Source organism: Camellia sinensis, chromosome 14, assembly GCF_055761805.1.
Source record: "Camellia sinensis isolate YWXY chromosome 14, ASM5576180v1, whole genome shotgun sequence".
In the NCBI taxonomy this organism is placed as follows: Eukaryota; Viridiplantae; Streptophyta; class Magnoliopsida; order Ericales; family Theaceae; genus Camellia; species Camellia sinensis.
This window is the reverse complement of record NC_138974.1, coordinates 71,624,161-71,768,339: the sequence shown is the minus strand read 5'-3', so window position 1 is coordinate 71,768,339 and position 144,179 is coordinate 71,624,161. Positions and strand designations below refer to the sequence as shown.

Sequence of the window (144,179 nt, the reverse complement as noted above, 5' to 3'; positions counted from 1 at the left end):
TTTTCACAGATGGAGCAATCCTCCACAGATTTTACACAGACTTTCTAAGTCAAGAATACTGAGTGTACTACACTCTTACAAGGTTAAAAAGAATGTGTTTTTGCTTTCATAGAAAGTTATAATAATTATCTCTCAAAGATAGATACAAAAATGAAGCTCTGATTTTTCTGTAAACCTCACACAGGAAAGATGAGCTTAATGCTATAAGGCTTAGTGTATAATTTCTGAGAGAGGATGTAAACAAAAATTGAAGAACACTTCTTAGATAATTTTTCAGAGAATAGATGTGACTGATTATAGATCAAAGTATATTTTTTGATTTTTTTTGTAACTTGTTTACATTAGAGGCTTTGGTATATATAATGAAACTTATAGCCATTTGTAGCTGTTGTATTTATTTGAATTTATAGTCGTTGTACTCCATCATTACTAATTTGAATATTTTCCACTTGAATCTTTTGGCCTGCTGCTGTGCTGGGCTATTTGAACCTTTGTTTTGGGCTGTTTGAACTCCTGATTTAATCAAATATTAAATACATTCTAATAACATTTAGGATAAAGGTTTAGGTGAAAAATAATGGGACAAAATAAATTTTGATTCTATTTTTCTCTTTCAAATAAATCATCAAAATAAATTTTGATTCTATTTTTCTTTTTCAAATAAATTAAAATATAATTAAATAAATTATCAAAATAAATTTTGGATTCTATTTTTCTCTTTCAAATAAATTAAAACATAATTAAATAAATCATCAAAATAAATAAGTCTAACAATTTCAAATTTAACCCATTCCTTGTTCTAGGACACAAAACATAATAATGACCATTGTGTTTACTGACATATTGTTGAAAACGTATCACAAAACACAATTCTAACTATGTAACATCCCTTCCAAAAACTAACAAAATGCGTCATTATTAACAGTTAAACCTATTCTGTGTGGCCAAATTATTCCCTACCTCATGCATCGGATCATTCACAAACAACTTCACAATGTTAGCTCGTAAAACGCTGTAGTTGCCTCCTTGCAATGATCGACCAATATCCACGTAATGCATGTGCTGCCTCATCATAGCGCACACAATCACAGAACAGTCTAGCCCACATTACGTCACATAAAAAAAAGAACATGTCAACAACACAACTTCAACAACCAAAATATAAAACCACCAAACAAATTTGTTCATGTCGCACTCACGATTATAGTCGTTGTTGTGGACAGTCAACCACTGATTCAAGTGCCATTTCAAAATCTTACGTCTCCACCATGTCCTCACGATCCTTTATCGATTGACATTGAATTTCGGTAACAATATTCTTCTGCAACACCAATAACATAAATCACACCAATAATGACATTACAATTTTCATAACAATCTTGCAACTGTAATCAATCTGACCCACACTTACCAACTTCAGTGCTTCGCCATAATGTGCACCACCTGAACTATTCCTAGACCACAATGAATTGAAATGCCTCCAACTACCCATTTCTGTGTCATATACAACAAGTGCCTAGTAGGAAAGATGACATATTGGGAAATGAATGTAACGAGCATCTTTCGCAGTAGCCAAGTCACTCATCACATATTTATAACGTGCAAACAAATTGTCATTTTTCACCATATCCTTCACACCACAAAATTATTATGAAGCATTGCCAACATCCACCTCGAATCGTAACACCTGACATGGAATATTAACATACTTACCAGGCATATATTGCTGGGAAAAGAAAAAAAAAAAAAGTGCTTTCAAGGAACTCTTTCCCTACATTTAACATGTTCTGTTCATTGGAAAACACCTCCGTATATGCATCAATAACCTACCCCACCATCTTTTGAACAGGAAAATCTACCGTTTCCAATGTTAACAACACCCTAAATACAATACATTCATATAAACATTAAATACCATTTTTCAAAACCTTACACTAACACTTACATTGCCCCGTACAACACCTTGTCGGACTATCGCCCTCGCATCAAAGAAATACACAGCGTTACCATCACCATGCCCAACCCACATGACGGCCCTACAAACATGTCACCAACACCACATAAACCATATAGTAACCTGCTAACTCAATGCAAATGATACACCAAAAAAAACAGTTAAAAACCAAAAAAATACAACTCATCCGTCACCGCATCTATCATACGCAGTATTGACAATGTCCTTCTCTCGCTCCGTAAGCATTTTCCATATCGCATGCCGGTTATTAATCCCAAAATCGGAGAATTTACTATCACCCCCCCTTCCAACTGCATCCAGATCAATTACATTATCAGTTACCACATTCTTCAAGCTATAACTGGCAACACTCGACGACAAATTACACCCATCATTGTTCACATTTCGTTACCTCACCCACAAACTTTGATACTCAAATTCTGGCAGGTGTAAATTTTTCCTCAATTTACCTTTTATGTTACGCACGAAAGAGTTCAGCCCATCAAACGCCTTCCCACCTTCTGTCCTCAACGAACTAACAACAACCACATCATGTTCGGCTACCTCCACAACAGTTGCAACTGCGCTACGATCCACCAGGTTAGACAATGCATACGTGACTGATACAGAGGGGCATCTAACACATTTTCCAAATGATCAATTACAATACGTTTATCCCCTACACATACATTCCCCACATTGCCACTCATTCCACCATGTGCACTATCATTTCCCACAGTTGCTCTATTGAACCACTGCGTAACATTAGAAACCGCATGTTCCGCTAACTGCTCTTCGAAGACAGTAACACTCCTCCGTAGCTCTACATTTTCCACTTTCAGTCTTTTGTTCTCTTTCTCTTTCACTCTCAGAACACTCTCAAACCCTCCAACTAGGTGCACCGCTTGCAACTCATTCTTCTTCTTCCAAGTAGCAACTTCTTCCTTCAACTTCAATAGTTGCTCCTCTTTGTCAATGTTTCGCATTGCAAACTCAATAACATCCAACATTACTGGGTCACGCCCAATATTCACCTTACTTTTTCCACCAATGTGTGCTGACATACCAATTGCAGTAGCTATATCATCCCTAACACAAACTAACTTGGGTCACACAACGCTCCTTTGTCCACACATGATCAGAGTTGTATGCAACTCACCCCCATCTTCACTGCTATTGCTACTGTCAGTAGCAACCTCCATATCCGCATTACCGCCCGCCATACACCTCCTAGTACCGCGATCCCTTTGTACTCTACCCTCGTCACTGTCCACATCCACTTCCACGTCCATCCCACACACTCCACCTTCTCCAACCAACATAGCAAGCTCGGGCTCCGCAGCAACCAGTTGTCCCGGTCTCACCTACAACCAACACTCGCATATAACTCTATCGTCTCGAGGTTGTCCACATAACAGTTTTGCAATGTCTTCATAATCTGTCGACGCTGTTCCCAGTGCTACGTCAACCAGTAACTCCCTTACAAGATTTGTAGTAATTTGGCTTACACCGCGACACCTCTGCTGCACAAAATCCAATACAGGCCTCGACCATGCTGTCAAATCCAAAAATGCACTGCCACACTGTAAACCAAACAGCAACCTTATGTCCTCGTCAGTAAAATCAATCCCACACCCACCAATCACAAACTTCCCCTCCTTTACACTGTAACACTATATGATGTTCACCACCAGCTCATCATATGTCCTCAACTCGATATGGTGCAGCTGATTAATAAGTATTGCCTCGAATAGCACCCAGAATGGAGTCTTCCGTAAATGTACAAGGTGCATTTTTGTTAAATTTATCGAGTACACCATTTTCACTAGGCCTGAGATGTTTGACTGAAAATTCATTCTTTGTTTCGAACGTCTGTCAGCCCTACCCACACGGGTCATCGGATTCAGCTGCTTGAATAAATTGCATCCTGGCATGGTAGTCCCAACTTTGCGGGATGTCAATCCACCCTCTACTTCTTTGCGTTTCCGTTCACATGACCTAGTCCACGGACTATCCCTCGTTTCAATTCCTATAACACAAACTGCCACACAGTTACACAGTACACAAGTCCACACTAATTCTACACCCACACTAACACATCATTACACCCAATCAACCAAATTACTGGCGGTCCACCAGCAACACCAACACCTTTTGCAACATGAGTACGTCACCAATTTCACACAATGTCAACAATAGACAAACTGCATAAAGCGCAACTTGTCCACATAAAACAACAATCAAATCTAAAACATTACGCTATGCCAATTTCGATTTAAAGTATTTTTCTCAACTTTTTGGCATCCCCACTCCATAACGTACATTTACAATACGCCACAAACCACAAATCACCATTTTAACACTAGCAGATACATTCCAATAATCCACCCTCCACACTTGTAAAATAACAAAAAACAAAGGCACAACCCCAAATAGGTGGTCCCCCCAACATCAATACAAACCCTTATTAAACCAAATACACCTGACTTTCAACACCCACATATCACATCCATAACATATACACTACTACACATACATTTGTAATAACAATACTCAACTCATAGTAAACCAACAGCAAAACCCTAAGTCAGCAACACATACACATTTCACACACTAGCACACATCGTGAAGACAAGACCGAAACACTTACGTTTCGCAAACATTTTGCAAACCTCTATTAGGCGTTGGTGAGCTCCCACGAGTCCCACCGCAAACATTTACACTTACACAACCAACTCCACCAGCACTAGGGTTTCACACAACCAAAAACCCAACAACAACGAAAGAAACAATCCGCAACCAATCCAACGAAACCTTCCTAAATTTTTTCCCCGAATCTCGTTCGTAGGACGCAATCACATTGAGTTTGAAATCTAAAAACTAGGAAACCACAAGTCAAATTGACCTACGGTTCCATCACTTATGGAACATTTCCTATTCCCAAATTGAACGTCTCATGTTTCCAATTTGGGGATTCTCCCACACCCACTATGTTGTTGTGTGGATCGGGTTGTAACGACCTATTTTTTCAAATGGGTACAATTGCATATGTTGGGTCTACATGGATACAAGCAAATGGGTTACGGTGGGATCCCACTACGTGACTTCACACCTCACACAACATCCAATCACACACCCACGTCAAGCCCACACACATACATCTACTTCGCACACACTGCAAAATACTAAAAGCCTATTAGTATGCTTTTTCCACCAACGTGAAACACACGCACCGTTATTTCCATAATTAAATTAATAACTTTTGACAATGCTTTCACCAATGGCAAATTGGTAAACAACCAGCCAGAAGGACTGTCCGATTAACAGAAAAAAATTTGGGATTATTGGATCACAACACTGAAATATGGGATTTATTGGTCAATTCCCTTTTAAAATTTGACTGCGATTAAAATTTGTTTAAAATCAACTTGTTTATTATGTAAATAAGTCAAACTTCAACATATTTAAAAACTCCTTTTAATTTTTGACTTTTTGCCCGATAAACTTATATACCCTAATAAAAACAAAATTACTCAAATTTAACTCAATTAAAACTCATTTCAAATTGGTTAAGATGATAAACAAAGCCAAGTTCAAACACATTTGTATATCAATAAATTTTCAAACAAACTTAAATAATTTACTATTTAGTTTGACCCAACTTATTTTGAATATTGGTTAACAAGCTTCTTTTTCTTTACTTTTTTTTTTCTTTCTTTCTTTTTTTTTTTTTTACATATTCCCATTAAATAATGTTATATAAACTTACAATTTTTACAAATATTCGCATGTTGAGTTGATCCTATTAAGAATGTGCTATATAAGTGTATTTTTTGATTTTTTTTTTGGTTTAAAAAGTGGAGAGAAAAAAAAAGAAGGTATGTTTGGGATAACTTTTTGATTTTTTACAAAAAGATATGTAATAAAATATTGTGGTAAAATCAAAATGACAATTTTACCCTTTTTACTTTTGGACTTTTTGAGTAGTTGAATTCAATTTCAAAGGACAAAATAATAATTTTGCCCTAGTGGCTTCCCCCACAAGCTACCCTTAAATAGTATAGATTTTTTAATTTTGTTAACAACTTTTTGTGGGAGCCAGAAAATAATATATATCAACTTATTGGGCTAACCCAAACACAGCTTGCCAAGGGCCCAACTATTGTGCTTATTCGGCCCACCCCCGTCTATAAAATGAAGGGACCTCACAACATACAAGTATGATCTCTCTCTGCTCCAGGCAGCACACAAACACACTTTACTATTCTTGATTCTTCATTCATGGTGACTGACTTCACCATCGGAGTACCTCCGACCGGCAACCTTGGTTGGGTGGCGCCGATCATGCTCGTCTTTGCAGGTATACCAAGATCAAGTTCATCTCTTCGTTGAATCTCACCAACAATCCATGTGAGAGGATATTCCATGGTCTCACAATTGGCGCCGTCTGTGGGAACGATTGAATGAGATCAACGAAGAACACAACAAACATGTTCTTATAAGTAAAAATTTAACAACAAATTTGATTTATTTGCCCTCTAAAAATTATTTTAAGATTGGTTCTTGGATTGGATATACATATGTTCATGTTTGCAAAATATAGCTTTTTGTTCACTGTGAATCTTTTATATCTCATTTTTCTCTCTGTGCAAATAGGTTTCACTTTTCTTGAAGACAGCATCTTTTTGGCATATTAAAGCTGAGTGATGAAATTTTCTTGTTGAATCTGTTAAAGCTGTTAGTCGGCACTTTACCAACTTATGCAAGTGCACTTCACACTGTTTATGTTGATTGATGAAATTTCATCTTTTCTTGGAATATACATACATATATATTTATACAAACAATTTCTATGGACTCCAAACTTGGGTCTTTACTTTCTCTCTCTAAAAATTTGGAACTAACTTTTATCACTTACCTTTCCAAGGAGCACTCTAGTGGTACAATCAATTCGGCTATTAAAATAAATTATATATATATAATGATATTAGAAGTTTGCCCAAAAACATTGTTTCCCTTATAACCCTTACCTTTTTGCCGAGACCATGATTGTGAATTATATATATATATATATATATCAGTTTGCAGAGAACACTATCGGGGATTATATATATATATTGCTTAGTCAACACATTATATATATATATATATATATCAATTCGGCAACTTTATCAAGTTGCTTAGTCAACATTATTCAAAAGTTCCCATTTCCTACATCACATCACTCGACCAAGCATAAGTTCTTCGGCCACCTTGTTAAATTCGCGCAGCCGTTCAGCCATTCCCTCGCCAAGTTCCAATCCGATCAAAAGTTATTACATTGGCACTTCTCGGCCACTTAAGCAGTTTGGGAACCCGCCTTACTCGGCGTTGCCGTTGGCCTATCAACTCGTCTGTTCCTCTGCCTCCACAATTCGGTGATGCCACTCCAATTAAATCATTCAGCAATAGTAAATAGCCGACCGACCGCGTTGCCAAAATAAAGTCGAAGACAAAATAGTATAAGGAAATATTTTCGGCACAATCAAAGATGAATTACTGATCCAGCATTCGGCAACCCAAACGTACTAGCCTAGCTCGGCACAGCCAACACACACTATTCGGCAACCACCAACGAACCAACTTACATCCACCAGCCCAATGAAAAAGTCGGCAACTTATTCGGCTTGTTCGGCAACTTACTCGGCATATTATTAGGAGCAAATTAATATCAACTTTGCATTTTTTCTAGCATGGACAACTTGTTTGGCTCTATGCTCTCGGCATAAAACTAGTACCGCGACTTACCGAAATCCACACCTAACAATACTAGAGGATTCGCGTCGACTCAGGGAGTTCAAAGCCACTAACTAGAGGAGCAAAAAAAAGTAACCGATGCTTGCCGATAGTAAAGCAACAGTCCATATTTTCAAAACCTGTAATTTTCAACATTGTCGAAATCAAGTTTTGATTACACCAATGTAAAGTACTCATTGAGACGAGTCCAATACAAAAAATCGTGTCAAAATCAGAGCTAAAATGAAGTCGTATGAGCCAATTGAAATTTGGCCAGAAAATCACGTATATTGCTGAAGAAGACGACCCAGGAGTTGGCAAAACATAAGCAATTATCCAGTGGATCACACAGCACCAGTCTCCATCGATCTGAGTCATCAGAATCATTTTGGCTAGAACTACGCCATCAGGAGTCCGATTACAGTGATCCCATATTCGTTTCCAACTATTTGGAGCATTCTGAACACACATACGGTTTGATTTTGCAAATTCCATACCCAAAATTTGTAGATTTTATATGCAATGCCACATATCGTAGCTCAAACGATATTTTTTGCTGCCAAGCTTGGCATTTGATCAATGCCGCCTTCAACAATTTTGGCGTCTTCCCGCCACTATAACAACCCTCATCATTTGGCAATCTTAGCTCAAGTCTATTCCGAATTCCTTCTGAATAACCACTCATTCGTAAGCAACAGGCCAATGTTATTCGGAAGGAATAGGGAAACTATACTCTGTTCTCGGCTTACTTCTCGGCAATGTTGGCCACCGTCCAATCTGAATTTCTTCCGAATACCTAACGTCATTCGCAAGCAATGGGGCAACGGTGATCCAATGTTACATATTCACAAAAATGGAAGCAATTTTCTAACAAATTCCATGACAATGGTACAATTTAATTGGCTTAAACGCTTATCGCCGAACTCACTTAACAATTTACACTCACTTGGCGCTTTCAATTCGGCCACTTGGTAGTTCAACTGACTGGTGTTACCTTGGCCATTTATTAGCCGATCATCATCTCGGTACCTCTCTTGTGCATGCATACTCGGCCAACTTGGTATAAACATTGCAACGAAATTTACTTTAGTTACAAACTCCAGCTCCTTTTCACACCGCTCCAAACAAGCGCCAATTTTGGGGCAATACATTACACACTTGACAGTCGGCCGTTCGCATTTAGCAATCGGCAGTTCGCATATTTTTGCACACCGTCATTTTACCAAAGCTGGATCTACCCCACCACATAAGGCAATAGGGCAAGTCCAATCTGCATTCCTTCCGACTAACGCCTGTCATTCGGAAGCACTGGGGCAAGTCTACATTGGACTAAAACCGAGCAATGCTAATTGGCCCAAAATTTATTCGGCAATTAAATAGTTGGCCTAATATCTATTTGGTCATTCCTTACAAGTGGAGCAATATTATGGGTGATTAACACGTCTATCTAGTTCAGTACAGGCCATCACCGACACAAGATGCACTATTCAAAATCCTTGTAATATTGGCACTCGGTCACCACTTAACATCAGTAAAAGTCTCCGAATACAATGTAATCTTCGCACTCAGCACGGAGCGCCATCAGCAAAGGCCTAAACCCTTACCCGGGGGTTATAATACCGCAGGTCTATACCCTCACCCGGGGGTAATAATACCGTGGTCCATTTTTTGGCTGATATATCTACCTTATTTAATCTGTCTTATTTGGTTCAGGAAATCATTTCCGTGCTCGGCATGTAGAAATATTTCTAGCTCGACATGAAAGTCCAAATTTGAAAGCAATCTTTGCACTCAACAATATACTACACCCTTACCCGGGGTTATAATACTGCGTCCTACACCCTTACCTGGGGTTATAATACCGTGGCCGATCTTTATAGAGATAGTATTACTCACTAGGTTTTAGCTCACCTCTCTCCTCTATATACATATATTTGTACATACATTCATACATACATGCATTCATCCAGCCATTCATTCATTTATGTTATTCATGTATCAAATGTATTCTTTGTCAAAATGACCTAACATCTATTTGAACAGCGTAACTTGGCAATAAAAACTCTCATTCCTTCTACCGAAGACAACGAAAGTTTTGGGACAATTGTGGGAGCCAGAAAATAATATATATCAACTTATTGAGCTAACCCAAACAAGACTTGCCAAGGGCCCAACTATTGGGCTTATTCGGCCCACCCCCGTCTATAAAAGGAAGGGACCTCATAACATACAGGTATGATCTTTCTCTGCTCTAGGCAGCCCACAAACACACTTTACTATTCTTGATTCTTCATTCATGGTGACTAACTTCACCATCGGAGTACCTCCGGCCGGCAACCCCAGTTGGGTGGCGCCGATCATGCTCGTCTTTGCAGGTATACCAGGATCAAGTTCATCTCTTCGTTGAATCTCACCAACAATCCATGTGAGAAGATATTACATGGTCTCACACTTTTTAACTTTTAACTATTTTAATTTATCCCAAACAAGACCTAAATTTCATTACTGTAGGCCTAGGAAAAGTTTTCTAGTGGGTATATACACATTCATGATTTCCAAGGATTTGAGTACGTTCAGCAAGTGTTGTCACCTATTATCACACTATCATAAACAACAATAATATATGCACAAAATTAAAATACAAAAAATATATTATGTAATTTAAATTTATTTTAAAAGTAACTTATATAATATTTAAAATAAATTTCAATCACATATTATATTTTTATTATTTTAATTATATATATTTATTTTTATTGGGTACATATGTAAGACAAATGGCAGCATCGTGACGGTGGCAGTGAATAGTACCAAACCAGCCCAACCGAGCCCGTTGACACTACCTAGGGACTACCGCCCAAAGTATCTGAAAAGGGTAATGTTAGGGACACCAAATTTTCTACCAAACAAATGACCAAATGTCTTACATGGGTGTGGGGTCCGCAATTTTGTAAGCCCCACACCCATGTGAGACATTTGATCATTTATTTGGTAGAAAATTTGGGACCTCTAGTATTTTCCATCTGAAAATGATGTAATTTTGTTTCTTCCCTTGTGAATGAAGAGAAAAAGTGCATGGGAAAGTCAGAAAATGAGCATTTTGACTTGTCATGTTTGGTAGTCCAAAGCGAAGTGTGAATTTATCCGTAGATTCAGATGCTCACATGATTCACATAGCACCTTCCTCTTTCTTTTCTTTTCTTTACTTTTCTTTTCTTTTTTTACATTTATTTAATTTTATCTCAACAAAAAAGAAACTTTTATCAATAGAAATAAACATACATCTTATTAAGGGAGAAGATGCACAAATCATCATAGCAATACTTAACAATTTCAATTAAGTTGGTATGGAAAAACATGTCCAGATAGCACCCAACCCACAATAGGTGAGTGACCAACCCACAATAGGTGAGTGACCAGTCAAAGAAACAGAACAAATCACAAAAAGAAACACTACAAATTCAAATTTATGAATTTAAAATTTATTTTAAAAAATGAATCAATAATTTAAATTTATTTTATCCATAAATCTCATATTTTATCTATTTAATTTTTAGCATATAAATACATTCAAAATAAATTATAAATTAATAAAAATGAATTCATAACATTTTTGAACCAAATAACACCCAAAACAGCACCACCTAGATTAACGTACCACCTAACACGGTATATATGTTACTGTAACACAAAAGAAGTGTATCCGCGTATGCCTTGGCAGCTAGGCTACTCATGCCTGGTACTATAGTCCTTTTCAGTGTTGTACACATTTTGTCAAAACAATAGGAAGTGCGGTCTGAATTTTTTTTTTTTTTTTTTGTCAATAGTTCTCACTCCTTCTGTGTAAGCTCAAGAGTTTCTCTACTCCATCCATACTAAAATAAGGATGAGGGGTCACTGCTGTGAAAGCAGTGACCGTGGTGTCTCTATTTGAATTGTATTATAGTCTTATTTTTATAATCCAAACCGTCCATTTTGTAGGGTTTGTTGAGTACTTTATGCCTATCAAAAATCATATTAATCGGATATCAACAACTATATGATCGACAACCAAAAAAATAAATAATAAGTTTTATTTTGAGAAATAACATAAATAATATGCAATTCGATCATATAGTTTTTGATATCCGATTAATATGATTTTTGATAGGCATGAAGTACTCAACAAACCTTACAAAATGAACGGTTTGGATCATAAAAATAAAACCATAATACACCTCAAATGGAGACACCACAGTCACTGCTGTGCTTCACGCACAGCAGTGACCCCTTATCCCTCAAATATCAATTGTCATAACTATATTTTTTGTATTATTAACAAATTTAAAAGAAGGACAAACTAAGAAATTTATATTATTTTAATTTTTAATTTTTGAAAATGTATTAATATTTTAGAACAATGAAAAATGAAATAAATAATTAATATTTTGAGACAATGAGAATAATAAAAAATGCTATGACCCAGAACAATAGTTTCAAAATTTTGCAAAAAATGTGTTTGTATGGCACAGATTTAATTGATATAGTGAAGGATTCATATATAGAAAGAATATAAACTATAGATTGTATTTATAGACAATTCTTTTGGACATTGTATTACCGTTCTCTAAGGTCATGTTTGTTTAAACGGACTAAATAAGGAGAATTGTAATCAAATATCTAGGATTATTTTGTTAGAAATTATGTATATCTCATATTTGTTTAGTTGTCGGATTAAATGTCAAAAGATGAATATTTTTTAAATTATTTTTTTATTTTTTTCATGATGCTAATTTTGTATTTTTTATTTTAAAAAAAATTAAAAATTATTTTTGAAGGGCAAAATTTTTTTTTACCAACTAATCCAGGGGAGGGCGTGTCCAAAGACTCACCCCTCCCCTGAAGATAGCATAGAGGGGACTAATTGTATTTCATGATACAATTTATTAACCCAACAATAGACTATTCGATACAGTGGTAGAGTCAATCCCCCTTTAAATTCCTTCAAACAAACACCCCCAATACTAAGCTAATAAGACCATTCCTACTAGGTAAGGTAGTTGGGAGACAAGAATTAACCCACTTGACATTGTTGATCCAAACTTATAGCGTAGCGAAAAATTTTACGAGTACAGCATAGTTATTAGATAGTTGGAAGACAAGAATTGACTTATTTAATGGCTCCGTCTAGTGTAGTTATTAAAACAGTTTATAGATTATATCTTAACAGATTATAGATTATGGTTTTAATTAGAAGTTGTTAATCTGTTTGGTATAACTGTTGGATTATAGGTTTAAGTTGCTGAGTAGTGTTTGCTAAATAAGCTGTGAAATAACTTTTTCAATTAATTTTTATTTTTTGTTTGTCTACATTTCTCATAAAAAATAATAATAATACTCTATAGTCCATTTTAGTCTTTTTCTATTTTTAAAAAAATAAAAAATAAAAAAATTTAAGATTATAACCATAAATTAACATGTTCACAGCAGAAGCTGATAATCAGAAGCAAGGGGTGAGCAGTTTCTCAGAATCAGCTTTTTTGAGTTAAAATAAGCTGTTAGAATCAGAAGCTGTTTGAAATAAATTTAACCAAACCATCCAAAATAACTTTTTCAAAACTAAAAAATATAATTTGACTTTAAAAAACTGAAACAAACACCCCAATATAGATTGTGGTTATCTATTGACTGCAAGTACTACGTGGACAATGTTAAATGGTACTTTTAGACTATTTAATAATCATTATGTGAACAATCTTAATTGGTACTTCCGGCACTATTTAATAAATTTTCCTGTTACTGTTAAAAAAATTATCAAGTTTTAAAATCACATCTCTAATGGTGGTGATAAAACCATTCATTGTGTTTGCTTTAAGTTTTTTGAATTAAGTTTTTTAAAAATTGAATTTTGTAATTTTTATGTTTTTTTTTGTTTTTAGTAAATATTTTTAAAATTTTAAACATTTTTTTAAATTTTTTTAGATGCACCTTACTTAGATATATCTAAAAAGTAAAAAAATTATGAAAAAATATTTTAAAAAATTAATAAATACATAAAAATATAAAAAATGTACGGAATTCTCATATTTTTATTTTTATTTTTTGTATTTTTGATATTTAGTAAATTTTTAAAAGATTTTTTCACAATTTTTTTACTTTTTAGGTACAATTATATTAGGTATGTCTAAAAAAATTTAAAAAAAATGTTTAAAATATTAAAAAAATTCAGTAAAAATAAAAAATACTGAAAATAAGAAAATAGAATTTTTTAAAAAGTGTTTTTGAAAAAATAGAACCAAACAATTATTTTTTACTTATTTCTTGTACTACATTATTTCGCACTAAATAAACTGTTACTCCTCAAATAAAGAGAGAGATGATAATAAGTGGTTGTGATTAAAGGTAAAAAAATCACAATTTAATAATTGTGATTAAATTTTTTTTTAAAAAAAATATAGCAATGGCATCATTGAAACAACATCGCTAAATCATAATGGGTTGACTTTTTAATTTTTTGGTTTTTTTGCTATTTTAGCCTAGACTAAAAAGTTTGATTTGAGAAGGATTTTTTAACTTTTTTGACTTTTTTTGTGAGAGAAGAGTGTAATGATTATGGGTTGGATATGATATTTTGTTTGTTGTGACTAAAATAACTTATTTTATTTTTTGTAGCTAAAATAGCCAAAAAAACTGGAAACCTTCTTCCCGAACGGTATGTAAATTTGTCACTATTAATTGCTAAATATATCAATGACTAGAGTTTTAGCAAGTGAACTAATTTAGGGTTCGTTTGAGAAGTATGTTGACTTTTTGACTTTTTAATTCTTTTAACCTGGGTTAAAAAGTCTTATTTGGGAAGAGTTTTTTAATTTTTTTTGATTTTTGTGAGAGAAGAAATATAATAATTATAAGTTAGATGTGATATTTTATTTTGTTAAACTGACAAGTCTATTTTATTTTTTTATGACTAAAATAATTTTAAATTTAATAGAACCTTTATTTCCAAACGAAGTCTTGGAGGTGCTCCAAACACGCGTAAATATTTATGTTTGTGTTTTATTTTTTCAAGTGTAATGTTTTGGCCCAACAAATTCAGTAGTTTACGAATTTATCGGCTTCAAAACGTGCCCTTTTTGACACGGCAAAAAAAGCAACCATATAAAGATATGAAAAGAACGTATGAACACGTCTGTCAAGGCCTGTGATGCTATCTATGTACATAAACAGCTGGCAGATCGAATGTTTTCAGTAAGAACAAATTTAAAGTTGCTAATGTCAACACTAGCCTTGTTTGAGAATTTAATTATTTTAATAGATTATTTTAATTTTTAATTATTTTAATAAGTTAAAATTCTTGTGTTTAAGAAAATTGTTAGATTTTTTTTTAATTGAATGTGATGTCTGTGAGAGAAAAAATGAAATGATTATAAGTTTTATCTGATATTTTATCTTATTGACTATTTTAACCTATCTTATCTTCTTCTTCTTTTTTCTTTTTTTTTGGTAGATTTTAGCTTAAAAAATCCAATTTTAGCCTTTGTCAAACAAAGCCATATATACAAATAAAATAAATAAAAAATAAAATAAATAACAATTGTGTTGCATGTATCAATTGATATACTAATTAGTGTATCAATATATTAGTGGTAACTCGTGCTATGCATAGAACTTTATAAATTAAAAAAAAATCATTATACTTATCTTAAGTAATTTAATATTTTGCCTTGTGATATACATAAAATTTATATGTTAAACTTTTATGTTTATAACTTTTTAAATTATTAGTTTAAAAACATTAAAAAATATATATATATATAAATCTATTCAGTGAAATTTTGATAATTTGTATTAAAAAAAAAGTTAAACTTGATTAAATGAATTTAAATGAGTTATGACATACATTTTCTTATTATGAAAATATATAAATTAAAAAGTTATAATTAACATAAATATACAATTTTATTATTAAATATGAAATGAAGTGATATTTGACAATAATTGATACGATGTTTCTATTATTAATCCAATAATTTAAATTATATTTCTTTTGATTTCAATTTCATAACTAAAAGTACAATATGAATATAACACGCATGTGAATTTCTAGCTTTTAAAAATGTGAAGGTTTTAGAATATTTCCAACATTTCATCATTTTTTTTCAAATTTTTTTTTATCTAATTTGATTTTAAATTTGAATAAAAAAATTGATTTGATATGAATTACTTTAACTTTTTCATTAAATTTTATCAATTTTTAAAAGAACTTTCCTTCTTATTCCAATTTTTTTTTCTTTTCATCAATTATGATAAAAAAAATAATAATTTCCAACGCTTTATCTTTTTAATTTTTATCAAATTATAATTTCATAAAAATAAAAATTATATTTAGAGATTATCCCTATATAATATAACGGTAACAAATTAACTATAATATATATGAAAAGTTATGCTAAGCTTTTATTTTCAATTAATTAAATTATAATTAACAAACTAACAAATAGTTGTAATGTTAATGGGATAGAAAGAGAATAAAAATAAATAACACAATGATATTTAAAATTTTTAAATTTACCTAGTTATACAAAAATCTAATGTTACAGTAAAATCTTGAATTTCCAATAAATTTTTACACTTTCTACAAAATAAAATGACAATAAAAAATAAAAAATTCGATACCTATTTTTTTAACTTTAATTTTATGGTTTTCATTGAAGAAAAAATAATCCAGACAAAATTTTTGGCACAAAACGAGTATAGATAATTCGATTGCAACTATCATCACTAATAATTCTTATCCACCATGCAAATCTGTAAACAAACACATAAACCTTATTAAAACCGAAACCAAAACCAAACCAACAGCAGAGAAAAATAATCACACAAGAAAAAAAAATAAAATTAAAAAATAAATTAATTTATGGAGTTGTAGGATGGTACCTCCAACAACTTAAACATCGCCCAGCCCAATCCGTCATCTCCTTCGCCAGTGCCCACAAAACCTAGGAATTGGGATGACCAATTAGATTATTCTTTAAATAAGATTTGAAATTTGATTAATCTGTCCCTTTAAGTGATTTAAAATTTTGATAGATATACATAAAAAAAATGATAATTATATTACTAAATCATAATTCAAATTTAGATAGTGTCATATCTTTTAGAGATCCATATTTAAATTATTATCTTCTTTATTTTTGTATGGTTTCTATTTTTTAAAATTTATTTAAGATAGAGTTGTGGGTTTTTATTTTTTAATTTAATTTATTTGTGATTTTTATTTGTTTTTAATTATTATTATTATTTAGGTAAGTTATGATTTGAGTTAAATATGTGAATTTTATTAATTTAAAATATGATGGTGGGAGATATTTTCAAACTAGATTTGTTTAGATAGACTTTAAAGATTTTTAGAATTTAAAATTCGATATTGAGAGGCAAAAAATGATTTTAACATAATAAATAAAAATCAAATTTATTAATTTTATCTGTTTCTATATCTAATTTTTAATTTTTTTTTGTTATGTTATAATATAATATATAAGATATAGATACCCACAACTCTCATGAAAAATATTATCTGATTTTTTTAGGGAGAGAGAAGGAAGGCAAGTTTTAGTATTATCTTTTGGCAATCGGTGAGAGAGATTAAGATAGAGAGATTATAAAATATTTTTGTTATTTTTCCATTTGAAATTCATAAATTAAGGAATAATTATTATTTCTAAAATAATTAAAAAAATAAATCAATCAATAGTTTTTTTTAATCTATTTTATAAATTGAAAAAATAATAATTTTATATGAGAGTTTGGAACTCTTACGAGGTTTCTCTAGAAATCACATTTTTACTTATATAATATATAAATACTATGACAATAATCCTATTTATTATATAGTCAAAATCTATAAAATTATGTCATCTAATCCATTAATATATTAATTAGTATACTAATTTATATTTATAGCATTATTCAAAAATTAATGAAGCCTGTACTGCAACGGTTGGAAACAAATTAACAGCGGGTTATTATTTCTCTGTTCATTTTAAGAATATTACATAAAACATTTAGGAGTCGTTTGGTTTGTATTTCTGAGAAATTTTCTCTACAAATAAGTTTTTAAAAGTAATCAAACCAAACAAATTTTTTCAAAAAAATTTCTCAAAACTTATAAACCAAACAAGTTTTCCAAACAAATCTCTCTCTCACACACATCAAATCAATCACTTTTTTCAAAACTCTCTCTCAAAATAATTTTTCAAAACATCTTTTGAAAAAAATCAAACCAAACAATTTTTCGTACTTTTTATCTCTAAAACACATCTCTCAAACACAAACCAAACATATAATTTATTTAGTTCTTTAGCATTTTTGTTAATTTTAGTTAGTATTTTTCTTATTATGAAATTTAAAAAATCCGAAATGATTGACTTAAAGTTGAGAAGATGTTTCAGTTGGGGGACGGACAGGTCCATGGGTTATGTTATATAATAATGTGGAGGATTTGTATCTGCCTCCAAATCGGACTTTTACACGTTCCAAATTACTAATTCAAAACCTTTTTACAACAACTGTATTCGACTCGACAGTTAACATGCTCTATTACAAATAAATAAATGGGACAGTTATGTGTAATTTTTAATAAGTGAATTTATTATTTAATAGGTTTTATAAAAAAAATTATTATAAAAAAAAGTTATTAATTGTAAGTTTTAGAGATAATTTATAAAAATTCTGATAAAAAAGTTATTAATTGTCAATTTTTAGCGACGTATGTAAAAAATTGTCAAAATTTATTTTTGGTGACAATTTTGCCAAGATTTATTTTCAATAAAATTTGATAGAAATTAAGTCTAATTATTAGAGCCTATTGATAGTTTATCTGAAATAAATCAAAATAATATTTACAAATTTACCATTTTGACCACATGTGAGCTTTTTTGTTAATATATAGTGAGTAGTAGGACCTATGTCGTGGAATTTAGTGGCTACTGGTGAAGAGGCCAATTCTCCAAGCTAAGAAACAACAGCTACTTAAAAAATTTAAATTTGGATGCTATTATTATGTCCATTACTCCTTGGTTTTGGCATTATTAGTACTGTCTCCTTTTAAAACTCTGAATCTACTAATTTATATTTTATAATCTCTTTCCATACATGTGTATATATATAATAATTAACGACTTGGCCAACTTTTTTTTTTTTTTTTTTTTTTTGTGGAACGAGAATGCAAATTGCGAAGTGTTTTGCTGTGGGTTGGGTTAATTTTCCAGGAAAGTTCCTTTTATCGGCCAGTTCATTAATTCGAGGGGTGACGATGAATGGATGAACCCCAGCCTGGTCAAACGTCCAAGCATTTTTAGACATGATGTTGGTCATTGTTTTAATGCATTGCAAATTAAAGTTTGCCGTTTGAGAGCATCGTTCTCGATGAATGGATGAACCTAAGCCTGGTCAAACGTCCAAGCATTTTTAGGGGTCATTTGAGAAGTTAGTTATAATTCATTTTTTTTATTATAATCTATTTCTTTCTTTCATAAAAAATTAATTATAATTATCTTTCTAAAATAACCCAAATTGATTGTAATCATCTTTCTAAAATAACCTTAGAGATGATGTTGGTCATTGGTTTAACACATTGCAAATTAAAGTTTGCTGTCTGAGAGCATCGTTCTACACTTTCATTATTTTCATAAGATTTGCTCCTATTGCTGGCAAAAATAATTTCCAAAATTGTGAAAATCTCTCTTTTTTTTATTTATTTTTGTCAAATTAATTTTTATTTACATTAATTGGTGAAAAGTTCATTCCCATTGTGTGAGTCGATTTCTGACTACACTACCAAACAGATACTCAGCTGGAGATCATTAGCAGAATAAATTAAGCTCAAACAACCTATCACAGAAATAAAAGATTTCGACGGTGGTTCGTCCACCCGAGGATATTCCGACAATCAAGTCAGTTATCTCTCAAAGAGAGCAAAAGTGCTTAGCTCACTATTTAGAATACAAAAAACGTACCTTTCACCCATGAGGGTGCCTCTCTTTTATAGCCAACACTGACTTAATCCCAATAGAAGCCTAGCTCCAAAAGATTATGTCTCAATGTTAATCCTGGACTCCCAATTAGATTGGGATAAACTCTCTAAGAGTATTATCTTTATCCAAACTGAAATCTTCTCCCAATCTAGGACTTGTGTCCCTTATCCACTTATCCCGGATTCCGGTATCTTCGCAGATAACCTCAGCCTAGCCGAGGTTACCTCGGCGTCATGACCAGAACACGTGGCACCTCGGCTGACACTTCAGTGTCACCTCGGCCACGTGTTGTCATTCAAAAATTATATCCCCATAACTGCCCATTACGTTCTATTACCTCGGCATCCTGAGGTGATGGAACCTATATCATTTATTCTTTTTAGCACGTCGGCTAAGCTCGTTTTATCCTTCATTACCGAGGTCATCATTCATTGGCCCCATATGACCAAGACCTGTAATCTGTTTTCACCAATGCCCTAGAACAAATAATCAAGTCGGTTCAAATTATTTTAGCCGAGATAATCCTCATAGCCAAGGTCTTTGTTTCATTAAACCAAGAATTTCAAGAGTTTTAACACGCGTGTGAGCTGTCATGCACAATATTTCAACCGTTTCTGCCATGCATTTTTCCCCTACTGAGCCGTACCTGACACATCGTATCACGCATACATGCGCCGTCTGACAAGCACATTGTCCAAGGCACATTGATGGTATTTTGCCGCCATTCTCCACGTTTGATCAATATTACCTCTCTCTCTCTCTCTCCGTCTTTTCACTTTTTCACCATCATTTTTGTGCAAACTCTCTCTCTCTACTCCCCCAAACCTGCCATTGTTTCAAGCCTTCAAGCTCTGTAACCAGTTCCACTCTTCCCTTCCGGCGAAGCCTTTGCTGATCTTTTCCGGTCGCGGCCATCATCTGACTCCGGTGTTGTAACAACCCATATTCATGTCTTAGTCATGTTCATGTGCATTTACATAACTTTGTCTTGTTAAGTTTACATTCATGAATCTTGTCATGTTTTGCTTAAGTGTTGCTTGCATGCTTTGTTCCTCCCCTGCTATGCCAAGCCTAGGTCATGTCAAGCCTAGGTCATGTTAAGCCTAGGTCATGCCAAGCCTAGGTCATGTCAAGCCTAGGTCATACCAAGCCTAGGTCATGTCAAGCCTAGGTCACACCTTTGAACCTCTTACCCCTAGGACCATCTTGGAACCACTTTAGTTGACCTCCACCATCACCTAGGCATATTGGCCGAGATGTCATCATCTAGGCCGAGGTGTGCATCACCTAGGCCAAGATGTGCATCATCTAGGCCGAGATGTTATCATCTAGGCGCCCTAGATCCTTGATCCTTGCACCTAGTGATCTTGTTCCTGGACTGGAATGACCTAGACCGAGGCGTGGCACATCTAGGCCGAGGTGTGGCACAGCTTGGCCAAGTGTTATCCTTCCTAGCTGAGATCATTGAGACCTTACTTGCCGAAGCCTATGTCCTTAGCCAAGATCATTACCTACCGGAGTGCCCATGTCATCTAACTTGTTGTACACACTTTGTCATACACTTGTCTTGTCTTTCTATCACCTTTTGAGGAAAACCAATCCGGTACTGCCACGTGTCCCTGCAGAGGGTTAAATCAGCCGGCAAAGAAAGAAAAACATATCATTTGCTATATCCTTGTCTTAGAAGAGAGAGAAGCTCTAGGAAGAGGAAGAGGAAGAGGAAGAGGAATTCTAGAGAGAGGTAGATTTCCAAGCTTGATCCCTAGAGATCAAACCGTTAGATCCGTGTTTTAAGATTAGATTCGTGATCTACTCTTGTTATTCTTTATGTTGATCTAATCGTATTGCATGATCTAGCATGTTTCATGAACCATGCATCGCTTTGAAGTTCGATTTTAGAAAGAGAAAGTGATATTCATGTGTTCTTGAGGAAAAGCCATGTTTTGATCCGAAAGTTTGTATCAAGATCCATGTTTTCATGTTTGTTTTCATATGATCTTCAAGTATGGGTACCAAGGTCCATGTTTTTGAACTCATAGCATGAAACCTCAGATTTTATAATAACAAGTTATGATTTTAGCATTCATGTTCTTCATGTTCTTCATGCCCATGTTCTTCAAGGATGAAACCCAGATTTCTAGGCTTCATTTCCCTAGGTGTGATCACCGAGACCACTCTTGCCTAGATCACACACTTAGGCCAAGCATCGTATCTCACCTTGGCCTACCTTCCATGATCACTTGCACGTTAGTTTATCTTGCATGCACACCTAGGCTAACCACTGCACACCTAGGCCGACCATGGTACACCCTTGCCGGCACCTTGTAACACCTCAGCAGGCAGCTGCATACTGAAGGCTAGGTAACCACACCTCGGCCAAGAGGTGTGGGACCTCGGCCAAGACCTCCTGAGTTCACTCAGCTAGGTCATTTTTGCCTAGATCATTTCTGTGCATCCATTCCAAGACCTGGTTGGTACCCAGCATGTTTTCCCTAGATGTTTTCCAGCATGTTTTCCCTAAATGTTTCCCAGCATGTTTTCCCTAGATGTTTTCCAGCATGTTTTCCCTAGATCATTTGCATTCATGTAAAGCTTGTTTTTAAGAGTACATTCAATAGACTTTGCCATGTGTTTGTAGGACTTGGACCTTTGCCTTGATCCCGACGTCCCAAGAACTATGTGAGTGGTATTTCTAATAACGCTATGTTATAACGTTTTGTTAAAGCTTCATTTTGCTTGTTTTGAAAAGTATTGTTAAGCATGAATGATGATCCCTATTTTGTATATCAAGTATTAGCCTTGTTTTGGATGACATTCTTGGAAAGTCCGTACGTGTTAGGGGGTTCTAAACTTTTGTAGCACAAATCCTCCCATGCTAGGGGACTTTAAGCCCATGTAGCATCATATTTGAGAGATATTTGTCATCGACGGTCTATGAACGGATGGCCCCACCGACGGTCTGTGAACGAGTGGATTTGTCATCGACGGTCTATGAACGGATGGCCCCACCGACGGTTTGTGAACGGGTGGATTTGTCACCGACGGTCTATGAACGGGTGGGTTTGTTTCGTCAGGAATGTCATCACCCCATGTATTATGTAGATGTTATTAAACATCCCAAGAAGATTTGATTGATGAACTTGATCCATCCCATGTTTTGAACAAGCTATGATATATGTATTGTTTTGACAAGGACCTCGGGAATCATTTATTTAACCTCTTTATTACTTATACCATTCACTGAGTATCCAAGCTCACCCTCTCCTTATATATATATGTAGGTAACAAGCATGAAGGCGGTGACGCCGAGATGTGTTATTTGCAAGATAATGTTTGATCCATGTTATGTCGGTAATCTTGAAGATTATGCTTCTTGACTTTATATTTCATGTATTTTGTATATGTCGGCTTGAGAAGCCTTTTGATCAAGATGTAACATGTACTTTATTTTATTTGTATTCAAGTTGTAAAACCATGCTAAGATGTATGTCATTTCATTTGATCTATGCACAGCTCTTATGGACTATTTAGATTTAAAAATATTGCTTCCGCACATGTTAGCCCCATATGTAATACTCTGATTGTGTGTGAATTTTGAAAGTTGGCCTTCAGTAATCTCGGATTACTGGCCATCACGGCACCATTTTACTAGGGGCGGAATGGGGTCGTGACAGGTGTACTCAACACCAGCTTCATTCTCTTCGGTGAATTATTTATGTCCACTTCGTTTCAATTTCTTGTTGTACTTCAAAGAACTCTGTTGCTTTTGCGAACTTGCTCATGTCTTTGATCGTTTAATTTGTATCTCGACTTTCACCATGTATTGAGCATGTTTGCTTCGTGATTCTATTTTTGCCCAGTCCATTCTTGAGTATATACACACTGCTTACATATTTGTTGATTTTTGCCACTGTTCTTGGTCTTATACACCTGCACAAACTTTATCACTATTCTTGATTCTGAATCATTGTTCTTGTTTCTGTTTTCTGTGTCTTTTCTAGATTCTTGCCTTCAATCTTTATTTGCCTAGACTTAGGTTTGGGATTTGTCGTAGAATTCACGAATCTTAGGGAAAACTGAAATGAATTCCCCTTAGATCCTCACAAATTCTTACCCCAGCATACATTTAGGTTTTAGCCGAGGTCCCTCAAACCTTCACAAAACACTTCCTTCTGAAAACCAACACCTTCCCCCAAGCCGACATCATGGGCATATAGAGGTATAGGGTAGACACCCCAACTAAGTTAGAATATTTCAAGCAGGAGTTTTCCATCCCGACCGACGCCCATCTGAGGTTGGTTGGGGAGGATGACTCCATCATGCCCACAATCGACTCCATGCCCTTCCTAGTTGTAGCTTTCATAGAGTGTTGACTCAAGCTTCCACTTAACATCCTTTTCCAAGAAGTCCTCCATTACTACAAATTGAACCCAATGCAGCTCGCCATCAACTCTTACCGAGTTATCAACGGCATAATAACCTAGCCAAAAAAGAGAACGCTAGGGTAACTTTAGCCGACATCCAATACTGCTACACCATGTGTGGCCTCAAGTTAGAAAAATACTACATCTACTATCTCAAACCGAGGTCCACAGAATACAAACTTGTTACCGACCTCCCAGACTCCAATAAAGGAGCCGGGGACGATTACTTCATTGTCTCAGGCAACTGGGAGTTCGCTCCAAAGGAGCACCTTCACCTCTACCCTCTTAGCCGAACAGTATTCATAGAGGGTAATGGTAAGCGCCAAGTGTTACACTTACTTGCTTTTCAAGTATTTAATACTTTGTTCTTTCTATATATTCTAACATCTGATTTTCTTGCAGCTCTTTCAGAGCTGCCAAAAGACTTCCGTAAGTCCTTATTCCCTAGCAAGGACTTCAAGAAGTTGTTGGTTCTGCCAGTTCAGAGGCGGAGAGCTCCTTTGTTGCTCAACTACATCCGACTTACAAGTCGGTTCTTCCCGACGTCCCGAAGAAGAAGAAGAGCAAGTCTCCTCCTTCCGCCACAACTTCACCAGCAACTTCAACACCTCAGCCAGATCAGGGATCAACTTCTGAACTAGCTGAGCAACCATCAACCTCGACTCCACATCTGATCCCTCCGTCTCAACGCAAACGCCGATACCGAACTACAATCGCTGCCGAGATGGGTTGCAAGAAAGCAGTTGTAGACGATCTTCTGGCCGACATCCCTGACACTGTCAACGCACAAGCAGCACCATCCCAGCCTCAACCAAAGCCGAAACCAAAAAGGCTAAAAAAATCCCAACCCAAGGCAACGGTGACTCAGATCGACACTGAGGACACCTTGCCGATATCCAAAATAGCTGAGGCGGAAAAAAGTGCCTCTACCGCCGCAAAGAGGCTCGCCGAGGCCGCACCCTCCGAATTAACCAGGTCAAAGAGACCGAGGTCTGAATCGGCAATAACCTCGGGCTCTATGAAATCTAATGCCCCCTGGGCTCCCCCATTACAATCGAGGACAAGCCGGTTAGAGCTAGCGACAGCGTCGATGATATTGAAGTCAGCATTGCCCTCTCTACCGCGCTACTCTTTCCTCAGGATCTCAATCGTAATGCCGAGATAAGCGAGTATGAGAACTTCGCTCTAATGTTACAGCACTCCGTGCAAGTAAGCCCTTAAAACTTGGTGCTTTACATTCTTTATTTTTCTGTACTTAGGAAATTTATCTAACTTTTTGTCTTGTCCATTTCTTCTAGGCTATCCAACATGGCCACTTATTCGCAATGCAAGCCTTTAATATTACGAAGGAATTGGAAAATAAAACCAAGGAGGCTGCTAGCTTGCAGAGGGCCCTTAACAAGGTTGAGGGCAAACTAAAGGACTTGACAGATCAGGTCGAGGCAGCCAAAAAAGCCCGGGACGAGGCCGAGGAAAAGGCAGATGCTGCCGAAGCCATTACCAAGGTCCTTGAGGCCAAAAAGAAAGAGGCCCAAATGAAAACTGCCAAAGCCCAGGCTGAGCTTCAGGTTGCCCTGGCCACAAAGGATGCCGAGGTCAAAGCGGCTGATGAAAAAGCATACGAGCCGACGTCAATGAGGATTATAAGAGACAAGTGAAGCAGGCATGCAACAAGGGTTTCACTCTTGGTTGGATGGCTGCTTTGAAGAAGTTGGTTGTCCCTGAAGACTCTCCCCAAAAAGACGTCGACAACCTCATCCTGCCATTTCCCCCCATTTTAAGCCAATCCGAGGACGAGGCTGAGTCCGATGAGGGAGCTGAGGCCGAGAAGAAGAAGGAAGCTGCTGGGGACAAGTCCTCTACTCTGAATGAGCAAGTCATGGACTTGTCTCAGGATGAGGAGGGTGAGGTCTCCAAAGATGCTACTCGTGAGAAGACAACATCGGACACGCATATCGCCGAGAAGAGCATCGACCAGACTTTTCAAGAGATCGATGCTGAGCTCGCGACTGAGAAGGCTGCCGAGAAGTCTTCCTAACTGGCTTTTGGGGGTGAGACACAACCCCCCGCCAACGCTGAGTAGTTTAGTTTTGATGTTTCTCTTTTATTTCTTGTACCTTGTACTTTTTCTTACTTTTGAAACAATGTAAGCTTTAATTTGGCCGACGTGCCACTTTTGTGATCTGACAATTACTCTTCAATGTTAGGCTGAAGTGCCTTTTTTCCTTGTCTGAATCCATTCTCTAATTTATTCTTTCAGTGTGATTGAATGTTTGTCTTCCTTTTACTGTCTTGTATGATTTTATACTTAGAATAATTTACATGTCTTAAACGTTCAGCTTAACTGTGTAATCTTCTCGGTGTGGAATACTTCGGCTATACCCACTAACAGTTTATCTCGACTTTGACCTAGTATTATTTACAACTTGCCACTTTACTCTTTTCCGATCAGGACCTCTATCTTCTAATATTTCAACATAACCTTGGGTTAACTTCAACTTGTAAATTTTTTTTTAAAATTTCAACAAGTGTTAAACCAATTTTAGCTTGTAAACTCCCACTCCCAAGCATCATTCTCTAAGTCTCTGCCCCCTAATATGAACCTAAGTTCCACTTGGGTTCTCATTAAGCATGTGGCTTTTGAATTTGTTGCCAAGGTCAGATTCAAACAAAGACTGACTAAGGTTACCAACTTTGGTCTCTTTGTTAATTTGGCTGGCATGTACTGAGTTCCAGTTTGTGTTTTGACTCTGTCGACATGACAAGTCCATGTTAATCCACTTAGTTCAACTCTATTATATATAAGTATAATTCTACTCTGTCATATAATAAGTCTAAGTTATTCGTCATGTTTCACTTGAAAATATCACCAACTTAGTTCATCTCTATTATATGCAAGTATAATTCAACTCTGCCATATAATAAGTCTAAGTTATTCATCATATTTCGCTTAGAAACATCGCCAACTTAGTTCAACTCTATTATATGCATGTATAATTCAACTCTGCCATATAATAAGTCCAAGTTATTCGTCATGTTTCGCTTAGAAACATCGCTAACTTAGTTCAATTATATTATATGCAAGTATAATTCAACTCTGTCATATAATAAGTCTAAGTTATTCGTCATGTTTTAATCAGAAACATCGTCAAGTATCTGGTCAGTTGCACTACACAAGTATAAAAATTAAGCTAAAACTTTATTATTACTTCGGCTGATAACAAAACAAAAGAAAACTTAAAAAATAAGAAAATCTAGTGATAGAAAAACTTCCTATTGCAAGTATTCAAGGGTCTTGGCAGCTCTTTGCCTTCACTGTCTTCAAGCCGATATGCTCCATTGCCCAAGACCGAGATGATTCTATAGGGTCCCTCCCAATTCGGGCCAAGCTTGTCCTCTCTAGGATCCTTCTTATTGCCGACGATCTTTCTCAGGACGAGGTCACTAACTTGGAACTCTCGCGGGTTCACCTTCTTATTATAAGCCTTGGCAAGCTGCTGTTGGTATGCCCCCAGCTGAATTGTTGTTTTCTCCCTTCTTTATTCTAGTAGATCCAGATCTTGGGCCAAGAATGCCTTATTGGTTCCATTTTCTACTCCCTGGGTTCTGATTCCTTGGATGCCGACCTCCAGTGCAATGACTGTTTTTGTGCCATAAGCCATGGCAAGTAGGGACTTCCCAATCGATCTTCTCAGTGTAGTCCGATATGCCCAAAGTACATTAGGCAGCTCTTTCACCCACTTTTCCTTTGCTGTTTCCAGCATTTTCTTGATCCCATCCAAGATAACTTTATTGGAGGCTTCTGCTTGACCATTACTATGAGGAAAGCTTGGGGTAGAGTAATAGTTCTTGATTTTGTACTTTACACAGAAGCTCTTGATTAGCGTACTGTTAAACTGTGTACCATTATCAGCTATTATTGCTCTTGGTATCCCAAACCTGGTTATGATGTTCTTCTATATGAAGTTCTTCACATCAATGTCCCGAATCTTGGCAAGGGGTTCAGCTTCTACCCACTTAGTGAAGTAATCTGCTGCTACTAGCAAGTACTTCCTTTGTCTAGTTGCTTGAGGCAGTTGTCTAACAAGATCCATGCCCCATTGGGCAAATGGCCAAGGACTAGACACTAGGTTCAGGTCTCCTGCTGGTTGATGTATCAAATGTGCAAACCTCTGGCACTTCTCACACTTCTTGACATAGGCTTCAATATCTTTTTGCATGTAGGGCCACCAGTACCCCTGAGTAATGGCCCTATGAGCAAGTGACCTGCCCTCAGCGTGGCTTTCACATACTCCTTCATGTATCTCGTACAGAAAATCTTCAACCTGTGTAGGATGCACATACCTCAAAAGGGGTCCAGTAAAAGATCTTGTGTAGAGATGTCCTTCTGTTGTCAAACTGAATCTTGCCGACTTCAGTCTGATCTTGTGCTTCTTTATGATCATCTGGCAACTTCCCATCTCTAAGGAATATTATTATTGCGTCCATCCAACTTGGTCCCATCTCCACACACATTGCTTTACGCTCTGTGTTCAGTGGTTCTATGCTTAGACCTGACAAGTAGTCAACTATTATTGTCCTTGCCTCTCCAGGCTTCATTGCACTAGCCAGGTTGGCCAAAGTATCAGCATGGCTGTTGTCATCTCGGTTAATCTGCTGTAGTCGGCAATTTTGGAATAAGGCTACCAGTCTGCCCACTTCCTTTACATAGGCCGACATCCTTTTATCTCAGGCAGCATATTCTCCTGTTGCCTGGTTAACTATAAACCGGGAGTCACAGAAGACTATTACCTCGTCGGCTTCCATTGTTACTGCCAGTTTTAATTCTGCGATTAATGCCTCATACTCTGCTTCATTGTTTGAGGCCTTAAACCCCAGACAAATGGATTGTTCTAGTATCTTCCCATCTGGAGATACTAGCACTACTCCAGCCCCCCGCTCCTTGTTGGTTTGAACTCCCATCAACAAACAGCCAGAATGAGTCGCCGATGTAAATATTGCAGAGCCTGGGTTTCTCTTCTTTCCTTTGTTCTGCTGTCCCCCGCTGGGTTTTTCCTTGTTCACTTGGACGTTGTATACCTCGACTCAATAGAGCTCGATGTATGACGGCGTCTGGCGTAAATTCGGCCACAAAGTCGGCTAAGACTTGGCCTTTGATTGTTATCCTGGGTCTGAATTCCAAGTCATATTGGTCCAAGGCCACTGCCCGTCTGGCTATTCTGCCTGTCAAATCTCCTTGCTACAACAGGGACCTCAAAGGATGTTCAGTTAACACCACAATTTTGTGGGCTTGAAAGAAATGATTCAGCTTCTTGGAAGCCATTACTAAAGCAAGTGTTAACTTCTCCAAGGGTAGGTATCTGGTCTCTGCATTTGCAAGGATTTTACTCACGTAGTAAACAACCCTCTGTTCTCCATTTTCTTCTCTGATTATTACTGCACTCACTGTATGCTTTGAAACTGCCAAGTATAAGAACAGCTCCTCTTCAAGTACAACCCTTTTAGTCTGAAAGGCATCACTCTGTAGCAATACAGCCCTTTTGGGGTGATAAATGCAGTTTTTTCTTCATCTGGGAGGTACATAGCTATCTGATAGTACCCCCTGTAGGCATCTAGGAAGTTCATCTTTCCATGCCCTGAAATGGTATCTACCAATTGTTCAATTTTCGGTAGTGGGAAACTGTCTTTGGGATAGGCCTTGTTCAGGCTGGTGAAGTCCGTACAGACCCTCCACCTACCATTCTTTTTTTTCACAACCACTGTGTTTGATGACCATGTCGAGTAATTTATCTCTCGAATGGCTCTGGCTTCCAGAAGTCTATCCACTTCCTCTTCTATTGCGTCAACATGCATTAGTGTCGGCCTTCTTGCTCGCTGGATGACGGGTTTGGCCGACCTGTCTACAGTTAGTCTATGACAAGTGACCTTAGGGTCAATGCCTGACATTTCGTATGGTGTCCATGCAAACACCTCAAGGTTTGCTTTCAGGAATGCCTCTAACTCCTTTTCCTCTTCCTCGGCCAATCCTGAGCTGAGAAGGAAAAGCGTTCTTCATCCCCTTGTTGGACAAGGATTTTCTTCAGGGCTTCTTCACTCCTCTCGGCTGGCTCTTTGCTGACGTCCTCCAAGACTTCCACATCCTCGTCCTCGATCTCTGTTGTTTTTACTTCTCGTATGTTGCAGGTAGATTTCATTGCTGCCATGGAGCAATTCTTTGTCTGCACTTGATCCTCTCTAACCTTCTCTATTCCATGCTCTGTTAGGAACCGCAATAGCTGATGCAATGTTGAGGGAGTAGCCCCCATTGCATATAGCCATGGCCTTCCCAGGATAACATTGTATAGGGAGAGGGTGTCGATTATGGTGAACTCTGTTTTTATCTTCTTAGTGCCAGCCTGCACCTCCAAACTCGCTGCTCCCAGAGACCATGTCAGCGTTCCATTGAACCCAACCATTAGGCCATTGGACTGCTCTAGATCATCTTGATGAAGGCCAAGCTCCTTGTAACACCTGACATACATGATGACACAAGAGCTGCCCTGATCGATTAAGATGCGCTTCACTTGGCACTCTACAATCTAGAGGGATATTACCAAGGCATCGTTATGTGGATGTTGCATTATCTCTAGGTCATCTTTAGAAAAGGACACCACCGGTCTCTAGCACTCATCTACCCTAGGTCTTTTCTAACGGACCCGGTGCACATGCTGTAAGTGCTTAACCTTCTAAGTCTCCCCACGTATTTCGTTCTCATTGACCTTTGAGTGAATCACATTGATCACTCGAGATCCGCCTACATGCGGTTGCGGTTGCGATGCTGGGGTGGTGGTGGTGCCGGTGCCTAGGGCAATCTTGCCTGTTTTTCCCTTGTCCTGGCTTTGTCTACTAGGTCTCTTAAATGGCCCTGTCTTACCAGGTCTTCCAGATGTGCCTTCAGGGCTCTGCATCCCTGAGCTAGATGTCTAGCTTTATTGTGGTAAACACAATGCTTGCCAAGGCTTTTTCCCATAAATTCGCCTAGTACCCCTGCTGGTGCTTTGTAATAGGGTTGATTTCGGATTTTCTCTAGGACCTTGTAAACCGAGATTCGGAATACGGTTGTGACTGCCTATGCAACCCTTAGTCCTGTCTCTTGCTTATTGTATCCACATCACCTCGGCCTCGCTTCGGCGAGCCACTTTTCTTCTCATGTTTCAACGCCTTTGTCCCCGGCGTGTCTTCCTCAGCCCTGGCATACTTTTCTATCCTAGCCATAAGCTCCTCCATACTTTTCAGCAACGTCTTTGCCAGTGATTTTCGAAGTAGACAGTCATCTTTCAGGCCTTTCTTAAATGACACAACCGCCACCTCTTGGTTGCATCTTGATATTCGGTTGAATACCTCATAATACCTTTTAGCATAGGCCCTAAGGCTTTTGTCTTCGCCAATTTTCAGGGCCATTGGGGCATCCACCCTCAATGGCTGTAGTTTGTTTGTCACGAACCTGGCCACAAACATCTCGGCTAGGTCTTTCAAAGTTTTCACAGTTCCTTTTGGCAACTTGTGAAACCAGTCTGATACAATTTTCTCGAAGGATGAAGGGAACACCTTGCAAAGCAACGAATTGTTCACAGTGTACAATGCCATCGAGTTCAGGTACAAACCGACGTGAAAGTTGGGGTTCGACTTACCGTCGTATATCTGGAATCTCGGTATACTAAACCTCTTCGGGGCTTCGAATTTGTCCAACTCTACCGAGTACGGCGTTCTCGACTTGTCCGGGGAAGTCACATCGGCATCTTGTTGCTTCCGCTGGAGGTAATCCCTCAGATCCTCATTGGTCCATCCAGGAGCTCGACTATCGACGTATTTCAGCTTTTTTGGTATGCTACTTCCAGTATCATTGTGAGTCCTATTGGACCTTTCTCCATTAGTTGTGTCGAAACACAACTCCTGCCCTTGAACATACCGATGTTCTTTGGGGTCAGCTTCCTTGGTACAATGCATCCTCCGAGAATCTCCCTTTCTTGACTATTCTCGCCCGACCTCCCTTGAAGGCCAGTGAGAGTGTTTCTCGGTCTTGGTGTGTTGGGAGACTGTAGAGACTATTTTCTGTCCCTTTTTTCGGGCATCTTTCTTGGCCGCTGGAATCGGCGTATCTTGTAACAGAAATGGTGGTTGCATGACATTGTGCTGCATCATGAAGTTGACGACCATTTGTAGGTCTGCCAATTTGTTTGTCATTCCTTTCATCTCATCGTCCCTCCGTAGACATCTCTCTTTCCACACCTGAAGGTCGTCCTCGTTATAATACCCGCTTTGGTCTGATTTCTTTGGTACGTCGCCCTCCTAGCCGACGTCCTTTTCTCCGTGATTCTTATCACAAGTCTCTTTGTTGCAGTTATCTTCTTCAACGTCAATGTCAATATGTTTTCCACTCCCAGTAGGAGTGTCGTCTCCAACCTTCTCTTTCTGTCCGTTATTGGCCATTTATTCTTCTTTCTTTCCCATAGACGACGCCAAATTGTGTGAGTCGATTTCTGACCACACTGTCAAACAGATACTCAGCTGGAGATCACTGGCAAAATAGATTAAGCTCGAACGACCTGTCACAGAAAGAAGAGATTCCGGCGGTGGTTCGTCCACCCGGGGGTATTCCGACGATCAAGTCAGTTATCTCTCAAAGATAGCAAAAGTGCTTAACTCACTATTTAGAATACAAAAAACGTACATTTGACCCATGAGGGTACCTCTCTTTTATAGCCAACACTGACCTAATCCCAATAGAAGCCTAACTCCAATGGATTCTGTCTCAATGCTAATCCTGGACTCCCCGTTAGATTGGTATAAACTCTCTGAGAGTCTTATCTTTATCCAAACTGAAGTCCTCTCCCAATCTAGAACTTTTGTCCCTTATCCGCTTATCCTGGATTTCGGTATCTTCGTAGATTACCTCGGCCTAGCTGAAATTACCTCGGCGTCATGACCAAGACACGTGGCACCTCGACTGACACTTCAGTGTCACCTCGACCACATGTTATCATTCAAAAATTATGTCCCCATATCCATGGAACTATTTATTATTTACGCAATGGCTAGTAGCAGCGGCTAATGGTGGTAAAGTAGACTTGTAGGTAACATTGAACAAATATGTTAAATATGTTACATTTTGAACAAACAAATGAAAAGATAGGTGAAATATGTGACATTTGAATAGATATAAGTCATTTTGGACTGATAATGTCGTTTTGACCCAAAAAAAAAAGATTTAAGCATTTCAGAAATAGACTTCTGACATGAGTGTCTTTTCTGTTTATTTATTTTTTAAAATAATTAGAAAGTGAATTTTGCAAAACAAAATCAAACAATATGATTTAATATGCTTGGCTTTTCGGGGAAAAAAAAAAAATCCCATCATAAAGTTCAATCAGAGTAATTATAATTACATCGAGTAATGATTATGACTTAAAGTCTAGTTTGGAAACAGATTTTTTTAGGAATTTTTTTGATTTTTTAATTAAAATATGATATAAAAAATTAGTATATTTGAAATGAATTTTTAATTTTTTATGAAAAGATGTGCAAAAAATAGAGAGAAAATAAAATTTTTAACTTTTTAGTATAAATTATTGACTTTTTTAATAACCTTTTGACTTTTTAACTAAACTGATCGCTTTCCAAAAGAGGCCTTTGGGAAGTTGGTTTTGGTGGGTTAGGGGCTAAATAGTCACAAAAAACAAAAGAGCTGTGCTTCCGACCCCCAGTGGGGGTTGCACCTCCAGTGACGTGGCAGCATGGGATTGGCGGAAAACATAAAAAAAAAAATAAATAAATAAAAATATTTTTTTTTTGAACCAATCACACGCGACCCCCAGTACCCCCACTGGGGTCCAAAGCTTTTTCCAAAACAAAATAAGCTATTTTAGTCACAAAAAAAAACATCAAATCCAATCTATTATCATTACACTCCTCTCTCACAAAAAAAGTCAAAAAAATCAAAAAATCAAAAAATCCTTTCCAAACTAGGCTTTTTAACCCTAGGCTAAAATAGCTAAAAATTCAAAAAGTCAAAAAACCAACTCACTTTCCAAACGGAGGCTTAATAGTTTATATGTATATATATAAATTGTTTTGCTGTTGCCATTTAGGCTTGTAGTCCCGTATCTATACTATATATTAAGCAAAAAGAGGTTTCTAACCCCCAAGGCCTGTGGGAGCTCCAATATGCCAATCCTAATTTTTTAATTTTTTGTTTTTTTTAAAAAAAAATTAATCTCAGCATTTATTAATTTCTCTCAACTCACAAAACTTTTTGACTTCTCTCATAATTACTGCAGTACCTTTTCCAAAACAAATAATTTGTATATTAAAAAAAATTTAAAACAAATATCTATATCTATATCTATATCTATCTATTTATTTATATCTATTTCTAACCCACAAGTTTTGTGAGAGTTCCAATATCCCAATTTAAATTTCTTAATTTTTTGATTTAAAAAAAAATCTTAACATTTATTAATTTCTCACAACCCCCAAGCCTTACCCTTATAATAACACTTTAATGCATTAAGAATAAGTATGAAAAAAATTCTTTAAATCTTAGATTGTTAAATTATTTTTATAAAAAATCTTAAAAAACATAATTTATATATTAAATTTTTTTTAAAACAAATATAAATATTTATAATTATTCCGTGCATAGCACGGGTGATAGGCTAGTTGATTTCTTACAGCAATATTACATTAAAAAATATTTAAATTCTGATTTATTTATTTTTTGTACATAGAATTTCTAAATTCTTATATTGAAAGAAAGTGCACTTGGGATGGAAATAAAAACTAATAGTGGAATTACATCAGACCTGAATTTTGTTTTCTTTTGAGCCACTTCCAAATCTAATTTTTGAAAGTTAAATTACTGCTGCTACATACAACAGATGACCTCATTTAAATTTCATATTCCACTTTTGTTTGCCTGAATTATTTATTATTTATTTTTTATTTTTTATGAAAATCGTTTCACAAGTTTTGCCAGTTTGATAAATGAAAAAAACCATTATATTTAGCAGTTATAAAAATGTGACTGCTATTAAATATGATAGCATTGATAAAATAAAAAAATAAAAAAATAAAAAATTTAAATGTGACAGCGTTCACACTAATAAAATGAAAACTAAAAAAAAGTGATAGAAGTTTGCCTAACTTTGAGCCTAAGAAAATCTATGTTTATATTTTAGAAAATCAAAAAAAGTAAGAAAATCAAAAAATATTTATAATTTTACCGAGACTAGTTTTTTTTTTAGATGGTACCCAGAGTACTGTTGTGTGGTTCTAGAATTAATTTTATATACTCAGATTTACACTTTAAATTAATCTCAACTATTTAAGATATATATTTTAAAATATTTTTCGAATTAATTTTTCAAATACCTAACATTGAATTGTGATGCTTTGTGGGGTCAAGAACTCCCATATATAATCCGTGACGGTTCACACTTCTGACTTCATGTTGAATTTTTTTTTTTGGCAGTCTGTTATGACTTGAACGACTGGGTGGGGATCATTCATTCGGAAGAGAGATAAGGGGCTTAATTATTGAGAACGGCTTCTCTCCCATTTATTATGTGGATTGGAATATACTATTGCTCATCACGGGTTCATTTAAAAAATTTGAACCGTTCAATATATAAATCTCATTGAATATTTCATGTTTGCAAACAATCATATTGATTCAACATCGGTAGCTCCTTAATCGGAACATATTTTTATTAGCAATTTATTTTTAAAATTATATTTACCATTGATAAAAATATATTCCGATCAAGGAGTTATTCATATTTGATCAGCATAATTTTTTACAAGTATAAAATACTTACAAACCTTACATATTGAACAATTCAAATTATCGAAATATGACCGGTGATAAGCTTCACTAACCTAACAATGCACTTCAGTCTACACAATGTAAGAGAGGCCTCCCCGTAATTATAATCTCTTTGCTTCCCTTCAATCATAGGAATTGTAACCAACTTCTTGGGCTCAGCATGACACTTCTTCACACACACCAAAGTCCTTTTCCAAGTGAGAAAAATTTACAAGCTAGAATTGATCATACAGCCCACACAGATAGAATTGATAAAGAGAACCTCTCTCAACTACAGCTTATGATTGCCTAGCCATGGAGCACTAGTCTAAATTTGACTTAAAATTTTAGTAGTCTAAAAGAAGAAGAAAAAATACAATAAGGTTGGACAAAAAAAAAAAAAAAAAAAAAGTAATCGGCTAAATCAAGATATCAGTACGATTGATAAAACAAGAAACCTAGCTGAATAGATTATAGGTTGATAGTAAGAAAAACTAAATTCTCAATAGAGGACATTAGGGATCTTGATCAAAAAATAAATAAATAAATAAATAGAGGACTTTAGGGATAAGATGAAATATAAGGAGATGAGGCAGTCATTTTGCCAAACAAATGTGACTGGGTGACAAATGGTGCTGCATAGAGGTAAATAATAGCTGAACCATTTTTAATAAAATATTTCAAGAAAAACTACACTCAAAAGAAGTAGAAAGATGAAAGGAGGTACAAGTGATTTCCAATATCATACTATCATTTCGTTTTTCTAAATTAAGCACACATCGTTGACTTATTCATTAGAAAATTGACTATTTTAATTTATTTTTTATTTTTTTATAAAAAGACGTATAAAAATTAGGGAGTAATTATAATGACTTTTTGATTATTTTAAATTATTAACAATTATTTTAAATTATTAACAAATGAGGATAAAAGATCAAAACACTAACAAATAACAGTAATCTTCTATTCATCCAAAAAAACAGTTTTTTTTGGGTGAATATCTATCCATTGTTGCTGCTAGCCAAAACAAATGGATACACCAGAACCCAGCAAGCAATGGCCCAACCTTGTTTGGTATTATTGTCGTTATACACCATAAGGAAAGAAAATTTTGAAATGAATTGAACACAGTTTTTTTCCTCCTCTTTTCTTTTTTGATAATTCGAGTCCCCTCGTCTACTAGGGCTGGGCATAGGGGTGGATACAGGTTGATTGTGGTCACAGAACCTCCAATTTATCACCTGTCCACTAGATTGACGGATTGGAGAAAATCAATCTACATCTGTCCGTTAATCCGACGGATGTGGATTGAGCGGATTGGTGAATGAATGCGAATCAATTTGGTAGTTTAAAATTTTATAAATTTTCAATATAATTTAACTTGTGCAGTTCTTCAAAAAAAAAAAAAAAAAAAAAAAAAAATTATTACAGTCAATGACTTAAAAAAATATTACAATCACTGCATACCTTATCAAAGAAAGAAAGTTTAAGGTAGGATTTGATAGAGTTTTGTAAATGTGATTTGAGAGGATGAGTTGTATTTTGAATTTGTGGGTTGTGGAATTATGATTTGAGTGTAGAAAATTTGTTTGGTAAAGAGTTTTGAAAATAGTTTTGAAAAGAGTTTTGATTTGAGTGGGAAATTGTTGATGTGACATTTGAAATTTGATACAAAAATTTACACCTCATACAACTCAAAATTATTTTAAAGCACATAAAAAATTTTAAAAATTTCAGAAAATATTTTTTTCAATTATATATCAATTGCAAAAAAAAAAAAATTGTAAAAAAAAAAAATCATTATTCCAATCAACCGGCAGGACGTCCCATTTTGAAAAAAAAAAAATTGAAACAAGCGCTCGATTTTGACAGAACAGATAGAGTGTTTTGCAGAGCTGTGGAAAATTAATTCCACAACTCCATCCAAACACCATACTCAAACTACCACGTTGAATCACATTTTAAAATCACAACCAAACACAACCTAAAACTTTAAAATATTACAATCACTGCATGTCTCATGTACATAAAATATTACAATCTGTAGTTTTTAAAATATAAAAACAATTCAAACCACCAAAATCATGAACAGAGCATCAGTAGAGATTGTATGCCTCTATATTGTTACATCTATATCTATTTTTTAAAACAAAAACCAACCAGCATATATCATCTTTTTTATTTATTATTTTTAGAGTTAGATTTAAAAACCAAAAAATATGGATAAATAATACATTTATTTTTTTCAATTCAAAAAATATATTTAAGGTGAAAACTCTTTTTCAACAGAACATATTTAACAGAATATTTAAACTCTTTTTCAATTGAAAACACTAACAGAATATCTAAACAAATTGAAAACACAAAGTTTTACAAATTACTAGGGGTGCTCGCGGTTTAGCGGTTCGGTTGCGGTCAAAAGAACCTAAAATCTGTCATCTGTCCAAAAATAGGCGAATTGAAAAAAAATCAATCCGCAACCGTTTGCTCGTCATCACACATACGTCCAAAATGTAACGGATCGGATCGGTTCGGTCGATTTGGTCGGATCGATATATCCGCTACTCACCTTTAGCTAGGCATAGGGTTACCCAACCTGAATCGCCCAACCCGCCTAACACACCCAACCTGAACCAATCTGCATACAAATAGGCAGTTTCGCAGACATAATGCGGGTGAATGCGGTTTGAAATATGACATAATTGCGGGTTGCAAGTTTGACCTGCACCCGCAAGAACCTGCCCACACTTAGAATTTTTTTTAAAAAAAAAAAAAAATTTAAAACCTGAACTGCTATTATTTTATTATTGCATTTTGGATGAATATAAAAATCAATGAAGAATTACTTTTAGGTAAACTTAGAATTTTGAATGATTTTACTTTAATTGTATTGATAATGTTTGGTAGAGCTTAGGAAAAGTGATTATAGATTATAACTTAACAGATTATGGCTTATAGCTGTGAATATAAGCTGTTTACGTGTTTGGTACTGCTGTGAGATTATAAATTTAAGCAGTAGAATAGTTTTTGATTAATAAGTTGTAAAATAACTTTTTACTATGTAATTGTCCTTTTTGCCCTTATATGATATAAAAATGATTATTTTGTCATTTTTTCAATTTTAATTTAAAAAAAATTATTTCATTAATAAAAGTTAATATAATTAGCATTACAAAAATTATCATTTCATTAATAGTATCAATTAGTATAAAATTATTTCATTTTTTCATTATAAATTAATTAGTGGCCATTAATGGCTTAATAAGCATCAATTAATATTAAAATTATTAATAATTTTAATTAGTATAAAATTATTTCATTTTTTTTATTATAAATTAATTAGTGAAAATTAATGGCTTAATAAGCATCAATTAATACTAAAATTATTAATAATTTCAATTAGTATAAAATTATTTCATTTTTTTCATCATAAATTAATTAGTGGCAATTAATGGCTTAATAAACATCAATTAATACTAAAATTATTAATAGTTTCAATTAGTATAAAATTATTTCATTTTTTTCATTATAAATTAATTAATGTCAATTAATGGCTTAATTAGCATCAATTAATACTAAAATTATTAATAGTTTCAATTAGTATAAAATTATTTTATTTTTTTCATTATAAATTAATTAGTGGCAATTAATTGCTTAAAAAGCATCAATTAATACTGAAATTATTAATAATTTCAATTGGTATAAAATTATTTCATTTTTTTCATTATAAATTAATTAGTGGCAATTAGTGGTTTAATAAGCATCAATTAATACTAAAATTATTAATACTTTCAATTAGTATAAAATTATTTCATTTTTTTAATTATAAATTAATTAGTGGCAATTAATGGCTTAATACGCATCAATTAATACTAAAATTATTAATAGTTACAATTAGTATAAAATTATTTCATTTTTTTCATTACAAATTAATTAGTGTCAATTAATGGCTTAATTAGCATAAATTAATACTAAAATTATTAATAGTTTCAATTAGTATAAAATTATTTCATTTTTTTCATTATAAATTAATTAGTGTCAATTAATGGCTTAATTAGCATCAATTAATAGTAAATCAATTAATGGCTTAATTAGTCTCAATTAATACTAAAATTATTAATTAGTATAAATTAATATTAATAATTAATTTTTATTAGTATCAGTTGATATTAATAATCAACAATTGTAATTGTTATTAATTAGTATCAATTAATAATTAATTCATTACAAAAGTATACAATATTAATTTATTAATAATTAATACCAATTAATAATGATTTTTTAATTAATATTGATTTTTTTCTTTCTCTTCACAAATATACAATTTTTCTTTTTTAATTAATATAAAGATATACAATATTAATTTATTAATAATTAATACCAATTAATATTTATTTTTTAATTAATATTGATTTGTTTTAGGATTTCAACGCCGTCGGCGAAGATCTGCCGGTGGCTAAGGTTAACTGCGATCGCGATCGCGACGGCGACTGTGACAAACAATACAGATCGAGAGAGAGAGAGAGAGAGAGAGAGAGAGAGAGAGAAGAAGGGATGGTGGTGGTTAGGGTTTTAGATCGCGGAGAGAAAGAGATAGAGAGCTCTGGTTCGTTGAGAGCTCTGGTTCTCCGACCAGATCACGATGCACCAGTTAGGGTTTTAGATCACAAAGAGAGAGAGAGAGAGAGAGAGCTTTGGTTCTTTGACCAGATTACGATGCTTCGGTTAGGGTTTATGATCGCGATGGTGGTGAGAGTTTTCAGATTTTGAGTGAGTGAGAGAGAGAGAGAGAGAGAGAGAGAGAGAGATTGCGAAAAGAGAGGGAAGAGATAGCGAAGAGAGAGAATTGTGGTTTGCCTTCGTAAAAAACGCCGCTGTCTTTATCTCTCAAGTGAGCAATGAACAGTGTTTTGTGAAACAGGATTATATAGTTGAGTTTTTGGTAATATTTTGGTATTGACAAGGGCATTTAAGTAGTTTTATGACCCCACACCAACTGTGCACTTAAGTCGAAATTTTAAGCACCTTTGGAGCAACTTTTAGATTTAAGCCGAAAATGGCTTAAATTAAGCTATAATCTGTGCCTTATAAATTGTACCAAACACACCAATATGGCTTAATTTAAGCCAAAAACTTATTTAAGCTGAAAAAAGTTTTACCAAACAGGCACATTGTTGGATGTAAATGTGTTAGTTTATAATTTGATTTAAAAGTTTAGAATTTTGAATAATTTGTTCATGTTAAGAATTGATTTTGTTGTGTTTTTAATTTTATAAGTTTTAATTCATTAATTATTAATGTTGGAGCATTTTAGAAAATGGGAGAAAAATGGCCCAAAATAAATATTTACAAAATTGGAAAAAAAAAACTCTAAAATAAATTTTTAAAGAAAAAAGTCAAATTCGTAATCGCCCGCAACCACTCATACATCTGTGAACCCTATCCGCACAAACCGGAACCCGTAGTGCGGGCGATTGCAGATTAAATTTTTCCCAAAATACATACATACGAACGGGTTCAAACCAATCCGCAAACTGTTAAAAACTAAATCACAACCACCCGTCTACTAGCCTAAAGTTGCGATAAAGCTCCACACAATTGGCTTCAAAAAATCATTATTTGAACTCGAGATCTTAGAGAGAACATAATCTCATGACCTAAGCCTTAGGCCAAGTTTGGCATACACAAAATAATCCATCTTTTTATCTTTTTTTCATCACATCACCTTTCTATTTTTCTGCACATATTTTCGTAAAAAGACAAAAAGTACACTTACTTAGAAGGCCAACTCCTCAATTTTTTTACCCTCTTATCTTTTTTTTTTTTTTTTTTTTTCAATTCTCCCACAAAACAACTTGAAGAACTAATCATATTTATTTTTACTCAAAAACTATATTTCAATTTTGAATTTGATGGAAGAATTATGAAAAAAAGGAGAAAAATATAAATAAATTTTAATTTATATTTCCTATTTTATTTTTATTTTTATTTTAAATTTAAAATTTAAAATTCAAATACGTGAGAATTCTTTTGACTTGTCCTGTTGTTTAATAGTCAACCCCACTATCACATCAGCAATACTACATCCACTAAAAGTGGTGCTCTAAGACCATCTCCAACGCTTCATCAAACCTGACATTAAATTTAAATTTTGGTGAAAAAGTTACTATTTGGTGCTCCAACAGTTGCACCAAATCGATATCAAATTGAGAATTCACCAAACAATTCATCAAAGGGAGGATAGAATACTGATTTCAGCAAATCACTGTTTGTTACCGTTGGAGGAGACCAACCGGTCAACCAGCCGGTTGACCAACCGGTCGACCACTAAAAGGTTCAAACAGTTCAAAATTTATAGGTTCAAACAATTAAAAAAAAAATTGCCTTACCGGTCAACCAGCCGGTCGACCAACCGGTCGACCACTAAAAGGTTCAAACAGTTCAAAAAAAAAGTTCAAACAATTCAAAAAAATATATTTTTTTTTGCCCTTACTAGTCGACCAACCGGTTGTCCTGGCGCAGATTTGATGAAAGTTCACCGTTGGAGCTAGTGATATCAGATTTGGTAAAATGAGTCATTTTTTACTCAAATTTGATGAAAAAAGAAGTTCATTGTTGGAGATGCTCTATAGCACCACTAATGAGTTGGCACTCACTTTTAACCCCCCCCCCAAAAAAAAAAACAAGGCAAAAAAAATTTGTGACAGAAGGTGAGACCCATTAGTGGTAGCACTAATTAGTTCTCCCACTTATTTTTAGGGATGACAATGGAGGTTAATGGGGTGGATATTAATTCCTCATCCTTATTCCCCTATAATAAATTTTTCCCATTCTCCAATCCCCATTCCCCATGGGTACCACCCTCCTCATTTTTTAATGGGTTTGGATTTTCCCCAACACACTTTAATCCCTTTTTTATTTTTTATAGTTAATGTTAACAACAATTTTTTATTATTTTTATTTTTTTAAAGGTTCACAACAAAAATTAAATATACTTTCAATCTTTTTTCTTTCTTTTTTAATATATTTAATGTTAACATTATTTATTTATTTGTTTTTTATTTTTATTTTTTATTTTTTTAAGGTTCACAACAAAAGCTAAATATACCTTCAATTTTTTTCTTTCTTTTTTAATATATTTAATGTTAACAACTTTTCTTTTTTTTCTTTTTTTAAAGTTTTAGCTAAATATACCTTCAATTTTTTTTTTCTTTATTTTTTAATATATTTAATGTTAACAATTTTTTTTTTTTTTAAATTCACAACAAAAGCTAAATATACATTCAATCTTATTTTATTTTATTTGCTTCAACAACAAAATCAAATACACATTAATTAATTAATTAAAAAGTTTTCTTTTATAATAATCAAATATATAATTTTGAGACAATCAAATAAGTTTTAGTAATTGAAAGAAAAAAATGTGGAAGAACGTGGAAGATTAAAAAAAAAATTATAACCATCTCTCTCTCTCACTCACTCTCACTCTCTCCCCTACATGTTATAAGAACCATTTTACAATGTTATAAGAGCATTTTAGACATTAAACCATCTTTCTCTTAACAAATTTGAACCATTCATTTTAATTTATCCAAAATCTAATTATACCTTTTAACAAATCTGAACCACTCATTTTAAGATATCTATACCTTACCACATCCAATCCATCCTCCATCTTCTTCCTTTAGTCCCCCACGAATTTTGTTGTTTGTTACTTTTAAAAAACAAAAAATATTTTTTCAATTAAATTTTTACTAATTTCACAACACCATCACCACTATTCTCACATTCACTATCACACTACCATCACCATAGCCACTACCATAATCACTGTCGCCATCACCCCACCACTATGTCACAATCTCTACTTTCACCTTCGTTCCATCACCACCACCACCAAATATAAAAAAATATATTTTTAATTTTTTTTATAAAAAATATTTTCTATCTAAATAAATGAAGCATAACATTGGGAAACAAGTTGATTTCAGTTAAATCTGTTCATAACTACGAAAAATTCTTTTATTTTTAAAAAAATTATTTAGTAAGACTTTGTGTTCCCTTTTTGTTTTTTCAGCAAATAAATCTTTGTACCCATGCTTTCTAACCAATCACGACTCATGCTTGTTTCTATTCTCTACAATTTCTTTATTTTCAAATACATTCATACATATATATATATGTTGTATAAATTGTGTGATAACATAAAACAAATAAATTCATACTCGGCAATTGAAATTTTAGAACAAGCAAACCATTCTGAAAATTATAATACATAACAAAATAAAATAACATAGAAAAGCAAACCGAAACCTACACTAGACAGTGTCCTTAATTTTTTTAAATAAATTTAAAAAATTCTAGATATGCATAAAATTTGACAAGAATAATGTGACAATGTTAATTAATGTGTATTTGATTTTATTGTTGAGCCAAATAAAATAAAATAAGATTGAATGTATATTTAGTTTTGGTTGTGGATCTTAAAAAAAATGGTTGTGAACCTTAAAAAAAAAACAAAAGAAAAAAGATTGAATATATATTTAGTTTTGGTTGTGAATCTTAAAAATTAAAAAAAAAATGGTTATGAACCTTAAAAATAAAAAAAATAATAAAAAAAAAGATTGGACGTATATTTAGCTTTATTTGTAGATCTTAAAAAAAAAAAATTAGTTGTGAACCTGAACCTGAACTTGAAACTGAAAAAAAAAATAAATAAATAAAAGAAAAAAGATTGAATGTATATTTAGTTTTAGTTGTGAATCTTAAAAAATATATATATATATATATATATATATATAGAAAAATTAATGGGTGCTCATCCCTAATCTATCCTCTATAGATATTTAAAAATTATCACTTACCTTACTCAATAAATAAATAAAAAAAAATTCATATATTTAAATTGAATCTCCGTAAATATTCACAAAGTAAGTTATCCACGAGCATCCCAATTCATTTTGCCTATCACATTGCGTGAATCGCTTTTCAATCACCAAGGATCCTCTAGAGTGAAATTTTCCTAAAGTTTCCTAGAGTGCTACATTGTGTGGTTGAGATTTACTGGCAAGTCACATCAGAAAAATTAATGTGACTTGCCAGTAAATCTCAACCACACAATGTAGCACTTTAGAAAACTTTAGAAAAAAATCACTCTAAAAGATCCCTTGCTCCTTTTCAATAAACTCTGAAAATTGAAATGACTTTTCCTTTCCGTATATCTCTCTCTTTCATGAATGAACCAATCACCGATACGAAAAAGTCAGGTTATACACACTACACAGTATATACGTGTACGTTGACAGGACCAACACAATATACAATTAACTGATGTGGTGGCTGAAAGTTTTGAATGCCTTTCCACTCTCCCAATCCAAATCTTGTTTTGACAAAGCCCAACCCAAAATTGAAATGGCTTCGTTTGAGACGTGGATTAATTTTTTTGATTTTTGATTTTTGATTTTTTTTAATTATTTTACTTTAGGATTAAAAGGTTTTTTTTGAAATAAATTTTTTAATTTTTTTGATTTTTATAAAAAAATAAAAATAAAATAATTATAATTTAAATATGATATTTTTTAATTTAGAATTATAAAACTTATTTTACCTTTTTAAGATTATTTTAGCCCCAACTTTCCAAACCAGTGCCATGTATAAGTTCAGTTTCATAGTACCAAGATATTGCGGTTTTAGAAATAAAAATAAAATAATAAGATAATTTTTAAAATAAATATTTTAATTATCAAAAATATTCAGCTTGTTTGATTCTAATTTTCAGAAAATTTTACTTTTTTATTTTTCATATTTTAATGTTTTTAATAAATTTTTTTAATATTTTAAGCAATTTTTTTTTTAATTTTTAGACACACCTAACATAAATACACTTAAAAAATATAATATTTGTGAAAAAAATCTTTAAAAAATACACTAAAAATCAAAAAATAGAAAAAAATAGTACATTTTTTTGTATTTTTGTGTATTTATTAATTTTTTAAAATATTTTTTTACAAATATTTTACTATTTAAATATATCTGAGTAAGATGCATTTAAAAAAAGTAAAAAAAATTACTTAAAATTTTAAAAATATTCACTAAAAAAAAAATATGAAAAACAAAAAACTCAATTTTTAAAAAATTGAATTCAAAAAATTGAAACCAAACACATTAATTATTATTATATTTTTGGTCACGTAATTGAACATTTAGGAGATGTTTAAGATATTTTAAATAAGTGAACCCGCTACAGAGCTCGAATTACTCAGGCTCGAAGTTGGCTCGAATTTTAAACAGCGTCGTTTTTGTATTTTTTTTTTTTTTTTTCAGTAGAAGGAAGAAGACGAAGAAGAGGGGGAGGGGGAGGGGGAGGGGGAGGGGGCGGGGGCGGAGGGGGAGGAAGGACTGGAGGGGGCCTCAAAAATGGAGGAGGAGGGGGCGGACGCGATCGGCGGAGGCGAGGGACGGACTTGCGACGACGACCTGCTGCCTACGATGACGAGCTGCCTGTGACGACGAGCTGCTGCCAGCGACGAGCAACCTGTGACGACGAGCTGCTGCCAATGACGACGACGAGCTGCCTGCGACGACGATTGCCTCTGTTTCTCGCCTTCTCTGTAACAGAAGAAGGAAGAAAAAGAATGAAAAAAAAAAAAATCGATTTCGAGCCAGATTCGAGCCACACATTTCAAGCACTCAAACATTTTCGTTAAATAAATGTATTTTTTGACTTTTTATAATAAAAAATATGAAAAAAAATAGAGAAAGTGAGTAGGAAAATAAAGAGGAGAAATTGATAGATGTTGATTGATGCGACCTAAATAAATTTATGTATGAAAAAAATACATTTTTTAATAAATGCCAAACAAGTCCTTAATAATTGATTATTATTATTTTGACACGGACACATTGTGCCTGTGAATTTATTAATCACATTTTTAAAATTTTGTTAATGTGTATCTGCCGAAAGGATGGTAAATTCTGATCCCCTAAATATATATTTTTTTATTAAAATCTAGTTGTCCAAATTTTTTATTTTTTTTTTGGGTCAAAAAGACTTGGATTATAATAAAAAAATATAATTATCCAAAGACCTTAACAGTAAAATTTGATAAAAACTCTAATTGTCCAAAGGCCCCCTATAATAATAATAATAATAATAATAATAAATCCATAATTGCAACTATTAATTTCTATACAAAATTTAGTTTGTATATCGTTTTTTAAAATAAAAATAGTAAGGGAACTTACGTGTAAGTCGTAATAGGTAGATCTATTATTTAATAGGTCCTACGATAACTAATGGTATTTTTTATCAAATATTATTAAAAAAATGTCACTAATTGTTAAGTTTTAGTGACAGTTTGAAAATTGTCACAAAAAATATTTTTAATTATAAGTTTTAGCGATAGTTTAAAAAAATACAAAAAACCACTAAATTGCAATTTTCAACAACAGGTTGGAAAATTCGTCAAAAAAAAAAGTCACTTACCCTTCGTTTGGCATGCCAAGCTTTTTGGCTTTTTAACTATTTTAGCCATAAAAAGACAAAATAAGTTTTTTAGCCTAATAAAACAAAATAGCACATCCAAACCATAATCATTTCATTTTTTCTCTCACAAAAATTAAAAAAACTAAAAAACCTATCATAAACGAGGTTTTTAGCTCAAGGCTAAAATAGCCAAAAATTTAAAAAATTAAAAAATCAACTCACATCCCAAACGAATCTTAATTGTAAATTTTAGTGACAATTTATAAAAAATCATAATAAAATGAAAGTCATTAATTATTAATTTTTAGCAATATACGAAAAAAGTTATCACAAAAAAATTTTAGTGATGATTTTATTAGGACTTACTTTTAATAAGATCTGATGAGAATTAAATCAAACTATTAAGATTTATTGAAAATTTATTCAAATAATAATTATATAGTATTATTAATTATGCCAGGCCCGAACATATATTAACACAGGACAACCAACGTAATAAGTTGGGCCGAACCCAACATCATCAAACAAGGGTTGTTTGAGCGTGTTAACTTTGCACTGTATTTAAATTGTGAATTTAGATTAAAAAAAAAAATTAAAAAGAGAAATGAAAAAAAGTAAGTAAAATATGAATGGAAACTTTACTCATATTTTATTTATATAGATTTTTTATTTTCTTTCTAAATTTTTATATAAATTTATAATTCAAATACTATTTTAGAATCTTATATCGATGCAATTTAGCCCTGTTTAGTGTAACTGTTAAAACAACTTATAGATTATAACTTAACAGATTATAGATTATGACTTTAATCAGAAGTTGTTAATCTGTTTGATGTAGTTGTTGGATTATAGATTTAAGTTGCTGAGTAGTGTTTGTTAAATAAGCTGTGAAATAGCTTTTTCAATTAATTTTTATTTTTTCTTTGTCTACATTTCTCATAAAAAAAAAATAATAATCTACAGTCCATTTGAGTCTTTTTCTATTTTTAAAAAAATAAAAAATAAAAAATAAAAAAATTTAAGAGTATAACCATAAATTAACATGTCCACAGTAGAAGCTGATAATCAGAAGCAAGGGGTGAGGAGCTTCTCAGAATCAGCTTTTTTGAGTTAAAATAAATTGTTGGAATCAGAAGCTGTTTGAAATAAGTTTAACTAAACAGTCCAAAATAACTTTTTCAATGCTAAAAGCCTTATGTTAGCTCTGAAAAGCTGAAACAAACACCCCCTTTGCTGAGTCTCTTCAACACCCTAACCTTACAAATCCAACCAGACACCTGAAAAAGAAATCTGGATGTTTGGGATCAGTTAAAATAGTCTATCACAAGCTAAAACAGTGAATAAAATAAAACATCTCATCACATCATTTTTTCTATTTTTTTATATCTTTTCGTAGAATGTTAGATGACTGATTAAAATAGCATATTCCCAAAGGGAATGTTCAAGAAAAATCTATTTATATATAAAACTTGACGAAAATTATATGTCAATATCATTATTGTAAATAAATTTATTTTTGCGTGGTATTTTATTTTGAAGTGAAAGGTTGAATTACATCATTATATATAAATTTTAAATAAATATACTAACATAATTCTTTGTTCAAACCATTATGGGTTCATTTGGGAAGTGAGTTGGCTTTTTGGCTATTTTAACCTGGGGCTAAAAAGTTTTGTTTGAAAAGAGCTTTAGGCTTTTTAAACTTTTTTGTGAGAGAAATAATATAATAATTATGGGTTCGATGTGATGTTTTGTCTTATTAGACTAAAAAATCTTTTTTTTTTTTTGTGGCTAAAATAGCCAAAAAAGTCCCAACTTTTGCTTCCCAAACGAAGCCTAAATAATAAAAAATAAAAACTTTCTAAATAAAATCTTTTATAAATCTTTCTAAATAAAATCTTTCTAAACGAAGCCCCAACTTTCTAAATAAAAAATATTATGCAGATAAACAAATTTTATTTTAGAAAAAATCTTTCTAATTGATGTGTTATATAATAATAAAAATTTTATAATTTAAAAAGAAACCCTTTTGAATAATATATGATAGGTGCTATAAATAACTAAGAATTTTTTTTTATAAAATTAATGAATTTGTATAAGAATTCCGTCACATGTGTGTAGTAGGAACACAAAAAGGTGAAACTTTAAGGTATGTTTGGTAGAGTTTATTTTAAATTAAAAATTGATAATCAAAAAGTAGAAGTTAAAAGTATTCACCTAACTTTTGAAAAATTATTTTTTTCAACTATTTCAGTTATTTTTACCTAATAAACTAAATAGAAATTGCATTAAACAGTCTAATACAGACTTTCATATTAAAATAAGTTATGAGTTGCTTCCATAATCTCAACCAAACACCTATAGGCTATAATATATCCCACATGAAAAGTTGTCCCATGCTTCATGTGGCATTGTAAGCTTTTGAGGCTATGAATAATTACTCCTTTTTTTTTTTTTCTTTTTCTTTTTTTTGTATCATTTAGATTCTTCTTTTCTCAAACTTCGTGTTTGCTCAAATTTAAATTTCCTTTTTAACATTTGATACCTATGATTTGGGTTCCTGATGACTGGGGAAACTGATTGATTTTTTTTTTTTAATTAGGTTAGTATGGTGGTAAACCTTGCCTTATTTTAGCTTGATTTAAAATTTTAATGAATTTTAAAATTTATGTAACTTTAATTTAATTACATAATAAGCTGATTACAAACAAACATTAAAGAGCCGAACATAAAAAATAAGCTGAAGTAGCTTAATTTTTTTTATAGAGCAAGCAAGTTTATTGAGCCGATTAGTAATCTATTTAAATTTAACTTTAAAACTTAACAATTTTAAAATTATATTCAAATTTAATTTATTTATCTATCGAGCTGATGGCCAATGAATTATTAACGAGACAAAAATTAGTTGAAGTTGAGTAGTTTGGTTGGTTTTAGAACTATACTTTCATGTGTAACATTTCATATGTAGTCACTATTTGAAATTAAAATCTCTCCCGCATTATAAAAGTAGACCGCATAGCGCAGTGGATTAGCGCGTTTGACTTCGGATCAAAAGGTCGTGGGTTCGACTCCCACTGTGGTCGAATTATATTTTTCAAGTACCAAATGCGGACTTATCTCCTTTTCTTTTATATATATACTAGCGGCCGAGCACACGCAGTGTAATTTCTTTTTGAATTATAATATGAATTTTATATTATTTTTTCTAATAATATACATATAAATAAAATGAGTAACTATGTACAATGTAATATTTGATATTAACGTATTTGATAAATAAAATACACGTACATTAAAAGATATACAAATCTTTGCCAAAATACAATGTTTACTAATCTTAACTAAAAAATATGTACAACAAAAATTCATATAAAATCTGAATTTAGTAACATGAGATTAAAGATCCTGTAAATCTTGCAAAAAAAAAATATATAAGATATATGTAAAAATTAGTTTGCTAATAATATACAGTGATTAAATTAAAATTTTACGTTCTTAAAGTGAGGCATAATTATGCATATGCATACTTTAGCTAATACGGTACAATAATTACTTTGGTTTTCTATAAACAAAATTAAAAACTTACATTTTGACATAGATTGACATAGTCTATTTTTTTCTTCAAGGAAACTAATAACATAATGAAACTTTTTATTTTATTTTTTAATTAAGAAAATAAAATGTATACTTAACAGTGTACACACAAAATATCAAAATACAAACCCATACTCTTGGAACACTTACAATAAAAAAAGATTTGATATATATAAATAAAAATAATAATAAACTATTAATATAAAAAATAAAATAATAAAAAAGCAAAAAAAAAAACTATTTTTTTTAAAAATAAATTTTAATATTGTTATTTAAAAAAAAAAAAAAACAGATACCCAAACCTAATATTCTTACAATACTTATAGTAGCCAAAAAAGAAAAAGAATATTTACAATAAAAAAAAGATTTGATTTACATAAGAAAAATAACAATTACAATGAAATAGATTTGATATAAACTAAGAAAAATAATAGTCTATTTTTTTCCCCAAGGAAACTAATAGCATAATGAAACTTTTTATTTAATTTTTTAATGAAGAAAATAAAATGTATACTTAACAGTGTACACACAAAATATCAAAATACAAACACATACTCTTGGAACACTTACAATAAAAAAATATTTGATATATACAAATAAAAATAATAATAAACTATTAATATAAAAAATAAAATAATAAAAATAAAAAAAATAAAAAATAAAAAAAATAAATTTTAATACTGTTATTTTTAAAAAACAACGGATTTTAAGAATCCTTAATTGTTTTTTTAAACACACATAAAATTAAGAAAACAAAAAACCCCCCCAAAAAAAAATCACAATTTTTGCTACTAAAAAAAAAATCAAAAAATTACAATTTCTGAACTAACAGAGAACTCAATTGTATATACCGAATATTTGTATATAATAAACGTGATGTTTTCTTAGTTTATGATTGAAATTAATATTATTTATAATTTTAAGTTTGACCAAATCATATCAAAATTATATTTATCATAACACTACAAGAAAAGGGGGTAAAAAACACGGAAGCATTAGCGACGGCGCTTGTCCCGTCGCAAAAAATGGTTTTTTGCGACGGCAGATTAAACCGTCGCAAATGAAGGATTTAGCGACGGCGTTGTCCCCGTCGGTAATAAAAAATGCACGGATAGGGGAATAAATGCATCAGTATTAGCGACGGATGTTTTTACCGTCGCCAAAAAAATGTTTTGAGACGGCATACGTTTGCTGTCGCAAATAGTTTACATATTGCGACGGCAATTGTCCGTCGCAAAAAAGTCTAATTTAAATGGCGTCGTTTTATGAACAAAATACTTGCCATTTGCGACGGTGTAAAACCTACCGTCGCAAAAAGTGAAATTTTTTTTGCCCCCGCTCTTCCCTATTCATCTTGCCGCTCGATCAAAACATAATCCAAATCCCTAAATGTTTGAAACCTGTTTCTTTCCCCCAAATCCCTACGAAGCCGAACGGCTGTATTGATCATTTTAACCAAATCCCTACGAACGGCGAACGGCGAACGGTGGTGCGGTGGTACTGCGGCGAGGACGACAGGTATGCTCTCTCTTTCTCTCTCTCTCTCTCTGTATATATATATACAGATCTGTATCATCTATATATATATTGATAATATATACATTATTAAATCTGTATATATATATATATATATATAAATCTGTATCAATATATATATATATATATATATTGATATATATATAAAAATATGTAAATTATATATAAATATATATATACATTATAATTCTAATTACATTGATATTATTCCCAACTTAAAACTAAAATCTGTTTTCATTGTTTTCCAATCATTTTATTTTTTTGAAAATAAATAATAACACTTAATTTGTATATTTAAATAAATAATAATAACATTTATGGAAACACTCATTATTTCCAATCATTTTATTTTTTTGAAAAATAATAAACTTTTAAAAATTCACAACCTATTTTTATATATTTAAAAAAAAAAATTTGTTAACGGGTCTCTTATTTGTGGCCACTTGCTAAAAATGTTGGAAATGAAAATATACATGACTTATAAAAGTGAATGATGTATAATCATTTTTAGCCTGATTAATCAATTGTTTTAGTAGGGGTGTTTACATACTAGTTTAATTTATTTATGAGATGATCCAAGTACTAAACCTATCCTTAGAGAAATTTTGGAATCATAAATTGTGAAATTTTAGAAATCGAACCAAAACTAAACTGCAAAATTTGTTCAAATCCAGTTTAGTTCCACGATTGAAGAGTTTCAAAAAACTTCATTGGTATACTTCAAATTTCATAATATAACCCAACAAATTTCTCATATTATATACACTACTTAATCACTAAAGTAATGCAATTCTCAATAATATAAGAAGTGTCCAATAAAAAATAATATGAAAAATTACAAAAAAAAAAAAAAAAACTCAAAGTTTAAGTCTTATAATAAAATAAATCATGAGTTTAATTTTGCTGATACTGTTATTGATGTACCTATCATTTGTTCTGTTTTTCTTCCAGACAACTGTATCGAAAAGTAGTCTTTTTGATCATTTGATAAACTTTTGGGAATTTAGGCCGGGACTTGATCCAGGAACTTGAAGCCTTTATTTTTTGGTGGATTTTAAGTTCCAGTCACCACTCTATCGACAGGTAATGGTTCTGTGCTTAATTTGGTTATACTGTACATCTATCTAGTCTGTGAACTTCATAACCATAGCTAATGCAGTTCTGCTATCATTTCATTATATGTAGTTTTTGCATTTTCTTTCAAGGAGAGCATATCTTACAATGTTCCCAACATGTAGCGTGCGAGGCATTTAAGTATTTACGTTACCTGGTTGATCTTTCCTGGTGTGTTTGTGGAAGTAATTTGTAGTATGGAAAGTAATTGGGCCTCCATATATATAGATAGAAAAGAAACTTGGACTGGGCTTTCTTATTCTACTTTGTTACAAAAGATTATGTATGTGATGTTCAAAATTATAATATACAGAATAATGATCCATCTTTATTAAATAATTTTTGAGACAATATACTTGATTAGTGTGTTTTTGTATAACTCATCTATCAAGTTTATAAATAATGCCGCACAGTATTATGGAATACTAATAATTTGGAGAATTCTACCATACACATCCATTTATCATATGCATCATTAGTTATGTCATTTTTTTTTCTTTAGTTATGATGAATTATCTTCGTTAATTATGATATTATTTTAGTTAAGACTTATAAGATCTTTGGTTGTGCCTCATGTGGTGTTTGGTTATGATTTATTTATTTTTTAAGTTATGACTCAGAAAGTATGAAATTATATCATTTTTTTTCTTCAATTAATTGATCTCACGTGTTGTTGTATAAGTATTTCATTTTTTATGTTATCCTATTAAATCGGTAAATAACTAACTAGGATAAGACTACCTACGTATTTGAGAGAAATTGGATGGATAGGTATCATGGTACATGAATACGTAGGTATTATATTTAGAGTTACTTTGATGAGATATTTTTGTGGATGTGTACAGATGATGGATAAGAGTTGGATTGATTTTCCAAATAGGATGTCGAGCGAATACATTAATGGGATTGATGAATTCCTTGTGTTTGCCTACACCAATAGGGTTGAAGGTTCGATGATCAGTTGTCTGTGTAGGAAGTGTGAGAATCGATACTATTTTGTACGAGAGGGTGTATGGGAGCATCTGATTTTGAATGGTCTTTTTTTAAAAATACAAACATTAGATTAATCATGGGGAATCTTACGTATCTCTGCATGGTAATCGAGAGAATGAAACATTAGCTAATTCAGACATTGGGGATGATATGATTGGAATGATACAAGGGGCTATGGGAAATCCACATGCCGATACAAGTGTCGAGGGTGATGAACCACATGGGCCTGATCCCTATGCATTTGAACCCCAGCTCGGTCCAAATGCAGAAACTGCAAAGTATTTCAAACTTCTGCAAGATGCACAAAGTGTATTGTATCTTGGTTGTCAGAAGTTCACATCTTTGTCATTCATTGTTCGACTTTTACATTTGACGGTGCTTAATCAGTGGACAGAAAAGTCTGTTGACATGCTGCTTGAGTTATTGAATGAGGCGTTCCCGTTGGGTGTGAAACTCCCGGACTCATATTATAAAGCTCAAAAGGTCATAACAGATTTGGGCTTCACGTATGAGACGTGGGATGCATGTCCCAACAGTTGCATGTTGTTTTGAAACAAGGACGCCAATCTTGATAAATGTGTCATATGCAACAGTTGTAGATGGAAATCAAATGGTGATGGTGGTTCAAATGGTCCTAACAAAGGTGGCAAACGAATAGCTGCAAAACAGATGAGGTATTTTCCTTTAAAGCCAAGGCTGCAGAGGTTGTTTATGTCATCCAAGACGGCCAAGTTAATGAGATGGCATGCAGAGGAACGAACTGATGATGGTGTCTTCAGGCATCCTGTTGACTCCCTTGCATGGAAAGATTTTGACCGTCGGAATATTGACTTTAGTAATGATTGTCGAAGTGTAAGGCTTGGCTTAGCATCTGATGGTTTTAACCCATTCAGAATGATGAACATAGTTCATAGCACTTGACCTACTGTGCTCGTTCCATACAACTTGCCGCCATGGATGTGCATGAAGCAACCATTTCTAATTTTAGCCGTGCTTATTGACGGCCCAAAAGGACCTGGTGACAAGATTGATGTGTACATGCAACCGTTGATTGAGGAGTTGAAAGAACTATGGAATGAGGGTGTGTCAACATTTGATGCATCAACAAATCAAATGTTTCAAATGCATGCAGCTTTACTGTGGACAATTAGTGATTTTCCTGCATACGCAAACTTGTCAGGATGGAGCACTAAAGGCGAATATGCATGTCCTTGTTGCAATAAGGAAACTACATTGTGTTGGTTGAAGCATAGTAGGAAACAATCATACTTGGGTCATCGCAGATTTTTACCTATTGGCCATAAATTCCGAAAGGATAAAGTATCATTTGATGGTAGTCGGGAAGTCCGACTCAAACCCAAATTGTTGTCTGGAACTGAGATGTTGCTACAATTAGAATCTGAGGGTATTTTAACCCAATACAAGAGGGATGACCTTAAGGAGAGGCATAAGAGACAGGTAGAGAAGGAGAAAACTGGACATCGCACCCACAGTTGGAAGAAAAAGAGTATCTTTTATGAATTTCCATATTGGGAGCAGAGTTCTCTACACATTTACAGCAGATGAGAGCTGAGATGATGGCCTTAGTGTCACATGGGGCAAGTGTGGATCCCAACAGACAGGTTCGATATAAATTAAATTGTTTGATAGTTTAATTTTCATACAAGATTATGTATAAAATTCGAATATGATTAACACATTATGTATTGACTATCATAGGTTCCTGATGCATTGAGTGGCCACCGGGCATTTAGGGAATCTGCAGAAGACGAGAATCCATATACACCACCACCAGAAGACCAGGTATAAAATGTATCTTTGCATTCTAAGCTAAAATGTATCTTTGCATAATTTAGACATTCTAAGTTAAAGCGAGACTTGTGGGAGAAAACGGGGCTCGAATCGGGTTCCCGGTTTGGGAGTTAGAGCCGGATTTCACTTTAGGCAAACTAGTTCCTTAAGAAACTTGAATTCGAGGAGTTAACGCCCCAAAATCACCAAACGGCGTCGGTTTAGCACGAAACCAGGCACACACGACCGCCTAGGCACGAGAGACTTGTGGGAGAAGACGGGGCTCGAATCGGGTTCCCGGTTTTGGGAGTTAGAGCCGGATTTCACTTTAGGCAAACTAGTTCCTTAAGACACTTGAATTCGAGGAGTTAACGCCCCAAAATCACCAAACGGCGTCGGTTTAGCACGAAACTTGGCACACACGACCGCCTAGGCACGAGAGACTTGTGGGAGAAGACGGGGCTCGAATCGGGTTCCTGGTTTGGGAGTTAAAGCCGGATTTCACTTTAGGCAAACTAGTTCCTTAAGAAACTTGAATTCGAGGAGTTAACGCTCCAAAATCACCAAACGGCGTCGGTTTAGCACGAAACTTGGCACACACGTCCGCCTAGGCACGAGAGACTTGTGGGAGAAGACGGGGCTCGAATCGGGTTCTCAGTTTGGGAGTTTGAGCCGGATTTCACTTTAGGCAAACTAGTTCCTCAAGAAACTTGAATTCGAGGAGTTAACGCCCCAAAATTACCAAACGGCGTCGGTTTAGCATGAAACTTGGCACACACGACCACCTAGGCACGAGAGACTTGTGGGAGAAGACGGGGCTCGAATCGGGTTCCCGGTTTGGGAGTTAGAGCCGGATTTCACTTTAGGCAAACTAGTTCCTTAAGAAACTTGAATTTGAGGAGTTAACGCCCCAAAATCACCAAACGGCGTCGGTTTAGCACGAAACTTGGCACACATGACCGCCTAGGCATGAGAGACTTGTGGGAGAAGACGGGGCTCGAATCGGGTTCTCGGTTTGGGAGTTTGAGCCGGATTTCACTTTAGCCAAACTAGTTCCTCAAGAAACTTGAATTCGAGGAGTTAACGCCCCAAAATCACCAAACGGCGTCGGTTTAGCACGAAACTTGGCACGTACGACCGCCTAGGCACGAGAGACTTGTGGGAGAAGACGGGGCTTGAATCGAGTTCCCGGTTTGGGAGTTTGAGCCGGATTTCACTTTAGGCAAACTAGTTCCTCAAGAAACTTGAATTCGAGGAGTTAACGCCCCAAAAATACCAAACGGCGTCGGTTTAGCACGAAACTTGGCACACACGACCGCCTAGGCACGTGAGACTTGTGGGAGAAGACGGGGCTCGAATCGGGTTCCCGGTTTGGGAGTTAGAGCCGGATTTCACTTTAGGCAAACTAGTTCCTTAAGAAACTTGAATTCGAGGAGTTAACGCTCCAAAATCACCAAACGGCGTCGGTTTAGCACGAAACTTGGCACACACGACCACCTAGGCACGAGAGACTTGTGGGAGAAGACGGGGCTCGAATCGGGTTTCCGGTTTGGGAGTTTGAGTCGGATTTCGCTTTAGGCAAACTAGTTCCTTAAGAAACTTGAATTCGAGGAGTTAACACCCCAAAATCACCAAACGGCGTCGGTTTAGCACGAAACCTGGCACACACGACCGCCTAGGCACGAGATACTTGTGGGAGAAGACGGGGCTCGAATCGGGTTTCCGGTTTGGGAGTTTGAGCCGGATTTCACTTTAGGCAAACTAGTTCCTCTAGTCAAAATTATTTACTAAACTATCTTTCTAATTATATGGTAGTTAATTTTTTTATATTTTTCTGTAATTAAAATATTACCACCATTATATTGTTATTAATTATTTTTATTTTATTTTTTTCAGATATTTCCTGAGTAGCAGTTTGCTTCGTGTGGAATGCGGGCGCGCAAAGATTATGACCAACTTCTGTTTTTGTAACTCACGAAAGAATTAAGACGAAAACTTTTGTTTTTGATTTTGATTTATGTTATTTAAATTTGTGACCAACATTATGTATGTATTATGTGACCAACATTAGGAATTTTTATCATTTGCCAACTTTTGTTTATGTATGGATTTATATTATTATATCATTTTTTGATTTTTTTTAGCTATTTTTCACTTGCCAACATTAGTTATTTTATTTATGTATTTATATTATTATATCATTTGCCAACATTACAGGTTATTTTTATATTTTAAATAATTGTAAAACAGGGGTTTTTTTTTTTTAATTTTTTTTTGAGACGGCAGAACACCCTGTCGCAAAAAAAAAAAAAAAAAAAGCTGTGCCAGGCTTTTTTGCGACGGCAGCCATACCGTCGCAAAAGGTGTGGAATTTATTTGAGAAACAAGGCTTTAGCGACGGTGAAATTGCCGTTGCCAATAGTCACATTTTTTGTGACGGCATTTTTTGCGACGGAATTTTGCCGTCGGCAAAATCTATTTAGCGACGGAAAGCTTGTGCCGTCGCAAAAAAGCCCAAATCTTCATCCACTATCGGCGACAGAAATTTTCCGTCACAAAAAAGAAATATTCCCGTCGCAAAAACAATGGCGACGGCAAGTGCCGTCGCTAAAGATCTTTTGCAACCCCCCTTGTTGCGACCCCCACTTGCCGTCGCAAAAATTTTTTTTACCGTCGCAAATAGCTTTTGAGACGGCGTTTGGATTATTTGCGACGGCATTTTGCCGTGCAAAAAACCATTTTTTTTGTAGTGTAACCATCTATTTGCAATCCTACCACACCAGATCAAATCTCTTTTTTTTTCTTCCTCAGAACTCCATTGCAACTGGTGATATGAGAAGATGAACCCAGAAAGTCTAAGAATGACTTCACAATAATAATGACTTCACAATCAAACAATTTCAAAACACACACACACAGAAATTGCAAAGTATAGAGGATAGGAAAGAGATCTTGAGTGAAGATCTGGATCACTAGACCAAACAATAACTTCTCTCAAATCTAACGGTGTCTCACACTCCTATATATATATATATATATATTGACTCAACCCACGATCTTTATAGAGTTTAAGAACCTCAATAAAGTACTCAGATTAAACTTTTCTGATTCCAAAACCATGAAAGTTGTACTTCTTCAAACTGTTTTGGTCTTGGTCTACCAACATTCCATCGTTCTTGGTTCACTAAGGCTCTCTACTTCGCCTAGGATTTCTCTGGTCAATCGTCGGACTGATTTTACTCCAACGAATGGAATACAAAGGGTTTCATTAGATTTAGAGTAATTTATCATCGTGTATTGCATTGTGCTAATATTGGCATTATCAACATTACCTAACATTTATAGATTGAAAATGGATTAAACCTTGATACAGGGGAAGAGAACTACAATGAAGATACAGTTGAGATACAAAATATAGTGAAGATACACATTCATACTAAAGAGAACTTACCAAATAGAAACATTCAACCAATCATATATCCACAGGATGCTTTCAAAAGAGAAGTTTGAGAATTTTTCATGCAAAATACAATGAAATTGTTAAGAATATTTCAGTGAAATCAGATGAAAATGCAAATGCAATGATGTTGTAACTGCCTGAGGAGTGGAGACGTGGAGAGTTGGAAGTGGGAAAGTGGATTTGGTTGTTTTAATTTACAATTTTACCCCTAATTAAAACTGATGTAAGTGTAAGAAATTAAGGTCATTTTAGGAAAAATTGGAAAAAATTTCTGAGAAGTGGCTTTATGACACCAAAACAACTGTTCCTTTTTAATAATAGAATAGATTATAAAAAGCAAGTTACATTAACCGTTCAATTTGAGATTTGTGTTTTTAATTGTGATACATATTCTAAATTTTAAATCTCAGTTTGATAAAATAAATTTTTGAAAATTACTTTTGTACCCACCAAAAATAAAATTATATAAAAATAATAATAATTTTTTTTTTATCAAATTAATTTTTAGTATGTGTTTAGATGATGATCACGTGATAGATGATTGTTTTTGTTGATTTTTTGGATAGCTATCATGTAATAGGTAATTATATTTGTTGTTAACATGTATTTTTAGATGGTTATCATGTAATAGATGATTATTAAGCTTTAATATGTAATCTATATTACTGTTACAAAAATGTTTTGGAACATTAAAAAAGGAGCACTAATGAGTTGGCTCCCCCCCCCCCCATAATGTGATGGGTGTCTTTTTTTTTTTTTTTTTAACATTTCTATCTCATTAGAGCTATTAGTGCTCTATTATTTAGAGCTCCCAATCAATTTTGTTGTTGTTATTAGGTATTTTTTGATTTAATGTATTGGTTTTAATAATGATATCAAAATTGTCGCCATATTCGACTTTTAAAAAAATAAAAACTAATTTAACAAAAATAAATATTAAAAAAATATTTTAAAAAATATTTCTACCCTCTCAAAAGATAAAATTATATAAAAGTGATATATTTTATTTTTTTTACCAATTTAATTTTTAGGTTCTTAGAAAAAAAATTAGAAAAAAAATTCTGAAAATCAAACCGAATAGGACTTTATAAATAAAAAAGTTCTAGTATTATTTATTAAAAAATGGTCATTACATTTCAAACAACATATAAGTTAATCAACACACAAAAAAGTTGTAAGACAACTTTACCCTTAAAATGGACAGTTTGTAAAGAAAATATCTTTGATTGTTCTTATTTGGAATAAGATTTAAAATTTAAGATCAAATATATCACAATTGAAAAGTCAAGAATCAAAATAATATAAGCCTCAAATTACAGGGACTATTAGTGTAATTCCCCTATTATAAATTTTATTATGTAAATATAATTACTTCAAGTAATATCAAAATTAATTAGTCCACATATGAATCATATATTTATTGATGTCAAAAGTAGGGGTCGGCAAACATTCTTTCGATCCGTTAAAATTTAATGGTCTAAACCAATCCACTATAGAATGGATGGTTTTAATGATTCAAGCGGATGAATGCGAATGCATTTTTTTCAATTCGCCTATATTAAGAAGGATAGAGGATGTGAGACCACCCTACTCAACTCAATCCACCAACACTCTTAAAAAAATAAAATTATACTATTGTACTTTGTGTGTTAAAAAAAGAATATTTTATTTAGTAATTATGTTTATTATTTATGAAATATGAAAAATTGTCCTTTATTTTTATTATAAAAAATGAAAAATAGAAAATTTTGGGTCCAAAATAGTAAAGAATTTTCTAAAAAATAATTCAAAAAAAAAAAAACCCAAAAAAGTAAAGCCAAATCACCAAATCAATCTGCATTCACCCACCAATCTGCATAGCCCGCTGAAGGCCATCCTACTCAACCTAATCTTCGAGCACCCTAATCAAAAGGACATGAAATTTATAGAAAGAAAGCAATGGATCATAGAGCCGAATATAGGAGATTATTACAAATTTAGGCCTCTCCACTCTTAAGTAAGACCTATTAGGATGTACCAGTTTAAATCTTTATTAATTTTGGGTAAATTATCAATAAGTCCTCCTTAAAAGTGGTGTGGCCTATTTAGTTCCACAACCTTTCGTTTATACTCAAAAATCTTGTAACGTTTTTCTTCTTCTCTATCTCTTTCTCTTCCTGATTTTTGGCAATCGGCGATCGGCGACCAAGTCTTGTTTCCTCTCTTTCTCTTTCTGATTTATAGTTATCGGTGATAGATAATCACCAGCGATTGGAGTTCACCAACAATCATTGACCACTGATTCCTTACTTTACCATCACCGGCGATGAAGAAGATATATTTTCGATGAAGAAGATGAGTAGATCTACTCAAATTTGATGTAGATCTACATCAGATCTGACTAGATCTAAACAAAAAATAGTTGTCAGAGTACAATCCTCTCTATATTTGTCTCTCTTTTTCAATCTCTCAATTTTTCTACCTTTTCTCTGTTATACACTTTTTTTTTTCTGTTTTAATGGAAAAAAAATTCAAATTCTAAACAAATTGTTTTTGAGTTTTAGATACAGGCGTTGCAATTTCAATGTTTTTTTATGCTAAAATGAATCATGGTTTAAAATTGTAAAATTTTGTAGTTTCATAATATTATTTAGAACTGTAAAATTTTGTAGTTCCGTAACATGTTTTTCTGTTTGATTAATAAGGATAAATACTTAATAGATTTTTGCTTTGAAATTGTAAAATTTTACAGTTTCAAAATTTGTTTTTTAGTTTGATCAATATTGAAAATTATTTGTTTAAACCTTACAAAAATTAAAAAATGACATATGTTTTTTTTTCCCCATTGCTACTGTTTTTTGTTGTTACGTTTTTTTTTTTTTTTTCCATTTCAGTTTATCAATATTTTACACAATTTATTATTATTTTTTTGCTCTATTTTCTCCATTTTTTAAAGCAATATTTTGGACATTCTGGTGAGTATTTGACGATGTTTTTAATGTTTAGTGAACGTTTTGAACATTCCGACAACTTTCAATGAAGTTCAGAACACTCCAGCAAACTTTCGGCAATACTCTGACGACTTTGTGGTGATGTTGAACATTCCAACGAGTCTCCGATGACTGTTTGACGAAAATTCGACGGTGGTGGGATATAACAATGTTTGTAAATTTTTTTTTTTTAAAAAAAAAAATGTAAAAATTAAGAATATATAAGACTAATTGGTTCAAATATTTTATTTTGAAACTAGATTAATTTTAAATTTTATGTATAGGACTTACAGGTAAATTCTCCATTAATTTTTAAGCAACGGATCAAAGAGCCAAATGGAGGAGATGAATTACAAATAAATCTACTCCCAAACCAAACCGTTCATAGAAATGTCACTTCTGATGTAGAGCTGAAAAATGAAAATAAAATGTCCATGATATTTTATTTTTAAAATTTCAATAAGAGTTTTTTTTTTCTTTCTAATTCATACTATTTTAAAATTTATTTCTCAAAAATCAAACGATTTTGAAATAACTTGAGGTTTGAAGACATTTTGAAAACTTGACTTAATTGACTTAATTGTAAAACTTTTCAAAATCATGTTAAAAAAGAAGTCATGTTCTAAAAAAAATGTTTCAAAAAAGAACTTGAGAAATAAATTCAAAAAATTCAATTTTTTTTTATGAAACTTAAGACTTGGTTTGATTTGATATATTTTTTAAATACAAGTTGTTTTGAATTTATTTCTCAGCACATGGACCTTATCTGCAGTACATATAATATAAAATGCCCATCTCAAAACATGGACCTTATCTGCAATACATCATTTTTTTTTTTGATTCAAATGAAAGCAACACAGAGGATAGAGTTTATACACCACTTGAGAAGAAGGGATCAGTCCCCCTTAGAATTGGCAGAAATCATGTCTGCTATAAGAAAAGAAAAGATAGAGCTAGGTGGTTCATCAAGGAACACAAGATGTTCAGTTTGGTTGACTCCAAGATTGGCTAATGCATCTGCACAAACATTTGCTTCTCTCGGAGTGTACCGGATGGTGCAATTGCATCTTCGCACCAAGAAAGTGGTGTCCTCAATCAGAGCTCTGTATGGGGAGCTTCTATCAGCTCCTTCCTGGATAAACTTCATGGCAAGTTGAGAATCAGTCTCTATAACTATGTTGACCGATCTTTTTTGCATTATGATTGTCAGACCCCTGTAGATACCCCAGAGTTCAGCCTCCAAACTGGTGCAATTCCCTAGATATCCATGGTAGCCCCACAGCAGGCACCCGTTTCATCCCGCAGCAAGCCTCCATAACCAGATTGGCCAGGATCTCCCTTGGAACAACCATCAGAATTCAGCTTCAGATTACCTGCAATAGGAGCAAGCCAGTGAGTTAGTTTTGGTTCAGAATAGGTAGGATGGAGGGCGTTCAGGAAGGCTTCCTGAATCTGTTTTGCATGTTGGAAAATTTGTGTTGTAACAAGGGATGCAGGTTGAGTGTGGTGTTCGAACACCTCTTTGTTCTTGTCTTTCCAGATGTAACAAATGGTAGTTAGGAAAATTGTGGCCCATGACAGACCAGCCATCTTAGATGGGTTTTTCATGTTCGTTTTTAGCCAATCAGGTAAAGCCTTCCTATATTCTTCTTGCCACCAGTTAATATTTTGCAGATTCAGCCACACGACTTTGGCTTTGATGCATTCTCTGAGAATGTGTGACAGATCTTCTGTATGGCCATGGCACCTCTGGCATATGTCAGAATCTGATAGATTTCTGGAGAGCCTCGTTTGGTTTGTGAGTAACCTACCATGCACGGACAACCAAAGGAAGCATTTGAGCTTTTGAGGTGCTTTAATTTTCCATATCCACTGCCAGTCTATCCCATCTTCATCTTGTTTAGTAAGGGCATTATAAGCTGCTGAAGAAGAGAATTGGCCATTAGGAGTCCCTTGTCATGAAGGAGTGTCCATGTAAGTCACATATCTGGGTCGATATATGCTAAGAATATTAGCTTTGTCTTGCTGGGTGAGCAGGTGTTGGATGGGATTCAGATCCCATTGGCCTTCATCATCAATTATAGAACTAACTTTCATAGTATTATCAAAGTGAAGCCCTTGATAACTATTGCACAGTGGTTGAGTGCCATACCACCAGTCTGACCATAAAGAAATTGTCTCTCCATCCCCTACATTCCATCTGATGTTGTCCTCAAGAACTTTTCTATTATTGATTATACTTTTCCAAGTTAGAGAAGCATTTCTCTTTTTAGGCCAATTGGAGATGGAGTGGTGTTGAAGATATTTGGAAGAGAGAATTTTGCACCAGAGGTTATCAGCATTACTAGCAAGTTTCCATCCCAATTTGGAGATTAAGATGGAGCTTTGGTCCCTAGATTTTCTAATGCCCAACCCACCATATTTTTTACTCTTGCAATACATCATTTACTATTTGATAAATTGAGATATATTTATCAATTTATTCATATGTTTAAGGTTACAGCTTTTGTTTGACATTTTACCTCAGTAGAAGAGCCTAACCATGGGAATGATATTAATTTTATCTAGATTATATAAAGGCAAATTGCAATTCAGCCGTATGTCTCCAAAATTAAAACATAATAATAATAATAATAATAATCATAAACCTTAAACACTTTAATAATTAAAGTTATAAACTTTTCAATAAATTTGCAAATATTTTGTAAAAACACTACTGATTTGCAATTTTCCCTTATATATACTAGGGTATAGTGACCACTCTGTGGTATGAAAAATATTTTGTATTATTCGTCGAACCAATTTACCCGAAAATTGGGAACATGATCAATTACTGATAGGAAGATCATAGGTGCACAAGGATAACAATATTAGGTGGAAACAATTATTATTGGACAAAATGAGCAAAGCCACAACTACACATTCCCCACTCCCATGAAAACATTAAACTAAAGTAGAACAATATTGTAAAAAGAAAAATATAACAAAAACTCATGTTCTCATGTTTCAAGTTCTCATTCAGCATATGTTTGGGCAAACCAAAAAGAAAAACAATTTAATCGGAAAAATATCTCACTATCCTCAGCATATAGATAGTAGAAACACAAAAGATGCTAAAAACCTAAACCTTGATCGCATACTTCCTCATTGGGAAGTACATCTCCTTCTTTTTCTCCCTTTCTGTCTTCAATGATGCCTGCATGAAACAACACATGAATATGAGATTGCCATTTTCCAAACTCGACCACAATACTAGTGGTTCAGAGAGGGGAAAAAACATACAAACTAAGCCACATTGTACATTAGGCAGTCTTATACCAACAGAACATGTTGAGGTAATATAGCAGTTTCCATATATTAACGCTGTGTTTGTTTGGAAGATTTGGAAAGAGATTTGAAAGCAGAAAGGAAAAAGATAGGTGAAATATAAATAAAATATATTTACATTTCACTTAATTTCACACACTTTTTTCCCTTTCCCTTTCCAAATCACTTCCCAAATCCCTCAACTAAAAACTGCGTAAAGCAAGTATCAATTAGAGAAAGAAGACATAGGGGCTGTTCTATCAATAGTGAACATAGAAGTTTCCATGAGAACAACAGCATCGCTTAATGTCCATTCATCTGATATATGAAGGCAACTATGCATTAGGGAACAAGATACTTTACATGCATTAAGGGAACTACCATATACAACAGGAAAGTAAATTAACCATATACTAAGGGCAACCACCATTTTCCATGCAATATCCTCATATTGAAAAAGCACTCCATTAAAGCATCATGGTACCCAAGCAAGGAAGCACGGGTGCGGGTACGAATACGGTACGGTACGGGTATGAGTGAGGATACGCCGATTCGGCAAAACTAAAAAAAAGTACGATACGGGTACGGCTGCGGTACGCCGATATATGTATATATATATTTTTAAATATAATTATGGTTAAAGAATCCAACCTACAAATTAAAACTAAATATCAAAACTAAAAAAAGAACTACTCATTTTCCTATAATTTAAAACCATTAAGCGTTAAAAATAATATTTGTGAAATCTCTCATTTTGACATGTTATACATTGTGAATTTGTGATCATAATTTATTTTTAAAATCTTTCTTTTTGCTCATCAATTTGCTATTTTTATAGGGTGAGACCAAAGAAAGATTTAAAATTAATTGCCAACAGTAAACGAAAAAAAATTCTCAATTGGGGCAGGTTGTCAATTGCAATTTGCATAATACATAAAATTGCATCATTCCCAACCACTACTAATCAACTAATACAGTATCAATTTTTAATGTTTTGTGCATAAACTTTAAAAGTTTGTTATGATTAAAGATTTTATAAAGAAATTCTAAGAGGATCTGAAGTAAAAGCATATTGTATAGTCATACACAGAACTACCATTTATAGGCCTTGTTATTTTTTTTTGGTTCAAATTGCTTTTTAAAAATATCAAAATCATTTGCTGATATGCTTATACAATTTATACCAACAGATAGGACAACAAAGAAATATCAAAATTACTGATCTGCAAGGGCACAAAAAAAAAAAAAGAAAAAAAAAAGGCCCTGGCGTACCCACGCCGTACCCGAATGACCCAAACGTACCGGACCCTCTTTTGCCGTACCCGGTACGCGTATCCGCACCCGGTAAGTACCTGATACTCGTATGGCACTATTTTTGGAGGACCCGTGCTTCATAGTATCCAAGAGACTAAGAAGTTGGGGAAACAAGGCAACTCCCACACACCAAGGCAATATATTGAGACAAGAAGGTAGCTTAAAGTACTACACCATATCACTGGAAAGTTGCATTGCACAGCAACTTCTTTTGAGATATTGGAAGATGTAGTTGCATTGAACACGGGGGGGAGGGGCGGGGTTTCCAGCAAATAAGGCTCCAAATCCACAAGACACAAGTGAACCCAAAACCAAACCGTAAAAAATAAAGAAACAGGAATAAAAGAAAATAACCATGTGGATTTATTATCCAAAAACCTTATTTCAAAAGGAAGATTAGAACCGCATATATATGCTAGTTAAGAAGTTTATCTTATAACAATGTACCAAATCAAAAACTACAACTAGTTGAATGGTTGACATGTGGCTAACAAACAAGTGACAAGTGGCAGGCAGGCAATCAATCCATAACAAAGGATATGTGACTAGTATGTAGCCAACTTAATGACAAGAGCCTTACACGAGTCCACATTAAGGTAACTAGATAAGAAACTGCTTATAAGAATTCATTAAGCAACTTAATGTGTTATCTTGTATTATTTTATTATCTAGAATGAAATATTCATATATAGAACATATAATAAAAATATAATTTTCGTTGTGTCATGCCCTTCATTTTTTAAAATCATCACGTAGGCATATGCCGATTTTGTGTTGTATGGGCTTCTTACGACACAACCATATACCAAGGCATCATGTTAATTGAGTTTAAATCGAATAATATGACAAGACAACATGATAATACACTGGCTTCTAAACGATAACACCAATAAGACAATACCAAGGCATCCACGGATTTCATTTCACTCCAACAATACAATACCATAATAGTTGTCAACCACCACAAAAAATATAAAAATAAAAAACACAACATTTAAATTTTAAAATTGGGATGAATATGATGACAGGTAATCATGATGATTAATGTTTTCCTCCACCAATGACCTCAGCAGGTAATTTATGCAAATGTTCAAATGACACATAATAAATTGGAGAAAGCTTTATCCAAGTCATCACACCACAACCAGGCTCAGCTTAGTAACCTAGAGGAGGAGTAAGGCTGACATGCAGTTCAAGCATTAAGCTCCCCAATCCTAAAAATTGAGCAGCAGGTTGGCTTCGACAAAGCCAGGGGGAGGCGGCTTTGCTAGATCCCTAGACATATTGCAGTCATTTCCAAGCCTCCCACCAAACCCGAAACTCTAACTATTAAACATAGAATCATTTAGATGCATAGAGAACTTAAATTCACATATGACATTGTAATATTACAAGAAAGCTTACATTTTTTCATCAAAAGATAGATAATTTTAAGAAGTGTCGAGGAGACAACATATTGCTATATGTTGCATCTACTGTATTGTTCTAAGTTAGCATTTCCATCACAGTGAAAACAGGATGAGAAGCTTGAAATTTCTTGAATCGAAGTCATGTAAAAACATAAGAGAGTTTGCTAAATGAAATATCAGATTAGTACCTGGTGCTTGGTGAGGCGTCTACGGATAGCTCTGGTCTTCTTGGGACGAAGATCAAGAGGCAGGTACTTCTTGTTCTTGTAAGCCTCCCTCAGAACCGACTTCTGCTTCTGCGAGATCACCGTCAACACCTGTGCTATCGACAACCTCACCACCTTTCTGCATCCAATTACACCAAAATCCAAATTCCCAAATTAACACTTGAGATTATTATGTGAATATGAAAGAGAAAGAGAAAGAGAAAGAGAGAGTACATCTTGGAGAGCTTGTTAGGGGCACCGCCAGTGACCTTGGCAACGCGGAGGAGAGAAAGCTCTGCCTTGAGATCCTTCAATTGAGCCAATAGCTCTGCCTTGGACTTCTGCCTCAGCTCGTGAACCTTGATCCTCGCTACACAAATCAACAAACGAAGAAACAAAAGCTTCAGTCTATGAGAAATCGATGAACACATAAATGAAAAAAATAAAAGTAAACATTTTCTTCTTCTTCTTCTTCTCCTTACCCATGGCGTCTCTGTGTGTGTGTGTGTGTGTGTGTGTGTGTGTCTCTCTCTCTCTCTCTCTCTCTCTTCTCTAGCTTGAATGAATGAGGAGAGAACCCTAGACCTCGGCGGCGGTTCTAGTATCTCTGATACAAAACCCTACTTCTCAACTCGCGCCAGATTAACCCAACCGGTACCTACCTAATAGCTCTGCACGTGCGACATCAATGCGGGCTTACCAGCGTCTTGAACCGAGACATCGTGGGCTTTGTTCTGCTTAGCCCATCCTGGCTCTTTCACTTGGGCTTCAACAAACTGGTCCAATATTTTTAGTACATACAATTCACTTACGAAAGGGTGTCTAACCCCTTGTCTGAGTGAGCAGAAATTATTCGACGGGTTAGGAAGACTAAGTGGTCATGTATCTATTTAGAATAATGCTTGGGACCCCTTTTTGGGGGTCACCCCCTCACCCCCTTTGTCATGTGGCAGGCGGTGATTGGAGGAACAGGAAAAAAAAGAAAAAGAAAAAAAAAGGTAACCAATGAGAGAGAGAGGGGGTCAAAGGGGGTGGGGGGAAAAGGGGGATGAATCATTACTCATCTATTTAATGAGGTCATGTCATTTTTTTTTTATCATATTCTTATTTTTAGGTCTCGTTTGGGAATAAGTTTTTTTAGTAATTTTTTAATTTTTTGATTAAAATATCATGTAAAAAAAATTAGTATGTTTGGGATAACTTTTTGACTTTTTACGAAAAGATGTGCAAAAAGTACAGAGAAATGAGAATTTTTGACTTTTTGGTATGGGTTATTGGCTTTTTAATTTTTTTAGTAACTTTTTGACTTTTTGATTAAAAAAACCACTTGCCAAACGAGGCCTTAGTATTATGTATTTTTTAACCCCTTACTATTGGTTAGACATGCCGTCAATGTGAAATTTTCGAAAGACCGAATAATTCCTCTTAAGTGAGGCTTTCAAAAGTTGGTAAACTGACCCGACCAAAAAAAATATGGTAAAATGCACTATAATCTGTCCAAGCCTAATTTAAATTGTGTTGAGAGTGGTATAAAACAGACTTATAATGTGAATTTGTTTACCTAATTTGAATTTGAGCATAAAAATTGAATTACAGGTAGGCTCAAACTTAGGACTGAGTAAGGAATTTGTAAAATTCGTAATTCGATCCGGTTCAGTTCAATCCGGTAGGTTTAGATTGGTTTTTTGAATCCATGGATCGGTTTCAGATTGAAAAATTAAAAATTTGTAGTCCACAGATTGGTTTCGGATTAAACCCCACGGTATCAGATTAGAACCGATTCAGACCGTATACAAATATCCTATATTTATATTATACACCCTCCTGTATAGTATCTTCTTTTATTCAATATAAAATCTAAACCCAAATCTAAACCCGCACAGTATCTTTTTTTATTGCTTTTATTTGTTGGTTTTTAATTTTAATTTTTAATGGTTTAAATACGTATGGTGGAACTAGTTTTAAATTCTAAAATAGTATGTCGCTATTATGGAAAGACATGTTACTATTGTGGAACTAATATGATGCTAGATTTTATGTTTTTATAAAATTAAAATGTTATATATATATATTTTTGTTATTTAATTGTGTGAATCCACGGTGCTAAACCGATCCAATCCGTGTTTAAATGGATTGATTCGGATTGGTTTTACGATTTAAACGGATTGGATTAGTTTCAATTTTTCAGGAACCGTAAATAACGGATTGGTTTTGATTGAGTCAAACTTTCTCACAAATTTGAGTTTTTATTTTTTATTTTTTTTATTAATTAGCTAAAATTAGATCTATTAACATTTTTTTAATAAAATTATTAATAATATCAAAATAAATAATTTATATGATGAAAAATATGTAGACAGTAGGGAATGAGAATCGAAGAATCAATGCATTACTACAATGGTCATTTCTAAGTGAGAAACAAAAATGATAAAGTGAGTAAAATGTAACTATATTTTTTCATATTTTTTGTTTCTTTTTTTCTTTCAAATTCCTACATAAATTAATGATTCAAACATAACTTCAAAGTCATTCAATGGCTAATAATTTATATTTATTATATATATATATATATATATATGTGGGGATGTATTTTTTGAAATACCAACACGTGGTAAGGTGACGCCGACGTGTCAGCCGAGGTGCCACGTGTCCTGGTTGTGACGCCGAGGTTATCTCCGAAGATATCGGAATCCGAGATAAATGGATAGGGGACAAGAGTCCTAAAGTTAAAAGGGAACTTTGTTAAGATAAGGATAAAGCTCTTAGGGAGTTTATCTTTATCTCTTGTGAAATCCAAAGTAAGTACTGAATGGGAGTCCATAGAAGTCACGCTTCTAGTAGGACTAGGATTAAGGTAACTATAAAAGAGAGGCACCCCTGTGGGTCTAAGGTACGCAGTTTTATGCTTTGAGTAGTAAGTTTAGCACTTGATTATCTTTAAGAGATATACTGACTTGATCGTCGGAGTGCCCCTGGGTGGAAGAGCCCCCGCCGGAGCCTTTTCTTTCTGTTGCAGGTAAGCTGAAACCATCTATTCTGTCGGTGCTCTCCAGCTGATTACTAGGCGGGCAGTGTGGTCAGAAAATCACTCACACAATATATATGTGTGTGTGTTTGTATGTACATATAATTTGGGTTCTGAATTGCTTGTGATGTGGTATATATCCAAGTCCAATATGAATTTAATTTAAATTTTAATTTGTTTTTTCAAATTTATATCAAATTCAAAAATATATTGCTTAAATCATAAAAATAAATAAATAAAATGATCAAGCTAAGGTCAGGTTGCTGAAGTCAAACATGTCCAAATTAAACCCTTACATGCACAAAGGAGAAGAAACAATAGACAATATAAAAAAACAAATAACCAATAAAAACTCAATAAAATAATGATTAACTCCAGGACTTTGATAAACCTTCATAATAATAATAATATATTGAGAGGATAATTTTTGGTGAAAATTGGGCCAAGTTGTGAGATGAACTTTGTGGCCCAAAGTACGAAGGACTGGGTAAAAAGGCCGTAATGTTACTCCGGCTCAAGAAAGATATAGTTACTCCGGCCCAAGAGAGGTAAAGTTATTTCGTCCTAAGATGATGTAAAGCTACTCCGGTCCGAGGCAACTTGGAGTTAGTCCGGTCTCAGTGTTAGTCCGGTCACGGCGTATTATGGTTAGATCGGTTAGAACTTTGCTACACGGAAGCTCGGTCTAAACACACCATGATTTCTACATGAGAGAACCGAGATGAGTATGGGGTAACTGTGGAACCGAACTAAGGATAGTTCGGCCTACTCTGTGGCTCAGCATAGCCAGTTTTATTTCGGTTATGTCGTAGTTCGGCCATAGTGAAAACCATCCCACTTGGTTTAAGCAGTGGGGGGTGTTGAAGGATAAACATTATCTTTCAGAAGTATGAATCCTAGGAGGACTCTGCATGGAGGAGTACGAGTCCTACTAGGATTGTGTCACACGAAACCTATAAAAGCTCACAAACATCACCTTGGAGGAGGTAACGCAACATACAATTTTGCTTTCTGAATACATTGAGCTTTGTCTATTTGTCAAGTTTGCTGACTTAGGCATCGGAGAGGTTTCCGGCACACACCCGCCGGCTAGCTCACGTTAGTGTTTTCAGGTGACAAAGCGACGTCGTACGGAGGAGCGTGGACTTGGTCAACAGGATTATACGAGAAGGTGTATTTATTTCCCGTACATATATATATATATATATATATATAATAATAAACAAAAAAAAAAAAAAGATAACGCTGTACTTATGGTATTTTTTTTTTAACATATTTGATTTTACCAACTCATTTGATGTGTGATTCTTGTCGTGTGGATTCTATCTACTTAGTGAGTAGAGGTAGTGTCGGCTGCGGGCCTGCGCCCATAGAAACCCTACCTAACAAATTGACATCTTGACATTGGTGTGGATTATATTTTGATGGTTAGTTGTAGCCTTTTGAAAATTGGACTCGATATCATAGAATGATTCATCATGTTTACTTTCAATTTTTTAAATTATCTTTTAAAAAAGTGATTTAAAAATTATGTTTTAAAAATAGATATATGTTTGGTTTTTAAAAATTGCATTATTATAAATTCAAATTTCTCTCCACATGTTGAGAGTGAGAGCAACCTAAAGGATGTATTCAACAATAAATAAATTTTTTTTATTGTCGCATCAAAAGTATTACAATGGTTATTTTATATATATATGTACATACTATATATTTATCAAAACATAAAAATGAACTAAACAGAGATTTTGGAAAAAGAATCTAAAAAAGAGATTTTGAAAGCTTTTTTAGATTTTTTGGCTAACCAAACAAAAACTTTACAATTTTCAAAAAATTAAGGTCAAGTTTGGCATATCCCCAAAAAGATAAAAAGTCAAAAAATTACTTAAAAAGTTAAAAAGTTATCATTATTCATAAAAAAAAATTTAAAAAATTACACAATTTGGGTGCAATTTTCACACACTGCTGTTCGGCCCATGGGGGCCCATCACGGATCCCGTTTTGATAATCTGAACCGTCAATATGTAGAACTCGTCGAGTAATATATCTCTGTAAAAAATCACATTGATCGGATATCGATAACTACATGATCAAATCAGTTTTGTATAAAAAAATGAATAGTGCTATAATTAACGATTGAAAAAAAACAAATTTGATCAGATAGTTATCGATATCCGATCAACGTGATTTTTAATAGGCATATAGTACTCGACGAGTTCTACACATTGAACGGTTCAGATTATCAAAATGGGATCCGTGATGGCCCGCACAGACCAAACAAAACCGTCCAGTGCAATGTCCAAAAAATAGCTAATAATTTCTTACCACTAATTCGGCTCAACAGATTGTACGGCTGTATAACACACATATCTAATTTTCTCCTATACACTTCTTTATATAATTTTTTAATACATATTTTTTTTATAAAAAATCAAAAAGTTAACCCAAACATTTATATTTTTTTCCTCAATTTTTTAGTATAAAAAGATAAAAAGTACACTTATTTAAGACATCCGAAACAACCCCTAAGTCAAGAAAAAAAGAACCAAACAGAATGATCGTTATTTTAAGGATGAGCTTTTCAGATATTTTAATTTTTCTTTTTTGTATTATGTTGGAATCTTATATTTGTGGAGTAAGAAAAAATAATTATAATTTTTTTTTCACAAATCCTCCATTTTTCTTTTCTTTTTCCTTTATTATAAGTCTTTGAAATTAAAAGAATTTTTTTTCTTGGAAATTGATGTAGACGAAAAGTGCGGGTCAAAATTTGTTGTTGCATATCGTTGCAAAACAGCATTCACATTACAAGTCAAATAGTAAGTGAAAATTTTCTCAACATTTTATGTATGGGATAAACCTCAGCTTCCCTTCTCGTTTTGCTGACAAATTTTTTTTCAAAAGATGATACTCAAGAAAAAAATAAATAAAAAAAAGAAAAGAAAAGAAAGAAGCAGTACAAATAAAACAAAACAACTTCCGAATCAAGGCCGGCTAGCAGCCTGGTTTGTGTTTATTTGTTTATTTATCGTTTTTTTGGATACTTAATTTAGTCTTATTTTATATTGAGTCTTTATACTCTTAATGAAATTCTGTAATTTTTATTGGGTGATGTGTGTAAATTTTAAAAATATTCTTGACAGATTTTACCTATATGAGTATGGAAATGGGGCTATTTTTTTTTTTTTTTATAAAAATAAGACTTATTCTCAAATATGCTTATAAAAACTGGGATAAACATAAGGCCGTAATGTGCTGGCTGTTAAAAGTTTATGTCAACACTTGGATCATTATGTGTGAGTAGTAATACTTTATTTCTCCTAAGCTGTCATAATTTAAGTCTGAGATCACTATTGACTCTGGAGTAAAGGTTGCTGTTTCACTAATAAAAGTTCAATGCAGAGCACACATTTATGATGCATACTAGTCTATCTTTGTTTGGTTATATCTCGTCCTTGTTAATATTAAAATAAGTGGAGGATTGTTGGATCATTTTAATATGTTTTATTTATTTATGTAGTTTTTTTAATAACCTTTTGTCTTGTCCATGAATGGAAATTATTGGAAGGTCATAGGCTTGGTAGTGAGCTACTATTTGGAGATTTTGGGACTCGCCATTTTCTTTAGTTTACTGGTCATTATTTTTGGTGTAATTTGTAAGATCCTAATAGCCTATATATTGTTCTACTCATCTACTATTTTCTAGACCAACTATTTTTTACATTTGAGAGATTATTAGCCAAAGAAGGGTGTTGTTCTTCGTGAAGCTTTGGAGAGTTGACTTGAACTATACGACAAGTGGTTGGGCTATTACACTTTGGAGGGAATAAGTCAGAATTTAGTGGCTGCTCATCGGTATTTGAGTTCTTCCTACTGCAATGAACTTACGAGATATTCGTGCCTCAACCTAATCTATTTATATCTCATTTTCTTTACATTATTTATTAATAAAATATAATTTTTTTTGTATTTTCACCAACAATATGTATGTCAATGCAGAACTACAGTAACAATAATCTGATTGTGAGCTATGCTAGCTAGCTTATGTGTAAAGATATTAGGTGTCTACTTTGAGGCGTTTGGGGAATATTTTTTCGGCATTTTTTTTTGGGTTTATTTTTGTCTTTAGTAAAAAAAGTTTAAAAAAATTTTAGATTGTGTTTGGTTTAGTTTTAGAATTGTGATTCTCTTTTTGGAGTTGTGATTTGAGTGTGAAATTGTAAGTTGAGTTTTGAGTAATTAAAAATTTATTCAGTTATAAGTTTTGAAAAGAATTTTAAAAGGAATTTTTGAATTTTGAATTTTGAATTTTGGAAAGAGCGGATTGGGTTTATTCGATCGTCCACCTGGACATCCTCCCCGGTCGACCGGAACAACGCATTTTTTTTTTTTTGTGATTGCAACCTGTTATTTGAAAAAAAATAAATATATTTGTTTTAGATATTTTTTAAAGGGAAAGTTACTAGTAAATCCTAAATGTTGAAATTGTGCTCTATTTAGTCCCAACTTTTTTTCTTTTGATCTATTTGGTCATTTCTATTGCTGAATGACGTAAATACCACTACCTATTTTCTGAACGCGTGAATAGGTGATGGTGTGGTATGGCACAGACAGATGTTGGTGTGTTTCCCAAATTGGTATTTGCCGTGTGTCACATTCAGGGTGATCACTGGGTGCCACAACATTGGAAAGTTCACTAAGGCTTTTTGTGTTTTCTTACTATGGGGGGCATGCATTCCATGTGACACACATGACCTTATTGACAAAACCCCATATTGCTTATGGATTAGGCAAGGTTTGAAAACCCTAATTTTTGACGATTATAGATTAGGTAAGATTTGAAGTCCCTAATTTCTGGCAATTTCGTTTGAATTGTTTCCAAGAATTGAAAGGTTATGATCGTTTGTATGTGTGACACTGGAAGGTGATTAGCGACACTGCAACATAACGATAGTCGAAGGAAGTTTGCAAAGGGAACGAGAGAGACGCTGAAGGACATGTTTAGATTTGTCAGTCGTTGGAATAATGTGTGGGGAAGGTATGTGACACCATTGTTTTTTGCTATTTTTGTGGTTGATATGTTCCATGTATGGTTGAAATGCTAGGTGGTTGTGGTTTGATGATATTTTTTTGATGTTCTGTAACAAATGAGTCTTGATTAGAAAATGTCGATGGCATTGTGTGTGTGTATGTATATTGCACCTTATTACCTTATTGTGTGTATTATGGTAGGGTGTAGGTTTTACATATCTGAACCATGTGTGGTGGGTGTGACTGTTATTTATCGGGTTTGTATATTTTGGGTCACTGTATGTTGTCGGTGAATTGGGTTTTGGGATGTGCGTTGAAACGGTGTTACATTCTTATCATTTTTCAATGTGATTCGTAGCAGGGGGGTTGTGGTGTTGTCAAGTCTGTGAAATCTTGTTAATGTATGTGGTATGTGGCACATAGGTCCAATTCAATTGGGGTGTGTGGGTATTGTGTGTGTATTGTGATTTTATGATTCGCGTTGTTTAGTGCCGAATGTGAACATGTCAAAAGTGCTTCGTGGCAACGCCCCATGTTGCTTATATGTGTGGTTTTGTTTAGTGCAATGATCTTGTTTTTTTGTTTTGTTTGATATGTGTGACAGTATGTTGTGGTGTGTACAAGTATAGTGGCGGTAAATTTTGGGGTTTAGGCGATATGAGAGATGTTAGTGTGAGTGTGGCAATAGGTGTAAGCAGTGTCAATTAGTATGTAGTGGAAGTAGTTGGTATATGTTACATGTTTACTGAACAATGGGCACGTTGTTCTTGGCATGGTTTGCGTTGTATGGTTTTAAATTATCAAGTGTTTATATTGGACATGGTTTCCGCTATTTGTATTTAAATTTGTCCACAATTATTAGTTGGGTGTGTTGGCTAGCTGTATGGAATTTCAAATTTCGCTTCATGCAATTCACGAATGTTTGTTGTGGGATGTGTAACTGTGTGTGATGTTGCAACATTATATCTGGAAATGTTGTTTTATTGGGTCGGGGTGTCATGCATGTTGTTTGTATTCATGCGTTGTGGAATTTGTATGTTGGTGTGTTAGTTATGGTGTGTTATGTTCTGTATTGGTAGCGAATTAATATGTTATTTATGCTATTACAGATGATGACATTAGCAGGAGTCCGTGGACGTGTTCATGTAAATGAAAACGTCTTAAAGGTGCATGTGATTCGAAACCAAACAGGCTGGATGTTAACATGCAAGGACGCATATTGTTCAAGAAATCGAAAGTCATCCAGCAGGGAGTTGGTGAATGAGGTGTTAATCCTGCTGACAGGCCGTCATGTAGTGCACCTATATAGATTAATTTCCATTCAAACATTGCGGGCATTGTTAAGCTTGTAACAACATCGCCGTTGAGGGGTGGTCATTTTAAACAGTTGAAAAGGACTCCATTTTGGATCATGATTAAGGCTATTTGAATTAACAAACTGAATCACAATGATTTCAGGAAGTTTAATGATGCAATTTTGAAAATCATACGGACGTAAGACAACCACTGTGATTGTAACAACCCCGATCTCTGATTAACGTTAATTCATGATTAATTATGTATACTGAGTAATTAAGGAAAAAAACCTGAGTTAATTATATGTGCAATTGCATTATTTTGTGTTTATATCTGTTAGGCGTAGAAAGATCTGTTTATGTTTAGTTTCGGTTGTGAATTAAAGGACTTATCGGCATCCGAATCAAAAATTGACTTGATTTATGTGCTAATTAGGATTTTTAGAATTTTATGGTAGGTTCAATTGAAAATCGATTCGGAACAAATAAATTAGAATAATTAGTGCCAATGTGATTAACTTAAGTCAATTTAATCAAGCCAATTTAAATAAGCCTATATAAGGCCACTTTAACTCCTTTAGTTAAGGATTACACTTTCTTTTTCTTCATTTGATGCTCAAAAACGTGGGAGAGAAGGAGAGGGAGGAAAATTGAGATCAAAGTTGAATTAGGGGAGAATTGCTTGAAAGTGTGGACATTTGAAGAAGATTTGGGAGTTTCAACTTCAACTCTTGTGAATTCAAGATTTAAGGTAGGAATCTACCATCTTAATTGTGTAATTGAGTTAATTCATCTATGAATTCAAGAATTGAGCTATGAGATGTAAGAATCATGCTTAAGAAGTAAATAGGAAGATCAATTCATGCATGCATGTACATTTCAATGCATTGAGAGCATATTACTAGGGGATTCCCTCATGCATGTTTGAAATTCATCTTGATTTAGGGAGATCATCAAGTTTTAAGTTGTTTTTATAGCATTTGATCATGTTTTGAGAAGCTCAAGATCAAGAGAATTCATGGATGTTATGTTCATGAAACATTCAAAAAGATTAAGTTGAAATTGTGTACAATTGGCATGCTTTTGGGTCATGATTTCTTGAAATGATCCTTTAAACATGTTGTTTTATGAGTTTCTAAGTGTTTTTCAAAATTTTGGCCTAAGAGGATGAGTTTTGAAGTGTTTGGTTTGAGTTTGAAGCTTGGAGATCAAATCTGGAAATTCCAGATTTTTGCATTCATGCTTGAGTGTAGAAGTTCACACTCGAGCGAGCACTCTAAGTGCGTGCACTTCCGCTCGAGCGACCATAAGCTCGCTCGAGCGTGAAATGCATGTATCTAGAAGTTTATTTGTTTTGCAGCACGCTCGAGCGACATAAGTCACGCTCGAGCGAGGGTCTGAGTCTCACGCTCGAGCGGGGATCGAACGTCCGTCGAGCGTGAAAAACAATTAACCAGCATTTTTTCAAAGTTTACAGTCTACTCGAGTAAGGGAAGTCACGCTCGAGTGAACCTTCATTTCTTGTATGTCCGCTCGAGCTAGGAAATCCACGCTCGAGCGTGGACTCTATTTTTAGCAAAATTTGAAAGATGTTTTCAAGTGCATTCTAGCATTCTCATTCCATCCTAGGCACTCCTAGGCCATGTTTAAGACCCCATATGAGGTTAAAGGCTAGAAACACATTAAGAATAAATGAAATAAGTTGTACAATCCGAGCATGTGTATTCAATGTATGAATCTGCCATGTTGTGTAGGTCACGCACCTCAGGATACGTGAATTGCCCAATTTGCCGTCTATTCGGAGCTACCAGTTATTTGTGAGTAATAACTTTGTAAAGTTACGTTCAATATTAAATATTTTCTGAACATTATGACATGAAACGATTAGTCTTTTGAAATGCTACTCTATGTTTTGAATGAATGAATAATTGTCCAAGATTTTGAAAGTTATTCGTGACATCCTTAGCATCATATGATATGCGTCCTTTTATGGGTCATCAGGTCCCTTTACGGGTCATCAAGTCCCTTATGGGTCATCGGAAACGTCTCTGTGCAAATGAGTCATCAGAAAGCCTTCATGGCAGTTCCTTGTGGGTCATCAGATTTGTTAATGCTAACGGATATGCCACGTATTATGATATGATGTATGTATAAGTTTTGAATGTACATGTAACTATGCCTATGAATCTACTCTGTTATGATATCCAATTATGTACATGACTTTGTTTCTATATAGACACCATTTAGTAAAATCTTTACTCTGTTATTATTCACTGGGCTTTCACTCACTATTTATATTATGTATGTAGGTGAGTAGGCACGTGACCAGGCCTAGGGATTATGGCCTATGTTTCAGTTTTTGTCAGCCAACCTTTGTGCCTCCCGAGGAGGTTCCGAATGAAGTCAAGTTTTGTGGCTATTTTTGTAATCATATTAGACTATGTTTATGCTATGTTGTATTTGGACAAGATTTCTGATAACATGTAGATGGAGTGATGTGTAAATATTGTATCTTTTGTCGCCACTCACAAGTTTATAAAAAGGTTTTAAGTTAACTGTCCTATGTATGTCTTCACAGCTCAATGGACTTTGTATATGTTATATATTTGCTTCCGCAGCCCTTACTATATCTTATTATGTCAAGAGGCCTTTGGTAATCCAAGGATTACTGGCCGGTTACAAAGCTAAACCCATAGAGGCGGGTTCGAGTCGTGACAGTGACGCATTCAACATCAGTGGGGATTTGTTGAAGCTTTGTAGGAGCGATGTAAGACTTTTGTTTGGGATCCAGTGTGGTACTAGGCATCTTGATCTCTCCCTTTCTCAGAGGCCGACATCGGATTTCATTCAGCGGAGGAGTCATAACACCGTAAGGATAACATCAAAGCTCGTGAAGACATTGTTTGAAGAAGCCGTGTGTGTGCGAAGTAAGGTGGACGAGGAGAACGCAGCGAAGTTGTTGACACTGTATGTGTGTGGGAAACTATTCTTTGCTAATTCTGGAGAGACAATAAGTTGGGCATTTGTGCGATACATTGATGACCTGAAGACCGTCCGTGCATACAATTGGACTGGTGCAATACTACAAACGTTGATGGGTTTAATTAAAGATTTCCACCATACGCTGGAAAAGGTCACTTGATATGTTGTTGCCTTGCTGGTATCTAGTATTCAATGTTTTGTGACTATTTGAATTGTTTTACCCATGCATTTGTTGTTTTGCTAACGACGTAATGTAATGATTTTTGTGTTTGAAACATAGTATTGGATCTGTGAACATTTCATGATAGTGAAGCCTGAAACGGAGAATATGTTCCTAAGATTCCTGAAATGGGACATTGGTGCATTGGTGAGCAAGATGCAAGGTTTGGATTTCGCAACATTAGGCAAATTCAAGGTACATGCCCTGTTGGTTAAAATTTGTTAGTAATGGATGGCGTGTGAATGTTCGTGATGTTAGTGTGATTTTTTTTTCTCCCTTTTTTTGGGACAGGTAAGAGTTGATAGGTTAAGGTCTTTGGAGTACGATCATGACATTTTGGCTACGGACAAGGGATTGGTAGCCGATTCTGTGGGAAACATCTGTGATAGCAATGTAAACAACCTGGGAGATGGTGGTGATGTCAACGTTGATGGTGGTTTGTACGAGCGTAACATCGGTGAAGGTGATGGAGTGTGGCTGGATGTGGTAGATGATTTTCTTGAAAAGAGGGTACACATGGCTCATCCATCTGGTGATCGCGTAGGAGTGAAGTCAAATGATGTGTACAACCCAGTGCGTAATATAGTTAGTGATATGGCAGTTGCCACCGAAGTGGAGAAAACATTGAATCCAATTGCAGACATAGATATGCGGAACAAAGCTAATGAGGGGACGATAGCAAAGCTAGATGAGGAAGTTGTTAGGTTGAAGAGTAAAATGGAGTTACAAGCCGTGAACATTGTTGGTGGGTTCGAGTGTGTCACGAAGGTGAAAGACGAGGAGATCCGAAAGTTGCAAAATGAAAACAAAGCATTGCGGCAAACAATATTAATGTTGGAGGACCAGTTGGCTGACCATCAGGTGCACAATGTTACGCAAGCTTTTTGTAAAGTTGACGTCAGTGTTTTTGGTGCGAGCCGGTGCGGAGCTGGAAGTGGGAACGATATAGCGGTCATGCACGATATCACACCTATTCGAGGTGGTGTTAATATGTGTGGGAGTGTTGGACATATAGATGTGCACATAGTGTCCGATTCTAGCCCGGCGCCGCTATGTAGTGTGGATGATGTGAGTTTGGTAGATGGTGGGCATGGCATGGCTAGGAAAAATTCATTCGTGAGAAAAATTAAGACCAAAGTGAGGAAAGAACTAAGGCTGAAAGATTATGACTACCCTTCAGGTTGGGAACGTGGAAAAAAAACAGTCACACACATGGACGAGGGTCTGGAAGTTGACAAATGTAATGTGAATTACGTTGTGATTAATGTTGACACAGTTGGTGTGCCTGCCAGAAAATGGTCTGGTTTGGAGTTGAACAACCGGTTTGGGGTATGGAAAATGATGACGCTTGAAGGGAAATAGAAAATAACAAAGGCTTACAAACGGAATGGCGACAGGTATGTGTGGGAGTACACGAAAATTTAATTACCCACTATAAATACAGTTTTTGGTTAATTGATGTGGTTGTTTTCTGCACAGGGCTATTATATGGACTGGGGTTGACAATGGTGTGTCGGTGTATTTTACCGATATTAAAAATCTTATACATGGAGAGAGTGTCCGTGGCAATGTAAGACGACGTACTGCATTTTGTGTTACATGTGCTGTGTTATTTTTTAAAACACTATACATGTGGGTTGTCATACGCATTATTTTCGGATGAGCTTGGTAACACATGTGTTATTTGTTTCACGGCAGGTAATTGATGCGTATGCAGATATATTATTGACAGAGCAGGCGAATGTCAGTGCGGGTGACGATTTGTCAGACAAATCGTACTTTTTCAGCAGTATTTGCATGGTGAGTGTTACTGTGTCACTGCTATACGATGGGTAATGTGAGGGATTTTTTTTTAAAAGCACTGATTATCCTGTAGGACGTTATCAAAAGTAGCAACACAAAAACAATGGAGAGTTATGTGCTAAAAAATTTTGCATCATCAAAGGATTGTCGGTATATTCATTTTCCAATATGCAACCAATCACACTGGACTCTCGTGGTATACGATGCAGAGGACGGGACTTAGAAGTATTTTAATCCGATAAGGCAACGGTCGAATGGCAGGTCAGACATGCATTACAATGAAGCTCTTGTCCTGGTAAAATGCACATTTTTTCCTGTGTTTGAATGAGTGTGGGCGTCTTGTGGTTTTATAAGGTGTGGGGTGTTTTGTGTGTTGTTGAAGGAACGTATGTCTAGTGTAATGAAACAGTCTTTGCGAGCGGATGGAATAGACGAGCTAAGCATCACTGAGACCTTCAACCACCCCTTCAAGTCTGTTGCAAACTGCCCCCAACAGAGAGCTGACTCGTAAGTACCCTTATGTTGATATTGGGACATTGTAAATTCTTTGTTAGGTAATTGTGCAATGTAGTTGACAAATTGTCATTGTGTTTCCTCAATGTAGGCTGGATTGTGCGGTTATTGTGTGCGCGGTGATGCGACAATACATGCACCATCTTGATGTGGGCCGTTCATTGCAAGGTAATAACGACATCATGTTAAAAGCAAACATGGTGAAGGGATTTGTGAACGACATGATTAGGGGGCTGAAAGATTAGATATGATTGAATTATTTTTAGAGGAAACAACAGTATCGTGTTAAGAGCAAACATGGTGAAGGGATTTGTGAATGACACGATCAGGGGGCTGAAAGATTAGATATGATTGAATTATTTTTAGGCTGTAAAAAAAACAATAGCTTAAATTTATATATTTTTGGTTAGTATAGTGGTATATGCATTATGATTGTCTTTTGTGAACCGTACGTGAACAATTTTAATTTGGTAGTAGTTACGATGTGGTTGCACGATAATCGTGATTTTGTTTTTGTGATTTACGATTCTTGGGTGGCCACTATGTGTATATAACATTGGTATTTAAACTGGCATTTGTGAATAGAGTGTACATGTGTTTGTTTGATGATGTTGTATACCAGTGGTTTGATGGGTGGACAATAAATTAGGTGGGTAAGTGTGACAATTATCAATGTGATTGTCTTAAAAGTTTTATGTTGGGTACATTAGTATGTGAGATGTAACCACCGGGTAGGAGTTATGTTTTTGGAGGTGGTAGGTGTCACACAGCAGGCGTTGTGTAATGTTCACTCCGGGGGATGCGTACACACCCACCAACTTCGTAGCTTCCACCCAAACTAAATAAAGACTGGTGACAAACAAACACAAGTATATCCCTTCCCATCCCGTTGGATTGGAACATACAAAAAGTTGTTTTTCACCCCCTGAAATTAATTACAAACAACACATCACTGCTGAATATTCCCTCTGAGTTTCGCTTCAGATTTCACTCTCATGTAAACAGATATTCAGTTCGAATGTTATGTATCTATGTAGATATAAATCAATCATGTGAAATGTATCCGTATGTGTAGTTGTGCATGTATTATGTAGCCACAGTTGCTGGATTTTGGTGTGTAAAATCGTATGTGCGTCGGAGAAGTGTTTCGATTTTTTGGTTTTTGAAAATTTTGTTTTGACATTCATCAACACTATTATTAATTTGATGAATGTTATTGTTGGTGCAATGTGCCTAAGATTTATAGTTTGATACCTCGTTTTTAAATTTAAATTAAAAATATGACCCAGTGTACAAATTGGTTAATTGAGAATAATTTCAGTTTGTAATTGATGCACTAGTCTGCAAGGAATCGGGTAGTGTATATGCATATGCAACACTTCATCATTGGTTATCCAGTGGTGGAGAACTTTGAAATGGTGAGGATAGGTTTACATAATCAAATTGTGGTGTCAACAATTGGATGGTAATCAGAATGGTGTGCTTGTTGTGATTTATTCAGTATATATTTTCGTGGGTTTAGATAGTTGTCATGTATTGTTCAAATCTGAATTCCAACAAATTGGTGTAATTGTGGGATATGTTTGAATGGACGTGTGTTGCGGAAGGTGAACAATTTATGGGATTCGGTTTATATGTGTTGATGTGTTTATTACAATATGGATTAAGCGCAGCGTGTATCAAGTGTAAAGGTGTGAAGAACATATTTTGTTTTGAAAATGTGTATTGAAAGGGAGCATATTTGTGTGAAATGACATTTAATTTGGAGCGTGAACATATTTTACTGTAACATTCACTTAACTCAAACAACACACACAGACCAAAAATAAAATTGTGCAATAGTAAGGTACATACCAATGTCCTCCTGCGGAAAAGAAAAATTAAACACAACACAATGATGAAAATATTTGGATAAACGGTTCATGTGGGGGTTGTGTGCCACCCAATTTATTTGGTCAGCTAATGTAATAAAATCGGCGTAATAACGGAAAACATAATAGTATGGTACGTTAGGGGTTTGGGCACCCATTTATTTAGCAAAACAAATTAAACCAAAGTGACAAAATTTGGGATGAAAATGTTAGACATGTAGTCGCAGAAAGTGAAGGCTAAGTTGGTTCTTTACATATCTTCCTGTTGTGGTTCCTCATGTATTGACAACGTCCACAACGAATTTGCTGCACTTCTTCACCCTTTGACCGAATTCGTTTTTTCTTTGGCCTACCAGGTGGTCGTTTCATAACTGGTGGGTGTATGACAAAATCTTTAATACTGAAAGGTGGTTTCTCAATAGTTGGTATTGGAGTTATGCTTGAGACGTTTGTCAAACGATATTCAGACACATGGTAGAATGGTTTAACCAAATCGTACAAATCTCGTCCACTGTAACAGATTGTAACCATTGCGTGTGCACATGGTAACTGTTTAATTTGCCATTGGAAACATGAACACGTGTGCCTGCCAACATCCACAAGTACTGATGGGTACAAATGCACCTCGTACACATCTTTATTTGATTGGCTTACAAGCCACACCCTGCCTTTATTGTATGCTTTCACCAAGCGAGACTCCATTTTGGGGCAAAGAACTCCAAGCCATGCGGCCGCCTTACGTCTGTGTTTTGACATTTGATCCATAATTTTCGTCCTAATACTGTCAACCATCTTCGTGATCGGGAGGTGACGTGCCTCGCTGATCCATGAGTTGAATGACTCAGCTGCATTGGAACACATCTCACCGTATCGGTCACCCCTACAAAACAAACATGAAATGTAAAAATATGTTCATGTAATTGTGAACAAGACATACGTTGATATGGGCAGCATATGTAATTAATTTGGTGCACTATATTCGTGAACGAGTGCGTACCGGAAGTAGGCGTTTGCCTAATATGACGAGGGTAAATCTTTCAAAAAATTTGTTGCTACACTTCGGCCTGATATCTTAAACCTTTCTACACTAGAATTGAATGTTGTTACGGGTGGTGCATAGGTAAATTTTCGAAATTTGCGTAGCAAGCCGACACGGTGCATCTTGTTGGCGTACCATATCTTGTCTTGCAAGTTCTGTTGCAAATGTTGCAAGCAGAACACATGGTGGGCAGATGGGATTGTGTTTGGAATAGATTCGAGTATGCCTATGTGTCGGTCTGATATGAATGTAAGCGTCTTGTTCGCAGTAACCACGTTGGCGAGATGTTCCAAGAACCAAGCCCAGTTATTTGTGTTCTTCGAGTCGACAATTGCTATTACTAATGGGAATAACCCTGTATGAAAAATTGTTAGTAGGTTCAGTAAGTGGATGAAACTTACACATGATTTAAAAAAAAAAAAAGAAAAAAAAAAGGCAACACACATAGTTATGCAATTAGCAGATTGTGTGGAATGAATGAGAATAGCCTTGATTACCATCCTTTGCAGTTGCAGCTAATAAGTTTCCTTTGAATTTCCTCTTCAAGAATGTACCATCCAGGAATAGTAAAGGGCGGCAATGGTTGAAACCATCGATGCATGCTTTGAATGATATAAAAAATAGTATGAACCAGTGATTTTGGTCATTATAGTCAATGTTAATGTAACTGCCTGGATTATTTTCCATAACAGAATTACTATACCACCGTAATTGATCGAAAGAAATGGAATGTGCACCAAACATTTCAGCCCGCGCTTTTTCAACGTCCAACCAAGCTACTCGGTAGCTTATCTCTAATCCGCAGTCTTTCTTCAAGTCATAAACAACATCGGTCAGGCGTGTTAGCGGTTTGTCATGTACCTGTTCAGAGATAGCATCGGACACTAAATCAGACCCAGTCCTTGGGTTTTTGGGTATCCGAATGGTAACATCGCAACTGTGTTTTGTATTCCACTTACGAATGTAGAAAAACTCATCGGCATGCATGACTTGTCCGTGTATAGACCACATGCATCCTGTTGATTCCTTCATCGTGTACACAGCTGTAATCTGAACGAAATCATTCTTCAAATACTTGAATCGGAATCCACATTCAATCGCATACTTATGAAGGACATTGCGAAATTCAGCGGCGCCTCCCTCAAAGCTTTGACCCACATGTGTGATGCCACTAGCCCATAGCGCAGACATGAAAACTTTGTCAACATGAGGACAAAATTTGGGGAGTAAATCATCTTGTTCATCATCAATGTCTGACTCGTCTCCTACCCCCGGCGAGCTGAACGTAACATCACATCGTTTCTGATTTGCGCTGCCAATATCGTGCATACTTTGCGTGACACAAGTTTCAATAACGACGTCAATATGTCATAATCGGAAAGACCGTGCAAGGGATACCGTGTTTTTCATATCAATATCATTTTGTAATTTGAAACTGTTGTATCCCAGCATCTTAAAAAACAAACACACATCACCATGTGTCAGACCATCAAATTTCCCGCAAACACAACTAACCAAATCATCAAATCGGAATAGAAATCGCAATTTGATGCCGGCGTTCGTACTGCGATAACAACACACCAACATAACATGAGCGTCCATCCCTACAATATCCAACAACTGACACAAAATAGAGTTCGATTATCATAAGTGCAACGAAACCTACTGTAACGTACAAACATATGGCAACACCCCCCTCAGCCCCAATACCCCCACAAACCTTACCCATGTATATCAGATACACAATATACTCTTCACTGTGTTACAACAATATTTAGGGGAAAATACATATACCGTTACATATGAACACACACTGGAACCCCTCAAATAAAAATGAATGACACCAATATGTCATCACATAAACCGCTTTATACGCCTGAAACTCGTTAAAACAATGAATACGAATGTGCCCAATACTAATAGGGAGCAACTATTTACAATAATGCAATCAGTACAACACATAACATGCAGTATACACATACACACCACATACACTACCACACACGCAATAACAACTGAGAACGAACCATACCTCCAGAACACTGGAACTGCTGACGGCGGAATTCTGATTCTCCAATACGGCACACAACGACACTAATCACCCATGCACCCCCCGTCACAACAGCCTAAACCCTAACGTAATGAAGGTAACATATTGTACTTCAATATTCAATTTGCCAAATATGCACAACCGATCCCATCACAAACGAGCCAAAATAAAATAAAAGGTATAACTGACCACTAAATGTTACCAAAAAAGGAAAATAGGATCAAACGAGACGATATTCTTCCACTAACAGGACTAATCAGAACAACAGACATAACGTTGGGACCAATTGGTGCAATTATTTGTGTGATGAGATTTATCGGTAAATATCCCTTTTTTAAATATAGAAATTGATTTTTTTAGATTTTTTATAACAAGAATTTAACAATCTCATCACTAACCATCTTCAACACTATATCATCAAAAGAGCTTTGAAAAGAGTTTTGAGTTTTGAATTTTGAGTTGTGTGCTTAGTTATGAGTTTTGAAATTAATTTTTGAATTGAGTTTTGAGTAATTTTGAATTGTGTATTTGGTTATGAATTTTGAAAAATGATTTGAAAAGTTTGCTTTTGGAATCATGATTCCAAAGGCAAACCAAACAGAGCCTTAAATTTCTAAATTCAGCTTGACAAGACGAACAAAAAATTATATTTTTTTAAAAAATCTAAAAAAAAATCAAGAAAAAACAAAAATAAACAACAATAAGCAATCTTTTTTTGGCTTATTTTTGTCTTTAGTGATTTTTTTCTTGAATTTTTCAAAAAAAAAAAATAATTTTTAGATTCGTCTCAACAAGATGGACCGGAAAAATTAAAAATTTTGACATAATTTAAAAAAAAAAAATCACCAAAAACAAAAAACAGCCGAAAAAAAGTTCGTTGCCAAAATGGGCCTTAAGCTCCTTCCAACTTTTCCTCTAACGAACAAAGAAATATAGGATCAACTTTGTCCTTCCTCTCTAAGATGTTTTTTTCAGATCTCTCTGCCTAGTTGATAGCATGTTATGTGGACACAAGGGGCGCAAGCTCTATTGCCTTTAGAAAAGTGAAAGAGCCATTGATCGCTCCTTTATTATTATTATTATTATTATTATTATTATTTTGATAAAATTGAATTTTATTCATTGTGATTGGTCGATTATGGTGCCATCTTGTCAATTAAAAAAAAAAAAACTGTTTATTATGGTGCCATGTTGTCAATAACTATCCAATGAGATGAAGACCATATTACATGCATTTCCAATCATATAGTGATCAATACATTCTATTGACAACAAGGGGACACTATCAAAAGCTTGTAATAGCTTCATCAATAAACTATCATTACACAAGAATAAATATGGAACCGAAGTTAAGTTCAAATCTTGATTATTAATTTTTTTGAAGTTAATTATACTAATAATCCTTAAAGTATTTGATATGTTACACTTTAGTCCCAATTCCGTTAATTGTTCTACTTTAATTCAAAAAATATGTGATTTACTACACTTCTATAAGCTCTCACATCAATGTCATTCAAAATAAATAACAGTGATAATTTCACTCTCTTTTTCATAAACTTGTAAAGAAGGCCAACTTGTATTTTCATACACTTGTAAGGAAGGCCAACTAGTATTATGACTTTTACAAAGTCATTGGTGATAGATCACTGAAATTGATTGCGATTCTTCTGATTGTGTGCTAATTAAGAGTAGCCAAAAGTTCCAAGTAATTTACTTTGAAAAGTATATATGTGGGTAGTTGGCTAACCTAACCCCCGCCTTTGCATGATCGAAGAAAATTATCCTCTTCTGCATTTGTGAAAAGATCAGCTAGTTGCATATATTCAACCCTGTGAGGACACAGTCGAGGAAAGCAAAAAACTATAATAAATTACTACATTATACATAATATATATTAATTCTTTTCACTCTTATACTCCACCTGTAAGAATGTTAGATGTATACCAGTTTTGATAACGTTTTTGTTTTCAAAAAAAAAAAAAAAAAATGGAAATAGAATTAGGTTTGGAAACTTTTTGTTTCCAAAATATGGTAACAAAACTCTGAAATTTCACATTTGTTGGAACAGTAATTGTGAAATTTTATGTAACTGAGAAATTTCTTAAATTTTCAATTTTTTTTTTTTCCTTCAAATTTTACATTGAATATAGATTTTATTTAATGGATCTATTCAAATAGGTTTGAAAAATATAAATTTAATGGAAAATGGGTCTATAAAACAAAATTTATAAAATTTTAAAATTTTGAAATAGAGAAATTTATCACTTGACACATCATTTAATAACTTATTTATTCTTATCTCCCGCAAAACCAAAAAAAAAAATAAAAATAAAATACTTGTTTTCAAAACGTAAGTTTTAATTCCCTCCTCTTCTTGTAGCAGCGTTTTGTACTTGTAGCACATGGCACCTGTTAGACACACGAAAATTCCTGTTGAGCATGGTCTAGTTGCCATGGTAGTACTCTTTTATCATTACAAAAGAAAAAGATTTAACAAATGCCAGAGATAAAAGAAGGGAATGCATTCTTTTCCAGAGAAACTGTCAAAAGAAGATAGACACAATCACCTGATTCACCATCAGGTCACAATAAGAAACCATTGAATTTCAATTAATTAATTATTAAAGAGAAAGATAAAGAAGAAAAAAAATGGGAAAAAGAAAAGTAGGAAATGTAAGATCAAATAAAGGGGCTCTTAATCCATCCACTAAAAAGAAAGCCCCACAGCTTTAAACGCGTGATTAGAAAACAAATGGTTTCATTGAGACCCCACATTGCAATTTGATTATCAATTTCTTGAAAGGGTACTGGATAAAGTGTTTAAAGAAATGTTTGGTACAGAAAAAACTAGTACATATATATGAGAGATGAATTTCTCAGAAACTCTATATAAATAATGATATATAAAGAAACATGAAAATGAAATGAGAGATGATATACTTGTTGCTTTTGTTTGGTTGACATGAAAGTTAAGAAGAAAATAAATAGGGATTTCTTAGGAACTGGGTTGGTACAAAGTAATTGGGTAGCTACTATGTTTGATTACCAATGGGAAAATTGGTAGGTACAAGTATTACCTTTTCCTTTGTCAAATTCTAGACTCAAACATTGTAGTATAAGTTTTGAGCTATGAAGAAATTCTTTTGCCACATTTTCATCTCGATGGCTAACACAATACAAAAATATGTTAGAAAAAAAAAAAAAAAAGAAGGGAAAAAAAAAGGAGCTTTTCTGGTTCTTAATTGAACAATCCTTAATTTGACAAGAGAGGTTCAATTAGTGGGTTCTGGGTCTATTCTAGACTCACAAGTCGCAATTATCTTAAAAAAATAGACCCTTTTACCGTTCACTTTTGGAAGACAAATATTTTCTAGTCACGTGGTTACTAATATCTAATCAAATTAATTTTTTGGATGAGTAATTTGCTTGGCGAGACTTATAAGATGAATGGTTTGGATTATGAAAACAGACTTAAAGTAGACTTGTATATGGTTTCTTTTTTTGTTTTTGTAGAAAATGTTTTTGTATTTCAAATCAATAGAGTTCAAGTCACAACAGAACAGCGTTATGGACAATGGGATTAAAATCAATCACAGTTGAATCTTGGCCCACCCACAGAGAACCAAGTACAAAACCTTCTGAAGTTCTGATAATCATGGCAATTAGGTTTCGGGCCCAAATAGAAGAACATTTTCATGATAAATCAATTGTAGTTAAAAAGGATTATAGTTAGTTATAGATGCTTTTACAGAATGTAACAAACATAGTCAACCAGGTAAAGTGGTTTTTAGTGCTAATCAAGAAGTGATCATGGGAGTGTAATTATGATTATCATTAACTTTTTACAACATCCCACTTGAAAGGTCACAAAAAGGAAGGAACTGGAGGACCTACCCGTAAAGGAATACACCTCAGCCATTTGCCAAATTCATCATTACAATCCTCCCTCTGATGTAGCAATGGAACACTAATAAACAAGGTTATAATCCTGGGGATTCGAGTCTTTCATCAAACACAGTCGCAGTATCATGTCTTGTGATTCTTGTGTTTTAAAATTCTCTCCTCGTATAATTGGAAGTGCATTAGGTATAGAAAATCGAAATTTTGGGTATAGATGATTCCTGGCCACGCTATCAAAGTACTAGATGATACCAATGTAAACAAGCAAGAATGAGAACCTCTTTCTATTTGATGATCCTGAACAGCAATGTTGGCAATTTGTTAGCTGAGACGGCCAACTCTTGCCTTTGAGAATTTCGAAATGATACAAGCGGTCTGTTTGGTGCAGTTTTTATGGAGTTGTTTATAAGTTTTTTTTGGTATTTTGAAAATATGTATCAAAATACTTGTTGTAACTTCTGCTTGTAATTCATGAGGTATGAATAATTTATATAAGGTGAAAAAATTGGTTATTTGGAAGCAGGGGAAGAAGTAACAGCACCAAACAAGATGTTGGTATCTAAACCACTTATGCCTCTGCAGTCTACATATACTTTAAGATGGTGGCTTTCACAAATCACAGCCAACTTGATATTCATCAAAATTGAATTTGTATATGTTTCTTCATTGTTTAATAGTTAATTATTCGATAGTCTGTGCAATGAATTGCAATAATTAATTATTCAAGAGCATTGCAAAGAATTACAAAATTCTCACAGTAACAGGTTTAAACAGTTCACTTTATCATAAGTATATAGATATATAGTATATTAATGTGAAATGATTTCGATATGCAGGCTTAATTGCCAACAAGATACTGGGAACAGTTCAAAGATACTCTTTTAATGCATTTGAAAGTAGGCAAAAACAATTTAGACTTACTTTGCCCAAAAATATTATTTTGGTAACTTCTCTTGGATCTCATACCCTAGACCCGGATCCAACTCCTATATGGACCTGGAACAGAACAAGGGAAGGGAAGACAGGGAGTGCTCTAATTGGGCAAATCCTACTGAATTAATCGGTTCAAGCTAGGTAATATGATAACTATTGTAAAGCCGACATTAGGGTTCGAATTTCATTGATTGTCACAAAAAAATTAAAGGCGGGTTCGAGAAGTTCTTCATTCACTCACTTTAACTCTTTCCTTTTTGTGCATAAGATATGGTGATGATTTTGGCTGTGATTTATTGCACTAACATGGGGACAGTTAATGGTACTTGAAGTTCTTCATTCACTCACTTCGTAACTTTTTCCACCATAGACAATGGGGCTCATTTCTACAAAAAGTGGACCAACTACTCAAAATCCTCTTCTCAAATTTTCAAGTAGATCAAATTTATTGAGTAATTCATTTGTGTTTTCGTTTCATTTTCGAAAAACACATTAGTTTTCAATGAACCCTTGTTGTATTCTTCCCCATATCTTGATTTTTTCTTTCTTATATCTACTTCGCAGCAAACACCTACCAAATAAGCTATACATATATCAGTTCAAAAAAAAAAAAAAGCTATACATATATGAATACAGATGCAGAGTATATGTAACTTGTGTGATACTTACTGATTAATTAGTATTAGGAATTTAGGTAAGAGACAAGTAATGAGGTAACATCACATGCCTTTCTGCGCATTGTTAGCTGTATTAGATACATGTGCTCCCACCTTAAATCATCCTTAATTTTTTTTTTTCCTGATTATCTTCATTATTATTCTTTTTTCATTCTATTGAATTTAGGACAGTAAACCATTGCTGACTATTTGACCGTTGCTTTGTCTCATCCAATTATTATCCAGAAATTGAGGTTTAAAGTCTAGTTCTTCAACATCTTTTCTTTTAACTCTACGCCATATAAAAGTAGATAATTAATATAGTTTTTTACATTGTGTTCATGTTAAATTATTGATGTTTTGTCATGAATTTCTGTTGATGTTTTCGTCATGACTCCTAGTTCACTGTTCATCATACTTTATTTAAATGATAGTCGGATTAGGACAAAAATTACCATCAGTCACAGTTGTTCCAATCTTGTCGAATTCAAGTGAATAATAATCACATGTTTTATGCATAATAATAATAAGCCTAAACAATTTGCTTCCAAGGTTAGAATGGAATAACATTCAGTCCTATAATTATGTGGATGTTCTTTAAAGTTTTAACGTAAAGCATTCAAATATATTTTTCTTTTATGGTTATTTTTGTTTTTTCACGTACAAATCAATTTTCACACCCAACTAAGGTCGTTTATACTAACTTGACAGATTGAGATAATTTTGATAATAGTTTAAAAAATAAGGGAGGTTAGTGTAATTATTGAAATCACAGAAGAAAAAGTCTTTATAACTGTCAGAAATCTCAAAAGAGGTAAATGTAATTTACCCTAAAGTAAAACATTCAAATATATATTTCTTTTCTGAAAACCTCATCCACACAGTATCTTCCATCTTCAATATTTCAAGCATGACCTCCACCAGTTGAGCAATGAACAAATACCAAATACATTTTTTGAACTGACACCATCTTTTTGTAAAATTCAATTCAAAATAACTTTCATATTAATTTCTACTAATTTCAGAACTATTCTTTACAGAAACAAATTTGATCACAATATTAGACATATATATAAGGTAGGACTCACTTATTTAGTAGGATTCATCTCATGGGAAAGAGTTTTGTTCGGTTTTGTGATTGGACTTGCTACACTTAGAACTTTTTATTTCAAACTGTCCCTTTTCGAGAGGGAATTTCGAGCTAGCCAAGAAAGGAAAGTGATTCACTCATCTCAGATAGTTTCACTGTAACATGTGCATGTAGTGTTCTTGACAAATAAAGGCACTTAAAAAGGAATGAATAAGTCCAATCTTATCTCTCGTCCAATCGATTAATGTGGGGTCATGTTGGCTCTACTAATCTTATGTCTATCATTCCTATTGATATTTCGAGGTTACTAAATAATTATTGAAAACACCATATTATTAAATAATTACTCATATGTTGAAGTAGACTCTTGTGAGTCAAGTGACCTTGGCCTATGACTATGCATTAACTGGTCAATTCAGTCTTTCTCCAAAACAATAATGTGGCAATAATAAGAGTACTTAGTTTTGAAATTTGGCCCCAATATGCTACTATTAGTGGGAGTAATCATATCACACAAAGATCACCAAAATGAACCCAACTGATTTAACCTTCCCTCCAAAAGCCAAAAAAAAGGGTGAACACAACTTTAATGGTCTAGATAAATCAAAGTAACACCCTCCAAAATTTAATTATTCATTAATTAGTTTTGGTGGACCTAAGCTTTGCATCTTTTTCTTTTCCCCTGAATCACTCCCTCTTTCCAATCCCCTCCTTTATAAGCAGATCAACTTAGGCTTCATTTTGAAGCTCTTTCTCATGGTCTCTCTTGCTCTCAGTTCCAAATACTTGTGCATATAACCATTAATTTTCTTCTATCTTGAGTATTCCCTTTGGTTTCATAACCATGAAAAGGATGGACCTTTTCTGTGCATCACCAGCCTCCACAGCCATATGTTCAAGCTTGGATCAACGGTCCGTGATCCGCCATGGCACAAGGCCAATCAGCCGCCACAGCCACCATGTCAGTGGCGGTGATCGGAGAAGAGGCCTAATTCCTCCTGTCCCTTGTACTTCGCAACTACCCATTGATCCAAAACCTTATTATCAGAGAACCCGAAAGAGTTCTGCTAAGCAGAGTGACATAAATGAACTGACTAGTCCTCCTGGCTCCTCTAGGTATCTCCTGAGTGACACACCATTCTTCAACGTGGTATCGGATTCAGATCATGTCAAAGCATTGGTACTTCCTAGACAGAGCTTGACACCACGCCACCTGAGCGCTAATGATTCTCCATCTATAAAATCTTCTTCAACGCGCCGCCTGAGCAGCGCTAATGATTCTCCGTCTTTAAAATCTTCTTCAACGCGCCACCAGAGCAACGCTAATGGTTCTCCGTCTTTAAAATCTTCTTCAACACGCCACCTGAGCAGCGCTAATGATTCTCCGTCTATAAAATCTTCTTCAACGCGCCACCTGAGCAGCGCTAATGATTCTCCGTCTTTAAAATCTTCTTCAACACACTCTCACTCTCGTGATAAGGTATTTGTTTGTACTTCCCCAAGCTATTGTTTTAATCTATAAGGTGTTTGTTTGTACTTCCTCAAGCTATTGTCTTAAGCTATTGCAGGTTGTGGAATTGAGGGTGTCAATACATTGCAAAGGGTGTGAAGGCAAAGTCAGAAAACACATCTCAAGAATGGAAGGTAAGTAAACTTTTGTATGTCAAAGTTTGTAATTGGCTTGATGTTGAGGGTTCAAGCACAAGCAGCCACGATTCAGAAAAATAACACACGACGCAACCAATAACAATGAAAAGAAATAAAGATGAAATCAACACGATTGAACTGGCCAGAGTTACGTGGTTTGACAAAATTTTGCTTACATCTACGAGAGAAGCCGTCTTCACTATTAGAGAAATAATTTCAAAAACAAAACTAGAGTTTGAGCGCCAAAACTTGAATTACAACTTGTACGCCCACTCTCATACGTGAAGAACGCATTCTCTCATCTAAGCTTTTGGCCTGACACTGGCACCTCACATCCCATTTGTTTTCATCATATATATCTTGCGTGTTCAATCGTTTTGATTTTATCCTCTTTTTTTTTTTTTTTTTTTTCGTTGTTTATTAGTTGGGTAGTGTGTTATTGTTATCTCTGCAGTCTGATCAATAATTTTAGTAGAGATTTGTGAAGGAAAGAAAAAGAAAGGAAAAGTGAATGAATTAAATTGATTTTTTGGTTTCACTTTTCCTTTTCAAACCCTAAATCTAAACATAATCGTAATGGGTGACACTAATATAATATAATTTAAGCAATGACTTTGGATTTTTTTTTTTTTTTTTTTTTTTTAATTGGGGGCAGGAGTGACGTCGTTTAGCATAGATTTAGCCTCAAAGAAAGTGACAATCATCGGAGATGTGACACCATTGGGTGTACTCACAAGCATTTCCAGGGTGAAGAACGCACAGTTCTGGCCATCTCCAACATCTTCATCTTCACCATCATCACCAACAGTTAAGCTCAGTCACTAATCAAGAACATTTCAACAGCCTTAGTAATTACCAGAGTAATTAATGAATTAATTACTAGCTTCAAGTCTATATCATGGTTTGTGCTTGAGTTAAGACTCTGATTAGATGCTTAATTATAATTGGCTAATTGTGTCTGTATTAGGTTGTCCAAAATTATGTAAAGTAGTAGTAAAAGATGTTGTTTGGTTCTTTTGTGCTCTCTCTCTCTCTCTCTCTCTCTCTCTCTCTCTCTCTCTCTCTCTCTCGGGGCTCATCAGTTCTTGGAACAAACAATGGTGTCTTTTTTTGGTGTCTGCTCTTTTCCTTTGTTTAAATTTGAAAAAACCTGCCTAGGCTGGCAAGTTTGTCTCTCAAGGTGTCCTCTTGTTTGCTAATTCCCATAAAATACATATATATATATATATATATATATATATTCTTGTACAAATCCATATGTATATTGAGAGAATATTTGATTGCATAAGGATGGTGATTCTTGCTACCTAATTCTTTGTCTCCAACATCCATCACTTGAACTATTGCTACCCCCCCCCCCAAAAAAAAAAAAAAAGAAAAAAAACCCCAAAACCATTTTGATATCTAGTCTCATTTGTATAAATTTCAAATTTTCTTAATCAATAATACCATGTGAACAAAAAAAAACTAACGTGTAATTCAAATTAATTCTAAATATGGGTGGGGATAACACACAAAATGAATTTCAATCACACATTGATTTTTCTATACACATATCTATGATTTTTTCTGTGACTATTTTCCAAACGGTACAATTTATTGTACTAATGGCCGAGTTCCAAGTCTCTAAATATAGTATATTGACTCAACTGAATATAGGCTGACGTTTTATACTAAATTTTAGATTAGTAGTAGTTGGAAAATAAAGTATAGAATTAAAGATCAAGCAAGTTTAGGTTATCAGACATCCCAACTAATTTGATAACTATATAGTAAAGATCATGAAGCAATGGAATTTAAAATTGGCCTCACTAACTAATGTAGCAGACTTAAACTACATACATACAAACAGAAAAGAGTTCTTATCAAAGAGTCAGACCACCAACACCATGATGGGCTCCAAGCATGAGCAACATAACATAAGCATCTGATGGCCCAGAGAGTGTGCTGATGTAGTGTAGTAGCAGCAGCAAGGACATTATAACAAACAACACATGATGATAACATTGGTGGACTTAAAAAAGGTATGCTATGCATAATGCATGCGGTGGCCATGGTCGGCACTCTAGGACATGTAAGGTTGTGGGTTTGGACACAGACATAACACACTTTTTTTTTTTTTTTTTTGGATGTGCCTGTGAAGTGGTAGTGAGTGGTTGTGTTACATGCTTGGAAAGTCTGAATTTGGAAAATGCTGCATTGGGTGGTTGTTCTTTCCATATCAGCCATATCTTATGTGCAGAGAAGTTATTTATATGATTTGAATTGGTAAGACTCAAATCGTAATTCTTAGACTTATTTAAAATTGCTTCATAAGTTACTCAAATTTGGTCCATATACTCTAAAGATTCCTTCACTCATTATCAATTAAGTGATCTCTAGAGTTGTGAACATTAATTTTTTTAAATCACATGTACTTGTGTATTGTGTTTTTCGTATTTGTTATTAATTTTTGTGATTTATTTTGCAACAATGTGCTTTCTCCAAGCTTGAGCCAAATGGTGACAGCAAGATATATGTATACTTTATGGTTTCATGTCCATTTCAAAATTTCCAGTGGTGGGGCTAATTCCTGTCTCTCTGTTTCCTCTGTTTTTGCTTTTGAGACTTTTCAAACACAATCCAACTCACGGGACAAAAGGGAGTTTGGGATTTTTATGGATGTTCAGGCAAGCAAAAATTCCAAACCTCTATCCATACCCTGATGATTTGTTTTTTGATTTCTAACTTTTGTGAGCAAAACTTTAATTTTCTTTGACTAAAATCTTGGACGGCTGAAAAAGAAAATACACAAAAAAAGAAAAAAAAAGAGGTTAAATTAGATCCATCCATCAAGGGATTATATAATTTATTAGGAAAATACTATAATATATACTCTTTAAAAGTGTGTATCATATACACCTTATAATTTTAGAAGAAAATAATATAATTTTATATTTTTTGAGTTATAATTAAAAAAATATCATAACTAGAGATATAATTAAAGAACTCATAAGTCTTGACTAAACAAGAAAATTAGTCATAATTAAAAAAAAAAAAACATAATTAGAAATGTAAATGGTGTGACGTTTTTGAAGATAGTGTATATTAGAATTTCCCAATTTATGAGATAGAAATTTGTTGACTTGGGGCGGCGCACCATCAATGGTGATGGTGTCATTGAATCTGGTACGTATCTTTTTTTTGTTTGGGAGCAGTCTGGGCAGAGCACGAGGTTTTACCATGCAACCAAACAGGACAATAATTATTATTTTTATTTGGGTAAATTACAATGATAATTCTTGAGATTTATATTTATTACAGTTTACTCCTTCACAATTGAAAAATTACACTGATCCTTATTAATTTAATTTTATGTATGATGATCATTACGGTGAGGGAGGAAATTGTTGTGAAACTTTAAATCTCAGGGGATAATTTGTAATGAAATTTTAAACCTCAGGAAGGGGAATGTAATTTCCAAAATATGAGGGGAACTGTAATAAATATAAACCTCAGGATGTCTTTTTTTTTTTTTTTTTTTTTTTTTTTTTTTTTTTTTTATATAGATGGGTCAATAATTAAAAGTTAAAAAAATAAACGTGATTAGAAAGGGACGAAAACCTAATACGTTAATCATGGTCTTATCTACTCCAAGCATTTTTTGGCTGGTTATGCTACTTTACCAGACATAATAAACAAATAGCAGAGAGTTAAATACTTTGAATTTTATGTGTGTCTGGTTTTGCTAACTGTTGGATTTAACATATTGATTAAATTTGAAAAATTACATATCAGTGATGTAGGAAAAAAAAAATTACAAAAAAATGATAAATATTACAAATATTAATAACTAAAATTATAAATTTTTTTATCAATATGTAATATTTTTTTTAAAATATGTCTTCAATGTTTTAATCTCCTCATTAAATTTTAGATTTGTTAATTAAAACCATGGTTTGGCATCTTTAACTTAATTTAATTTAATTTGTCTGGCTATGGTAAGATTTTTGTAACATACATACTGTACGTAACACTCTTTTGGCCCAGTTTGATATGCCTTTGTTTGGCATAAGTTAAAGGGTTTTTTTTTTTTTTTGGCTAAAATAGTTATAAAAAGATAAAATAAGTTTTTTAATTCAATAAGATAAAATGTCACATCTAAATTATAATCATTTCATTTTTTCTCTCACAAAAGTCAAAAAAATCAAAAAATCTATTGCAAACGAGATTTTTTATCCTCAGGCTAAAATAGTCAAAAAGCCAACACACATCCCAAACGAATCATAGAGTTTGAGAAAGATATGTAATACTTAAAGATAAGAATAACGATGTGATATAAGATATGAGATAAATTATATATATTGTGGGATCAGTTATACTATGTTTAGTTACAATAATATATAGGATGGGATAAGAAAAGAATGATTAGTTTTTCCTCCGTTTGGAAAGTGGGTTGACTTTTTGACTTTTTAGCTTTTTTAACTATTTTAGCCTGGGCTAAAAAGCTTAGTTTGGGAATGGCTTTTTGACTTTTTGACTTTTTTAGTTTTTTTTGTGAGAGAAGAGTGTAATAATTATGGGTTGAATGTGATGTTTTGTTTGTTGTGACTAAAATAGCCTATTTTGTCTTTTGTGACTATTTTAGACACAAACCAACTTGCCAAACATGGAGATAGTATTACATATCCCTATTTTCCATCATATATTATCCGAACTCCATATATCTGAAGCAACCAAACACAAGATATAAGGAAATAAAAAAACATAACCACCTTATATTATATCTGGTCTCATTTTCATATTCGACCCTTATATAACAATGCTACGTCCCCTAATTTACCACCTCTAATGATATGGCATTCAAGTTAAACCCCACATGATGGAATATTTAATAAATCAAAATTTGACACTTGTTAGACATATCATTAGGGATGATTTTTGGGAATGATAAATCAAATGTTGCAAGTATTTTTCGGCCCTTATATACAATAAACAAATAGGGCCTTTAAGTAATTGTAAATATTAATTTGTTAGTAAGAAATTTATATAATGGAGGAAGCTCCTCTCCAGTTGAATAATCAACTGGACGGCATTGTCGGCCCACCGTGAGCCAATTATGAGATTTATCTCGATAATTGAACATCATCTATAAAAAAAAAAAAAATCATATTGATTAAAAAACCGCAACTATATAATCAAATCAGATTTATCTTAAAAAGAAATAAACAACAAATATAATTTTTAGAGTAGATCATTAAGATAAATCTTATTCCATCATATAGTTGCGGTTATTCGATCAACGTAATCTTTTGTGTGGGTGATGTTCTTGAAAGACATTACAAGATGAACAGTTTGAATTATCGAGAGTGAGTCCTGTGATAGGCTCATAATGGGCCAACAGCTGAGAATGGCAACGGGCCGGGCGGGCCAGGGATCCCACTCCCCGTCCCCGATCCCTGATGGAGAATCTATCACTGCCCCTTCCCCGTCCCCGAAAATTCCCCGGCCAAAAAAAAAAAAAATGTAAAAGCAAAAGCAAAACAGCATCTGTTTCATCTCATCATCATCAACATCAACCTCAGATCGGAATATATATATGTATTCATCGCGGATTCGCCGATTGGAATATATATATACATATATGTATTCATCACGGTGGTGCTCAGAAATGCTCTCCGTTGTCGATCTCTCCATCGCGGCTTAGATTTGGAAGATGCTCTCCATTACGACGACGATGGTGCTAAAAAATGCTCTCCATCGCGGCTCAGATCAAACACAAAGAGTAGAACGAGAGAGAGTGTGTGTGAGAGAGAGAGACAGTTTAGATAGATATTACTTATATCTATATAATGAGACATCTAAAGCAATAAATATATATTATATTATATTATATCTTTATATTATATTGAAGCAATAAAGCCTAAACATATAAATATATATACACGGGGGACCTGATTGGGGATTTTAGGGTGGGACCGGGCCGAGGCCGAGGCCGGGGCCGGGGCCAGAAAACTTATCACCGTTCGTGGCCCAAAAATTAATGGGGATTTAATTTTTAATACCATCCCCGGCCCTATGGGGATTATTTTCGGGAAAAACCCATTCTAATCGGAGTCGGGGGGTCAGGTCCCCGTCGGGCCGGGTTCAAATTGCCATCTCTACCAACAACACTGTCCAATTGAATTATTCAACTGAAAAGGAGCCTTCTTATATAATAAAGCAAAAAAATAATTTCTACACTATGAAAACTTGAGTTGACATTTACAGCCTCACAACTAGATTTGAAATTTGACGTTCTCATTGTTGCTTAGACCACAAAACTTGGCTTGCTAATAATAAGACCTTGTTTGTCATAACTTAAAAAGTTAAAAAGTCAAAAAGTTACTATCCTATTTAAGTCACATCATCTTATTTAAGTCACATCACCTCTCTATCACATTACTTCAAATCCAACCCATACCCAACCTATATTTCATAAAAAGTCAAAAAGTGCACTAATTTAGATCATCCAAAACAACTCCTAAATTATACAAAGCCCTTAAATATAACTTACCCTTAGAATTCTGACTAAGAACCGAAATATTACGAAATGGATGAAACCGACATTATCCATTTTAATAGACTTAATGTCTCGTTTATTTTTAGAAGTAGAATGGAGGGAATTGATAGTGAGGGAATTGATAGTGAGGGGATTAAGTAAAATTGTGTTTGTTTTGATGATATTTGTAAGTGTAGGAATTATTAAATTATTTTTATATAAAATAATAAAACAAATAAAAAAATACAAAAAAAAAAATTAAACATTAATGTTCAAAAAAAATTCCCAATATGTAAAAAGTAAAAAATTTCTAATCTCCTCACATTTTTCTAATACCACCTCCACCTCCACCTCTACCTCCACCTCTACCTCCACCTCCTCCATCCCAATCCACCTTCCAACCTCCATCTTAATCGTCTCCTCCATCTTAATCATTTCCCCAACTCTACATATAAACACAATACTAAATAGCCCCACTTCCATCCTAATCTCACTCCATCCTTTACACCCGAAAACAAACGAGGCGAATAGGAGATAAGGTTAATCCCATCAATCATTTTGCATAACCTCATCATGCAAGCCTTTTAATATGGCTCTAAAAATTAGTTCTTAGGCCTCGCTTATCAACTATATATTTTAGTCAAAAAGTTAAAAAGTTACTATAAGTTGTCACATCACTCTTTCTATTTTCTGTACATTTTTTTTTTTATAAAAAGTTAAAAAATTTCTAAAATAATCTGTTCTCAAACGAAGCGTTAGTGAATGTAGCCACTCAATTGAAATTGTAATAAAAAAAAAATTTATTAACTTCTTTCCATTATTTTATTGTCATACAATAAAAAAACAGTTGCTGGAAAAGTGGTGTCAAAACTACCAAATCAAGTCTAAAAAATAAAAAAAATATTTTATTAATTGAATGATAATTCATCAAAAATGTAAGAACAAAAATCAATTATAATGTCCTTAGTGACATTAAATAAATTTAAACATTTAAACATTTCATTACAATAATAGTTCTATCTATTGGAACAATCTTTTGTGTAAAATAAATTATTTGAAACCAAACCAAATAAATAAAAATAAATCACTTACATAATTTATTTTACCGAACTGAATAAAACTTTAAAAGATCAAGTCGAGTGTGTGACATTCTGTCCTTAAGACAGATTCGTTTCGCTACAGTGCTTATGGATCTATCTTCCAGGCTACAATGATCTTCACAAATTGTAGTAACACTCCAAACAATTTGTACGGCGAGCAAAACCTGTGTTCTATGCTCTCTAAGTATTCCCTAAAAATTATATGAAAAACATATATGCAAAGAGCAAAACTGGACAGAAAAAATGAATTTTTTAGATTATTTTCGGATGCAAAAGATTGCTGAAATGACTGGTATTTATAGGCATACAGAGGCTGTTTGAACAGGTATGTTTTTGAACTTGAACAGGTACAAAACCCTTGAACATATACAGTTTGAAAACTGGACAGATCTGCTAACTACTGCAGTTATAAAACTGCTCAGAACTGTTGGGCAGTTTTTCGATCTATTTGAATAGTTTGAACCTACTAGAAAATGAACTGAAATCAGGTACTGTTTGGACAGAAAAAATTGATGCAAAATTTTAAATTAATTTTTCCCGCAAGAATTTAGAAAAAATTCAAAATAAATTTTGTCCAAAAAATTAATATTAGAACCGACCTGACCCATAACTCATACCCGCACCTGGCTTAGCTCGGTCGGACGGACGGCGGCGGCGGCGTACGCATGTGGTGGTTTGAGCCAGGTTCAATTTACCCATAACTCCTCCCTTCTACAAACTTGGGGTGCCCCTTGGGTACCAACCCAAGTGTTGCCACCTAGAACTTATATACACTCATAAGTTTTCTTAAGTTTCCAATGTGGGACAAGCCTTACAAGGAAACCCACATTTTACTTCTTTAAATGTATATTCCACAAACTCGAAAACGTCGTCAAGTTCCCATTCACTCATAAATGGTTTTGATGAATCGTCTTTACCGTGTGACTTGCCATGCGACAAGGAATACGTCACCTCTTCGGACCCACCCTAAAAGACGTTTGGGACTCACTCAAAATTGGGCTCACAGTTGGCCCAAAATAAGCCTATAATAACCAAATTTTCCAACAATCCCCTACATGAATGGAATTTGACGGAGAGAAAATGCAACAACATGATCTAATTACAGAGAGTATAGAAATTGGAAATATTCTGCAAAGGATAGGTAGCTTTTGGCTTTGAATCTTCCCTAGTGAGACACTATCGGATTTACTAGTTAATCAGTGAACATGATGTCTTGAACTGTTCAGCCATTTGTGTAAACCAAAACAATAGAACTCACATAGTATATCACCAGACATAGCTTAGTTCTCACTATTATGTTCATTTTGGCCCTGAACAACCTGGTCTTTCATGAGTGTTTTAGAGAATTGTAGCCCTTCACAAATCTCATAGAACCGGCCCAGTTCACACTCAAATAGGTGATTTTTATGAGGAGTATCATGCCATACTCCACTAGGTATTCCTAGATATAAGAATCATTAAAAGTTTTCCTTAACCTAAAACGTTGCAGACATCATTATTTCATCATAGAAATGGGTAGGAGGTTAACTCCCCAGTGATTCTTATGAGTCATACACAACTCGGTTGTCCCTTTGAACCTGGATCTTGGGATCTCCAATCAACTAGGTTAGATTGCCGTTGTGGTAACTCTTATTTAATAGGCTTAAGTTCCATTCTCCTCAATGAATTCTCAACTAACTCTCCTGCTAACCCTTTAGTTAGTGGATCTGTTATGTTGTCTTTAGACTTCGCATATTCAATGGAAATAATTCTATTAAAGAGTAGTTATCTTACGGTGCTATGTCGACGACGAATGTGTCGCGACTTACCGTTATACATATGACTCTGTGCTCTATCTATTGCTAATTGACTATCACAATGTATACATATAGCAGGCACCGGTTTTGGCCACATTGGAATATCTTCAAGGAAGTGGCAAAGCCATTCTACTTCTTCTCTAGCTTTATCTGAAGCTATAAATTCTGATTCCATAGTAGATTAAGCAATGCAAGTCTGTTTGGAAGATTTCCAAGATACAGCTGCCCCACCTAGAGTAAAGACATACCCACTGGTGGATTTTGAGTCTTTAGTATCTGATATCCAATTTGCATCACAGTATTCTTCAAGTACTGCTAGATATCTAGTATAATTCAGCCCAATCCTACGAGTATTTTATTCCTGGGTTACTTGTATATGTACTTAATTTACTTACTGCATAAGTTATATTTGGGTGAGTACAGTTCATTAAGTACATTAAGCTTCCAATAATTTGAGCATACTCTAATTGAGAAATACTTTCTTGTAAATTCTTAGAAAGAAACAAATTGACATCCACAGGTGTTCTAGCAAGATGATCATCATCTTTGCTGAATTTGTCAAGTATTTTCTCAATGTAATGAGATTGTGACAAAGCATATTTTTTTGATGTTTTGGTAATTTTCATACCAAGAATTACATCAGCAATGCCCATGTCCTTCATATCAAAATGTTTATTCAATATTTTCTTGGTAGTTTTAATCATGTCATTATTACTACCTATGATGAGCATATCATCCACATAAAGACATACTATAGCATAACCCTTGCTTGTGTTTTTAACATAAACACATTTGTTACATTCATTAATTTTGAATCCATTTGACATCATTGCTTTGTCAAATTTCTCATGCCATTGCTTTGGCACTTGTTTTAAACCACATAATGATTTAACCAATTTGCACACTATCTTTTCTTTCCCTGGAACAAAAAATCCTTCTGGTTGTTCTATGTAAATTTCTTCATCTAACTCACCATTTAAGAAAGCGATTTTTATATCCATTTGATGAATTTCTAGATTATACAATGATACAATAGCAATTAGCATTCTAATGGATGTTATTCTAGTTACCAGTGAGTATGTGTCAAAGTAATCAAGACCTTTTTTTTTGTCTAAAACTTGACCATAAGTCTTGCCTTGTGTTTGTCAATTGATCCATCCGCTTTCATTTTTCTCTTAAAAATCTACTTGAACCCAGAGATTTACAACCTGGTGGCAGATCTACTAATTCCCAAGTGTGATTTTGCAAGATAAATTTAACTTCACTATTTATAGCTTCTTTTCATAAAGGAGTCTCAGGACTGGACATAGTTTCTTTAAAAGTTAAGGGCTCATTTTCTAATAAAAATGTTAGAAAATTTGGACCAAAAGATTTTGAGGTTCTAGCACGTTTACTACGCATAGGTTCCTCTTCTTCATTTTGGTCTATCTCTTTGTAATGACCCCGACCTCCGATTAATGCTAATTCATGATTAATTATGCTTAACAGTAATTTAAGAAGGATTTGGGATTTATTTGCATGTGTATTGCATTATTTATGTGTTTCTATCTGTTTGCCATAAAATGATTTGTTCATATCTTTGACTTTAAACTGCGAATTGAAAGCCTTATCGGCGTCCGAATCAGAAATCGACTTGATTTATGTGCTAGTTAGGATTTATAGAATTTTATGGTAGGTTTAATTAAAATTCGATTCAGAGCGATTAAATTAGATTAAATAACATTAAATTACATTAGTCCAATTATTTACGAAATTGCCCTTGAGTGGGCCACTACCTAAGACTATGTTGAAGCCTGATTACACTTGATCATACAACATTTCCTCAGCCACTTTGAAGCCAAAACCGATTGAGAGAGAGAAAGTAGGAGGATAGACTTGTGTTCATCAAACTTAACTTAGAGACTTGGAGAAATTGAAGGTTGATTTCGTATTTGAGCTTCTAGGCTTGGAATTCAAGACTTAAGGTAGGAGATTTCCCTTTTAATTGTGCATTTAAGTTTAATTCTTGCATGGTTCATGGAAGATTAGAGTTTAAAGTCAAGAATTGGTTTTAAGTGTTGAATTGAGGCTTAATTCATGCATGCATGTTCATATTTTGGCATTTTGAAGTGTTTTCATGGTAGTTCTTGCATGCAAGCCCATATTCTAGCCGTAGTTCATCATGATTTTGAGCTCAATCTTACATTTGGTCATGTTTTAGAGCATTGGATTTAAAATGAACGCTTGCATGTAAGCTCTTGTTTTGTTCTTGAAGTTTTATTTGAAATTGTGTTTAACTGAACTACCTTTGGGCTTTGATTTAGCAAATTGATCTTCAAAACATGTCATATTATGAGTTTACAAGAGTTTTCCAGAAAATTAGCTCAAAATGATCGATTTTGATGCATTGTAGTTGAGTTTTGAGCTTGAGGTTCAAATTTAGAAATTCCAGATTTTGGACTTACGCTCGAGCGGGAAACTCCACGCTCGAGCGTACATACTGAGTTCATGCAGTACGCTCAAGTGGGTAAAATGATGCTCGAGCGAGAATTTCTCGTATCCAGTACTTTGCCTGTGTTTACAGTCCGCTCGAGCGGGGTAATGCATGCTCGAGCGAGGACTTGTGTCTCACGCTCGAGCGGGTATCGAGCGCCCATCGAGCGTGAATTTCATGCATCCAGTACTTTTATTGTAGTTTACAGTCCGCTCGAGCGAAGTAATTCACGCTCGAGCGGAGATCCTTTGTCTGCATGTCCGCTCGAGGGTAGAAAGCCACGCTCGAGCGAGACCCCTATTTTCTGAAAATTCTGAAAAGTGTCTTATAGTGCATCTTTGCATCTTCATTCCATCCTAGGCATTCCAAGGCCATGTTTAAGACTCTATAGTGAGGGTAAGAGATTAGAAACACACTAAGAGCCAATGAAATAAGTTTTGTACAATTAGAACGTGTGTTTCAAGTGTGTATCTGTTATGTGTCGTGTAGGTCACGTGTTACGTCCTGTTTGATCGATCTGCTCTGTTTGTCTATCTCCAAGCCCACTGTGAGTAATAACTCTGTAAAGTTATGTTTAACCTATGTATTTTCTGACTGGTACGATATAATCTGTTTTCTGAAATGCTGTCTTACGAATGAATGAATGAATGCATGCCCAATTTTCTGAAAAGTATTTGTGGCACCCTTAGTTCATGTGGCCCTCGCCAGGGGGTAACAATACCGCGGCCAATCTGCACGTGGCCCTTGCCTGGGGGTAATAATACCATGGCTACTTGCGCGCAAGATATGGACCTTTGTGGTCGTTGGTACCAACTATGTATGTGGGTCTCTGGACCAATCTGTTTTGATAGCTAATGGGTGTACCGCGTATGATCTAATGCAAAATCTGAATGTGAACATGAGTGTGTATCTGAATCTATATCTGTTTTGAAATCTGAATATGTTCTGATTTAAATACTGGATTCTAACTTGTGATGGACATCATTTATATAACCCCTTTACTCTGTTATTATTCACTGGGCTTTCGCTCACAGTTTATATTATGTATGTAGGTGAGCCGGCACATGACCAGGGCCAGAGTTGATGGCCTTCTGTACTGTTTTGTTAGCCAACCCTTGTGCCTCCCGAGGAGGTTCCGATCGAAGTTTAATGCCAAGGCTGTTTTTGTTTTCATGCTAGTCTTTATAACTGTTTGTAAAGTTAGATCTTGGGAAGTTCACTTTTGTAAATATTGTGTATCTGGACTGGCATGTTTATATATCTATAAGTAAGTTTTGAAATGTTCTGTCCCATGTACGTTATCACAACTCATTGGACCTTGTCTATTTTGTATTATTCTTCCACAGCCCCTTATTATTTGTTAATCTCTTCAGAGGCCTTTGGTAATCTACGGATTACTGGCCGGTTACGGTGCTAAACCCATAGGGGCGGGTTTGGGTCATGACAGAGTGGTATTAGAGCACGTGTTCTACCGCACACACGGTCCGTATGAGCTTAGGATGTCCTAGTAAGAGTTAGGGGCATTCCATCTGCATGTGTGAGTGTGTGGTAATTCAATTGAATATGAAAACTGAATATACATTTGAATCAAATAAATTGAAAGGAACGAATAAGATTATGCCTGTGTTCATTATCATTTGATGTCTGTATAGTAAGATGGACAATGTAAGGGGAAGTGGTGAAAGTGAATTTTCAGAGGCTCGCATGGGCCGAATGGAACAGATGTTAGTAGTGTTGACTGAAGCCTGGACACAACAACAGAGACAACAACCTTTGCCCCCTCCGCCTCTACCGGCACAAGTTGAGGCAGATAATAATGACATCATCAATCTGACACAGAAATTTATGAAAATGAAACCGCCAACGTTCTATGGTGGAATTGAACCTTTGAAAGCTGAGACGTGGCTACTTGAAATGGAGAAGTTGTATGAAGTGTTCCCTTGTACCGAAACTCAGAAAGTCCTCCTAGCCACCTACACTCTGAAAGATGAAGCTCGCAGGTGGTGGTTACTAATTCGAAATGACAATGGGAATATGACATGGGCACAGTTTAACGCTATCTTCTATGACAAGTACTTTCTCTAATGTTTCAGGGATCGAAAAGTGTCGGAATTCCAAGAACTTAAACAGGGAAGAATGGCTGTAGCAGAGTATGAAGCTAAATTCACTGAGTTGGCTAGTTTTACTCCACATATGGTAGATACTGATTACAAGAAAGCAAGGAAGTTTGATGGAGGGCTGAACCTGGAAATATTTGACCAAGTGGGTGTCCTAAAGTTACCTACTTATGTGGAGGTACTCAACAGGGCATTGATGGCAGAAGCCACGATAGCAGCTAAGAAACAAACTACAACACCAACAACAGAATGGAGAGGAAAAAGAACTGGATTCAGTTTCAAGAAAGGCCGATCGTCTTTGAAAAGGCAATATACAGGATCCTCCGGTAGCTCTGGCCAAAGTAGCGGATCTATTCCAAATTGCCCCAACTGCGAAAAGAAGCATAGAGGTGCCTGTCATCGAGCATCAGGTGCGTGTTTTCGCTGTGGCAAGACTGGCCACATGGTGAGGGATTGCCCGATGAGATCCAATGAGGTTAACCATCCTATGACAAGTTCCACCGGGTCTGTTTTCGCAGTAAGACCAAATGCAAGGACCGATATTAGAGGGAATGCAAACAATGAAACATTAAGGCAAGGGAGAGTGTTCGCCTTAGTGCCTAGTGACGTACCCAACACCTATACTGTGGTGTCAGGTACACTCTCTGTATCTTCTCAAAATGCATGTGTACTGATAGATTCTGGTTCTACACATTCCTTTGTATCGCATGCTTTCTCTCAAAAATTGACTAGACCACTAGAACAAATGACATATGTGTTATCTGTATCCACACCGTCTGGGGATTCTATGATATGTACTCATGTTTATCCGACGTGTGATATTATGATTGGTGATATGGTGTTATATGTGGATTTATTACCCTTGGATATTAGTCATTTTGATTGTATTTTGGGGATGGACTGGTTGACTAAATACTGTGCTACCATTGACTGTGCAAATAAAATTGTTGTGTTTAGACCACCAGGAATGCCTGAATTTACTTTTATTGGGAATGGGGTAGTTCCTCCCCCGTATTTGATTTCGGCTATGAAAGCTGTAAAACTCTTTAGGAAGGGATGTAGGGGTTACCTGTGTTGTATACTGACTGCACCATCTGACAGTACTACTGTAGAAACAATCCCTGTTGTTTGTGACTTTCCTGATGTGTTTCCGACTGACTTACCTGGGGACTTAGTTGATAGGGAGATTGAATTTATTGTTGAAGTGTTTCCGGGGACACAACCTATTTCCAAGACTCTCTATAGAATGTCTATCTCTGAACTGAAAGAATTGAAAACCCAACTTCAGGAACTGTTAGACAAGAAATTTATCCGTCCGAGTACTTCACCTTGGGGTGCTCCAGTCTTGTTTGTCAAAAAGAAGGATGGATCTTTGAGATTGTGTATAGACTACCAGAAACTGAATAAAGTGACTATCAAGAACAAATACCCTTTGCCCCGAATAGATGACTTGTTTGATCAACTTCAGGGTGCCCAAGTGTTTTCCAAAATTGACCTCAGGTTCGGGTATCATCAACTAAAGGTTAGAGCTGAGGACATAGAGAAAACTGCATTCTGAACTAGATATGGACATTATGAGTTTTTAGTAATGCCGTTTGGGATGACCAATGCACCTGCAGCTTTCATGGACCTAATAAATAGGGTGTTTAAATCATATTTGGATGACTTCATTGTTGTATTTATTGATGACATTTTGGTTTATTCTAAAGACAGGGAAGAACATGAGAACCATCTGAGAACCACCTTGCAGATTTTGAGGGAAAAGAAATTGTATGCTAAATTGCCCAAGTGTAAATTCTGGCTTGATAGTGTGGCATTTCTGGGACATGTAATCAACAAGGATGGAGTTTCTGTTGACCTTCAGAAAATTGAAGCCGTTGTGGATTGGCCTAGACCAACAAATATGACAGAAGTCTGAAGTTTTCTGGGACTTGCAGGTTACTACAGGAGGTTTGTGAAAGACTTTTCCAAGCTTGCCCTGCCATTGACTCAATTAACTCAGAAAAATGTGCCATTTGACTGGAACGAACAAAGAGAGGCAGCTTTCCAAGAGTTAAAAACCAGGTTAGTGACTGCACCAATCTTAACTTTGCCTAATGGTACTGATGGGTTTCAAGTGCACGGTGATGCTTCTTATAAAGGGTTGGGGTGCGTAATAATACAAAACGAAAGGGTGATTGCCTATGCTTCTAGACAACTTCGACCTCATGAAAAGAATTACCTAACACATGATCTTGAGTTAGCAGCTGTGGTGTTTGCTCTGAAAATATGGCGCCACTATTTGTATGGGGTGATTTGTGAGGTGTACACCGACCATAAGAGTTTGAAATATTTCTTCACCTAAAATGAATTGAACATGAGACAGAGGCGATGGTTAGAGTTAATCAAGGATTATGATTTGCAGATTTTGTACCATCTAGGAAAGGCTAATATCGTAGCAGATGCCTTGAGCCGAAAATCCAGTACGAATTTGTCATGTTTGCTATCCAACTGAAACGAATTGTTGACTGACCTAGAACAAGATGGGCTGTTATTTGCTATTTCTGCTCAACCTGCTATTCTTGATGAGATCAAACAAAAACAATGTGAAGATGAATATGTGAAAAAGATCATAGAGGAATTTGATTCGAAGCCAAGGCCAGGATTTGTGTTTGAGAATGGTGTGCTGAAATTTCAGAACCGTCTTTGTATACCCGATTGTGGTGATTTGAGAAAACGTGTTATAACCGAAGCTCGCAGTAGTAAATTTGCTATGCATCCTGGGAACACGAAGATGTATCATAATTTGAAACAGAATTTTTGGTGGCCTGGAATGAAAAAGAGTGTTGCAGACTTTGTGGCTAGATGTCTACATTGCCAACAGGTTAAAGCTGAGCATCAACGACCCGCTGGTTTGCTACAACCACTCCCAATACCGGAATGGAAATGGGAGCACATTACCATGGACTTCATTATGGGATTGCCTCGTTCTTCTCGAGGTATGGACTCTATCTGGGTTATAGTTGACCGTTTAACTAAGTCTGCCAATTTTCTGCCTGTCAAAACTATTTATAATGCTGATAAATTGGCCAATATCTATATGACTGAAATTGTGAGATTGTATGGAGTGCCAGTATCTATTGTGTCTAACAGGGACTCAAAGTTTGTATCGAGATTTTGGCAGAGTTTGCAACAGGCTTTGGGGACCGAATTGAGACTGAGCAATGCCTATCACCCACAGACAGATGGCCAAACTGAACGAACGAACCAAACTCTGTAGGATATGCTCAGAATGTGTGTGTTAGACTTCCAAGGGAATTGGGAGACCTACTTGCCATTAGCCGAATTTGTGTATAACAACAGTTACCATTCAAGCATTGGAATGGCTCCTTACGAAGCTTTGTATAGAAGACAATGTCGATCTCCGCTATGTTAGGTTGAAGTAGGTGATAGACCTTTGTTAGGACCGAAACTTATGCAAGAAACAACCAAGAAAGTGAAACTGATCCAGCAACGCCTGAAAACTGCACAGAGTCGGCAGAAAAGCTATGCCGATGTCCGAAGAAGAGATAGGGAATATGAAGTTGGAGACCACGTGTTCATAAAGGTGACCCCGATGTAGGGTCAAACTCGGTTTGGTGTTGAGGGAAAATTGGCGCCAAGATATGTTGGACCTTATGAAGTTCTCGAAAAGATCAATCCGGTATCGTATCGGGTAGCCTTACCTCCAGTAATGGAACACATGCATAACGTCTTTCATGTATCGATGCTACGAGAATGTCTGAGAGATCCACTTCACGTCATCGAACCGATACATGTACTTTTGAAAGATGACTACACTTATGAGGAAAGATCTATCCAGATTGTGAATCGCCGAATCAAAAGGTTGAGAAATAAAGAAATACCATTGGTAAAAGTTGATTGGCAAAACCATGGAGGAACCTATGCAACTTGGGAAACCGAGGAAGACATGATGAAGAGATATCCAGAATTGTTCCCATTGGACCCAATGTTGATTTAGAATGAATGTAATTCGAGTTTGGAGGACCAAACTCTTTTAAGGGGGGAAGACTGTAATGACCCCGACCTCCGATTAATGCTAATTCATGATTAATTATGCTTAACAGTAATTTAGGAAAGATTTGGGATTTATTTGCATGTGTATTGCATTATTTATGTGTTTCTATCTGTTTGCCATAAAATGATCTGTTCATGTCTTTGACTTTAAACTGCGAATTGAAAGCATTATCGGCGTCCGAATCAGAAATCGACTTGATTTATGTGCTAGTTAGGATTTATAGAATTTTATGGTAGGTTTAATTAAAATTCGGTTTGGAGCGATTAAATTAGATTAAATAACGTTAAATTACATTAGTCCAATTATTTATGAAATTGTCCTTGAGTGGGCCACTACCTAAGACTATGTTGAAGCCTTATTACACTTGATCATACAACATTTCCTTAGCCACTTTGAAGCCAAAACCGATTGAGAGAGAGATAGTAGGAGGATAGACTTGTGTTTATCAAACTTAACTTGGAGACTTGGAGAAATTGAAGGTTGATTTCGTATTTGAGCTTCTAGGCTTGGAATTCAAGACTTAAGGTAGGAGATTTCCCTTTCAATTGTGCATTTAAGTTTAATTCTTGCATGGTTCATGGAAGATTAGAGTTTAAAGTCAAGAATTGGTTTTAAGTGTTGAATTGAGGCTTAATTCATGCATGCATGTTCATATATTGGCATTTTGAAATGTTTTCATGGTAGTTCTTGCATGCAAGCCCATATTTTAGCCGTAGTCCATGAATTCATCATGATTTTGAGCTCAATCTTATTTTTGGTCATGTTTTAGAGCATTGGATTTAAAATGAACACTTGCATGTAAGCTTTTGTTTTGTTCTTGAAGTTTTATTTGAAATTGTGTTTAATTGAACTACCTTTGGGCTTTGATTTAGCAAATTGATCTTCAAAACATGTCATATTATGAGTTTACAACAGTTTTCCAGAGAATTAGCCCAAAAGGATCGAATTTGATGCATTGTAGTTGAGTTTTGAGCTTGAGGTTCAAATCTGGAAATTCCAGATTTTGGACTCATGCTCGAGCGGGAAACTCCACGCTTGAGCGTACATACTGAGTTCATGCAGTACGCTCGAGCAGGTAAAATGACGCTCGAGTGGGAATTTCTCGTATCCAATACTTTTCTTGTGTTTATAGTCCGCTCGAGCGGGGTAATGCACGCTCGAGCGAGGACTTATGTCTCACGCTCGAGCGGGTATCGAGCGTTCATCGAGCGTGAATTTCATTCATCCAGTACTTTTACTGTAGTTTACAGTCCGCTCGAGTGAAGTAATTCACGCTCGAGCGGAGATCCTTTGTCTGCATGTCTGCTCGAGCGTAGAAAGCCACGCTCGAGCGAGACCCTTATTTTCTGAAAATTCTGAAAAGTGTTTTTTAGTGCATCTTTGCATTCTCATTCTATCCTAGGCATTCCTAGGCCATGTTTAAGACTCTATAGTGAGGCTAAGAGATTAGAAACACACTAAGAGCCAATGAAATAAGTTTTGTACAATTAGAACGTGTGTTTCAAGTGTGTATCTGTTATGTGTCGTGTAGGTCACGTGCCACGTCCTGTTTGATCGATCTGCTCTGTCTATCTGTCTTCAAGCCCACTGTGAGTAATAACTCTGTAAAGTTAGGCTTAACCTATGTATTTTCTGACTAGTACGGTATAATCTGTTTTTTGAAATGCTATCTTACAAATGAATGAATGAATGTCCAATTTTCTAAAAAGTATTTGTGGCACCCTTAGTTCATGTGGCCCTCGCTCGGGGGTAAAAATACCGTGACCAATCTGCAAGTGGCCCTTACCCGGGGGTAACAATACCGCGGCCAATCTGCATGTGGCCCTTGCCTGGGGGTAACAATACCATGGCTACTTGCGCGCAAGATATGGACCTTTGTGGTCGTTGGTACCAACTATGTATGTGGGTCTCTGGACCAATCTGTTCTGATAGCTAATGGGTTTACCATGTATGATCTAATGCAAAATCTGAATGTGAACATGAGTGTGTATTTGAATCTATATCTGTTTTGAAATCTGAATATGTTCTGATTTAAATACTGGATTCTAACTTATGATGGACATCATTTATATAGCCCTTTTACTCTGTTATTATTCACTGGGCTTTCGCTTACAGTTTATATTATGTATGTAGGTGAGCCGGCACATGACCAGGGCTAGAGTTGACGGCCTTCTGTACTGTTTTGTCAGCCAACCCTTGTGCCTCCCGAGGAGGTTCCGATCGAAGTTTAATGCCAAGGCTGTTTTTGTTTTCATGCTAGTCTCTGTAACTGTTTGTAAAGTCATATCTTGGGAAGTTCACTTTGTAAATATTGTGTATCTGGACTGGCATGTTTATATATCTATAAGTAAGTTTTGAAATGTTCTGTTCCATGTACGTTATCACAGCTCATTGGACCTTGTCTATTTTGTATTATTGCTTCCGCAGCCCTTTATTATTTGTTAATCTCTTCAGAGGCCTTTGGTAATCCACGGATTACTGGCCGGTTACGGTGCTAAACCCATAGGGGCGGATTTGGGTCGTGACACTCTTGCTCTTGTTCTTGATCATGACTAGTAATAGCATCATAAGATCTTTTATTAGTACTAGTCTCTTGTCCAGTCTTGTTTAGAAATACATGTTCAAAGAATTATGCATTCCGAGATTCAATAATAGTATTTACATACATTTCAGAATGTTCTGATTTATAAATCAAAAGCCGATATGAACTACTATTCTTGGCATAACCAATGAAAATGCGATCAACTGTTTTAGGACGTATCTTAGTCTTTTTAGGACTAGGAATAACTACTTTAGCCAAACACCCCCATACTTTTAAGTATTTGAAGGATGCTACTCTCCCATGCCACATTTCATAAGGTGTTTGATTCACTTTCTTTTGTGGTATTTTATTATGTATATAATTAGCAGAAAGTATTGCTTCCCCCTACAAGTTCTAAGGTAATCCAGAACTTATTAATATGACATTCATCATTTCTTTTAAAGTCTCATTTTTTCTTTCAGAAATTCCATTTTGCTAAGGTGAGTAAGAAGCGGTAGTTTAATAAATTATTCTATGTTCTTTACAAAGCTCACCAAAAGGTGATTCATATTCACCACCTCTATCACTTCTTAGTTTTTTTTTTTATTTTCTTACCAAGTTGATTTTCAATTTCATTCTTATATTGAATGAAAGTTTCCAAAGCTTCATCCTTGGTTCGAATTAAATAAACATAAATATATCTAATATAGTCATTTATGAAAGTGATAAAATATTTTTTCCCACCTCTAGTTTGAGTTGATTTAAAATCATAAATGTCACTATGAATTAATTCAAGTGGTTCCGTACTTCTTTCAATTGAATGAAAATGAGTTTTAGATAATTTTGCCTCAACACAAATTGCACATTTATGATGTAAATTAATGTCAAATTTAGGTAAACATTCCATATTAATTAATCTACGCAAAGATCCATAATTAACATGTCCGAGTCTACCATGCCATAAATTTGAAGACTCAAGTAAGTAAGAAGAAGATGTATTTTTATTAATAACAGAGGGTACAACAATCATTACATTCATTTTGAAAAGGCCATCAGACATGTAACATTTTCCTACATACATCCCGTTTTTGGTAAGTACAAACTTGTCACTTTAAAAAATTAGCCTGAACCCATTTTTAATCAACAAAGATCCGAAAACAAGGTTCTTGCGAATGTTCGGTACATGCAACACGTTGTTGAGAGTGAGTTTCTTTCCAGATGTCATCTTCAAAATAATCTTTCCTTATCTTTCAACTTTGGAAGTTGAGGAGTTGCCCATAAAAAGTTGTTCACCGTTGCCCACTGTAGAATAAGATGTGAATATCTTTTTTTCAGTACAGATATAGCGAGTAGCACCAGTGTCTACCCACTATTCTTTAGGATTTCTGACAAGGTTTGCCTCGAAAACAACTGGAGAAAGATTTATGTTATCTACACCATTGAAAATTTTGTCCACTTCGGTCATATTGGCTTAAGTAGGCTTCTTGTTTGTTCTTCTTTTGCTTTTGCCTTTGCTATAGCAATCTTTGGCTGGATGTCCCTCTTTGTCACAGATGTAATATTTGTCATTAAATTTGTACTTTTAGTTTCCCTTCCTTTAGAGCCTTGTGATGAACTTTCTCCAGAAAACTTTTGTTTCTTTGCTTTTAGAGCATGTTTCACCACATTTGCCTTAGACTCTATTAGATACTTACCAGGCCGCTTTTCAGAATTGCGGTTGTCATCTTCAATCCTCAAATACATAATCAATTCTTCTAAAGACATTTCTTTTGCCTTGTGTTTGAGGTAGTTCTTGAATTTCTTCCAGCCTTGTGTTAATTTTTTAATTAAGACAGCAACTTGAAAGGATTCACTGAGAGACATGCCTTCTGCATGAATGTCATGCAGAATGAGTTGGAGATCTTGAACTTGGCTGATCACAGTCTTAGAATCAACCATCACAAAATCTAAGAATTTGCCAACCATAAATTTCTTTGAGCCAACATCTTCTGTTTTGTACTTTTTCTTCAAAGATTCCCAAAGTTCCTTTGTTGTTTTTATAAGACTGTAGACATTATATAATGTATTGTCAAGTCCGTTCAAGATGTAGTTTCGGCAAAAGAAATCTACATGATTCCAGGCATCGACCGCATCAACCATTTACCGGTCGGTTTCATCATCTTTCAAAATAGGAGCATCCTCATGGAGAAAATGTGCCAGGTTGAGAGTAGTAAGATAGAACAACATTTTCTACTGCCATCTTTTAAAATCAGTTCTTGAAAACTTCTTTGACTTTTCACCGTGATTAACTGGTACAATCATAACTGGAGAATGAGTTGAAGTAATGGCAGCCACCATATCAATACTTGTTTGAGATTTAGTTTCAGTAGCCATGAATTTTAAATTATAAAACAAAATTATAATTAGAATTGTATATTACATAGTAAATTTAAACCAAAACCACAGAATTAAATTCTGTAAAAATAAAAGAAACAAAAATTATAACTTTTATTTCCAATTAATTTGAAATTAAAATAAAATTTTATTTAAACAAATTAATTCCACATAGAAAAATATTTCTGTAACACTTCAAAAATTAAAATACTGAAAATAGAATTTTAATTAATGAACACTCAGAAATTATTTCTGAAAATCAAAATTAATTTCTGACAAACTTCACAAATAAATATTCTGAATTGTTAATGACACCAGTATATTACTACTGGTTGTCAAAGAAAATAGACAGTATATTACTACTATCTATCAAACACTATATTATTACTATTTGTTTTTCTAACGAGAATATTATTTTGTAAAACCACAGAAAATAATTTCTGTAAAAGAAGAAAGAGAAAAGGAAACAAATGAAAAATTCTGTATAAACAGAATTATTCGAATTAGTCTTAAGATTGTTGGAACAATTTTCTGTGTAAAATAAATAATTTGAAACCAAATCAAATCAAATAAATAAAAAATCACTTACAGAATTTATTTTACCAAGCCGAATAAAACTTTAAAAGATCAAGTTGAGTGTGTAACACTCTGTCTTTAAGACAGATTCGCCTCGCTACGGTACTTACGAATAAAAGGCGTTTATCTCCCAGGATTCAATGATCTTTGCAAATTGTAGTAGCACTCCAAACAATTTGTACGGCGAACAAAACTAGTGTTCTATACTCTCTAAGTATTCCCTAAAAATTATATGAAGAACATATATGCAACAGAGCAAAACTGGACCAAAAAAAAATGAATTTTTTATATTATTTTTGGATGCAAAAGACTGCTAAAATGGCTGGTATTTATAGGCACACAGAGGTTGTCCGAACAGGTATGTTTTTGAACTTGAACAGGTGCAAGACCCTTGAACAGATATAGTTTGAAAACTCGACAGATCTGCTAACTGCTGCAGTTATAAAATTGTCCAGAACTGCTTGGCAGTTTTTCGATCTGTTTGAACAGTTTGAACCTGTTGAACCTGTTGGAAAATGGACTGAAATCGGGTACTGTTTGGACATAAAAAATTGGGGCAAAATTTTAAATTAATTTTTTCCGCAAGAATTTAGAAAAATTTCAAAATAAATTTTGTCAAAAAAATTAATATTAGAACTGACCTGACCCACAACCCACACCCACGTCTAACTCAACTCGGTCGGTGCGTGTGGTGGTTTGAGCCAAGGTTTAATTTGTCCATAAATCATCTCTTCTACAAACTTGGGGTGCCTCTTGGGATCCAATCCAAGTGTTGCCACCTAAAACTTATATACACACATAAGTTCTCTTAAGTTTCTAATGTGGGACAGACCTTACAAGAAAACCCATATTTTACTTTTTTAAATATTCATTCCATGAACCCGAAAACGTCGTCAAGTTCCCATTCACTCATAAATGGTTTTGATGAACCGTCTTTACCGTGTAATTTGCCATGCGGTAAGGAACACGTCACTTCTTCGGATCCACCCCAAAAGACGTTTGCGACCTATTCAAAATTGGGCTCAAAATTGACCCAAAATAAGCCTATAAAAACTAAATTTTCCAACACTACCCGTAATAAAATCTGATATGGACAGCCTCTGTGGCCCTAAAATTTCCCATATTTTTGGTCCCTTAATGCCTAGGAAAGTCCTTTGCAAAAAATGTAAGAAACACCTTTTATGATTTCAAAATATTATTTGTTAATTGAAAGACAATTCATTGAAAAATGTAAGAAAAAAAAATCAATTGTAATGTTCTTAGCGACATTAAATAAATTTTGAATTTGAACAAATCATTACAAGAAAAGTCCTATCCGCAATAAAATCCAACATGGACAGCCCCTTTGACCCTAAAATTTCCCATATTTTTGGTCACTCAAGGCCTTGAAAAGTCCTTTAAAAAAATGTAACACATACCTTTTATGGTCTCAAAAAATTATTTGTTAGCTGAAGGACAATCCATTAAAAATATAAGAACAAAAATCGCTTATAATGTCCTTAGCGACATTAATAAATTTTGAATTTAGACAATCCATTACAAGAAAATTTCTATTCACAATAAAATCCGATATGGACAGCCCCTTTGGCCCTAAAATTTCCCACATTCTTGGTCACTCAAAGCCTAGAAAAGTCCTTTCAAAAAAAAGTAAGACCTTTTATGAATACCTAAAGTTCAGAGAATGGTCCAATTATATGACTTTAAATTTGTGGGAGGCTAAAGCCCTTGGGCATCCCAATGACTCTCCAAAATGTTTTTATAGGAATTAAGTAAAGCTTCATCTTGAATTTTATCGTTAAAAATTAGAATAAGACTTTTGATAAACAGAACCAACTCATTATTATCCCTAAATATTTGGATTAATTTTGTATGTACCAATAAATCTTAATAAATCATAAAATACTTATTTTATCCTTGTTATGATTTTATCCAATAAGGTATTTTCTGTTTCAATATTAACTTTTCTCTCTCCTCTCTCTACCTCTCTCGGTAAGGCCTCATACCACTGCTGGCCACCAGCCACCACCATCGTTCACAAACCACCTCTATCGTTGCCGATCAACAGTCTACTATTGCCTATCTACACTATCATCTTTGATCTACCATCTACCGTTACCGATTTACCACCAGCACTCACGAACCACCTCCACCGTCACAGATCTATTCTCTACCATCGCCGATCTACACCTCACTGTTGCGAATCCATCACCACCGTTCATTTTCTTTTCCATCTATTCCGATTTTCTTTGTTTCTATGTTTTTTTAAGTCATAGATTCAATAGTTGCTTCCTTTTTGTTACTTGGATCAACTCAACTTCACGTTGATCTTCTTGATTGCTTCATTGATTAGTGCTGCTAAATCTTTTCTTTTAAAGTTTGTAATTTTTTTCATATAGTTTATTTCTCGGTTTTTAAAATGAATATGTTCTTTTTTCCTCTGATTTTTTGGGGACGAGCCTCACGCTATAAATTTCCACCTGGTTTTTCTTGTTAATCATTTTATTTTATTTTATTTGGATCTTCACTTACTTCTTCATTTTATTTTTGTTTTTATTTCTCTCTCTATCGTTCCCATTTGCTTTTTCTCTCTTCACAACAAACACATTACATTCCAGAAGAAATTGGTAAAAATATTGAGCTCTCGATTGACACAGTTATTGAAATCTACCATAATTTTGTTGTTGTAATTTATTTACAAAGTCAATCTAATAAATTTATCACTGAGATAAGAATGTGTTGCCTCATCTAAGTGGTCTGTGTGTGTGTGTCTCTCTCTCTTTCTCTCAAATGAAATCTACCATTTGTACTTTTTTTGTAAAAATTCTCCTGATAAATTTATCATTGATTGAAGGATAGAGATCACATGGCAAAGGCATGATTCTTGTGTTAATCTATGACGGACTAAGAGGACTATTTTCTGGTAAGGATTTAACAAATTCACCAGTGACAAATATATCACTAATAAATTGATGCAGTGATAAATTTGTCACTGGAAAGAGGACAAAAAGTAGATGGCAAAGGAATGATTTTGTTGATCTACAACACTGAAGCCAAATATTTTCTGATAAGGCATTTCCTTTTCCTTTTCGTCTTATTCCCCCCTCTCTCTCTCTTCCCCATAAGATCTAAGGAGTAGTGGCGGTAGTGATGTGATAGAGATAGACGTTATTTTTGCTAAAAAATGGCAAACAAATGTCATTGGAAAATATTGTCGAAAGTTCAATAGTGGTCACCAATGATGAGAGGTGGTTGTCGATAGTTAGAGATGATGGTCAGAGATGGTCGACGGATGGTTTGAATCACCTAAGAGTAGTTCACAAAGAAAGTCTAATGGTTGAGAGAGAGAGAGAGAGAGAAGTTGAGAGAGAATCAATCTACTTGCATGTCAAGGATAAAAGGGAAAGATAGGCTAAATTATTTTAAGGCAAGATCTCATAGGAATTAAGTCCGATCCAATGAACTAGCTCTAAATCCTCCCCTCCCAAAAAAAAAAAAAAAAAAAAAAAAAAAAAAAAATCCCAAAATGGCCCAAATTTAATTTCATCTGAAGTTCAGCAAATTGGCCCACAAAATGAATTTTTCTGGTCTTTAAAGCACGCTTTCAGCCCCAAATTCGAAATATAGGACTTCAAATGTGTTGGAGGAAATGCCCCAAGTTGAGCGGTCCAATCAGCCTAATGACTAAAGCTTCACGGGTCCTTAGAAATCAGGATGTTCTTCTGACTCACCAAATTTTCAGCCCAAACTGCCCATAAATTGCCTATTGAAGGCCCAAAAGAAATTACAATCTCAATGGTTATAAAATCTGCCTACAACTTTAGCCACTGTCAGTTTAAAAAAAACTTTAGCCAGCATAATCCAAATTCAAGATAAAAATTCGCGGCCTAGGCCCAAGAAAAATTGCCTTAAAGTTCGCTTTGAGAAGTTCCGCCAACTTGAACCCTAGCAGTGGTTTGAATTTGGGCCGGACGAACATCCATTTTACTTGTCAAAATCAAATAATCCGAATCCATCTATTACTGAATAGATGACGGATAGATGGGAATATATATTTTTTTAATCAGCCAAAGTTTGAATATATGATAAATAGTTAGGCCTTGTTTGTCATAATTTAAAAAAGTTAAAAAGTCAAAAATTTATTATTCTATTTAAGTCATATCATCTTATTTAAATCACATCACCTCTCTATCACTTCACTTTAAACCCAATTCATATCTAACCTATATTTAATGGCTTCGTTTGGGAAGCAAAAGTTGGGGTTTTTTTTTTTGGCTATTTTAGTCACAAAAAACAAAATAAGCATTTTAGCTCAATAAAACAAAACATCTCATCAAACCCATAATCATTACATTCATTCTTTCACAAAAAAGCCTAAAATCTTTCCTAAATTAGGCTTTTTAGCCCCAGGCTAAAATAGTCAAAAAGGTCAAAAAGCCAAAAAGCCAACCTACCTCCCAAATGAATCCATAAAAAGTAAAAAAGTACACTTATTTAGATCATCCCAAACCACCCCTCAACTAATTGAATGGACAGATGTTGATTAATATCTCTCAATCTACCTGAATTCAAACGAATGATAGATAGGGCTTATCCAAGGCAACCAAATATGCAAACATGAAAAATATTTTAGACCACTAATTCAACACCACTAATAATGAGGTGGCACCATGTGAACCATACCATTGATGTGATAGTTTGGATGTGCTTTGTTTTATTTTGTTTTGTTTTTTTTTATTTATTTCTTGCACTGCCAACTCATTAAAGCTGACATTAGAACTATTATTTTAGCGGTACGTATCATCACTAATGCAAACACCTATTTTTTTTTTTTTTTTTTTTTTAAGCCTTGCAAGACTTCATCATTTACTCATTTTCTAAGGCCCGACAACTTAATTTAGGGGTTGTTTGGAATATCTTCAATAAGTGAACTTTTTATCTTTTTGGACTGAAAAGTTGAGAAAAAAGGGATGGATGTTTGGGTTAACTTTTTGACTTTTTACGAAAAAATATATATTAAAAAATTGTATAAATTAGTGTGTAGGAGAAGTTAGGGAGAGTAGGCAGTACGACGGTATTGTCTGGGCAAAGTGATTTGATACCAGAAATGATTGCCTACTTTTCGGACATTGTATTGGACAGTGCTGTTCGGCTCGTGGGGGCCATCACGAGTCTCATTTTGATAATCTGAACCGTTCAATGTGTAGAACTCGCCAAGTACTATATACCTGTAAAAAATCATGTCGATTGAATATCAATAGCTATTTGATCGGATTAGTTTTTTTTTTTTTAACCGTTAACTATAACACCATCTAATTTTTTATACAAAATTGATTTGATCATGTAGTTAGCGATATCCGATCAATGTGATTTTTTACAGACATATAATACTCGATGAATTCTACACATTGACGGTTCATATTATCAAAACGGGACCCATGATTAACCCCCATGGGCCAAACATCACCGTGTTTTTTATGCACTCCACCTGTGCAGTTTTTCCAAAAAACTCAACAAAAGTCTGTGGGATGTCAGACTGAGTTGTAATAATTTTTGTGTATAATTAATTAATTTTTTTTGGTGAATAGTGATAACTTTTAAACTTTTTTAATGACTTTTTGGCTTTTTAGATTATTTGGAGTATGCCAAACCAGGCCTTAATATTTCACTGCATCTTGCCTCATCTACTCATCTTCTCACTGTACAAACAGCGAGAAGAAGACCAAACCCACTTCGAAAAATTATTTGATAGTCAAGGGATATTCCGTGATGATGTCTCTCATCAATCACTATATTTGTTATTTTTAATTATCCAACACAAAATTATATATCTCACTTTATTCACTAATCACAATACACATCACATGAATCAATCCCATCACCCAATCTCAACCACAACATCCTTACTTAATTTGTTTGATAAAGCAGATTATAATATAGAATTAAAATTATTAATTTATGAGATTCACATTGTATTGTTTGGATACACATTTTATTATTTAGCTTAAATTTCAATGACCATTCTACAAAACAAAATTGATTTTTTTTTAATCCTATAACTAATAATACAAAATATTTGTATATGTTGGTATTTTCTTTTTAATAATAATACATGAAAATATATAAAATAAATTAAATTGAAATGACAAAACATTTTTTTATTAAAAGGATGAAATACAGAATAAATGACACAACTAAGAATACAGAAATGAATTAGATTACATTACTAATAGAACAAATTATTAACATGGATAACTAAAGATTAGAACTCATCTTTGTAAACTAAATATTAAAAAATTTAAGAACAAATGATAAGAAAAGAAACAAACCGAAACCTGCACTAGACATTTTCCTTAAAACAAATTCATCACTTCTCGATGGATGCTGAAGGTACACCGGCGTCTCTTTCTCAGGATGTGACGGTCGAAACCAGCTAATACAAAAGCACTTTCTGAATAGTTTCGGCGAACTTGACAATGGATGCACTCTCTCTAACAAGAACCAAAGAAGAGGTTAGCAAAAGAAGATAGGAAAATTTTTTTTTGGTGTAAAAAACCATCTCTAACTTTTTATCTCAAAACACCATCTCATTTTCCATCACAAAATCTCTCTAAAACAACCTCCTAAGTTAGAGAAGAAATGCCTATATTTATACTAGTAGGGAAGAGCCTTAGTCATGAAGGCCAACATCAATAGGGTCATCAAATGTCATCAACTCTGGGCTAGAGTTACAAAATTACAAAACTCCAAAACCATTATATAAATCATAATATGTATATAATGCATAATTTTTGAGAATTAAACTAAATGGGTTGTGTAGACGTGCCCGAATGTCCCGGGCTTGCGTGCAAATGGTGTGAAAATCTGTTTTGTTCATTAGCTACTACAGTTCGGACTCAATATCATGGTTCTGAATCTAATCTCACAAAATGCAATGCAAGACTGATAAATCACCAAAGAGTCCAAATCCGGCAAATCGTTTTGGAAAACTGATTTTAATAAAGAAGTGCCAAACATAGATTGCTTTGTCAGATACAGAGTCGCCACCTAAATATTTTATTTTGAGAAATTTAGGAAACCCTGACTCGTGCCTAAGACCACGTGTCCGTCATCACCAAAGTTGCCTCAGCTTGAGAACTTGGGTACGAGAGGGGAAGGTCATGCAATGAACACCCCCGCTCGCCTGATCTAAAGATCGACCTTACTAACATGATATTTTGTTTTTGAAAGCACATGTGTTCTTATTCCAGTTGATTAATCTATCATTACTACGTGATGCGCACAGCATACAAGTATAGACTAAATCGCCTAAATTGAAACAAAATATTTCATGTTTGTTTGTTTGAAAATGGTTTGAAGGTGCTACTCGCAAGTAGGCTAAGACGTGGATTTGCCACCCTCGAGTGGGCTTAGAAAACATGATTTTGCCACCTCAAGTGGGTTTAAAACTCGCGTTTCGATGAATTGTTCCAATTCAAGTAATCTAACCTTCACCCACAGGTATTCAGGCATTTAAACACATAAGCAGTTAGCCTCATGGCAAGCATGCTATCATGACAGCACTCATACTCATGCAAGATGCTAAAGCATAAAAGCTTATCTAGTACTCCGAGCTAAAACAATAGCTAGTTAGTAATCAATGCATGATCCTAGCTATGTTAAGATGGCTAATGCAACACATGCAAAATGCAACTAAAAATAGGCTCGACTATTCTAAAATGGTATATGGGATGCAACTTGATAATCATGTATTCAAGTAGGAATTGAAATACAATGCAGTTAGTATGATGCGTCGAGCCCGGTGCATGCAATACAGATGAATGGATGCAAACATGCGAGTATAGGAATGCTAATTGAAACATGACCTAGAACTAACCATCGTAAGCGTTAAGTAAAAGGGAGAAAGACGTGGGGTTGTAAGACATGCAACACACATACACACACTTATTACAAAATTGTGCCCTCTCGACAGAGGGTCCGAATGAATAAACTCAGCTAGCTACGCTAAGCTAAGCAACTAATCTAATTATCTAATTAGACTAATTATTACATAACCAAATGAATAACTAGCTAACACATTAACTAATTAATTACAAAACGTTAACTAATTAAACAAATTAGCTAAGTTACAAAACCAACTAAGTAAGAAAGGAAAGAAGCTGAATTGAGCTGCCGTAGCTCTGCCTTGGAATGATGAATGATGCATGCTCGATCGCCTCGCTCGAAAATTCGTTGCCATGCCTCATGTTGCCTCTGTTTGCACTGTTTTGCACCTCTAAAAACTGTACAAATCTTTGTGATGTTTCTGAACCACCTAATGGACATGCTGAGAGGCCATCGGCCAAGGGAAAAGGGTCATCGACCACCTTTGAGTCTATCGACCAAAAATTGTTAGCCAATCGTACTCCAGATAGCCGATCGGCCATCTTTTCCTACAGATTGCTCATTTTGCTGCAGCAGAGTACAAACAGAGGCATGGCAATACATTTGCAAGAAAATGTTGTGCAACTACACCCCTTATCATGTTTGAAGCTCAAAGGGGTGTAGTGCTCGACTCTCGAGCCATCAATCATGCATTCCGATGCATGATGGCCAAAGAGGCCGAATCGCACAAATCAATGTGAATGAAATGCACGAAAACACATAAATGCCTTGAACTCTATCATGTTTGATCAAGAATGTCGGCGACCGAGGATTGAGGCACGTTTCATCACTTCAAGTATGAAATGTCCCTCGTTCCTCGTGTTTGGTTTAACACCCAAACCAAACACAATGCAATGCATGTAACATGGAGATGCTATGCAATGCAACATAAGCATGCCAAATGCAATGTAACTCAAACATGCAAAATGCAATGCAACCTAAACATACAAAATGCAATGCAACCTAAACATATAAACAACATGGCATGCAACAAGTATGCAACAATGTTATGTAATGCAACTAGCATGCAACAACATGCAATGTACCAAGCATGCAACAACATGCAATGTAATAAGAATGCAACAACATGCAAAATGGACTTAAACTAAAATGGACAGATCTCAATCATGCCCAAATCATCGGCCAAAATGTTGAAATGATGGCATGAAATGCAAGACAATGCATGCACATGCATTGACTCATCACATAGGCATAAGAGCACAACCCTCAAACATGATGAAGAAGTGACAAGTGTGAGAGTATGGCAATGAAGTACGCTCTGAAATCATGTGAGGAATGATGCCAAAACATGCACATAATACAAGCATAGCATGCTAGGAGGTTCAAAACTTAAGGCTAGCTAAGGAACTTGTACCAAGGCCACATGAATCAAACCCCAAAGGGCCAAGGACAACCAAAACAGTCCTAGAACATGTTAAAATGAGTCTAAAACATGTATGGAAGGAAGCCGAAATATGCTAGCATGAAGGAAATAAGGTATGATGGATGCAAGGCAAATAAGGTGGATTACACTACACCTATCAAGACCAAACATGAGGTGGCTTCGCCAACAAAAATTAGAGTTATATCATGGCAAAATAACCCCAAATACACATTGAAATGATAGCTCGCAAGCTTAGGCATGAAGGCATACGCAAAGGCTCATGTTCAAGGCATAAAGGACCAACCCTTCAACGCATTGAAAAAGTGAAAGATGTGAGTGCATGGCAATGAAACATGCTTTGAAATCACATAACAAATGATGCCAAATCATTCAAATAGGTCAAGCAATGCATGCTAGTGGACTTGATGCACAAAGCTAACAAGCTAGGATGAACCATAGCTATACAAATCATGGCGTGCATGGCAAAAACAGAAAAAATCAGAGCTTAAGCATGTTAAAAAATGACCAAAATCTTCTTAGAGTTACTCCAAAATCATGCTAGAATGACGTGTTAAAGCATGATACACATTAGGCTAATTCATGAAATTGCACTACAAGTGCATAGAGCATGCAAGGGCCAACCAAAACAAACCTTAACAGAGGTATGACATAGAAAAACATCACCAAAAACATGCTGAAATAGAATCAAATCATGCTAGAAAGGCATGCTACTTCATGAAGCATACAAGACTAGTTTGTGAGAAATACATTACAAGTGTATAAACCATGCAAGGAGTGACTCCACCAATCAAAATCAGAGTTATAACATGTCAAAAAAACATAAAAACACATGCTTGAACTAAGCTAATTCAAACCACAAAAGCATGCTACTTTGTAAAGCTAACAAGGCTAGCAAAGAGGATTTACACTATAAGTGCAATAAGCATGTAGAAGGTGACCAAGACAGTAAAAAATAGAGTTATGGCAAGTCTTATAAGTCACAAAAATGAGCCTAAACAAAGCCATAAAGAAGTAAAAACACATGCTCATTTGGTTGGCCATCAATACTAGCAAGCAAGACAAGAGGAGAAGGGACCACCCTCTCCTATTTAAGACCTCAAAACCACCTTTCCACCACTGAAATTCCTCTAGAATTCAGTGGTTAAAGGTCCAAAACAAGATGGTTTCAAAAGGTTAAGAGATGGCTTAAAAGGCTTTACAAGCCAAGGAGCAAAAAGGGGGAAACACCCCCTAGCCAAACAAGGCTCAAACTACCATTTTAGAACCTCAAAATCTGAGTTTTTTATGGTTCAAAACCAGCCCCAATATAGTACAAAACAATGGGAAAATGATGGCAAAGCAAGTGTTCAAAGCAAGCTAAAAGAAAGTAAGTATTATACCTTTGAAGCAAGGAGCACTCTAGGCACAAAGGAGGCACCAAACCAAGTTCAATCCACCTTTTGGAGCTCAAATAAAGTCCCAAGAAATCTCAGCCCAAAGACAAGCAATTTTGGTTAAGGATGCCTTGGCAAACTAGTTGTATATCTCTACTTTCATGCACAAAATGGTAAAGGGTAGGCTCTTATGCACAAAATTGCAAGAGGGAGAGAACATTCTAGAGAGAGAGGAATCTAGAGAGAGAGACTCCTCCAATTCTTCCAACCTTTTTGAAATGTTCTAACCCTTTGAATATGAGATATAAGGCTCTATATATAGCAAAATATCAAGTTTGGGTCGAAATATCTGAGCTAGGACAGGTGGCACAAGCTGGAAACAGCTGGAAGAGAAATATCTACCAATTTTGGGCTTTCTGGCCAACATTTGTGGCCGATAAGGTTCAATTTTGGCCAACCTATAACCGATGAGGTCCAATTGTGGCCGATGGACTCCCATAGAGGCTGATGGAAAAAATCAGCCCTGGTCCCTGACTTGAAGCAAGCCTAATTCCTTCATTTGGACTCATTGTTAGGTCATTCTTGAACCTAAATTGTAGCCCCGGAAGTCTTATTTCCAAATTGGAAAGCCTCACCTCAAAATTCCAAGTGTACTAAGAGATATCCCTATTTTAGTGAAGACTGCTCAGTTTTGGTCTAACCAGAACGATGCCCAACTTGAACCAATCATATCTCCCCCATTCGGACTCGGCTTTAGGAGATTCTTAAGTGAAAAATGAAGCCTCGGAAGCAAGCTTTCCAACGGTGGTAGCCTCATATCTGAAATCCAAGTATTCAAAAGGATAGGTCTGATTTAGCGAGGGTTGCTTGACTCTCTTTTAACGATTTATGCCCAACTCCTTCCCCAACTGGGTTTCTTCCCTCTCCTCTTTTTTTCTTCAACTCCAAACCCCTAAGCAAGGTGTTTTGAAATATTTTTCAAAGATTTCACCTCTCTTTCATTCATTTCCACTTTGTCCTTGCCCGGTTTACCGAAAAGCGCATCATTTGACAAAATGCGAGCCTTGGAACATCGTAGGGACTTTATTTCAAAAATAGTTTGAAAGAGAGGGTTTTAAGGTCGAAAAACCATTCAAAATAATTTTAGTCGAAAAATGGGGTGTGAGGTTAGGATTTGACTCTCTTCTAGCTGAAGAAATCAAACTTTTGCTCTGCACATCTTTCACCACCAAAGAAAGCATCAGTAACGCCCAAGTCTTAAGGGTGGTCAAAAATGGGGTGTCTACAGGTTGCAAAATGGATACAGGTGTTGGGTCACTACTCGATCCAAGCCCAATCTCAAACATATGCACAAACTAAGTCCAGCACAACTCAGCCCAAAGCTCAAGACTAGGTCTAAGTCCAAGTCTAAGACCAAACCCAGCACATGCACAAGTACAAGTCTAGGCCTAGTCCAAACCAAGACTAAGTCAAAATCTAAACCCGACTTTATTGATGCCCACTTTATGAGACAATTCTCATTCACAACTCAATGGTTTCCACTCATTATTTTTCTATTGCAATCTTCTCACTTAATACAAAATCACTCAGACCCACCTCAATCGGTGGTTGGGTCCCACTTTAATTTCAAAATTAAAGGTGCTGAAAAGCTATTATTTTTAACAATCCCCCACATGAATAAAATTGGCCGAATAAAGAAAAACAGACAACACATAACAACAAGGACGCAAAGAGAGAGCACACAAAACAACTCTGTATCAGAAAAGGTAGCTGTTAGCCTTGAACCTTTCGTAGTGAAAGCTTATTGGATTTACTGGTTGACCAGTGAACGTGATGTCTTGAGCTGTTCTGCCATTTGTGTAAATTGAGACAATAGACCTCACATAGGAGTTACTCCATCCATTGTTCTTATTCTCACTGGTCTGTCTTATTTGGCCCTAGAACACTAGCCTAGTTCGGTGCGTGTTTTTAAAGAATTTGGCCTTGTCAATTCTTAAAGAAGCGGCCCCACTTTACACTCACATAGGTTACCTACATAAGGTGTCTCGCTATACCACGATTAACTATTCACAGTCCTTAGGTCATTAAAAGCATCAGTTTAACCTTCTACCCGACATAGTATCACTGTATAAATGAATGGGTAGGAGGATTTACCTCCACAATGACTCACCCATTACACGCAATTAGGTTGTCCCTTTGAACCTAGATCTTGGAATCTCCAGTCAACTAGGTTGGGTTTTCCGTTCCGGTAACATTCGCTAAAGGCCTTAACCCCATTCCTTTTGACAACTTTCCGACTAACTCTCGATTTAACCCTTTGGTTAACGGATCCGTAATATCATCCTTAGACTGTATAGAGTCTATAGTGACAACACACGAGAGTAGTCATTGTATGGAACTATCTCTTCGATAAAAACGTCTAGACCTTCCATTATACATATTACTCTGTGCCTTATCAATACTTGATTGGTTGTCGCAAAGTATACAAAATTGCTAGCACAAGTTCTGATTAACATGGAATATTCTTGAGAAAACGGAAAAAGCCATTCAACTACTTCAGTAGCTTTATCTGAAGCACTGAACTCTGATTCCATCATTGATCTCATGATACACATTTGCTTGGAAGATCTCCAAGACATGGTTGCAGCTCCAATTAGAGAAAAAGAAAACATATCCACTAATGGATTCGTAGTCTTTGTATCAGATATCCAATAGGCGCCTTTGTACCCTTCTAGTACAACTAGATATCAAGTGTTATGTAACCCATAATCCCGAGTGTAGTGTAAATAATCCAACACCCGCATAATGCCCTTCTAATGAGTAATATTAGGATTACTCGTGTATCTACTAAGCCTGCTACCTGAGTAGGCTATACCTAGCCTTGTACAACTCATTAGATACTTCAAACTTCCAATGACCTGAGAATATACTAGTTGAAATACACTTTCACTATTATTTTTGGCCAAATGTAGACATAAGTCTACCAGTGTCCTTGACACACTTGTATCCGATTTTCTAAATTCCTCAAGTATTTTATCAACATAATGAGACTGAGAAAGTACAATACTATCAGATATTTTAGTAATCTTAATACCCAGAATCACATCTACAAGGCCTATATCTTTCATATCAAACTTAGAATACAACATCCACTTGGTAGTATGGAATATCTTCTCAAGTATTCAAACCTTAAAGATTTATTCAACTAAATCTTCATATAGGAAAGCTATCTGAACATCCATCTTGATGTATTTCTAGATGTCGCACAATTGCGATCACACTCACCATAACTGGTGATCACATATCAACGCAATTTAGGCCTTGTCTTTGTCGGTATCTTTTGATAACAAGCTTATCTCATCGACTTTCATTCACTTGCATCCAAAGAAATCACAATTTCAAAGAAGGTTTTAGCCTCACTAGCCACCATATAGGTTTAAGAAGATTAGATAGAAGATTAGAAAGAACTTTAATGTCCTAGCATGTTAACATCTTCTAAGCTAATCTCTTTTCTCATGAAAACCATTTTCTCAATTTCATGATAGTATTCTTGTGTAAATCTGAATATCAGATTTGTCCACACAAAAACCAATAGGCACTACTATATTGTGCATAACTGTTGAACACAAAGTCAACGGATTTTTAAGGCTATCCTACTCGCTTGGGTTTAGGTATTGCCACTTTTTGCATGACACCCTCACATTTGTAGGATTTATACAAAGGCTTTTAGCCTTTCCAAAAATTCATGCAGGGTCTTTAAATAATTTCTTGTGTCACAATAAGGCCTCGTTTGGAAACAGGCTAATTTAGTAACTTTTTGGCTATTTGGCTAAAATATGAGGTAAAAAAATTAGTATGTTTGGGATGACTTTTTGACTTTTTACGAAAAGATGTGCAAAAAGTAGAGAGAAAAGAGAATCTTTGACTTTTTGGTATGAGTTGTTGGCTTTTTGGCTAACTTAATAACTTTTTGGCTTTTTGACTAAAAATGAGGGTTCCCAAACGAGGCCTAATAATGATGAGACTCTCATAATCATATCACAGAAAATATATTCCCAGACTGTCATCAACCGAATTAGGTCTTTTTCGAATTCAAGGCACCAAATAAATTTGGCCCAACCTATCACTCTAAAGCCAATAGCCTTACTATTAGGAAACACAGATCTAGTGTTCAATAGTCTTCTATTTGGAACTTCATAACATGGCCAGTAGTCTTATCACTAGGAATCACTAAGTTCTTAGCATGTGGTCAATAGACTTTCCACTACTGGGAATCACAATATTTTGACATGTGTCAGTAGTCACTCTACTATTAGGAATCACAACGTCTTGATATAGGATTAGTAGACCATTTCATTATTAAGAATCATCATGTCTTGACATATGATTAGTAGACTCTTTTACTACTAGGAACCATCATGTCTTAACATATGATCAGTAATCCATTTACTACTAGGAACCATAATCTCATAATTGTGTAGCCAGCGGTCTGTAGACACCCCATTTTTGACCGCCCTTAAGACTTGGGCGCTACTGATGGTTTACTTGGTGGAGACAGGTGTGCAGGGGAAATGTTCAGTTTCTTTGGCAAGGAGAGAGGCAAATCCTTCAAAACACTTTGTTTAGGAGTTTGGAGTTGAAGAAGAGAGGAAAGGAGAGGAGAAAACTAATTTGGGAGAAGTTCGGCATGAATCCGGGTAGAAGCGAGTCGAGCAGCCCTCGCTGAATCGGGCTTATCTGTCTGTACGCTTGGAGTTTAGCTATGGGGCCACCACCATCGGAAAGCTTACTTCCGGGGCTTCATTTTGCACTCAATAATCTCCTAGAACCAAGTCCGGGTGGGGGAGATATGATCAGTTGAAGTCGGGCATCATCCCGGTTGGATCGAATCTGCGCGGCTTCACAAAAAAGGGCATAACTTTTTGCACAGAATGAATGTTAATGCAAGGTTTGCGCCATTGGAAAGATAACTTCCGGGGCTTCAATTTGGACACCCACCGGCCATTTTTTGACCTTGGAAGCATCTATCGGCAATATATTTATCCGGCCGGCAATTTATTGTGCCGACCGGCACTTTATTGTGCTGACCGGCAAATTTTGCTGGCCGACGACCTTCCGGAGCATTTTGCAGATTGAGTATATGCCAGCTGTGCCAGCTGGAGGGCACAGAATGGATCCTCCATACACGTGTATGGAGGATATGCACCCTTGTTTAGCTTCCTCAAGAAGCTTTACACTTTGTTTTGCCTATAAAGGAAGCTCTCCTCTTCCTTATACTAGGTTAGAAAAACCAGCTGGGATTGAGATATACATCCCTCCATATATCTCTCTCCATCTCTCTCTTTCAAGCTCAAGCATCCAAGTCCCTTGCATCATTCCTTCATCACTACCAAGCACCACCACCACTACTCCATTCCAGCAGATAGGAGTGGCTTTCCAGCAGCTAAGAGGCAACATTTTTCAGTCCTAGAGGCAGCAAAGGTTGGGTCTTCAAGGGTGAGCACTCTTCTCCCTCTTTCTAGTTCATTTCTTGCCTCATTTTTTTAGCCTCTTTGCTTGCTATTTTGAGCTCTGACCAAAACATAAAATGCCATTTTCTTGAGCTATATTCCATGTTTTGTTAAGGGCTTATTACAGTTTGAAGCTTATTTTTGGCACTTTCTTCATTACCCCTTTGTATGCCATTATTTTGCATGATTCTTTTAGCCTATGTGTGATCTGTTTTCGAGCCTGAGGTAAACTGAAAATAGGCTTATTTTGAGCCCTTCTTCAACATTGAAGAAGGGTTCACCACTGTTTGGGACCTCCATGTTATACTTGCCTTTATATTCTCTTTTTGGTCCCATTTTTGCATGCTTTGGCAGCCTATCATGCTTCGGTTTTTGGCCTTTTTACAGTTCTGAAAATAGTATTATTTTGGCCCATTCTACATGTTTCATTAAGGGTCTTTGGCCGTTTGTGGAATATTTTGTATACTTCATGTTATAGCCTCTTTTGAGCCTCATTTTGCATTGCATTTCTAGCATGTTTGTATACTGTTTTGGGGTTTTTACAGTTCTGTAAATATGCTTATTTTTGGTCTCTCTTCAATGTTGTAGAAGGGAATTTTTCAGTTTGGGCTTTGCATATATCACTTGCCTCTTTGGCCACCTTTTGGCCCATTTTCTTGCATAAGAACTTAGCCTTATCTATGTTTGTTTTTAGGGTTTTTACAGTTCTGTAGATGTGCATATTTTTGGCCCCTCTTCAATGTTGTTGAAGGGCCCTAACCTGTTTGGAGTTAGCAGCTGTGAGTTGCTTCATAACCTCATGTTTAGGGCCATTTTTGCATGCCATTGTTGCCCTATCTTTGCTTGCTGTTTGGCCATGATTTGCACTGGTAAAATGCTTATTTTGGGGCTGTCTTGCTTCTGTCTTTTCATTCCATGTACCAATTATGCATGTTTGGTATAGCTATAGGCCATTTCGGATGCCTAATTTTGCATTTCGGGAGAGATTCCATGCATCGGTTGTGTTTTCGCCTCATTTCGGGGCTGTTTTCCCCCACATTTCAGTGCTGAAATTCCATTAGCATGATTGCATGCCATTTCCATGCTATTGCATTGCCTATGCCATTGCCTCGGTTTGCGTGCCCGTGTGCACGCATTTCGAGGCACTCCATTTTCATTCATCGGCCTCTTATGTGAGTGTGGCTGAGGCTCTCTCATGTTAGTATAAGTCCATGTTGCATTCTATATGCCATTTTAGCCATTGCATTGCATATGCCATTGCCTCGATTTGCGTGCCCGTGTGCACGCATTTCGAGGCACTTCATTTTCATCTTATGGCCACTGATGTGGGTGCGGCTGAGGTCCACTCACATTGGTGTAAGTCCACCTTGCATTGTGTATGCCATGTTTCAAAGCGTTGCGCATGTTATGTTGTTAGCATTGTGTATGCCATGTAGTTGCATAGCATGCTTGTATTCTTGTTTGCATACCTAGGTTGCATTGCATTGGCATGCATGCCTTGCCTCTTGATCATGTGATAGAGGTTGGGCTTTAGTTGGTTTGATTGGTTTGCATTTCATTTGACATGAAAGTTGCATACTTGATTCCTTGGGCCATCATGCATGGAAATGCGTAATTGGTGGTCCGAGAATCGAGGCACATGCCCCTTTGAGTCATTACCATGATAAGGGACATGAATGGTGCATATATGCCTTGAATTGTGCTGCCATGCTTTGCTTTGCACTCTGTTGCTGTCAATTGCAGGTTCTGCAGACATTCCTTGCCGACCGGCAGTATATATTGCCGACCGGCAGTAAACAAGCAGCCGATGGATTCATCTTGTGCCGGTGACTACACCACACTGCCGGTGGCAATTCTACTCAGCTGGTGGCACTCCTCAGTGTCCAAGGAAGCAGTCCTGAGGTTTTGGTAGCCTTCAGAGGAGCAGAGGAAAGAAAACAGAGGCAGCCTATGCATGGCGGCGCATTTCCCGAGGCGGTTTACCTGTTTTCCTAGATTAGTTAATTTGTTAATTAATTAATTTGTAATATTTAATTATCTTGCGTAGTTAATTAATTTGTAATATTTATTTGGTCCCTCCGAGCGAGGGCATACTTGTAATAAGTGTGCGTGCGTGTGATGTATGTCTTCCAACCCCACTTCTTTCTTCCCTTTTATTTACCTGCTTATGATGGTAGATTAGGGCACATTTATTTTAGCATACCTTATGCTATGCATGCGTGCATTCATGCATTTGTTGACATGCATCAGGCTCGGCACATCATGCTAACTGCATTTGTACTTTAATTTCAAAATTGAATACGTGCATCAATTGATTGCATCTCACATGCCATGCTTAGGTTAGCCGAGCCTACTTCAATTGCATCCCGTATGTGTTGCATTAGTCAATCTAATATGAACTAGGACATGCATGTTTGCTAACTAGTTTATTATTTTGGCACGGAGTACGACGTAAGTGTTCATGCTTTAGCATCCCGCATGCATGTGAGTATTGCCATGACAGTATGCTTAACATGTGGCTAGATGCTTATGTGTTATAAATTGTTTGAATGCCTGTGGGTGAAGGTTGGATTGTTTGAGTTGGAAAAACTCGTTGAAATCCGTATTTTAGCCTACTTGCGAGTAGCAAATTCCAAAACATTTTCCCAAAACAAACGGATATGCAATGTTTATTTCCAAATTAGGCAATCTAGTCTATACTTGTTTGCTGCGCGCATAACATAGCAATTCTAGGCTAATAACCGGAATAAGAACGTATAAAGTTTTCAAAAACGAATATCATGGTTAGTAGAGGCCGGTCTTTGGACCGGGCGAAAGGGGGTGCTCATTGCTGACCTTCCCCAATCGTACCCTAGCTCCCGAGCCGAGACAACTCCGGTGATGACAGACATGTGGCCTTCGGCACCGAGTCAGGGTTTCCTAAATTCTCCCATAAAAAATATTTAGGTGGCGACTCTGTATCTGGCAAAGCAGTCCATGTTTGGCACTACTTTTTCAAAAATCTGTTTCTCAAAACGATTTTCCAGATTTGGACTCTTTGGTTCAGATTAAGAACCGTGACACTAATCGAGTCCGAACTACTGTAGCATGAGGCCCACGGGCGCGTCTACACGGTCTAACATTTCCTAGGAACCACTATTTTCTATTTCTGTGATCAGTGATCAGTGATCTTGCACTCATTAGGAGCCACCAATTTAAGAATATATTCAGAATTATAAAATTCAAAAAATATATTCACCCACCCTAACGGGTTGTCTCATCTTTGCTCTTAAGCAAAGCCATATAACAATCATACGTGCTATAATTGACACAAGGATAACATACTAATTGCCTCTGATAAATTCAGAGATATCATCATGCAACTTGTAATTTCTTTTAATCACACATGATCTCTTTAGATCTTCCTTTAAGAACCTCGCAAGGCTTAAGGTTGTCAGGTGGAACAACATTTTCTATTGTCACCTCTTGAAGCCATTCTGAAAAATTAAAACAGAATTTCACTATTCTATTTTTCCAAAACCTAAACTTAGCACTAGAAAATCCGAAAGTATGAAATTTAATTCAAAACTGATCTCACCACTTACCTTAGAATCGCGCACGGTCAGGAAAGTTTTCAGGAAAACTGGAAGGGTCGCATCGGTCCCAGTTAAGACCCAGTTAACCTTAGACAAAACTTTCAAGAGCTTGTTGACTCTCAGTCCATGAGAAACAAATTTATAATTAAGTTTTTCAGAGGATAAACTAGGTTAAAACAAACCATATTTACAAAACTTATAAGCAATTAAAAATTGCTATCTGAATTACACCACTCATAAAAGTTAACCGGTACTCCCGGAACTTAGTCCATTATTTCTAAATAAAAATCAGAAATATTTTAGCTAATGTTAAAATTTGGTTTCTTTTCCCAAAACAAAATACTTTGGAAATAATCAAATTATAACCAAAGACTTTCTCAAAACTTGGTTTCCTACCACTTTGGGAATAAAAAGATGAAACCTAAAGATTTCCTCTAACCACAAATGTTTGAAATCAAATCCATCTTAGTTGTCATTTCTGAACAAATCAGAAATACTCTTTAGCCAAAGCTAAAATTTGGTTTCTGTTACAGAAAACTAAAACACTTTGGGAATAATAAAATAAATGTCAAAGACTTTCTCTAAACCCGAAGGTTTATAATTTCTTTTCTTCCACATTTCCTTTTACTATGGTGAAACTATTACAAATTAGAAATTAAAACCACTACAAATGGAAATGAAAATGCAACTACAACTGTTACAATTACAAATTGTCTAAATCTGCAAAATGGAGTTCATGGTTGCATCTGGAATCATCTTTTTAGCCAAGAACAAACTTCTTCACTTGTAATGCTTATTTTTGTATAAACCATATTACAAAACTCTATTCTCATTGCCACTAAATCTCTATGCTCACTGTTCATATACACACTTGGATACAAGATGAGTTACTGAACCAATAAAATGAATATTACACTAGTAATTTCAGCTATAACTCGCAATATGTAATTCAAAGGCTATAGATGCATTGCAGTTACAAGATTGTCATGAGTTGCATGACTATAAATCAATTATACATATAGGAATATTATGATCATAATGTTGGCATTCTAACCATGCAACTATAAGCAAATATATATAAAAATATAGTTATATTTCAACTTATCATTCCATGAATATAAAAATATTTTGGAGTAATTTCCTTGATTACACATTAAGACGTGAAAAACTCACAATTGATACAACCAAAAATAAATAGAATAAATAAGAGTTAATATCATTACAATGCCAAGCTATACCACCATGCAATAATGCAACATAATCATAAGCAAACTCAGAAATAAGACCATTATATAGGAAAAACGAAACTGTTTTGCTAAATTTCCTCCTAAAACAAACATGTTCGGAGATATTTTATACCGTCGAGAACTTCTTGACTTGCCGAATCTCTTGAAATTCTTAAAATCCAACTCTTTGTTTTTTCTAGAATTTGATTAATCAAATTAAATCTAAAATTAAATTGAACTATAGAGTGAATAATTAAATCCACTAAAATTCTGAAGGTCTAATATTATTCCTTATTCCACGCAAAGGTAATCCTGTTCAAATAAAAAATTAGTAGTCCAATTTACTATTCTAATTTATTATATTTGTTCATATTATATATCTTGCTTTTGCATTTAGGTAAACCTGTAGAGAAAGTTAATTCGAAAGAAAACAAATAACTAACAAATAAATTAGTAAGAATCTTAAGAAATAAAATTCTTATTTTATTTTTATAAACTCCTAACAACTTAAGCACTAACTATCAAATAGCTCATGCAACAACAACCAATTAACATAAAATAAATTGCATGAATAAAATTACTTGAAACAAACAACTCAAATTCTAATAACTCTAGGCAATTAAATTAATTTTAATTCCAAGAGCCACTAAAATAAAATTATACTAAAAACTAAATTGTTTTATCAAAATCTATTTATAAGAATCTGTTTTAATATTGTTGGTATTTTTTTCATAATAATACATGAAAAATATATAAAATAAATTAAATAGAAATGACAAAATAATTTTTTATTAAAAGGATGAAATACAGAATAAATGTAATACCCCTGTTCCGTAATATGTTAATTGGTCCTTAACATAATGTGATTATGTATTTTGATATGATTTGGTGTTCTACTATGTGAAAATATGTGGTTTGAAATTTTATCTGTTCATCGTAGGAATATCTGTTTGAATAGTCTGCTTTGGAAAATTAATTGAGGGCCTTATCGGCCACGGAAATCGAAATTGATTACGCCATTGTGGTTGGCATAATTTCTAGAGCCTACGGTGAAATTTAATTGGAATTTGATTCTGGTCAATTTAAACTGATTAAATTGATAAATTAAGTACCCCATTATTTTATATTAAAATATTTGTTAGTGGGGCTTGTTGTATATTTGTATTGCACTCTCCTTTAGCCCTCTTAAAACTCAAAATCTGAGTTAGACAATTGAGAGTGAGAGAGAGGCCGGCCATGGAGAGAAAAAGGGAGAGATTTGTGTAATTTGGGCTCAAGACTTGGGAATTTGAAGATCTAACTCAAGATTTGACTAGAGCTTGAGTGTTGAAGCTCTTAGGTAAGTGAATTCATGGACTCTTACTTGTAATTTGTAAGTTCAAAGGTTGTTTGTGATCAAGAACATGTAATGAGTTGATTTTTGTTGAGTTTGAAGTCTTAGAACTCATGCATGTAAGAAATTACTTTGAATTTGCATGTTTGAGCTTGAAACACATGATTCATGTAGAGTTTTGGTTAAAGCTCATGTTGTAATCACCATTTGTACCATCTAAGTTGAGAATGATGAGCATCTCCCACATGCATGTACAAATCATGGGAGTATAAGTCTTGAATGTTTGAATTTGAGCATGTTGATGATGGGTTTGAGATATTTTGGGACATGCATGTAATCCATGTAATTGAGCTTTCCTAATGTTGTAATCTTGCATTAGTAGCATGTTAGCATGTGTAAATGTGTAATTTGAACCATTGCATGCAAGAAATGTGGATGGAAAACCGATTGGGAGCTCAAGAACACGATCTGGGAAACCCAGATTTTTGAGGTCCGCTCGAGCGGGGTAATGGCCGCTCGAGCGGGAAAATCGTGCTCCCAGCATTTTTGCAGAGTTGGATGTCCGCTCGAGCGGGACACTCCACGCTCGAGCGTGGATTTTCGTAGACAGGCCTTCAGCTTGAGCGCTCTATCCCACGCTCGAGCTCATCTTTCGTGCAACCAGTACTTCTGCAGGCCTTAAGGGTCCGTTCGAGCGGAGAAGTTTACGCTCGAGCGGGGACCCTGTTTCCTGGAATTTTGTCCATGCATTCTGTGATTCGTTTTCCGTTCCCTTTCACTTGTAAGCACTCTTAGGCATATGTTAAGCATTGTAAATGAGTTAATGAGATAAGAACAAGGCCTAAAGAGGTATATGTGAATTAAAGAACGGATTGAACTGTTAGTGACCCTTTTGTATTCATGAAATGTGTAGGGTCAAGCTCCAGGGCGCATCCACAAGCCGATCACTGTGAGTAATATCAATATTTGAAAACTTGTCAATGTCCAATTGTTATTCCCCTATAAATATTATGAGTTGTTAATCGGGATTGTGGACAAAGGTCTGACAAGAATAAATGAATGAG

The 144,179-nt window shown here is 34.9% G+C and overlaps 3 protein-coding genes and 1 non-coding gene across 4 annotated transcripts; 2 read left to right on the top strand and 2 right to left on the bottom strand.

Annotated features, from left to right (window-relative positions):
* The first annotated feature begins 50,503 nt into the window (after nt 1–50,503).
* On the top strand, nt 50,504–50,577 carry TRNAR-UCG (transfer RNA arginine (anticodon UCG)). Its single transcript has one exon. It is a non-coding gene; the product is annotated as a tRNA-Arg (tRNA).
* Nucleotides 50,578–65,820: 15,243 nt separating this feature from the next.
* On the bottom strand, nt 65,821–123,546 carry LOC114266972 (large ribosomal subunit protein uL29). The gene is made up of 5 exons (XM_028207957.2): nt 123,542–123,546; nt 69,668–69,694; nt 69,420–69,555; nt 69,168–69,324; nt 65,821–66,146 (listed from the first exon to the last, which is right to left on the bottom strand). The coding sequence occupies exons 2-5, from the start codon at nt 69,669–69,671 to the stop codon at nt 66,072–66,074; spliced, it is 372 nt and encodes a 123-aa protein (XP_028063758.1). The 5' UTR covers nt 69,672–69,694; nt 123,542–123,546; the 3' UTR covers nt 65,821–66,071.
* On the bottom strand, nt 86,163–88,293 carry LOC145807073 (uncharacterized). The gene is made up of 3 exons (XM_082904994.1): nt 87,462–88,293; nt 87,004–87,319; nt 86,163–86,805 (listed from the first exon to the last, which is right to left on the bottom strand). Exons 1-3 carry the CDS (start codon nt 88,291–88,293, stop codon nt 86,163–86,165), a joined length of 1,791 nt encoding a protein of 596 aa, XP_082761120.1.
* LOC114266971 (protein SODIUM POTASSIUM ROOT DEFECTIVE 1) lies at nt 96,059–98,492 on the top strand. Its single transcript, XM_028207956.2, has 3 exons — nt 96,059–97,073; nt 97,162–97,237; nt 97,896–98,492. The coding sequence occupies exons 1-3, from the start codon at nt 96,438–96,440 to the stop codon at nt 98,063–98,065; spliced, it is 882 nt and encodes a 293-aa protein (XP_028063757.2). The 5' UTR covers nt 96,059–96,437; the 3' UTR covers nt 98,066–98,492.
* Nucleotides 123,547–144,179: the final 20,633 nt, after the last annotated feature.

Coding starts and splice junctions, on each gene's coding strand:
- LOC114266971 (XM_028207956.2), top strand. CDS start 96,438: ATGAAAAGGATGGACCTTTTCTGTGCATCACCAGCCTCCACAGCCATA. Junction 97,074..97,161: donor ACTCTCACTCTCGTGATAAG/GTATTTGTTTGT, acceptor AAGCTATTGCAG/GTTGTGGAATTGAGGGTGTC. Junction 97,238..97,895: donor ACACATCTCAAGAATGGAAG/GTAAGTAAACTT, acceptor AATTGGGGGCAG/GAGTGACGTCGTTTAGCATA.
- LOC145807073 (XM_082904994.1), bottom strand. CDS start 88,293: ATGCACGATATTGGCAGCGCAAATCAGAAACGATGTGATGTTACGTTC. Junction 87,320..87,461: donor AGCTGCAACTGCAAAGGATG/GTAATCAAGGCT, acceptor TTTTTCATACAG/GGTTATTCCCATTAGTAATA. Junction 86,806..87,003: donor TTCAATTCTAGTGTAGAAAG/GTTTAAGATATC, acceptor TTTGTTTTGTAG/GGGTGACCGATACGGTGAGA.
- LOC114266972 (XM_028207957.2), bottom strand. Junction 69,325..69,419: donor CCTAACAAGCTCTCCAAGAT/GTACTCTCTCTT, acceptor AATTGGATGCAG/AAAGGTGGTGAGGTTGTCGA. Junction 66,147..69,167: donor GACGCCTCACCAAGCACCAG/GTACTAATCTGA, acceptor TGTTTCATGCAG/GCATCATTGAAGACAGAAAG.